Raw genomic sequence first — 113,569 nt, 5'->3', positions numbered from 1 at the left:
AAAAATAAATCAGATTGTCCTGCTTTTTGCTTGGCTTATCCTGCTAATGTAGTTTTATTTCTCTAACAAGTACAATCTAGGTTTCAGTTTTTTGAAAAATACTCTGGAGCAGGTCTGGAGGGAATGGAATCCCTTGATTCTCAGATGCAGTACGGTTTCTTGTGTTGGGCTTACCGAAAAAAATAAGACTTTTCTAAGGATTGTGAGAAAACATCTAGGTCCTAGATGTTGGGTGATGAGAACAAAAAGGAGGGAGTAATATTTGGAATCATATTTAAAGCTTAAGGAAGGCTAGAATTGGAATAAATACAGAGAAATACACATTTATCTATGTCCAGTATTATACAGAAAAGGAGCCAAAAGTAGCCTTTTTGTTAAGAAAATGTGCGATGAAACTCAGTGGTTTGGCCCAGGTACAACCACTGTCCCCGTATAGTTAGATATTCAGAGTACTGATTGACTGTCCTTTCCCCAACCACAAGTAGAACAAGTTTGATTTCTGCTTATTAAGTGATTTTTTTTTTTTTTGCTGCTACATAAAAGTGGGACCTACCAGACAAATTATAAAATTCTGATTCTCTAATCCACCTTCTTTGATATATCTGAGAATTTCTAAAATATTTGTCGATGATGGCTGCTTCTGTCCTTTAGTACTTGATCTGAGAGGTCCCAGGAGTATAAAAGGGAGATTTCAACTATCACTTCACTTCCAGTTCTCTGGCTTAAAATATTTCTAGCAACTCACTAAATGCTCAAACTTTCACCTAATCCTGTTCCTGAACCCAGTGAAAGAGCCAGTCCTGGCTGGACAAGGTGGCTCATGCCTGTAATCCTAGCACTCTGGGAGGCGGAGGTGGGTGAATCATTTGAGCTCAGGAGTTCGAGACGAACCTGAGCAAGAGCGAGACCCCGTCTCTACTAAAAATAGAAAGAAATGATCTGGACAGCTAAAAATATATAGAAAAAATTAGCCGGGCATGGTGGCACATGCCTTTAGTCCCAGCTACTCGGGAGGCTGAGGCAGGAGGATCGCCCAGGAGTTTGAGGTTGCTGTGAGCTAGGCTGAAGCCACGGCACTCTAGCCTAGGCAACAGAGCGAGACGGTGCCTTTAAAAAAAAAAAAAAGGGAAAAGGACAATTCAAACTGATTACATCACCTGAGACAGGCCCTATGTCCTTGTCGACAGATGTTTGAATTTAAGGTCTCTGGACTGGAATTTAAGAGAAACGGGATAGATCATGATTTCTTCTTTGGAAGCCTGTGGTTGGAAGGGTTGTCATGGTAATGCTAACTCCCACCTTCACCTATAAGCATTTGCTGTGGATGGAGGACCTACTCTGTTCAGGACCCCCAGGCTTTCCCAACTATATTGCCCCTCTAGTCTTAGAGAAAAAGAGTGGTTGAGTCTTTTAGTGTCTGCTCCAGGGTCAGTAGTATTAATATAATAGTTTGAGGCGTACCCAACAATTCTGGGCCCTTCTTCCCAGTGGCCCTGGCCAATCTAGAGATCGCTTTGCACTTACCTATGATGCAATTCTAGGAAGGATTATCATAATGGACACTGCAGTTATTAAGCAAATCCCAACGGGAAGTTGCAGTTGTAATGACAGAGGAGGGGGAAGCCTCATGTTTCATTCAAAGTATTAGGGAAGGACTTAACGTATAGGTACTAGGCCTGGGCCCAGTGGCTCATGCCTATAATTCTAGCACTCTGGGAGGCTGAGGTGGGAGGATCGCTTGAATTCAGGAGTTAAAGACCAGCCTGAGTAAGGGCAAGACTCTGCCTCTACTGAAAAATAGAAAAATTAGTCGGGCGTCATAGCACACAAATGTAGTCCCAGCTACTCAGGAGGCTGAGGCAGGAGGATTGCCTGAGCCCAGGAGTTGGAGGTTGCAGTGAGCTACGATGATGCCACTGCACTCTACCCAGGGTGACAGAGTGAGACTCAGTCTCAAAAAAAAAAAGAAAGAAAGAAGAAAAATAGTTATAGGTACTAAAAAGCCGTTAAGGACAAATGCTCATTAGAATGAAGTCCTGATGTGGCTTTAAGGGATCTAAAGATAGAAAACCTTGATACCAACACATGGCTGATACCAGCCAGGCTGTCTGGATCTTTTCTAGTACTTGGATTGAGAAATTAACCTCCTTCCTACATGTAAAAGGCTAATGATCACTACTGAGACAAGTGAGCATTTGAGGCCTATGTGTCCTGCATGTGGGCAGTGAACATGTCTGTAATATCGCCCATTTATCCCGGCAACTGACCAGTGTAAATATTGGGATTCTATAGTTTGTATGTAAGATCCTGTATCAACAGTTCACCAGACCTCCCAGCAATGAGCCAGTGTTGGTAGCCAACGTGGAGCATGTTGTCCTGAGAGCCTGTGAGTAAGAGGATCACCCAGCTTCCCCACATGGACAACTTCCTCACCCAACCTGGGCATTGATGGCCACCACTGCCACCCCCAGCCGCCCTCTACATAGATAATCTTGTTTTTCTACTTGGGTTCTGACTCCTCACTCCAGGCCACTTCTGCATGGGGACACCCTGCTCATCTTGGTTCTCCATAAAGGTGATTTCATTTCACTTTCGCTGTTTAAGTTAATCCTCAGGATAAATGTAGAGCTCAGGAAGTGATAAAAACAATTAAGCTCTGGGCTGGGCAGGGTAGGTCACGCCTGTAATCCTAGCACTTTGGGAGGCAGAGGCGAGAGGGTCGCTTAAGCCCAGGAGTTTGAGGTTGCAGTGAGCTATTATGATGCCACTGCACTCTAGCCTGGGTGACAGAAGTGAGACCCTGTCTCAAAAACAACAAAAATAAAAAACACAATTAAGCTTTTAGAGTTTTGTGTACTTCCTATATGTACATTATACTGTAATAAAATTGATTTCCCAGCAATATTCAATAGTGTTGTTAATGCAATACTACCAAAAGAAGTCTGAAAAAAATTCATGCTACCGTGAAGTTACCTCTGCACCTTAGTAGAGACCTGGGACCCTAAGGCGGTCCAGCCACAGGCTGCTCAGACACGGAATCTTGTTCACCTTCAGACACTTCTTGATTCTTAATAGGCTGTCCTTGTAGCACTAATAGTGCTAAAAGTTCTCATAAAAACATGAGGGCTGTTTTTTTTAATTTATCTAATAGCTATTTCAAGAAATGTTTTAAAATTGCTAAAGTTGCTAAGCACATCAGTGGTGACCCTAGTGTGGGCGTGACCTCGCCTTGCCCTGACCCTTTGCCTTGGCATTGCTCTGCACTTGACACCTCGGTCCCTCTAAAGTTGGAAGGCCAGGGCGAAGGCAGCACCAGGGGGCTCCTCTGCTCACAGTGTAAGATTCCGTCAGTATTGAGGAATTATTATGAAGATTCCTACATTTGATAATGGTATTATGATTATTTTTTATTAGAGTTTTTACTGAAATATTTACAGATAAAATGGCATAATATCTAAGATTCACTTCAAATAATCCAGTGGAAGAGTATAGATGAAACAAGAGCCATAAATTGGTAATTGTTGAAACTGGGTGATGGGTATTAATCTCTTTTATGTGCTTGAAATTTTCTGCAAAAAAGAAAGTTTAAAAAAAAACAAAAGATTCAATAATGAAGTTATATCCTGCCTTGACTGCTGCCCAGCTATATGCCGAAGCCAGTAGGAACGTGTCTGGGACTGGCCGTGTGTACTCGTCCCTCACCCCTCTACAGGGCTCCACTATTTACAGACCTTCACGTTCACTACTCCGGTCGGCCTGGATTCGCTGCCCACCACCCTCCCTCAGCCTGAGCTCAGGAGAGGGAATGCCACATTCTCCAAGCAGGGCGTATTTGGGCCACAAAAGAAGCCTTTGCTCTGGTCTGTATGGCTGGCCGCTTGGCAGGAGGAACTTGCAGGGAAGCAGAGGTGGCTCTGCTGTGTCAGGCTGGCATTCTGCACGCCTGGGAGTAGCAAGGGATGTTTAGAGCCACAGAAGCTGCATTTCTGACACATGCTAATGAGCCTCACCCAGGGATGTAAACGGAGTCAGCAATGCCAACTAAATTCTGGTGCCATTTAACAACCCTTGCTTAACCACCTCCCTAGACTGCTTCCAACTGGACACAGAGTGCCGATTTAAAAGGGGGTATTTCCCACTTCCGACAGCTTTACAATGCCAGTCTTTAAAAAGCTGCCATCTGTGCCCGGCCTCAGTGCAGGCATCCCCAAAGGAGAAAAGCAAATGCGTTTTCTGAATACCCAATTTCAAGCCTCTCCACTTGTCCCCACAATTTTCCCGGTCTGGTTGGGAAGGAAGCTGTCGCCCAGGGGGCCCTAGAGAACTCCTATTCTGGGAGTCAGAAGGACTCATTAAGCTGACACTCGACAGCTGGTCTTGTCATGCTAACTTTAGACCGTTCCTAATCAGGGACCACCAGTCCCTGAGGTGGTTGTGATCATCGCCTATTTGCAAAAGCAGGTCTTTCTCCAGTGAGTGAATAGGCTTTGAGTGCATGTGGTTGCATTACTCTGTTGGTTACGTGGGCTGAGCTAAGGCAGCCAATGACATGGATGTTCAGCACGGACATAGGTGAACCACTCTGTTCTCTAAGACCAGCACTCACCTTGAACACACCCCTCCTCGCTGACCCCATCCACAGCAGCTCTTCCTGTCTTGTGTAGGGTTGCTAGCCAGCTAGCCTTTCAAGCCTGAGACCTGCGTATAAGGTTTAATTTCTCTCTTCCTCATTTTCCATATCCAGTTGGTCAGCAAGGCTTGCTTTTTTTTTTTGAGACAGAGTCTCACTCTGTTGCCCAGGCTAGAGTGAGTGCCGTGGCGTTAGCCTAGCTCACAGCAACCTCAAACTCCTGAGCTCAAGCGATCCTCCCGTCTCAGCCTCCCGAGTAGCTGGGACTACAGGCATGCACCACCATGCCCGGCTAATTTTTTTTTCTATATATATTTTTAGCTGTCCATATAATTTCTTTCTATTTTTAGTAGAGACGGGGTCTCGCTCTTGCTCAGGCTGGTCTCGAACTTCTGAGCTCAAACGATCCGCCCACCTCGGCCTCCCAGAGTGCTAGGATTACAGGCGTGAGCCACCGCGCCCGGCCAAGGCTTGCTTTTATCTTTGTCTTCCTGCTTTTGTTCATTCATTTAATCATTCATTTCCACAAATATTTACTGAGCACTTACTATGTGCCAGACACATTGTTAAGGTCTGGGGATGTGATGGGGAATAGACAGTCCTACGTGGTCCCTGCCTTCAATTGCTATCTGCTCTCCTGTTGGGGCCTAATCCCCAGCCCCAGTGCCCTATTCAGGCCCTTGTTAGTTCTCACCTGCAATAGTGTCCTAACTGATCTTCCTGCCTCAGGGTGACACTGAACCAGTTAGTCATCACTCTCTTGTTACAAATGACAGAAACCAACCTTGAATTAGCTTGAGCAATAAATGGGGGGTCTAGTTTATTGACTCATATAACCAAACTACAGGAGTGGCCAGAGCACAGGTGAGAATTAGGGTCCAATGAAGCCAGAAGCTGATGGACAGTCAGGAATGCTTACTATTTCTGATCTCTGCTTCCCCTTAAGTGTTAGCTTCATTTTCCCACCCGCAGGCTTCTTCCACTTAGTGAGAAACAAGGCTGTCCACAGTGTCTTCAAATTTTACCACTTTAGAAAGATTCTTTCCTTCTAGTCAAGTTCAAAAATCCCAAGGAAATGTTCTGATTGGTCCAGCCTGGGTCAGTTGACCTAAGAACAGGTGGGATCTGTGTGGCAGGCAGCATCTAAAATGGCCCCCTAGACTCCCCGCCTCCTGGTGGCCATGCCCTTGTGCAAACCCCAGCTTTTAAGGGAGGGCTGAACTTATTTAATGACTCTCTCCTAAAAAATAGAATACAGCAGAAGTAATGGAATCTCACTACCAATATGAAGTTATAGAAAGACTGTGGCTTCCTAAGACTCTTCAGGAGGTTCTTCTCAGATTGTTGGCTCTGGGGCAGGGAGCTGCCATGTAGGGGGACAGCCCCGTGCAGAAGGCCCTCATGAGTAAGCTTGGAAGCAGATCTCCAGTCTGCCAAAGCCACACGCATGAGCTTGGAAGTAGAGTCTCTAGTCCTGGCTGAGCCTTGAGATGATTGCTGCCCTGGCTTGACACTCTGAATGCAACCTCGTGAGAGCCCCTGAGCCAGAACCATCCGTTAAACCACTCCGGGATTCCTGACCGGTGGAAACTGAGATAATAAATGTTACTTGTTTTCAGCCACTAAATTTTGAGGTGATTTGTTACACAGCAATAGATAGCTAATGGAGTCTATAATAAAATGGAAGCTTCTATTCAAACCACAAGAGAAAGAGGATTTCCCAGAAAAAGGAGGAAGGCAGTCTGGCTGATAAAAGAATAGATGTCCCCCACTACTCTCCAATAGTCTGTCCTCCTCTTTGCAGTGGAAGAGAAAGTTTTCTATAAGGAAAATCTGATCATGTCACTTTCCTGCTTGGAATTCTTAAAGCTCTCTATCACTCTGTCTTAGTCCATTCGGGTTATAAAAAAAGTACTATAGTCTGGGCGTGGTGGCTCGCGCCTCTAATCCTAGCACTCTGGAAGGCCGAAGCAGGAGGATTGCTTGAGCTCGGGAGTTTAAGACCAGCCTGAGCAAGAGGAGACCCCATCTCTACTAAAAATAGAAAAATTAGCCCGGCATTGTGGCACACTTGTAGTCCCAGCTACTCGGGAGGCTGAGCCAGGAGGATTGCTTGAGCCTGGGGATTTGAGGTTGTAGTGAACCATAATGATGCCATGGCACTCTACCCAGGGTGACAGGGCAAGACTCTGTCTTAAAAAAAAAAAATTACTGTAGACTGGGTAGTGTATAGATTTATTTCTAACAAATCTGCAGGCTGGAAGTCCAAGATCAGGTGCCAGCATGGTCAGGTTCTGTGAGGGCCCTCTTCTAGGTTGCAGACAGCCACCTTCTTGTTGTATCCTCAAATGGAGGAAAGAGAGTGAGAGAGTCCTCTGGGGTTTCCTTTATACGAGCACTAATCCCATTCATGAGGGCTCCACCTGCATGACCCAGTCACCTCCCAAGGCCCCACCTCCTACTATCATCACACTGAAGAGTAGGTTTCAAAATATGACCTTTGAGGGAACACAAACATTCAGTCCATTACACACTCTTAAAAATCCAGGCCGGGTGTGGTGGCTCACGCCTGTAATCCTCACACTCTGGGAGGCAGAGGCGCGAGGAGGCGGGAGGATCGCTCGAGGTCAGGAGTTCGAGACCAGCCTGAGCAAGAGCGAGACCCCGTCTCTACTAAAAAATAGAAATTATATGGACAACTAAAAATATATAGAAAAAAATTAGCCGGGCATGGTGGCGAATGCCTATAGTCCCAGCTATTTAGGAGGCTGAGGCAGGAGGATCGCTTGAGCCCAGGAGTCTGAGGTTGCTGTGAGCTAGGCTGACACCATGGCACTCTAGCCAGGGCAAAAGATCGAGACTCTGTCTCCAAAAAAAATAAATAAAATCCAAATTTCTTAGCTTGACACTCAAGGGCCTTCATGATTAGCACATGCCTACCGGTCAAAACTCAGCTCCCACCAATCCTCTCCCTGCTCCCTGCCCAACCATGCTTGCAGTTCTGCAAGTACACCACACACTCTCTCCATGCCTTTCCCACATTCTTCCTTTTATGGGCACGTCTAGTTCCTCAAGGCCCACACACTCTAACCCTTAATCATAAGTTAAGGCTCAGCTCAGGCATCGCCACCTTCAGGAAGCCTTCCCTGACCACCCGATCCCTCCACCCCTCTGTCTCTGCAGTCTAGTAGCATCCTGTCATAGCTCCTGTCACACCGTGGAATTGTTGGGGTGATTCTCCTCAATAATCTCTGCTCTTTGAAGGGTGAGCCAATTCGTTCATATTGGAATTCCTGGTGCCTTCTAAATAATAGGTTCTTAACATGTTTGTGATTAATTAATCATCTATGTTATCAAAGAATCACTTTCACCTGAGCTTGCCTGTTAATACTGGTTACACTATAAAGGAGTATGGGGCAGGGAGGGAGGTCAACTTTCATTTTTATTAACCAAGGGGCCCCGTACTTAAAAGGGCCCCACAGTTGGCTTACTGCTCTGCTGTCATAGTTTTGAAATTCCTAATAATTTATGAATTAAGTGACCCATATTTTCATTTTGCACTAAACCCTGAAAATTATATAGCTGGTCCTCCTCTGACTTTAACTCCAGAAAGCACCTACCGCATTTCTATTTGAAAACAGTTTAGGAACAAGTCAGTAGACCTTGCACACTATTGTTAATAATTTTAACAGACACTCATATTGACCCAGATTTTCCAGGAGTGTGCAGGAGTGTCTGCTAAGTGAGAAGAATATTGAAGAGAAAAACCAAGGAATTAGAGTCTTCAGGGAAGCAATAACATTTTACTTAAAAATTGTTTGAACAAAGACTTTGTAGATGTTTGCAATTTGTATGCAAATAAACTAAAGACTCCTATATCCTGAGCTGAGACATGGCCCTGGGCAAAGCTTGAAGAAGACTACTGTTAGACCACAGAGAAGCCTTCATCAGTTTCTCTTTGCTGCCAGTTTAAATGAAAACCTTAAATAATTCCAAAGCTGCAGTTTCCACTGCTTTAGCCTTTTAACGAAGGCATTAGTATGTGAGGCAGTTCTCTAACAAGGTAGAGGCATCCTCGTCTGTATTTGCTGCATCATCTCTGATGTATAATCTTTGTTCTCACATTCATTGTCTGTTTAATCAGGCACTGATTTGGCATTAACTTGCAAATGCTGGGTCTCCTGCACCTGATGAAAAAGAATTTTCACTGGGTCAAACCTCACCTGATTTCGTGAAAACCAAGTCAAGAGACAAATTAGAAGAGAAAGCTGAGCACAAACTAACATGCACCCCAACCCCCAGAGACTCTCACAACTGAGGGAGAACAGCAGTTTTATTGTGCTCATTGCTGCTGATTCATTCATTCAACAAACATCTATTGAGCACCTACCATGTTCTGGGCACTATACTAGGTGCTGTAGATAAGGCTTTGTCTTCATGCAGTTTGCAACTCAATGGGAGTACAGAAAAGTACAGGCAATTCCAATATGATCCTGGCTCAAGGTAAAAGGGGAAGTCCAGGCACTCAGGGAACCTCCAGGAGGGCTAGAAATGGGGGTGGGCATTCTTGCCCATGAATTGTGTCCATTTGTCCATCTCTCTGGTCCATCCCTAACAGCAGGGATCCCCAACTTTTTTGGCACCAGGGATCAGTTTCATGGAAGATAATTTTTCCATGGCTGGGGAGAGGGATGGGGGGCTGCAGGGGGGTGGGTTACGGGGCAGGCGGTGATGCACAGCCCATTTCCTAACAGGTCTGACCACGGACCTTTCTCATCTGATCTGTCCCCACATCACACCATTGTTCAGCTAAGAACACCAAGGCTCAGGACACCTAAGTGGCCTGCGGAAGGTCTCCTGGCTCAAAAACTGGCTGAGCCAGAGCTGGAACGATTATTGTCTTATTGCCAAGCTGGAACTCTCTTCTCTCCACCCCTGCTGTCACATGGTAAAGCAGTCAAGAAATAACTGGGGTGGACACATTTGGTTATAATAAATTTAAAATAAGCCTGACTGCTTGATCAGCATGGAGAGATGCAGGCGCCTGGGGAAAACTGTGGGTGAAACCACAGGGGCTCCACGAAACACCCTCAAGCCCTCACCTAGGTGGACAAGGCCATAAGGTAGGACACACACGGATCTGAACAAGCACAAAACTAATGTCTGTGGAGAAATAATGCAGAACAGAGAACCTCAATGCCAGGAGGACGTTTGGGGAAAACAGCCCTGGCCAGGGTGCAAGGAGAAAGCAGGCCGCGCAGCTCAGCAGCCCCCGGCCCTCGGGGCTGGATCATTTGGAGGTGTTACTCTCCCAAGCCCCAGAGGAGATGCCTGACACATGACAGACCATCAGCAACAAACTATGTCACTGTGCCATGGAACATCATGTTCTTGGATCTACCGCATCCTGCGCTCCCAATTTCCTGATCTGTGACTTTAGGCGTTTCAGCCTCTCGGCCTGTTTCTACATCTGTAAAATGATGATAGTAGAACCAACCCTGGCCTTCCCTACCTCTCAGTGTTCTCAGAATCAGCCATGCAAGGATGTGGGATGTTGGGGACAAGTGTTGGGGTTTGCTTGGGGCTTCTGTGCCCTCAAGTGCAGTTTGTGGCTAACAATGCAAAAGTTTCAGAGTTGGTACGAATATACAAACGAATATGCAGAAGGCAGTAAAGAGCACGGACCCTGGATCAGACTTCATGGTTTTAAATGCTGGCTCTACATCCTGCTAGTTGGGTCATCTTGGGCAAGTGTGTTACCTTCTGTGAACTTCAATTGCCTAGTTTATTAAGTGGGGTGATATTGAAAATACCTACCTGATAGAATAATTGTGAGGATTAAGAAAGTTGAGATGTCAGTGTTTGGTCGGAGTGATAGGACTGGCTGCAAATGTCATCGGACACAGGATCCACAGAAAGGACTCTGCCACGTAACTCACGGTAAAATGTTCGCCATCTTGCAGGCTGGGCGGTGCAGCACTGATTCCTTGATTAATGGATCTTTCGGGGTGGAAGCTCTTCTAGAATGAAGTCAGCCATATGTGGCTGGTGTTGGGAAAGAAACTCATAAATCATGCAAAGCAAGGTTGGCATGTGGCAGCTGGCTCAGCGGCAACCCTTGGCCCAGCCTGGCGCACACCCACCTTCCGCCCGGAGGGATCCGTCACTGCCCAGGGCTCTGTGGCAGGCAGCCTGCTAAGCAGAGGCCAGGCCTGCAGCCCACAGCTCTCTGAGCCTTCTGCACCAGGTTGTGACCTGTGGCCCACAGTCAGGGGATCAGGACCCATCTCAGTCACCAAAAAAGTGGCTCTCAAATTTGAGCAAGCATTAGAATCCCCATGGCTGGTCCCAGCCCCAGAGGTTTTGGTTCAGTAGGTCTGGGTCGGGCCTAAGAGTTTGCGACACTGGCCTGTGGGACCACAATTTAAGAACCACCGACACATACTCCTGGGGGACTGAGTTTAAACCTATCTATTTATCTTTGGGCAAGTTTCTCCTGACTGAGCCTCCACTCCTCATCCCTAAAGTGCACATACCAGGACCGACCCCATCAGGGCGTATATGGTAGCCTTATCAACATTCAGGGTATACAGAAAGTGCTCAATCTGTGTCAGCCCTCAGCATTGCCAACACATTGTTGTTGAGAACTTAAAGACCAGCTAATAAGTTTGAAGGTGGAGTTGTAAAGCTACCAAGCTTTCAAGAAGTGAGAGGGAAAATGAACAAATATACACACAGTGCTTTTTGTATGCAATGTCCTAATTCCTACATGCAAGAATGCTTTATCATTAGATGCAAGCCAAAACGAACACAAAGCCAGCTAGGATGCTTTAACTCATTCATTCAGCAAGCAAACATTTACTGTGAGTCTGAGAAGCAGGCTCTGTGCTGTGGTTGTGGGAGGTGTGAAGCTGGAGTAGGCACAGTTCCTGTTAGCGGGGTGCCAGTCTAACAGAAAAGACAAGACTAGAGGGGACAGGTGCACGTCACAGCGCTCGGAGGAGGGTGATGGCTGAGGCCGAGGAAGCAAGCTGGAGAGATTCTTCTCAGACGGGTGGGAGATCGGGAAGGGTTCCCCTGCGGAAGCAGTGTTTGGCTGGGAAACCGGGTAGCATTCAACCCACGGAGATAACAAGGTGGGGGCAGAAGGAACAGCAAAAGCACAAACAAGAGAAAGCAGAAAGCCACTTTAAAAAACAGAACCCAGGTCATTCTGGCTGGATGGCAATGTTGGGAAGAGAGGGTGGGAGCTGAGGTTGGCCTGGCTGTCTGGTGTCAGGTGCTGGACAGCCTTGACCGTTGGTGGTTCATGGGACTCCTCCAAGATCATTCCATGTCCTTCGTGGGTGAGTGTCCAGCACACCACTGAGGCTTGATGGTGTGCGTGATTATGATGCACAGGTGCAAGAGCCTGCGTGTTCTATGAGGGCCACCCTCAGGGGCTCCAACTGCTTCCAGAGCCTGCTCACCTTTGCAGCATCCATCAGAATGAAAGAGGTCAGTCCCAAGCCCCCACCTGATGGCTGTGGGACCAAGGCCTCAGCACAGCCAGGAGACAGTCCCCAGCGCCCCTCTGCTGCTCCACCTGCGGCCCCACCAGCTGCTGGGGCTTGATTTAATTTTAACAAGCCCCCACTCTTCCGCCCCCACAGAGACCAAGGCTCAGGACAGCTGAGTCATCCCTGGGCCAGGAACCCGGGGCTCTGCAGCTGCCTGCCAGGGCTGCGGGACCTGCGGCTCACCCGCACAGGGAGAGACCAAGGCTGAGGGATGAAATTACTCATTCACAATCATTCACCATCACACGGCCAGTAAATGGTGGAGTGGAGCTGGGTCTTTAGAGTCCATACCCCTAGTGCACCCTTCCCCGTGCCTCCTGGGGTTGAATTCAGCAGGAGAGGGCTGTCCTCAGACGGCTCTAGAGCCTCAGTGCAGCTCAGCCACCCAGCGCAGCTGCCAGGCAGGAGAGAGCGAGCCTTTCCCCTGCTCCACCTCCAGACCTTTCCCAAGTGCCTGGCAGTAAAGACCTCTTCTGTGACAGAAGCCGCCGGGTCCCCCTCCCTTCTGGAGGAAAACTGACTCAGACCATCACAGGGGACACACAAATACCAAACACATTGAGAACATTGTTGGGAATGGAATCGTGGACATTATGAACTCAGGCCTCTCCTTTCCAGGTTTCCTTTCCCGTTCCCTGGTGGGAGAGGACCACGCCCCATCCGGTGCTGGAAAACATCCCCCACAAGGCCTTGGGTGCTGGAGCCCTTGGAGGACAGTGATGTCGTCCAGGTTATTTTTCCCAACTACGAGTGGGGAGAGCCCTCCTGAGGGGCCGGGGGGGGGGGGGGGGAAGAGCCAAGTCCAGAGGCCCAGGGATCGAGAACTGCTCCCTGCTGGGGAAGCGGGAGGCTGGCCCAGTGCAGACTGGCTGGCCCAGTGCAGACTGGCTGGCCCAGTGCAGCGTCCTGCCCCCACCCCTGCGCTCTGGGCAGACTCTCCCGCGGGTTATGTGAGGCCTGCCCGAGGGCCTTTGCTGATTCCTCCAGGGGCTGGCTAAAGGCCCACAGCCCCAGCTCCCAGGAAAAAAGGGGGTGGGAGAGAGAATGGGCCCGGAGGGAGGTGGGTTTGGAAGAGAACAAGCAAGAGACAAGAGCAGGACTCAGGAGATGCCAGCACCAGAGCTCTTCAGGCTGGGAGTGACAATAGATGGAAAGGGGAAAGGGGGCCCAGCCTGGCCAGGAGGGGCCAGAGGAGGAGGTGGGCAGAGGGCTGTGCTCCCTGGGAGGACGGAGGGACAGGTGGGGGCATGGGGACTGCAACCAGGATCCTCTGCGGTGACTTGCCTCCTGAACTCAGACCAAGCCGGACGCTGTGGCCAAATTGTGTGCTCTGCAGCCAGCTAGGGCTTGGCTCTGGCCCCTCAGGCCTGGGGTCAGGAGCTCTGGGGAATCCCAGATCAGCAGGCTGAACGAGGTGGGGGTGAGGGCGGAAATGGCTGCGCCTAGGACAAGTTAGCGGTGCACCGGCCTGCCGACGGCAGTTCCTATGTGCATTGAAGCAGCGTTTATTTTTACCTGGGTTTCTGATCACAGAAATGATGGGGTTTTTCCATTGGTTTCCATGGAAACATTAGACAGAACATCTGCTACCCAATCAAGCAAGGCTAGTCTGGTAAGACTCTTTTTGGGATTATTTTGCTGTTTTCACCCAGGAAGTGTCCTGCCTGGATTTTCTCCACTGCCGCCTTATGTGGTAGAGGAGGGGAAGGGCAGCTCCGAGGGCACAGGGCTGGCTCCCGGGGACGGAGAGAGGGCTGGCCAAAGGCAAGCGTGGTGGCAGGCCATAGCCATTCAGGGAAGCCCTCTGATTTCCATTTCCAAGCCCCAAGTAGGGCCCTGTGATGAAGCAATAGGAGCATCGGCTCAGCCTGGCCCGAGCTGGTTCCTGGGTTCTGGTCCCCGGCCGGGCCCAGCAGCAGGGCCACCTGCCGGCTCCCCCAGGGCAGCCGGTGGAGGCTGAGGAGCAAGCTGTCAGGTGCAGGAGAGGGCTAGACGTGAGCGTGCTGCTTCACGCTTACAGGACAGCGGCCTTGACCTCCCCGGCGAGGCAGGAGGGTGGCGCTGAAAGGCGTGGCCCGGACTCGGGAAGGAAGGGGCTGGTGCACGTGAACATGTAAGAAGTGGATTTATTCCAGGTGTGTGTTTCATAAAGACGGGGTCCTCAAGGACAGCTAGTGGCACATGCTTTGGTCAAGAAGAAAAGCAAAAACAGAATAGGGCTGAGTTGCCACAAAGGATGGCTGACCAGTGCTGGGCCTGGCATAGTGTGACCACAGGAAATGAGGGAGGGCCCCTCTCTCAAAGGCCCTCTGAGCAGCAGTCCTCTTACATTCAACAAGAGCAGCCCACGTTCCCCATCCCCGTAGGTCCACGCCCAAGCACGGCCCAGGCCTTCTGGCTCATCTTCTGGGGAGACGCCTTCGCCCTTGGCCCAGTTCTGTCCTAAGCTGCAGCAGGCCTCCCAGGTGAACAGGGGGTCCGAGGCCCACAGACGGCATGGACGAAACATCACAACAGAGGACTGGAGCAGTGTGGCCGTGGGGCAAAGCGCCCCACCCGCACCGGTGAGTCCAGGGGGGCGCACGCCTGGGCAGGAGCGCTGCTGAGAGGACGCTGGTGAGAGTCAGGAGGTGAGAGGAAACTGCTGGAGGACCCTCCAGAGCAGGTGCTGCAGACCGCAGACACTGGGCTCCCGACCCTTGGGCCACGTCGAGGAGCAGGCCATGGCAGTTTGGGCACACCGGGGAGGGAGACTGAGGGATGGCAGGTCAGGCGGACAGTGGCTCCAATCCAGAGCAGAGGTTCAGACCCTTTGGGGATCAGGGGCTTCTTTAAGAAGCTGGGGAAACCCATGAACCCTCTCCCCAAGAAAGTGCATATATACACACACATGCAATATTTGGGGGATAATTTCTGGAAATTCCTACACCCTCTGGAATCCATAAACTCCCTATGGGTCTGTGGATCACTGATCTATGAAAGACTAGGGGCTTCTAGGGTAAATGTGTCCACCCCAGGCTGTTCTGCTTCAAGGGGAAGACCCCCCAGGGATCCTGGTACCAACAGTCATTTGCCCAAAATCACACTGCCTGAGCCAGCGAGATGGGGGAGAAGGGCATGGGAACAGCAGAGGCGCTTCCAAGACGAGGCCATGGAGTAGGTGTGGTAGTTCCCAGTGGCTGTGAGAAGGAACAGGGGGTTCTCTACACAAACAGGAGCCACCAGCCAGCCTCCCAGCCCCGTGTAGCAGCTGACCTTTCGAGGAAACCCCTCCTGTCGTGGGGAGGGGAATAAGGATGAGGTTTAGCCTGGATGGCTGAGCCCCTAACGACTTAGGGGAAGTTTATGCTCCAGATATGAGGTCCCATTGTTCCCGGCCACTCTGACCCAGGATGCTGGATTGACAGAGGCAGAGAGAGCTTTGAGAAAGCAAGAGTTGAAAACCACGAAGGAGGATGGGCTGCCAGTCCTCCCGGTGGGCCCAGATGTGGGAGAGGGGGACAGGGCACCAGCTCGTCATTAAGGCCCAAGAGAGACGTCTCAGCCAGACACAGGGTCAGACAGATATGGAGTCTGCTTATTAAACTGTGCCCCAAGTCTTCCACTAGAGATCCCTCTGCGGCCTCGTGCTGAGAATGTCGGCACCCACAGGGTCAGGAGGGGAGGCCCAGCGTCGGGCTCAGGCCCTGGGGCTGGCGAAGCATGACAGGAACTACATTCTGGCAAAGAGACATGTTCTTTTGGTGCTTTGTGCTCTTCCATACGTGTTGGTTTGCAAAGTCCCCATCCTTTGCCCCCAGGGGTCCCATCCCTGCCACGCCCCACCCAGCATTCCCTGGGCGTGGCATCTCCGACAGGTCGCTGAGCTTCTCACCTCCTACGTGGTCTTTACCTGCCCTTCTCCTCTCCTTCTCTCTGCTCCCAGCCTTCGGCCTCTCCGTCCACATTGCCCACTTTCTCCTCTCGTGCCTGTCCCCAGAGGCAGGCCCAAGTGGGCCCCTGTGTGGGCTTCTGTCCATGCCCTCCCCAGGCAACAAGGGGAGGTCTGGGCACCAGGAAGCGCCAAGGGAGAGGACAAAGGGCCAGGGGCACCTGCCAGTCTCTGCCCAGCAACAGTCCGGCACCCTGACCATCTCCTCTCCCGGTGCAAGCCTGGGATGGCACGGGGGGCATGGGGCGAGCCCCCCGCGCCCTCCCGGAACAAGTTGTGGAGCAACGTGTGTCGTGGGGGGTGTTTGCTGATGATGCCAGCAGAGATGTGAAGAGATGGAAACGGCCTGCTTTGCTCTCCCCCACCCTCACCCACTTCCGGTCCCAAAGTCTCATGCAAACGGTACAGGAGGTCCCAGGGCTACCGTCATGTGTGCGGCAGCAGCTGCCACTGCTGGGCCTGGGCGTCAGCCTGGCACTTGCTGGTCACCAGCTGGGCAGGCTTCGTCTCCAGGCAGAGGCCGCTGACCGAATGCTGGATGAAAGATCCTTTTCTCCTCCATTTCTAGGAGGAAGGGAGAGGGGGAAGGAGGGAGATGAGAAAATGATGACTGAAAATAATGCACTTTATTTCACAGGTATGTACACAGCCCTGTATATGCTTAGGACACATCCCCTCACTTCAACCAGGCTGTGTGTCCCTTATATAAGAGGCTGCCCACCCCCCCATAAGCTTTAGGCCCTGCCCTTTCCACGGGACTCCTGCTTCTGCGTTTGGCAGGATGTTACTGTCTACATCAGAGGAGGCAAAGCAGAGGCCCACAGTGTTTATTTAAAATGTGAGGCCAGGCACAGTAGTAGTTCATGACTATAATACCAACACTTTGGGGGACTAAGGTGGAGGATTGCTTGAGGCCAGGAGTCCAAGACCAGCCTGGGCAACATAGCAAGACTCTGTCTCTAAAAAATTTTTAAAAATAATTAGTTGTCATGCACCTGTAGTCCCAGCAACTTGGGAGGCAGAGGGATCGCTTGAGCCCAGGAGTTTGAGGCTGCAATGAGCTATGATCTGCCCTGCACTCTAGCCTGGGCAACAGAGCAAGACCCCGTCTCTAAAAAATAAAAATAAATAAATAAATAAATAACATTTGTCTTAGTTGCCACATACAAATGTGCATTTCCAGCTTCTGTTTAGATGCTGGGCCCAGTTCCTTATGTGGCCTCAGCTGGCTGGGGCTGACGATTTGCTCTCTGCTCGAGATGGGGCTCTTGCTCTCCAGTTCGACGTGGTTTCTGCCTGGTTCTGACTTTTTTCCTACAGGGGTTTCCCCACCAGCTTCCTGCAGGCCCTTGAGTTTGTGAGTCCCGGCCTAGGTGAATGTTTTACTTCTGCAAACAAGCTTTCTTCTTCCTGCAGCCCTAAGCTTCTGACCTGTGAGACCAGTTACCTATGCTCTCTAGTGGGAATCGGCCGCCAACTTTGCAGGGATGAAGGGTGGGACAGTGGAGGGGACCCAAGTTCTCCCATCACAGAGTCACGAAGGAGCTCAAGGTTAGTGCTTTCGCTGTGGTGGTTGTCAGGGGCCAGGCATACAGCACTAACAAGACAAATAGTCCCTGCCTTCATGGAGCTCACAGCCTGGCAGGACATTAAACAAACACCTGAAGAAGTATTTCCTCCTGAGTAAAACAATAGGCTTGACCTACATGTTGACTTGGGCCCCCAAAGAGCCTCACTCTGGAGGGCTTAGGGGTCCATATGTCTCAAACTGGGGTTCTCCTGCCAGGGTTTGCCACCCCCACTGCATGTTCCCCGGGCTACAGGCCACCCAAGCCCAGGGGCGAGGAGGCTTACCTGCTTGCCTTCTCTCGGGTTGCACGTCTGCAATATGACTGGGGACCCAGGGGAAGACATTAAGGTGGAGGTGGCAGCCAGGCACTTCCCCTGCTGCTGGATGAGATGGTCACTGAAGAGCCATGCCTGCCGGACGGGGACCAGAAAGACAGGTCAAAAAGGACAGTGATGAATGGGTAGACAGGTAGATGGGTGATAAAGCAAATGTACTGTATGTGTTTGTAGAATTTTCGACAAATAATTGTAGCAGCTAGGGTAGATGTAAGGGTATTCCCTATACAACTCTTAATTTTTTATATGTTTGACATTTTTCATCATAAAATATTGGGGTGGGGGCGCTTAGCTGGAGCTGGCCAGAAGGGAATCAAGGATGTCCCAGGGGATGCTGGGGGAGGGGGGAGAACAACAGGTCATGGACCTGGGCAGCCGGGGAGCTGGTCCATGCTGGCGTCTCTAGTTTGGGTGTGGGTGTAACACTCATGTGTCGCACCTGTGTGCACACGGGAGTCCCGGATGCCCTGCTGCCCGTCGCACAAGCTGCCCGCAGCTGTATCTCGGGAGAGAACTGGGTGCTGTCTGGGCAGCATTTCTCCCTCTGCAAGGAGAAAGCAGGTGGTGCACAGAAGGGTCCTATGCGACAGGCTGGAAAGGGGATAAGAATGTGGCAGGAGCAGAGTGCAAGGGGCCCTGGGAAAGTGGGTTTGTGGCGGGTGTAGACAGAGAAGGATGAGAGTGAGCAGAGGGAAGCCCTCTCCCACAGCCCTCTCCCCGGCTCTCTCCCTCTCCCAGTCCTGGCCCGAACCCCTCAGCAGCTCACCTGGGCCGGCTGGGGGCTCTTGGCAGACCCTCTGCAGATCCCCATTCCGAGCAGGAAGTCACCAGCTGTGTTTTGGCCCTGGGATTCTAAGCAATTAACCCCCTGCTTGATGATGCCAGGGAGCACTTCCTTCACAGGGACCCTGGGGGAGAGACAGGGGTCAGGCTTGTCCTCTGCCCTCCCCAGGCTTACCCACGCCCTCTGCCTGAGAGCAGCAACCAGCAGCTCCGGGAGCACCAAGCTCTCCGTGGGAAGGGCGCTGGCGGCCTGGCCAGCAGGGGAGCGGCCTCTGGGAAGGCTGGGCCTGGACCCCAGGCATCCTCCCAAGCAGCTCAGGGAGCCCCAGGGACGGCCCTGGAGGCCAAGCCCAAGACATGGAGAACCCTGGGGGAGAGAGCTCAGGCCAGGAAACAGTCCAGAAAGAGGAGAGCCTGGGGAGAGACCAGGGCCTAAACGTGGGCTCATTAACCAATCTCAAAATGACAGGGAAGGGGTGGTTTTAAAGAGGCAAGTTTAAAATATACAAATGCAAAAATGTGTTTAATCTCACTAATGATTAAAGACCTACATATCAGCCACCACTGTCTACTTACCATATTTGTATACACACCCTCATACATATGTATATGTATTTTTAATGCCAATGCCCAGTGTTGGCAATAGCTGTGGGATTAAATCTTCTCACACCGTACTGGTGAGGGCATAAATTAGCCCAGCTTTTCCAGAGGGCAGTGTGGTATCATGCATCAAAGCCCTTAAGAATGTGTACGCCTTTCACCTAGTAATGCACTTCTAGGAATTTATCCTACAAAAATAATTATAGATGTGTTAAAAGATATTCATCTCAGAGTGGTTGATTAACTGAAAACATTGGAAATTCCTAGTTATCCGACAATACAACAATACCAGCTAGCCTGAATAAATTCTGATTTCATCCATGGGATGAAAAACTGTGAAGCCATTAAAAATGACTTTGTGAAAGGATATCTGGTAACATGCAAAAATGTTCACAGCATACTGTTAACTAAAACAGGCAAGTTTCAAAATATTATATTATTAATAAAACATTTTATATGAACAGGAAAATATGCTGTGCATATTACCCACTGACACCCTGTGGGTAATAACCCTGAGGACGTTGCCGGCCCAACTGATACAGACTTGAATACCTGGGTTAGAAGGTCCTGTCTGTTCTTGGATTATAGATCCACCAGGGGGATGAGGAGAACCAGTAAGGCCTAACTACGTGCCTTATCTTATCTGCCTCCCATAAGCTCTGCTGGGGAGAGGACTTGGGCCTGGGCGGCCATCATAACATTCTTTGATGGGGACATCTGCAGGATCTAGATCAAATCAGGGCTTTCTTCCTCAGGGTTGGCTGGAAGCCATGGAGTTCCAGAACTGATCCTTCTCATAAGCCTGGGGGAGCCACCTTGACTTTCTCTCCCACACCCCTGACAGCAGCATGCACCTCCTCTAGACTCCCCTCCAGAGGTCACACTGGCTTCCAGCTGAATCTGGCTCCAGACCACTTTTTCTTTTTTAAGAGACAGGGTCTCGTTTTATCATCCTGGCTAGAGTGCAGTGGTGTCATCATAGCTCACTGCAACCTCAAACTCCTTGCTTCAAGCAATCCTCCTGCCTCAGCCTCCGGAGTAGCTGGGACCACAGGCACGCACCACCATGCCCAGCTAATTTTTCTATTTTTTGTAGAGATGAAGTCTCGCTATGTTGCCCAGGCTGGTTTCAAACTCCTGGATTCAAGTGATCTTCCTGCCTCAGCCTCCCAAAGTGCTGGAATTATAGGTGTGAGCCACTACACCCGGCCTGTTGTTGCTTTTAATTATTTGACAATATTAAAACATTTGAAGGTTACACAGAAAAATTTCAATCCAGCTTCTCTTGAAAAAATAGGAAGATGAGGTCACGCTGAGCTTGCATTCCAGCCTGCACACTAATCCACCTTGGTGAGTAGCAGCTGCCCCCTCTGGGTGGGGCTTTTGCATCCCAGTTTGCCACAGGTCCCCACAACTCCCTATTGTCTCATCCCCACCCACTGGAATTATTTACGTCACTGTCTGACCACTGTAAGGATCTGAGTTTGCAGCCCCTGCTAGGTGCAAGGGTGTTGGACGGCAGTCGCTCCACCCTCTCTGCCTTGTCCATTTCCTCTCCCTATAGGGATGAGAAGCCTGCAGAGGCCTCTTTGGGAACTGCACTCAGCGGGATGCAGCAACAGGCCCAAGGCTTGTTCCAGACCTTCCTACTCTCTTCTTCTCCCCACCCCCTGTTGCTTAGGGAGGTATGTGACTGATCAGCTTTCAGAGGTGAGGTGGCACTGTGACAATGTGTCCACATGTGACAACAGCCCCTGGCACTGAAGGCCTGCCCACTGATGCTTACGGACGAAACTCTGAGCTCTGCCCCTGTGGTGGCAGCCCTGGAGCAGCTGCCCAGCTCCTGTTCTTAAGCCTGGAGTCTCTGGGCTCCGTCCAAATGTCATATGGACACCCACAGAATGTCTAGAAATGACTGCTCTTTTCTCCTCAGCATCGCAGAAATGATGCCTCTGAGTGAGCACTGTCTCCTTAAAAGTATTCACTTCCAGTGGCTGTTCATTTATTACATTTTTATAAATTAATGTTCTTCCCTTCACAGCTATCGTCCAGGGAGCTGGAATTATCCAGGCTGTCAACTTTCTTCCAAGGATGCTGCTGTTGCTCAAATTGTTCTGGAATTTCTTGGAAACTGCTCCCAGAGGCAGTTTAGTCTTGCTACTTCCGCGTTATCCTGTATTTGGGACCTATTATCTGGGTTAATCACTTAGTTAATTCACTGGCTACAACCTAACTGTGGCTGCTTTCCAAAGATCAAATCTGCCTTCAAAGGACAAAGATTTGCCTCTTTCAAGGATAGTCAGGCTCTGAGGAGGGGTAGAGTGTTCTGGAAAGCCACCGCAGCATTCCTGGGAGAAAGCTGGCAGCAGCGGAAAACCTGTTCCCCAAGGTGACAGCTAGAGAGGGAGGATGCTAATTTTAGACATTATTGAGGCATATTGACCATACAATCTACTTAGTCACAAATATTTACTGAGTGCTCATTTTGTGGCCGGCACTGTTGTAGGTGCAGGAGATAAAGCAGTGAACAAACAGATAAAAGCCTCCACCCTCAAGGAGCTTGCAGGAAAGTTCAAGGAGATGAAAACAAAACTAACGGCCAGATATAAGCTGGGGAGGGAGGTGGTGCTGGGTGTTCAGAGGAGAATCCCTGAGAGGGGACATTTGAGTGAAAACCGGAAAGAGACAGGAGGTGAACCGTGTGGATATCACCAAGACACTGAAAGGGGCGTGTCAGAGCTTATCACTGTCCTGTCGGGAACACACCCAAGCTCACCCACGACTGGAACCCTAGTGTACACACCGTTGGCATTTTGCTTCCTCGCTTGCTACAGCAAACATTTCCCCAAGCTTTTTCACAGTCTTTACTATTATATTACCGAATGCATATTTGCTTAAATTGATGCATGATGATTCACTGAATCCAGCCCCTATTATTAGTTGTTTCTCAGTTTTTCACGGCAGCAGATAAGCCTGCAGTATCTACTGGTCAACAGCTTTTTGCTTTGGTTGCTTTATTTTCTTAGGATAAACTCCCAGACGGGAGAGAACAGGGTCAAAGGGGATGAATGTTTCTGCAGTCTTTGCTGCATAATGCAGCACTGCTTTCCTAAGGGGGTATGTCCGTTACTAGGTCTAAGACCCAGCCTATTAAAAATTCAGTTCCTACCGTGCCTAATTTATAAATCCTAGCGATGCCCTCTCAGTTCCTCCAGAACCTTCACATGAACACAAATCCTGGCAGCTAGAAAGAGCCAGACTATCAGGGCTGAGGGGCCCAAGGTGGGTGGGAGTGAGGGGCCCAAGCTGCCAGCCCCCGCCAGGCATGACACACAAGATGAGGGCTGCACTCACATGAGCTCTGGGTAGACGTTCTCCAGGTACCAGCGGAAGGACTTGCAGTTCATCTTCTTCCTCTGCTCGATCCTCGTGGCCACACTGCAGGAGGAGGCAAGGCTGGGCTTTGGCCGGCCAGAGTGGGGAGGGAGCCGCAGGGAGGACAGCGGAGGCCCCAGCCCCAGCCCCAGGAGTCAGCGCCCTCCTCCCCTCCTCAGGTGGGCAGGGACCAGGAGCCACTCGAGCCTGCCCTGGCCAGCCTTGGCCACTGCCATAAGTCATTCTCTGACCTGCAGGCTCAACCCAGGTCTCCCGGGCACTCCTCATTCCTCTCCCCGGATTACTGCTCAGTGCTCGCCTTCCAGGGTTAGCCCAGCCCAGAGGGGACTGTGCTTTCCCCTCGGCTTCTCACTCCTTGGGACCTCGTTACCATGAACGAGGTTCTTACTTTTGCAGAGAGCAGAGCCTTAGTTAACCAGAAGTTTTCCTTTCCTGCATTCCACTTGAGGAGAAAGTCCAACAAGAAGAAGAGCAAGCTGGAAACATCTTTCCGGAGTTTTGGCAAATAAGGACCATTTGATGTGTCCTTGTGACCCTGAGCTCAGCCTCCTCACCTTCCTCAACTACACCAGCCATAAAGGCTGCGGGCAGATGACCCTCGTCCCCACCTGTCCCAGCCTCAGGTTCTTGTACAGTGAGCTGGGGACCCGACCACTCACCTTGGAAGGTGTTTGTGAACATCGACTGAATTAAGGAGACATGAAGTGCTTAGGACAGGGCGGGTGCTAAGTAAATGTTTGTTCCCTATTTAAAGAAATATCTAGTGACATAACTATTTTTTTAAAAGGGGACAGATATAAATAAATAGAGTGAAGAAGATTCATTGATGATCACTAATAATGTTTTCAAACTTTTCTGACCAAAGCACAGGTAGGAGATAAATATATCTTACATTATGATCTAGTATACCCCATATACAGTCAGCCCTCCATATCCATGCGTTCTGCACCTGTGGATTCAATCAACTGTGGATCAAAAATATTCAGAAAAAAATTTTCACAAAGTTCTAAAAAGCAAAACTTGAATTTGCCATGCACTGAGTACTGTATTGAATCTACTCAAATGCAGTAATGTGTAGGCATTCTGTTAGTTATATAAGTAATCTAGAGATAATCTAAAGTATACAGGAGGATGTGCATAGGTTATATGCAAATACTACATCATTTTATATCAGGGACTTGAGCATCCACGGATTTTGGCACCCACAGAGGGTCCTGGAACCAACCCCCTGTAGACATTAAGGGATGACTGTACATATATAGGTACATGCATGACACAAACATACAACTGAAATGAGAGTTTCATAAAACAATGCTAACCCTCAACTGCAATCAACTCTGATTTTCTATTCTGTTCCGTACTAATCTAATCTACAGTGCTCTATTTCTCCCTCTCTTTTTTAATGCTGGTCACAACCTACTAAATTGACTTCACAACCCATCTGCATTTTGAAAATGCTTAACTAGACTAGAAGCTAACAATGGGTGGAGACAAACCCCCAGATGTTTTCTGCAGACAGTCCTTTCTTAAGCATGCCCACAGATGCCCCTTTTCCTGCAGGCGGCTTGTGAGGACGACTCTTTTTCATAAGCGAGCCTTCTCTTGTCATATCTCCCCACAGCTTGTGTGCACCGCATGGGCCAGGAACTTGTCTCTGCATCGCACTCCCTCACAGGGCCCAGAGGAGCCCAGTAGAGGGGGAGCTCGGTGACCGAGGAGGCTGTGAGCAGTGCCCTGGTGTACGTTTCACTTTGTATTCTGCTGGGGTTGTGTTGTGCTAACGTGGGTGGGGGGAGGCAAACAGTGGAGCAGGGGGCCCACCTGCCGAAGGCCTTCCCGATGGCCGAGGGCCGGGCCTCATAATAGTATTGCTTGTATTCGTCCATCCACACCTCTGCAGTGCGCTTGGTATTCCTAGGAGGAGAGGAAAGAGCTAAGTAAGGTCACCAGGGAGGCAACACGGTCGGGATCCGGATGGGCTCTGTGCGGGAGGGGCGATGAGACTCTCAGCAGCAAGGCAGTACTGACTGGGGTGCACAAATGAGCACGGTCTCTCTGGAGGACGGTCTGTCAATATCCATCAACTTTGAGGACATGCACTGTATACTCTACAACTTTCCCCGTTGAGGAATGTATTCTACTGAAATACTTGCATGTGGGCAAAAAAGACATTACAAGGATATTTGTCTAACAAACCACTGGCAGCAACCTAAATGCCCATCAACAGGAGAATAATTAACTACTCCCACATGATGGAGCACTAGGTGCCTTGAAAAAGAATGCCACAGTTTGTATTTATTGACCACTGAAGGGTGTCTATAATTTAGCATTCAGTGATAGAAAAGCATGCTGCTGAAACAACATTTATATAAAAGCACAAACACAAACCCATGGTGTGTGTGTCTTTTTCTATACATAAACTTGATATATGAAAATGCATTTAAAGGCCTGAATAGATAGACCAGGAATCCATTAACCAGAGTTACTTCTGCAAGACAAGTGGGATACACAGAAGTAAGAATGGGGCAAAAGGACTTTCACTTTTTTTCTGTATAATAATGTAAGAGGCTGGGTGCAACGGCTCATGCTTGTAATCCCAGCACTTGGGAGGCTAAGGCAGGAGAATTGCTTGAGCCCAGGAGTTTGAGACCAGCCTTGGCAACATAGCAAGACCCTATCTCTACAAAAAATTAAAAAATTAGCCAGGCATAGTGGTGTGCGCCTATAGTCCCAGCTACTTGGGAGGCTGAGGCAGGAGGATTGCTTGAGCCCAGGAGTTGGAGGCTGCAGTGAGCTATAACCACACCACTGCACTCCAGCCTGGACAACACAGTGAGATCCTGTCTCAAAAAAAAAAAAATTAAAGCATAAAGATATAATATTAATGTGCACATATATGTAATATATATTGGTACTGCTTGAATTTTTACAGTGAACATATATGACTTTTATAATTATAAAAACAATAAAAATGGGTGGAAGGAAGCAAAACAAAACTCTAGGCCGTTCTGTTAGCTAGATTGCACAAATGAGCACAGGCTTGGCCAGGTGAAGAGCCATTCTGGGAGGAGGGGATGCTCACGACAACACCCCCACCCCTACCAGGAGAGTGGATCATGGCTGGCTGAGGCCACGTGCACCCTGTAGCTGGGGAAATGGATGGACAGGTGCTTGACCAAGTCAGGGTCGGGACGCTGGCACCCATGACCAACACTTGGGCTCAGTGAGGGGAGGGCAGTGCTTAGTTGGCCAATTTTCCAAGACCCTCAAGGACAAAGGGAGTCAAGGCAAGAGAGATCTGGTGGCAATTCCCTCAACTTCATCCTTCCATTTCTGAAAGTACCTGGAATCCTAGAATGTAAGACCTGGGCGGGGGCACATGGGGAAACTGAGACCCAAGAAACAGGGTGGCTGCCCAAAGTCACATGGTGTGTAAGTGGAAGGGATGGGGTCTAGAGCCTTGGTGTCCTGCTTCTAGTCACTGTGACCTACCTGATGTAGGTGAGGGCGTTGCCCTCAGGAAAGTTGTAGGGGTGCCGCTTCCTGAAGACGTGGCCCACCCGGCTGCAGGGGACGATCTCCAAACTGCCGCCACACATCCACACCCTGAAGGAGAGCTCTGCAGGAGATGGCAGCCGTCAGGAGCAGGAAGGGGGCCCTTGGCCAGTCCCCGCTGAGCGAGGGTGGGAACAGGCTGGCTTCCCTTCTCTCTGGTGTCCTGTCTTTGAGGTACGTGCTGGGGTTGGAGCTCCTGGGCCTGTTCAGATGGGGTGCTCCGACTCCTTGCACACGTTCCTGACTGCACACCCCACATGTGTATGTGCATGTGCTCACACACACACGCGCAGACACACACACACGCTCCCTGTGGCTGAGGCCCTGGAGAGCAGTGGAAAAAGCTTTGAAGCAGCACCAAGGTAGAAGGAAAACTGAACCAATAGCAGCATCATTTCCAGCCTCTGTCTAGAAAGCCTCGGCCAGACATGGGCTAAGGAAGAACACATCTGCTCATCAGCCAGCTCTGGGCATTTGTGAGTTTAGAAAACCAGCCGCCAACCAAGCCACAGGCTGCTCCAGCTGGCATCTTTTTGGCTGGCCCCGCCCTCCCTCTTGGCCCAGTTGGTCTCCATGTAAAGGCTATCACTGGCCCTCATGAGACATGCTTCCTTTCGATGGTGTTGGTGGAGCTAGGCCAGCTTTTGCAGACAACTGTGGTCCCCACTAGTGTCAGGAGATGCACAAAGTGGCCATCCTGCCTCCCAGAAGGGGACATCACAGGTTACCACTCAGTTCTCCACTCACCAATCGCCATTTTTGGTAAGGACCCACCTTGGCAGCTGGCTAAATCTCACATAATCTCTCCTGATGTCCTACTTTCTTTCATATAGACCCTCTAGTTGGAGACTCTGTGACATTAAAACACCTCCTTCCTGTCCCAGAAAATTCATAACAACTGTTTTTTTAAAACTAAAACAAAAGACCATTTTCTTATGAGTTCTGGCTTCACAATTGGCCCTCAGGACACTTGTGGTCTCTAGCCAGCCGTGGGGCTCTCGCTGGGCACAGCTGGCCTGGGCCTTGCCAGAGACGCCCACTCTGGCCAGCCTGTGTGCACTCAGGGCCAGGACTGGACGCCTGACAGACCTGCACCCACACACAGGCTGGCTACATTAGTGGGCTTCCCTAGGTCTGCCCCTAGACCGCCAGGCATCCGTCCCTTCTGGCCGGAGCTCTGCAGCAACTGAGGTTTAGAACTGGAGACAGGCCTGGGGCACAGAAGATCTGCGTTTTGGTTTCATTTCTGCCAGCCCAACTTTGTTATGGCAATTAAGTCACTTCATCCTACCCAGCCCAGATTGTCCATACCATTATTAGCTACTGTTACTATCATCAACAATGGGAATAACGACAGTAGTAACCATCATCCATTTACTGAGCACTTACTATGTGCCACACTCTTTATACCTGACATCTAATTCTCCCTGCAACCGTGTGAAGTCGTTAAAAAACCCTTATGTTTTTTAATAAGGACCATGAAGCTCAAAGATGTTAAATAACCTCTCCAGGGTCACCCAAATACTCAGTTGCAGAATCACAACATAAAACTTCACACTTTGTCCACCCACACTGTTTGAATCAGATTCTTTGGTTCATTCAGCAAATTTTTACTGAGCACCTATTATATGTCATACACTGCTCTAGATTCCCTTATGCTCTAGTGGGGGAGACAGGAACCCAGGAAACTAGGAAGCAAAAAATATAAGTAAACAAGAAAATGAGTAGAATATGTAGCATATCAGATGGGGATAAGTGTAATGCAGAAAAATTAAGCAGGGAGCAGAACAGGGCTCGTGGAGTTGGGGGTGGGGCTACATTTTTAATTAGGCTGATTAGGGAAGTTCTCCCTGGGTACATTTGAGCTAAGACCTGAAACAGGTGAGGGAGGGAGTCATGTGGCTGTCAGGGAAGAGCATTCCAGGCAGAGGGACCAGCAAGGGCGGACCTGGGGCCAAGAGCTGGCTGCAGGTTGCAGGAGACTGTGCAGCCGGAGTGCGTGGGGGAGGATGGGAGAAGGGGCTGTGGCTGGGGGCAAGGGCAGATAGTGTAGGGCCTGGTAGCCAGTGTAAGGGTTTGGGTTTTGCCCTGAGTGGCATGGGAACACTTGCAGGGTTTCAAGCAGAAGAGCGACATGATCTGTGTTTTAAAAGGATCCCTAATGTGAGCCCAGCAGTTTTCACATTTGCCAGCCCCACTCACGGTGGCTTCCGGGCTCCTGAGTTTGGATCTCTTGGGGGACACAGGCACTCGTCTCAGTTTGGGCATCTCCCTCCCTTCAACAAAGGACTAAAATGAAAGGCTCGAACCCACGAGCGACCGGAGTCTCACGGCTCAAAACTGGTCCCAGCAGCTGAACGTCTGAGCGCTGCAGCTAGCCTAGATGTTTCTTTGGATTTCTTCTAAGAAACAAAACTCTCGCCAGAACTGCTCTGCGGTTCACCTTTCAAGTTCCCCAACTCCTGAGCCTTTCCCTCAGGCAGAGTTTGAAGTTAGCTGTTTGATCACTCACTCGTTCCTCTGTCAGTCTCTAGCCTAAAAAAGAAAGAAAGCAAAGGCTCTGGATGCAGGAGACGGTTGCTTTCCCAGCTCTCTAAGTCTTTGCAGAAACCAGCTTTGCCAAAGCTCCCTCAGGCTGAGACCAAGGACACAAAGGAGGTCGCTCAGGCCCAACACACATGAAAGAGGGTCAGAATGGAAGGGTCACTGCACCCCAGTTCCCAGAATTTACTCCTCCAAACCCCTGCCTGGAACCGGCTTCCAAGAGAAAATTACAAAGGGCAGAGGATCCCATGCCCGTTCCCACTCCGGCCGGGTCTGAGTCGGGATCGGGCCTGTTTCAAGCCCCCACCGTTCGTCTATTTTCCTGATCTGGGAGAAGAGGAAGAGGAGCCCTTCTCCTGACACCCCAGAGGTACGGACTTTGATAACATCCCACAACATGTGAGTGGCCCCGGTAAAGGAGCTGCAGGCGCCTGCTAGGTGTGGAGTTTCCTGATGGAATTCCAGAAGGCAGCACCCGCCTCAGTCTTCCCACCTGTCAAATGGGGGACACACCACCTGCCTCACTGATGGTGCAGGAAACTTGGTCGGGATGAAAAAGGAAACAGTGGGAAAGGGTCTGCAAAGGGCTGAGTCCACAGCAAGCGAGAGAACAGGCCTTTGCGTCTCACACGCCGCCGTAAGGGACCTGCCCAGGCTCCAGGAGACCCCCGGGATGGCTCTCACCCTTCCCCGTCCCGCTCTGTTTGGGAGGCTGCCCATGTGGGCGGCACCACCGGGCTCCCTTCGCTCTGGCTGCTGGGTTCGGCCAGCAGGAGGCACCGGCAGGAAGGGGGGCAGAGTGAGGGGGGCTGTTCAGACCCCCAACGCTCTCCACCTGGGCTCCGTGGTGGTTACAGCCCCCAGCAGCCACAGCCCTGCTCAGTACCACTGTCCCTGTCAGTACCACACTGTTCCCTCTATCCTGCCCACACCCTGTAAATAGGCCCTTTACTAAACACCCACACTGGGTGCACCGTCTGCACCCGGCCGGGACCCTGACTGACACGCGCTTTATCCAACCTCAATCTCACCAGCAACCCGGGAGGGAGGGCCCTTCACCTCCTACTCTGCAAATGAAGAAACCGAAGCTGGAAAAGCTGGCTGACTTCCCAGCTCACACGGACTGGAGTCCAGAGTGCAGGCTCTGACCCCACCTGGCGACCCACAGTGCCCCGGGACCCTAGTCCCGAGTGCCGAGAGGCCAGTGCGTGAGGGCCCCCCCACCCCACCGAAACACTTCGCCCCACCTCTGTCTCCTTCAGTGCTGCTGCAGGGAGGGGAGGGGGCAGCTTGCCACCTTTTCTGAGTCCAGAGGGTTCCCACGGCCACGCGCCATGCATTTCATTTAGCACTCACGGCAACCTCTTGAGGAAACCGAGGCTCTGGGAGGCTTTAACTTGCCCAAGGCCAAACGGCTTGAAGGTGGAAGAGCCAGGGTTTGCACACCGGCCACCTGACCCCACTGCTTACATGTACCCACCACCCTCTACCACACACTTCACAGCACTTCTGGGAGGGAAGCAGCCGCGTGTTTGAGCCGTGGTCCATGTTACAGCCTGTGTGTTCTTCCACAGTCATGTCTAGCTATGCGGCCACAGGCTCCCTGGAACACCCAGACCTCTTTGTTTACTAACTGTGTGGCTCTGGACAAATTGCTTAACCTCTCTGTGCCTCAGGGTTTGTTTTTTTTTTAATCAGTAAAATGGAGATCACAGTGCTCACCGCAGAGGGTCCCTGCGAGGATTAAATGACTCAACATGTGCAAAGTCCTTAGAACAGATCCTTATGCATAGAAAGTGCTCGGTCAGGGTTAGTTATTATTATTGCTATTGTTTTTACTGCTATTATTTCCCAACTCACCAAAATTCTCTCCCCCCCAGATGTCCATCTGGGCATCATACTTTCCCAAGTGGTTAAACCAGGCCTTGTCAATCACGAAGATTCCTCCAGCAATGACAGGTGTCCTGGAATAAGGAGAGGGGAGAGGTGACATGTGAAGTGCAGAAGCTAGGAGCCCCTTTAGATGCCCCAGGACCCAAGGCCACTTGCCCCCAAATCCTCTGCTTGCAGAGCCACAGGGATGGGATATGTGGCCAGCTCCCTCCACAACTGATCCTGTGGCCTATGTCCTCTCTGTCCCGGCAGACAGGGCCCAAGGGCCAGAACAGAGTCAGCACTTAAACTGTGCACCCTCAGGAGTCTTGGCGACTGACACAGCCTCCCAAGAGCCTCCCAGGCCCCCGACCTAGGGGAGGAAGGGGTCTCCCCAGAGCCCACAGCAGCCCTGACCTTATGGGCCTGGTGGGGTCTGTCCGGGTCATCTTCTGCTCAAGGGGGATCTGCTCCCACTTGAAATGCAGGCTCCAGTCGAACCCTACGGGACAGATCAGGGTGAGGACAGGGCTCAGGGCAGACCCTTCATTCCACCACCCCTCAGTCTCCCTTCATTAGCACCCAGCTCGCATAGGCCCTGAGCTCATCATTAGAATGAGATGAGACCCTACCCTCATGAAGTTTACAATCTATTGGCCAAGACAGACGACAAAGATAAATAAATAAATGGATAATATGTCAGCTGGGGGTGAGAAATGCTAAAAAAAGAAAAGAAAGGGAGGAGTGCCCATGCTATTTCAGCAAGAATAGTCAGGAAAGGCTCTCTGACGAGGTGACACTTGAGTAGAGACCTGAATGAAGGATGGATCCATGCAGATATCTCGGGGAAGTGAATTCCAGGCAGGGGCAGCAGCAAGTGCAAAGGCCCTGGGGTGATTTCCCAAAGGGGAAATGCCTGGCTCCCTTCAAATTCCAATGAACCCCAAGATCTAATCAATGGCTGGGTCCATTGATTGGGAGTCCAGATCCCCAAACAGGGAATCTCTATCATACTAGTTCTCAGCAACAGATTCTCTAGAGCAGTGGTCTCCAACATTTTTGGCACCAGAGACCTTTTTCATGGAAGACAATTTTTCCACAGACTGGCGAAAAGGGGGATGGATGGTTTGGGGATGAATCACGTGCATTACATTTATTGTGCACTTTATTTCTATTATTATTACATTGTAATATATAATGAAATAATTATACAACTCACCATAGGTTGGGGACCCCTGCTCTAAAGCATCACTGTCCAATAGAACTCTCTGCAATGATGGAAATGTGCTATATCTGCATTGTCCAATATGATAGCCACTAACCTCATGGGGCTATTGAACACTTGAAATGCGACTAGTGTAACAGACTGAATTTTAGATTTTATTAAATTTTGATTAATTTAAATAGCCACATGTGGCTACCGTCTACTGTATTGAACAGCCTAGCACTAGAGTCTGGACCAGAGCAGTCCAAAAGAAATATAATGCAAGCCACAAAGGTAAGCCACAATGTAATTTCAAATGTTCTAGTAGTCACATCAGAAAAAAGAATATATAAAAGTATTAGTAATTTGAATGAAATATTTTTAATGAAATATGTCCAAAATATTATCCTTTCAACATGTAATCAATATAAAAAATTACTGAGATATTTTACATTCTTTCACACAAAGTCCTGGAACCCTGTTTTGTTTTTCTTTTTGTTTAAGACACAGGGTCTCCCTCTGTCACCTAGGCTGGAGTGAGGTGGCACAATCGTAGCTCACTACAGCTTTGAATTCCTGGGCTCAACCGAGCCTCCCACTTCAACCTCCTGAGCAACTGGGACTAGAGGCGTGTACCACCAGGCCTGGCTAATTTTTATTAATTTTTTGTAGAGACAGAGTCTCACTGTGTTGCTGGTCTTGAACTCCTGGCCTCAAGCAATCCTCCCACCTCAGCCTCCCAAAGTGTTGGGATTACAGGCATGAGCCACTGCACCCGGCCCTGGTGTGTTTTTTATGTTTATAGCACATCTCAATTCCAACTTGTCACTTCTCAAGACTAGCCACAATTCAAGAGCTCAATAACCAAATGTGCTAATCGTCACCGTATCACACAGCATAGGTCTTAACCACCTCTGGGGTGTACATGTTAGGAATTCATGCAAGGCCAAGGGATCCCCCTCCCCAAGACAGCCACATCAGAGCCTTCTGCTGGGACTTGTAGCTGTGGTCCCTCAACTGGCAGCATTTGGGAAGGATGTGTCAATGTTTAGGGGGAGGGAAAGATGAGAGACTAGCCTGGCTCTGCCACCGACTGTGCCAGGAGCCTGCACCTGCCAGCTCTGGTCCTTTGTCCCCAACCCCAGGGCTCCACCAAATCTCTCCTCATTTTCTCTTCAGGGGCAGGAGGGCATGAGACCCTCTGGCACAGCTGGGGAGAGCACCAAGCCAGGGCTTTGCCTGCCCTCACCTACCTCCTTTCAGGTCTAGGGCCCCTCCCCCGGGAGCAGGACCCACCTCCGCGAAGGTCAGCAGACGCTGCAAGGTAGGCGAAGTTGTCCAGGCTGATGACATCAATGATGGGGCTCACCACGCGGGTGTGGTCCTAGGAGAGAGATGCGAGTGAGGCGAGGGACTCCTCTGTGGGAAACGGCCCAGCTGCCGGCTCTGGGCCTCCCTGAGACACGGGGCACTCAGTGCTTCCTGCACGATGTCCCCAGGGCCACCCCTGGGACCTGTCCTGCATCACCACACCCAGGCTCCTGCAAGTTCCCTCCTGGTCCCATGTGCTCTTCCAGCCTCTTCCTGGCACCTCATTTTGAGCCCTGCCGGGATCTCACCTCCTCAGTGAAGCCTTCCCTGACTGCTGTGGGCTGAAGGGTTTCTTCCTCTTTTAAGCTGCTCCCACATTCACAGTCGAGACAATTCCCGGGACAGGGGTTCATGTGCTGCCTGAGGTGGCTGTTCTGTTGCTGGTTTGAACCGTTGCTTGATTAAGGTCATTTACCTTTGTATATGTTTGAGTTGAGACTTCCCAGCTGGACCACTGGCAGCTGGAGGGCAGGGACCCTGTGGTCCCTAGGTAACCTGGGTGCCACTCCTCTCACACCACAACCACCTTGAGATCAGACTTGCCACTCCCTTCATCACCTCCCAGAGCACAGATCCAACTCCGCAACATCGGTGCATAACGCTGACTTTACTGAAGTGTTTGGAGAGCGGGGACGAGGTGGATTATGTCATATACCACATGCAAAACTTAATCAGCCTTCCTGAGCCCTCTCTTGTCTTGCCCTCCATGGAGGGACATGGAACAGGCCTCCTCTTTCTCTCTCTCCTCTTCCTCCACTCTGCGTTCACCCCCACAGTCCTCTTGTCGGCAACTTGGAATCCAGCTCTGGCCTCGGTTCACATCCACCGTCTCAGGATAATGAAGCCTGGGGGGTGCTTGATCAGGGGAGACCACGGATGGATCTTCAGTGCTCCGTGAGGGCCTCACCTCTTTCTGTTTATAAGCTTTTTTGTACTGAGATATAATTCACATACCATAAAATTTACCATTTAAAAGTGTACAATTCAGTGGTTTTACGGTGGTAGAACCATCACCACTATCTAGTTCCAGAACATCTTCCTCACCCCACTGAGAAACTCTAATCCACTTTCTATTTCTACGGATTTGCTTATTCTGGACATTTCGTATAAATGGAATCTCATAATGTGTGGCCTTTTGTGCCTGCCTTTCACTTCCTGTAAGGTTTTCTCAAAGTTCATGCATGTTGTAGCATGTATCAGTACTTCGTTTCTTTTTAAGACTGGATGGTTCTGTTGTATGTTGTATGGACAGACCACATTTGTCTGGCCATTCATCAGCTGATGGGCATTGGGTTGTTTCTCCCTTGGCTATTCTGAATTGTGCTGCTCTGAACAATCATGTACAAGTTTTTGGGTGGATGTACGTTTTTATTTCTCTCAGGTATGTACCCTGCTGGGGTCATATGGCAACGTATGTTCAAACTTCTGAAGAATTGCCGGACTGTTTTCCAAAGTGGCTGAGCTATTTTATAATATATTTCACCAGCAATATTTGAGGGTTCCTACTCGTTCACATCCTTGCCAGCACTTGTTATTGTCCATCTTTTTGTTTACAGCCATCGTAGTAGGTGTGAAATGGCATCTCATGGTGGTTTCGAGTAGCATTTCCCTAATGACTAATGATGTTGAGCAGCTTTTCATGGGCTTATTGGCCATTGTAGATCTTCCTTGAAAGAATATCTATTCAAATCCTTTGCCCATTTTTAAATTGGGTTATTTGTCTTTTCATGGTGGAGTTGTAATGGTCTGATCCTTTTCTGCCATCTTCCCAAATCCTCCCCATTCTGGAGAACAGCAGGCACGTGGTAGGAGCCCTCCTCCCCTCTCCTCTCTTTAAGAACACCATCCTCCCCCTGCCCCAGTGGCTCCCAGACTGACCAAGAGCTCCCAGCACAGGCCCCTGCCTCCCCCAGGAGAAAAACAGCACCCATTCGTAGTAAGAGCTTTATAGCTCACTGGACTTTCATTGCATTTAATTCTTACAACAACCCAGTGGGACAAATATTAACATTATCCCCATTTTCTGGTGTGAAAGCTCAATGAGGTGAAGTCACTCAGGGAGAAGCAAACCATTTAGGCTTCCTACAATGCCCACCCAACTTGAGAGACTGTTCCATAAGCCCGCATGCCAGGAACATGGCGGTGAGTCCCGAGGGACACCCAGCTCCCCCAGGGGCAGCCCGGCTCACCTCCTTCACCCGCTGCAGCATGGGCTGCAGCCACTCAGTGTTCACTTCACAGTGGCTATCCAGGAAGGTGAGGATGGCAGCTGCGGCCACATCTGCCCCGCGAACTCGGGACCGGATCAGCCCTGCAATAGAGTAGACAGGGGTTGGTGCTGGAACTGAGCCATTTTGCTTCCCAACCATCCCCTCAAAGTCCCAGGGCTCTCTGCCCTGTCAGGTTTCCTCTGAGTTATTGTGATTGGACTTGACTTTGTACTTCTGCTTGTTTCCTCCCTGCCTCCCCTTCTTCTTCTCATTCATCCATCAACATCATTCCCCAGGGTCATTCCCTGAGTGCCGTGTGCCGGACGCTGTGGGCTCTGGGGACACACAGATGAACACAGCTGAGCGAGTAGAAAGTGAGAAAGTGTGGTTTGGTCCTGAGGAGGACCAGAAAACAAACCTTCCCCTGGGAACCTCTGGGTGGTCCCCTGCAGCCCACCGCAATGTGTGGCATGGAGAGAATCTTCTGGACTAAGACAGGCTTGAGTTTGCATGCCAGCCCCTTCGCTCACCTGGAGCGCATTGTGTAACCTCTCCGAGCCTCCAGACCCAGAGAGATAATAGTCCCTGCCTTCAGGGTCAAAGGAGACGACAGGGAGAGAGCCTGGCGACCGGGAGACCCACAAGTGTCAGATTCTGCTCTTCTGCCCCTGGTTCCCCACAGTCCCCAACTGCTCACTGGACGGCAAAGAACGGCCTTGCTTTGGGCAGCTCTCTGCTCAGGGCTGGGGGCCTGCACGGTCAGGAGAGAGGAGCCCCCGCTGGCCCACCCCTGCCGGAGCAGCCCTCCGTGCCCTGTGCGCTGTGGGGAGGGAAGGGCCTCCCTCTCAGGGCTCTGAGCACAAGCAGCTCCCTGGAGAGATTTCCTAGCCACACCTCTGCCTCGTGCTCTGCCCGTGTCTATCCACCAGCCAGCCAGCCAGCCCAAAGCCCATCAGTCCCATCCGTCCACTCTATAGGTATCTATAAAGCATCTGACCATAAATTTCCATTTACTGTTGGCAAAATGCAAGGACAGCATATTCCCAGGCCTGACGGTACCTACAATCCTTAGCTTAGGAAACATTTCTCTTTGGCCACTTCCATTCCAGCTTGAAGGTTTCCCTCACCAATAACCTCTTGGCCCCTCGCCTGACTTGTCTTTCTTAAATATATCCATCACATCACTCTCTCACTCTAAAACCTTCAATGGCTCCCACTATCTGCCTCATCAAGTCTAAAAGCTTGCTCCTGGATGCCAAGGTCTTCTGTCCTCTCCAGTCATGCCACCATCCCCCCTGCTGACCAGGCTGGGTTCTCGCAGGAAGGGTGTATAAGGGAAGGGAGGGTAAGAGGCTGGGCTTTGGGTGGGGCCCCCAGGATGTAATCCTGGCTTCTCTGTTCACCACCCTGGACAAATCACTGAACCTCCTTAAACCCCAGTTTTCTCATCTGCAAAACGGGGACAGTGGGCAGTTAGGAGGGCTGAATGTGGCGAAGGGAATGCCGCAGGGAGGAGCCCTCAGGAGGAGGGGCTTTAGTGTTAAGGCTCCCGTCCCTGACGGATGCCTTTGCTGGCAGAGTCCCCGAGCCAGGCGAGCCCTCCCGTGCTCCCCTTCACCTGCCTCCCGACACCCCCACCCCGTCGAGGCCCACTCCTCCACGGAAGTCCCCCTTGCTCGCCCCGGCTCTGCGATTCCCACGTCACTCACACATAACTATCACCAGCTGCTACTGCCGAGGATTCTGACCCCCAAGCACGTGCTAAGCCCTCCGAGGGCAGGGACCGTGCTGTGCACAGCAGGGCCTCAAGTAACGTTGTTTTGTTATAACATTGTCAAGAAAAAAAAGTGATTCCTGGCCGTGGCCACTGTCTGTGTGGAGTTGGCGCCTTCTCCCCTTGTCTGCGTGGGTTTTCTCAGGCCTCCGCGCACATCCCAAAGCTGTGCACCTGCGGGGAACCGGTGTGTCTAAGTTGTCCCCGTGCAGGGGGGTGGTGTGTGTGAGTGCGCCCTGGGCTGCCAGGAGAGGCTCCAGCCACCTGAAACCGTGACCTGGGTAAATAATTATCTTGTTTGTTTTTATTAATCTCTTAAATGTATGTATAGCTCACATTTACTTCAATGTTTAATATTGTAAGTGTTTTCATCTTTATTTAGAAGTTTGGCGGTGTTTTTGTGACTAGAAATATGCTGTTGGAACTTAACTCTTTTTTTTTTTTTTTTTGAGACAGGGTCTCACTCTGTCACCCTGGCTAGAGTGCAGTGGTGTCATCATAGCTCACAGCAACCTCAAACTCCTGGGCTCAAGTGATCCTCCTGCCTCAGCCTTCCCAAGTAGCTGGGACTACAGGCGCCTGTCACCATGCCTGGCTAATTTTCCTATTTTTTGTAGAGATGGAGTCTTGCTCTCGCTCAGGCTGGTCTTTAAGTCCTGGCCTCAAGTGATCCTCCCGCCTCAGCCTCCCAGAGTGCTAGGATTACTGGCGTGAACCACCGCGCCTTAACTTTGGTTCCTATCAGTTAGCCTCTGGTAACACTGGTTTTGTTATACATTGCTTCCCTTAAAGTTGCAGTTCCCAAGAATCTATTGATGATGATAAGTGGGGACTTACTGTAATTCTTTTGTGGCCTCTAGAGCTGTGGTCCCCAACCCCTGGCCACAGCTTGGTACCAGTCCATGGCCTGTCAGGAACCAGGCCTGTATCACCACCTGAGCTCCGCCCCCCTATTGCCCCCCCACACCCCTGGCCTGTCCGTGGAAAAATTGTCTTCCACGAAACTGAGGAACTGGGGCTGCACAGCAGGAGGTGAGCAGCGGGAGATTGAGCAAAGCTTCACCTGTATTTACAGCCGCCCCCCACTGCTTTCGTCACTGCCTGCGCTCTGCCGCCCCCCAACTTGGCCCCCATCGGTAGAAAAATCGTCTTCCGTGAAACTGGTCCCTGGTGCCAAAAAGGTCTCGGACCGCTGCCCTAGAGTGACATGCACAATGCCATTCTGTAGCTGGTGCTCCCAAACACCCCTTATTGGCAGGGAGGTCACAGCTGCTTCATACTTCCCTTTGATTTTTCCCAAAGCCTTTCCACACAGCGTATCTCATTTAATCCTTACAATAACCTTGCAGGGCAGAAAGGGTATTATCATTATCCCATGTCTCAGAAGAGACAACCAAGGCAGCCAGAAGTAGAGCAACTTGCCTACAGTTGTGCCGTGACAGGGGCCGAGCTGGGATAGGAGGGTCTTTGGCAGACTCTTGTCCCAGCCATCAGGAATGCAGCGGGGCCGTGCTGGCCTGGTGTGCCATGCTGCCAAAAGGAGTGGACAGGTGCAGAGGACTACACCAAGATGGATCCACGGGGAGACCCTGGGTCCCAGGACTCACCTTCACGCCGGTCATTGCGCAGGCACTTGACCTTGGGGATCCTGGTCAGGAGCAGACAGTCTTCAGCTGAGGGTGCAGAGAAGGAAGGCAAGCTCATTCTGACAGGGCATCAGACCAGGGGGCTGCCCAGGAGCTGTCCCACACTAGGCCCAGGAAAGGGCTGGGGTGGGAGGATGGAGGGGCTCGGTCATCATCCCTGGCCAAAGGATGGCCCTGCTCCCAGGCCAAACTGGAGAATGCCTACACCTATGGCATTGCCTCACCCCACAGCACACCAGCAATGTTCACCAGCCCAGCTCTTGTCGCGTATGGCAGTTGTTATAATCGAGGATGCTGCTGATGCTGGCTTTTTTTTTTTTTTCTTCCCCATCTCATCTCACTGGTGTCTCATCCAAAGCAATACCTTTGGCATCAAGGAACAGGGCCAGGGAGGGATCCTAGAAAAGACCAAGGATCCGCACATCCCCACTGAGGGGCAGAGAGGTCAGTCTGGGATGGCCAGGACAACGGCAAGAGTGCTTGCCTCAGTGTTCTGGGGAAACGAGGGGGTGTGGAGGGTGTCAAAAAGAAGGTGAACACTTACGATCTGAGCTGAAGTCATCCACTAAAATGATCTCCTGGATCAAGTTGGCAGGAGTTCGGTTCAGGACACTGGAGCAGCAGTGGGGATGGAAAGAGCCCGGATTTAGGGGCCACCTCCCACGTACCCTCCCTGTGCTGTTGGGGGCTCTCCCACTGCCCAGCTCCGGTGCCAGCACACTGGCCACGGCAACTGCTCGCAAACTTCCTGGGCCCTAATCTGTGGCTGAGAAGCAGCGTGCTGTTCGGAGGACCACGCTGACTCTGCTGCCTGGGCCCTTGGGCACTTGGGCACTTGGGACCAACCCCAGACTGAGTGGGGGATTGCCCTAGTTGAGCTGTCAAGGTAGCAGCTGAGCTGCTCAAGCTGCCTGAGCCTAACCAAGCCCTGCCTGGGGACAATCCCAGGTGGACCGGAGCTGCCTGCCTGGGAGGCTGGTGAGGCTCCTTGCAGCCTAATAGGGCAGGTGGGGTGTTCTCAGGGAGCCCCCTCTGCTCCCTCCCTTCTACAGTCCCTTCTCTTCCTCTACTCCATGGGAAAGAAAACCCAAGCTTCTTTCTTCCCTGGAATACCACTGGACACTGCTTTCCCAATCCCATTCTTGCCTAAGTTCATGGAGGAAATGGGGCATTGAGGGTTAAACTTGACCACAAGCCCAAGCTTAGGAGGAGAACAGAAGGGGCAGCTCTCTCTGACTCACTGGCAGGCACCAGCCAGGCTGCCGTCTCCCCTCTGGAGGCCTGGTATCCAGCCCTGCCTCCCTCTGCCCCAGTGCCTGCATTTCTGCCCGCATCCTGGCCCCTGACCTCGTGTTAGACTGGTGCATTTCTCTGACAGTCGGACTTCTAGGGTCTTCCTGACCCTCATGCACCAGCCCCAGCTTCTCAGGAGGACAAGCCCACCCTCCCAGTGCCCCTGGTCTTCGTGCTGTCTGGCCACGGCACCTGATCTCAGTCCTCCCCTGCCTGAGGCACTGCAGATCCCCCGCGGCCGTGGGGGCAGCACCACTGCGAGGAGGGTGCCACGCCTGGGCTTACCTCTTCACTGTCCGCAGGAGGGTGGAGCGGGCCTCGTTGTGGAAGGTGATGATGACACTGGTGGCCGGCAGGTCCAAGGAGTAGGACACAGACGGGCAACTGAGAAAGGAGCAGGGAAGTCAGAGGCCTTCCTTAGGGCAGGCTTGCGGCTTTTCTGTGTCCAGTCTAATGCCCCCCAGAGTACTTCCGGGAAGCAGAGAAGGCAAGCCCCCAGCCAGGCCCCACCCACGCTGCCCTCCACACCCATGCCGCAGCCCACACTGGCCCAGCACCCAGACGCCACCCAGCCTGGGGTCCTCAGAGGGAAGGAGTGGGTTGGAGGGCCTTCCAAAGCCCGGGGGCTCCTTACCCAAGACCTAGAGCACCTGGAGCCCCAAATCCACTGACATGTTTAGGAGGGCGCCCTACTGTATACAGGCACCACACCAGGCCCAGGACACAGCCCTGACCCGACACACAGAACTCCCTGCCGGATGAGGCAGGGGGAGGACAAGGGGGAAAACTACCTCTCTTTTGTCTCCTGATACCTGGGAGCCTCTTCCTTCTCTTCTCCCAGCTCAGGAAGTTTGGGGGGATCTGGAGAAGAACCACCCCCCACACCTGCCAGGGAGCTCCCTCCACCCCTGCCCAACAGGAACGGCCCTGCTGCAGACCCCAGGCTGCAGAGCAGCCTCACTCCTCCTGGAGTCTGGGTCCCCCCGTGAAACAAGCCCCTGAGAAGACACTGAAGACATTTCCCACCATCTTGCTCCCTCCCCAGCCATCGACAGACAAATTTTTTGGCCCACAGGCTCCCCCTCCTCTAGAAAGGGGGTTAAAACAATCCATTCCTGCTAGGCTTCAGCCCTGTTTTTTCTGCAAACGCATTTATTCGTGCTCCCGGGCAGCTGGAAGGCAGCCTCGCTGCTGGTTTTCATGGCAATCTTCTTTATTACAATTGCTCTCTGACTATTCCGGCAGTGACTATTTTTTCATTATGGCACTCATTCCGCCGACAGCAGCTACAGCTCGAATTCCCAGGCCCATTTCCTGCCCTGCAGAGCAGACCGGGTCAGACAGGCAGGAGTCCCACGAGCCTGGGACCCCCATGGGACAAATCCTGAGAGGGTTAACAATAATTCTCCTTGACAGGGGTGTGCCATAGCAATGGGAAGGGAAATTCTCTTCTGCCCCCTGAGAAGCCATGTTTTCCAAGGGCCTGTGGATTTGGGGGCAGCAGTGAGCTTGGCTGGCTGCGGAGGGGTATGCTGGGAGAAGAAGATGCCTCCTGGGTGGCAGCCCCCAGTGCCTACGTCCAGAGCCCCAGTTCTCTGTCCTTGTCCCCCAGCCTTGCTGGACCAGGAACTAGCCTGACAATTTGGAGTCTAGTAGAAGCTGCAGCCTGGAGGGCCACAGGGAAGAGTGAGCTCACACCAGCACACTGGCTCCACCACAGGAGACCTGCCCACCAACGCCAGCACCACCTTTGTCCCCCTACACACAACATGCACACACATACATGTGCATATGCATGCATAGGTGTGTGCATGTGCACATAAGCACATACACATGCACACACAAGCACACACACACATGTGCATATGCATGTATGTGCGTGTGCACATGCATACCCATGTGCACATGCACACATGCATACACACCTACACACGTGCACACACACCCCCACGCACACACCCTATCCACCTCAGCCTTCTAAGAGGGCCGGGCAGCAGCAAATGGCACCTCACCAACCCACCACTGATTTGGACGCAAAGAGCCTCATTTTAAAATGTACACAGCCCCAAGGGCAATTCCTCCCTTAAGTTTCTCAGGGAACACCTGAGAAGGTTCAGAGATTATCTAGGCCAAGCCCTCAACCCACAGATTTGGGTCACCAGATCCTCTGGGCCCAGGGGCCAGGTGGGTCATAGCTAGGGTTGCCCAGGAAGGGTCTCCAGGCGGAGCTTTGTAGACATAACGTCATCTGCAGTGCCGGCAGACATGAGGGGACAAGGCCCCAGGACTGACTGAGAAAGAGTTTCCGAAGCTGGGAAATGGCCAAACTTTCTTTCTTTGACGGCACAGAGGAGGCCATACCTGTAATGGCGGGTGTCGCGGATGGGCCGGTCCGGGCTCAGCTTGTCGCTCTCCAGCTGGTTGAAGGCGTGCTGCCTGTAGGGGTCCTCTCCGGCCTTCAGCAGCTTGGCCGACAGGTACGCCTTCTCGTCAAAGCCCTTCGAGGGTGTTCCTGTCACCTGAGACAAAGGTCAGGATCAGAGTGGCCACAGGTACACACCAGGTGGGAGCCAACTGCATTATGTCATTTGTACCTCACCCCAGCTCTGTGAGGAGGGGATCCTTACCTCCCCCATGGTACAGATAGGGAAACTGAGGCTCAAGAAGCTTTAAAATGAAGTGTCCAAGGTCAGAGCTAGTAAGTCTCAAGGTCTGGATTCAAACTGGTCATTTTGACTCTGAAGCCCACGCTCTTAACCGATGTTCTTTGCTGGATATGGGGAGGGTGAGTCCTGGAGCGCACCAGACCCCCAAGACAGGGTGTCCTAAGGGGACGACAAACGAGCACCGGCAGATTGACAGTTTCCTAGGGATGGACTTGGGCCCAGCACTGGGCTAGGCACATAGGAGGTGCCGATCAGTCACACACCAGGCTTGGACGAGCTGCGGCAGAGAGAAGTGCCTGTGAGGACAGCAAGTCCTCGCAGGCTGCCTCCAGAGCTGCCAACTCAAACGCACAGGCGGCGACACACCTTCTCCGGGACTCTGCATGCTGGTGAAATGGCCCTATGTCAGATCCACTGGGCCACAGGCACTAAGTGCTAGGGAGAGACAGAATCTGACAGAATCTGTGGCCCAGCCTCCCTCCTCCTTGGCCATACACTACCCTGTGATCCCAGAATCCCCAGCAAGAGACACTAGGGAAGGACACATCCGAGATGAATGGATGGACGGATGCATCCTGACATCTCATTATTTGAGCCAAACTGCTGGCTGGATGGATGCTCCCCAGAGTGCCACGAAATATCATCAACTATGAGTGCATCCCATCTCCAACCCTCCCACCAGCCAGCAGCCCTGGGCTGAGCCGTGGCCCTCCCGAGGCAGCAAGAAGGCTGGTGGGAACCACCCACTCACTGCACCCTTGCACGAGGACTCCGTCACGGGCCCAAACCTAGAGGATGGTCCCAGCAGGCAGCTGGGCCTACGAGCGAGCAGACCGCTGTGTGGGCTGACGCTGGGAACATCCAGCAGCCGCTCAGGGACCCCGTGTTGCCCTGAGAGCCTCGTCCCCAACCTCAGTGGACAGGAATGCTGGAGGTCCGGGGAGCTCTTATGTCCCGAACTGCTGCCACTCTGCAGTGCTGTCGCCTTCTCGGGTTGCCTCCTGTCCTAGGAGCCAGGTGGAAGCTCTGAGGGCAGAGCAGTGAGGGAGATCTTCTCGTGTCCACTGGGCCTGCCCCACGCTTGACACAGACACCCAGGATGGTGGCAGGCTGTGGCTGCTGCACCGGAATAGTCTGAGGTGGTGCCACGCAAGGAACCGAACAGATGTGGCAGAGCCCCCCATGGACTCAAAATCCATTTCAGGAAAGACAGGAGTGGGGAGAGAAGGAGGGAGGGAGAGAGGGACAGAAGGAATGTTCTGGCTTGAGTCCTGGATTGCTAGAAGGATCCAAGCTGTCCAACTCCAAGAGTGAGAATAAAAGGGAGAGTGATCCTTTGTGTCCTTCCCACCCGGGAAAATAATGGGTGCTAACGCCACCCCCCCATCTTCCCCCGAGCTCTGGGTCAGAGCAGTGGAAAGCAGCCTCCAGCTGATGGCTAAGGAGCTAAAATTAAAGAAAAGCTGCAAAGGGATGATGTGTTGAAGCTCCCAAAGGGAGAGTACGTACTTCATTATCCTACAAGTGGACTGTGGGAAATAACCATGTTTATTTATTTAGGACTTATGGCCACTCTGTGGGCTTGGGAAACCTGAGTCCTCACCCCACACTCGCTCACTGCCCAGTAAACATTGATCGAGAGCCACCCATCTTCCAGCTCTGGGGCACCCTTCTGCGAGTCCCAAGGGTCACCTGAGCACTCATTCATTTGTGTACAAATGCTTGAATTCATTCATTCATTCGCTCAGCAAGGCTCTGCTGAGCACCTCCCATGTGCCAGGAAGTAGAAGTCCTGTTTCTGAGACTGTTCCCCACCCCCAGCCTGCTGTCTGCCCCGCCTCACTTAAAGCTGCCTCGGGGCCACAGAGAATGTGCTAGAAGAATGCTCAGGCCAGGCCTCTCTGCAGAAGTTTCTCTGAAGGCCTTGAAACTGAGTCAGACATCCTGAAAGACGCCATCAGGAAAAGTCTGGTGTTCCCTCCCACAAACCCATAGCCTCTGAGTGGTCCAGCCTCCTCCATGTGGTACCAGGGTCTGAGGTTCCCCTCTTCACCTAGGAGGCCACTTATGAAGAAGGTTGCCATGGAAACAGTAGGCTCACTCCCTCCCAGAGGTCTTAGCCCTCCTTTCAAGGTGGCCCAGCTGTCCCTCAGGGTTGGGGCTGAAACATTAGCTGGCCCAGAGCCAGCCAAGTGGAGGGGATACTGAGGCAGGGTAGGTGGTGGCTCACGGCAATTCCTTGACTTCTGCAGGTCTGTCACTTCCTCCCTCCTCAGCCCTTCCCTGGCCTTGTTCCAGTCACCACCCGAAGCTGTTGTACTTCTGATATCCAACTCCAGTTCAACCCCAGACCCTAACTCACTTCCTCCCAGCTCTCGAACTCCTCCTTGTGCATGTAGAATCATCTTTTGGTCTGGAAACTTCCAGGCCTTCGAATATCCTGTGGGTACCTCTAACTCAGCATCTCAAAACAAATCCCCCACTTATGCCAAAGCTGCTGCTCTTCCTGCGTTCCTTGTTGCAGAGATAGGCAGTTCCAACACTGTCCTCCAAGCCACAAATTCAGGGTCATCCTTGGTGCCCTCCCATGCTCCAACGCCTGATTGAGACCTCTCCCTGTGCATGCACAGGTGGCGTTCTAGGGGCACACCACTGGCATTAGCTCCAGAAATATTTATTGAAAACCTACTACGCACAGACACTGTGCAAGAGGCTGGGAATATGGAAATAAACAAAAGGCAGTGCGGCCTCTAGAAGAAGAATTTAGGAATCTGGCCCCTTTCCCGCCCCATGCCATGCCAGGCACGGCCATGGAGGATCATGAAGAAGAAACCTCCAAATCCAACCTTATCGTGTGGGCGGCTGGAGAACTGACCACCGAACCTTGATCCTTGCTGGAGCAGGAGCCTGCAGATGTCACATGCACCACAGGCCTGGGAGCAGTGAATGCTGTTTCCCTCCTCCCCCCTTCTAAAGGGGGATTGTACTGCTGCTAACCTGTTTTCCCATCCACGCTGCTTACTAAGCGTGTCGGCAAGGGATTTAACGCATCATTTATCATTTGGCACTTGGCTGCAGGACCACGAAGTGCTATATCTGAACCAGCAGGAGAGACTAGAGATGATCCTGGGCTTGGAGACACTGGATGGGACTGGCGTTGCTAGAGGTAGGTGAGGGTGCTTTGGGCTTTGGAATCTTATGTCAGGCTGGGGCACAGGTCACATGGCACTGACATTTGTGCTTTGCTTCTCTTTCTTTCCACTAGTTGGCGAGCTCCTTATCTTGGAGCTCCCTGTAGCTGGCACGTAGTACTCAACAGGTGTCTGATGAATAAAGGAATAGATGAATGAATGAATGAATGAATACCTAAATATTGTCCCTGAGCTCAAATGACCTATAGTCAGTTAGGGAGAAAACAACAGCAAACAACTGGGATCCTCTGACACATCACGTGACCTGACCTTCGGTGCCCCCTCTCCCACAGAGTACAGCCCCTGGAGGTCACAGTGGCCCGAGACGCTCTCTGAGCAGATGCCGTGTCACCCTGGTGAACTCAGCTTGTGTTGCTGCCCCTTACTCGCTCTGCGGCAGCCACACTGCTCGTCAGCCCTCCAGCCAGCCTTCCTCCTAGCCCTTTTGTTCCTCTGCCTTCTTTCCAGAAGGCTCTTCCCCCAGATATCTGTGTGGCTCCCTCCTTCGCTTCCTGCAGGGCTCTGCTCAATCTTCCTGCACTGCTGTACTTCTCCCTGCGGCACTTACTGCCATCTGATAGTCTACATGTACTTTACTTATTTATTTTACCTTTTTGGTTGCTTCTCCCCACAATAATATAAGCTCCACCAGGGTAGAGATTGTTTTGTCTGATGCTGAATCTCAAAGCCCAGAGCAGTAGGCACTTAAAAACAATGGCTAGCGAATAAATGCATGACATCGAGCCTCCCCTCCCCTGGCCCCTTGGCCAAACACAAGGCTTGACTGAAGTGGATGGAGCAGGTGACAGGGTAGTTTTTACCTGCCTTAGGGATCTTCTTTCCCACTCACAGGCTCCGGGCAGGACTGCCATTCATTGTCCCCCTGTACCACCAACACCCTGAGCACTACCACTGGGTGAGCACAAGACCCTGACCAGGCCAATCTCATTACTGCACCCCTAGACACAGTGATTGGTTCAGGAACGGTCATTCGATTTGATCTAGGCCAATCAGAATCTTCCCTGAGACTTTTCTATACAATGAACACTTTACACTTTTCTAGACATCAACACGGCTAAGCTTGGGAATTGAGATTCTTTTTGCCTATTACATGGAGAAATCTTATATGAAGAGTGGAACCAAGAAGAAACAATCAGAGCCAAGAGAAGGAAAGAAAGAGCTCTAACAATATTTTATGGGTCCCTTGAGTCAGTCATAGCTATCTACTTACCTACTCTTTTTTTCTTAAACTAGTTTGAGTTAGGTGTCACTTTCTAGTAACCAAAATTTCAGAGATATCAATCCTTTCAATGACTAGAAAATTATTCTCCTAAAGTAAAAAACAAAATCAAACCCCAAAACCAACAAATGAGTCATTGATGACAATGACAGTCTAGGTGGCAGCCTTCCATTCCAAGATATCAGGCTGGTCTCTGGCATTTGTCCCAGTGGCTTGAGTCCAGAGCGGGGGGGGGGGGGGGGGCGCATTCCCAGTCTTCTCCAGCAAGCAGGGCTGTGTTCAGGCTTCGAGGTGGGGGTTCCATCTGGACCACAGCTTCAAAAGCCCTTGCGTTGCCATGGTGAGGAATGAGGGCTCGGGAGATGGTGAGTGCCGGCCTGATGAGCCTCCCACATCCTTCCAGCCTCCTGCAGAGAGTTCTTGGCTGATGTTTAGGCAGTCACCCTCCCTCCCCAGTTTTTTTCTTTTAGGCAGTGCCAAATCCAGTACTTCCATGTCCAGTAAGGTCAATCACATCTGAAATTGTTTAAGTTGAAATAATGACTTCGCTCTATAAAATGGGAAGACTTACTTTATCATCTTGGAGAGTTTTATTTTCAGTCTATCACTTCGATTAGACCTTGAAACTTGCCTGACTTGCTTCAGTCTTTTCCTAGCTAGATTTGCTTATTGCTTCTTGGACTGCTAAATTTAGGAAACAAACAGCAAAAGAGATGGTTTAAAATGAGAAAGGAAAATATTTTCCATGTCATTTTCATCAAAAACAGTTCAACCCAAATCCTTAAGCCTTGTAAACTTTCTTTTAAAACATGCACATACCCCTAAATTTTAGATTTAAACAACTCCAACTCCTTTTAAATAATTGTTGCCCAATTTCCTTTTACTGCCAGTAAAACAGGTACCTGCTGTGTTTGCCTTTCACTAAATTTCAATGAAATTGCAAATAAAAAGGCTCTGGCCCTATTTTATGGATGGTTCTTGACTTTTTTTCTAAGTCTGCTATAAACCAAAAACACCTGGTGAACAAACTGTACTTCCCAACCACTCCCTGCTCCCCTGGACGTAAAATCTCATCTGATGCCCCGTCCTAAGTTGAAAGACTGCCATTCATTAGGAGAGCTAGGGAGCTAAGCAAATGATTCAACATCTGTGAGCTCAAGGTCTCGAGTTCCAGCTCTTCCAAGTGAAAAGAAGGGTTCCGCAGGGTCTCCCTGAGACCTGCCTCAGGAAGCAGCCAGCCCCACGTGGCTGCCAGTGTTCTCATTCAACCAGACAGGGTGCCGTGGGTGGCATGGGGCGAGGAAGCTCAGGTTGGGTATAGGGTCCCTCAGGGGTTTGCCCCACATGTGTCCCCATCTTCCACATCACATTGCCTCAAAAACAATAATTATAGGGTGACCAGCTAGCCCTGTGATAGAATGCCAGTTCTAACTGCTCTTTGGCCTTGGAAAGTCACTTTCCCTTTCTGAGCATGTTCCTTCATCTGGAAAACAGGAATTATTCTGAGGATTAAAGGATATAATGTATTTAATGTGTTTAGCACAGTGCCTGGCACATAAATTGTACTTATTAATTATTATTATACCTTGTCTGCCTTTTTAGCAGTGGTTCTCAGCCTTGGCTGCACATTAGAATCACCTGGAAGATTTTAAAAAGCCGATGTCCAAGCCATACCCAAGACCAGTCAAATCAGAACCTCTGGAGGTGGGACAAAAGCATCGATCAGAAGTCCTTAAAGCTCTTCAGCTGTTTCATGTGCTACCAAGGCGGAGAGCTGCTGCGTTATAAAAACACATGATGGTATGGGGCCGCTTGTCATGGGCTGGTGAGATCAGAGGATCTTAGAACTAGGATGGACCTTGGAGGTTATCTCCTCTGAGCCCCCTGCCCAGGGAGCCTCACCATGAGTCTGGCTTTGGCCTCTATTTGTACTAACCTGGAGACCTGCAGCTTCACTATTAGCAGAGCCAACTGCCATCCAGCTAGAGCCTCCATGGTTACTATGGAAATCCACCACCTTGTAACACTTCTGTCCCACAGGCCTGGGAGGCTCTAGTTCAACTGCATATCAAGAGCATGCGATGGGGGCTGCCTGGGGAGACCCACCTGGGGCCCCACCTTAGATTTTCCACCACATCCTATGACTCCTTCAGGGCTGTTGATGACCACATGGCTTTATGACACTAGTGGTCTCACTCTTTCTCACTAGAGAAAGAGTTCTAGTGGTCTTATGAATGCTAACGGTTCTAGTGGTCTCACCAAGAAAGTAGGAGGAGGCCCACTGCCCATTCCCCTAGGGATCTGAGCCAGCCTACTCAAGGCTAGGACAGGGTATCAGGCCTTCCATTCCAGTCCCTGCTCAGATGCAGGGGTCTTCTCCAGGTCCATCAGGATCCCGGGGTCTCCATTTCCCATCTCTGCCCAGCACAGAGGCCATCTGGAAATAGAGGGAGTCTTGGGGTGATCCATGCTGGAGATACGTGATGTGATTGCTCAGTTTCCACCTGCCAATCAACTTTCCCAGCGTAAGTAGAGCACTCCTGGGTGTGGGAAGGGTACCAGAACCCCTTCCTTACCCTCCCAGCCACAGCTGCTGTAGGCCAGGGTATGAGGGAGGATTGAGCCTCTTCTACAGGAATAAGCTGATACCGATGGCTCATTGAGGGTCTCCTGTGCACTGGGTGCTATGCTAGGTGCTTACTTCTATCTCCGAATACTCCTGGAAAACAGGTACTCTTTTTATCCTTATTTCACAGAAGTGGAAACTGGGGCTCAGGGAGGTACAACTGCATGCCCAAAGTCACACAACTGCTCGGTGACTGGGCTGGGACTGGGATTGAGGCTATCTGGCCATTGAGCCTAAGCACAAGGCCTTCTCTGTGTGCCTTCAGACTATTCCTGGGCTCAGATGTGCTTCCACTCCCCTTCCAATGCTGAGTCCTCAGCTCCAAAGCAAGCTGGCCTCCGGTGCCCGGCACACAAGTGGGCCCTGACAAGTACAGGCTGGAGAGTTCCTGCCTTCTTGGCTCAGGGATCAGGGCATCAGCTCATGGCTCAGATGGGGACTTGCCCAATGCTGTCACTTCTTGGCCTGTACATGGGCTTGGAAATACTTCTCTGCTATGGCTCAGAAGAACATGGAAAAATACAAGAGTTTGTGTTATGCAGACCAAAGCTGCACACCAGATTTTCCTGGGTCAGCCCGGGCCATCCTGGGTCTTCCCTGCCAGCACCGCCCCCAGGGTCCTGATGACCTTCAGCTGCTGTCACATCCAAAGGGAGACAAAGTTGATTCCTGCTCAGGGTACTGATCCTCCAAGCAACCTGGCCACACTCTGGCTGTGGGAAAGGAGGTGAGCAGAAACAACTGCTGAGACAGGGCCACATACGGCAGGTCAGCAGCCATCCTGCGGCAGCCCCAAGCATAAAGTGTCAAGGTCTGCATGCTACACTTCAGGCGTTTCATAGTCAGGATCTATTGAACTTGGACCTGTCATGTATCAACCAGAAAAACAAAAACAATAATGGGTCTTGTAACACATAGAACATTTACAGTGTGACTGTTGCTTGGGTGGTGACAGCCTCCCCTCCACCCTGCTACTAAGAGGTCAGGACCAACTGGGCCAGGATCCAATTCAACCCGTTAGAACTCAGCAAGGCCCTGGGGCATCTCACATCGTAACGCTCTTCAGAACAAAGAGCCAAAAATAGATTAGTGGCTGATGTGGTCCATTCTGACTAATAATTATTAATAATCGGTTAGGTTATTTATACCCCTCACAAAAGTTTCCACCAATAGCAAAGAGCATGACAAAGGCAGACTTTTGGAAGTAGATTAAGCATAAAGAAATAGGGAGAGGCCGGGCGCGGTGGCTCACGCCTGTAATCCTAGCACTCTGGGAGGCCGAGGCGGGTGGATCGCTCGAGGTCAGGAGTTCAAGACCAGCCTGAACAAGAGTGAGACCCCGTCTCTACTAAAAATAGAAAGAAATTATATGGACAACTAAAATATATATATACAAAAAATTAGCCAGGCATGGTGGCGCATGCCTGTAGTCCCAGCTACTCGGGAGGCTGAGGCAGTAGGATCGCTTAAGCCCAGGAGTTTGAGGTTGCTGTGAGCTAGACTGACGCCACGGAACTCACTCTAGCCCGGGCAACAGAGTGAGACTCTGTCTCAAAAAAAAAAAAAAAAAAAAGAAATAGGGAGAGAGGGGGAAAGAGAAGTTGGAAAAAAGCAGCCTGCTTCTTGTGTGACTTTCTCTGAGGCTCTGCTATGGTTTGAATGTGTCACCTCCCCTCCAAAACTCATGTTGACACTTAATCCCCATTGGATAGTATTAAGAGATGGGGCCTTTTGGAAAGTGATTAATTCATGAAGCCTCTGCCCTCACGAATGGATTAATGCCTTCATACAAGAAGCTTCAGAGTTCACCCCTTTTTGCCCTTTTGCCTTCTGCCAGGCGAGGGCAGCACGCATCCTCTCCCGAGCGTGCAGCGATAAGGCACCATCTTGGAAGCAGACAGTAGCTCCCATCAGACACCAAACCTCCTGGAACCTTAATCCTGGATTTCCAGCCTCCGGAACTATGAGAAATAAATTTCTATTGTTTATAAGCCACCCGGTCTATGGTATTCTGTTGCAGCAGCACAAACAAAGATAGGGCCACTAGTGAGGCAGGCATAACCTGTCCCCTCAACAGGACCATGCCCCTGGACAAGCACCTCCCCTGATAGCCCAGCATTTTATCTAGGTACAATATCTAAAATGGCCATAAAACCTGGAAACAGGGATAATACTAATTTTTTTTAACAGATAGAACCTTCTGATTACTTCTGGGATATGCTAAAGGCACAGTTTTATTCAATGAGAAATCAGAGACAAATTTTCTGATCATGGTATATCTCACATGCATGTGCAGGGATCAGTGGAAATGTGGCATTTGTGGCAGTTTTGCATAGTGCACTGAACCGTACATTGTTAGTGAAAACAGCACAATGTCACGTATTGCAATGTAATCTAAATAAACCACTTATTATGTATGTTTGTTCATGTTTTCCTTTATGGCCACCCACCCTGTAGTTAAACAGACCTTAGAGGGGAGACATAGCTTATGCTTGAAAAAGACTCAGTGATGTAAAGATATAAATCCTCCTTGACTCAATCTACAAATTCAATGCAATCCTGATCAAGTCACAGCTGTGTTGGGGAAGGGGAGGTTCGGCTAGAAGAGTTTAACCATGAGAGAGAAACCGGATATTAAGACATATTATAAGACAACAGACTTTATATAGCAGAATATACTGGTATGAGGCCAAAGAGATGAACAGAAGAAAATAGAGAAGTCAGAAATAGATGCAAATACATATGGAGAGTTGTCATAAGATACATTTGCACTTCAAATGATGGCGGGGAGGGAGAGCTAGGCTCTTCAGTGAATGATGTTAGGAAAAGTGACTAGACAGGCTGGGCGTGGTGGCTCACGCCTGTAATTCTAGCACTCTGGGAGGCCGAGGCAGGTGGCTCGTCTGAGCTCAAGAGTTCGAGACCAGCCTGAGCAAGAGTGAGACTCCTGTCTCTACTAAAAATAGAAAGAAATTATATGGACAGCTAAAAATATATATAGAAAAAAATTAGCCGGGCATGGTGGTGTGTGCCTGTAGTCCCAGCTACTTGGGAGGCTGAGGCAGGAGGATCGCTTGAGCCCAGGAGTTTGAGGTTGCTGTGAGCAAGGCCGACGCCACGGCACTCTAGCCTGGGCAACAGAGTGAGACTCTGTCTCAAAAAAAAAAAAAAGTGAGTAGACAATGTGGAAATCAATACAGCTGAACCAATTTCTTAAACCAAAATCAATTTTAGGTGGCTCAAAAATTTAAATTTGAAAAAGAAACTAAAAAGTATAAAGAAAAAAATTATTTGCTTTTCATTTTTTTTTCAGTGTTGGACATAAAGCCCAATGTCATAAAAGAAAATACTACATGAAGATTTAACTTTTTAAAATATGTCAACAAAGTCAAAACTCAAACATCACATTGGGAAAAAATATTAGCCAAATATGTGACAAAAGACTAATTTCTGTAATATACAAAGAGCTCTTATAAATGAATATATAACAAACAAACCAATAATTCAAAAGAAATGTAAGTATAAAGGATATGAATGAGGAGTTCACAGAAAAATGATATTCAGGTGGCATACCCCAAGAGGGCATGGAAGCTTTGTGCCACTCTCCCCATATCTTGCCTTATCCATCTGGCTTTTTCTGAGTTATATCCTTTTATAATAAATGTAAGTAAATGTTTAAAAAAAAGAAAAGGAAAATGAAATGCAAATGGCCAATAATAAATGAAAATATGTTTAATTTCATTAATTATTGAAGAAGGGCAAATTAGAACAAGACATAATTTCTTGCTAATTCATCTGGCAAAGTTCAAGAATAATTACTAATGCTCATGATTTTGATAGTTTGAAGAAATAGAAGCTCTTATACATTGGTAGATGATAAACTGGTATAACCATGATGGAACGCTATTTGGCAACACCAGCATTTTAAATGCTACTCTTTGACTTAGCAGAAGTTCCATTTTTAGGTAAAAATACACTTGATTCCTGAGACAGTTCCAGTATACATTCCTGTGCTCTCAGGAGCCTCTCTTAATTAGCATTTGTCCTGGCTGAGGCAATAGATTATACTATCATTTTACATTTCTAGGCATTGACCCTACAATTAAATTCTCACGAGTACATGAAATGTACAAGTATATTAAACACAGCATTGTTTGTAATAAAAATGCTGGAAATAAATGTCTATCAGTAGAGGACTGATTAAATAAATAATGGTTTATCCTTACATTATAATTCTAAAGGAGTGTTAGAAGGAATAAGTTAGGTATGTACAGTGTGATTCATTTTGTATAAACAGTTTATAAATACATGCATATGTAAATCCATAGATATATCTGGAAAAATATACAGCAAACTGCTACACAGTGGTCACCTCTGAAAAGCGGCACAGAAGTGAGCTGGAAAACTGAAGAATTTTACTTTTTCCTTTATACAAGTCAGGTTTTTTACAAATAAGCATTTATTCTTTTATAACAAAATTCCTTAAAAAAAAGAAAAAAAAAACAGAAGAGGGCCAAGTGCAGTAGCTCATACCTGTAATCCCAGCACTTTGGGCAGCCAAGGTGGGAGGATCGCTTGAAGCCAGGAATTCGAGACCAGCCTGAGCAACATAGTGAGACCTTGTCTCTATAAAAAATTTAAAAATCAGCCAAGTGTGGTGGCACAGGCCTGTAGTCCCCACTACTTGCTTGGCTGAGGTGCGAGGATCGCTTAAGCCGAAGAGTTGGAGGCTGCAGTGAACTATGATTGCGCCGCGGTACTCCAGCCTGAGCGACAAAGTGAGAACCTTAATTCTCTACCTAAGACAAAGGGGTTGAGCTGATTATTGTCATCATCAACATCATCAATCTCAGAGTGAACCTCAGGAATAAATAAATTGATGAAAAGCGAGCCCCTCCTCACCTGGGGGCAGAGGTACCAGCCCAAGTCACTCACTGCTGATGGACAGGAGGGGATGAGAAGTGGAGGGAGGGCGGCTGTATCTGGGGGCTGAGCCGCAGTGTGGGGTGGGAGGTGATTTTGCAGATGAATTCATCGTTCAAGTGATGCTTGGAGGCCCAGCATGATTTCTGATTTCTCCCCAAAGCAAAAGCCTGACAACTGAAACAGGGTGGGGGGGGGGCCAAGAAGCCAACCCTAGCCCCACCCACAGAACACCCCGAAGAGGCTGGCACTTGGGCATAATGGGTGATTGGTGCCATTTTCTTTTCCATTTTGTCTGTTGTTTTGTTTTGTGACTTTTTCTAAAGTGCCTGGTATTGCGAGCTTAACCTAGTGATTTAGTTGAAGGGGCTGGGCAGGCCGAGAGAGCTGAAAAGGGCTGTCAAGTCCCTCAGGTGAATCCACAAGCCACTCCACAGTTAACCTCTGTGTGCAGCACTTTCCACAGCTGCAGACAGGAGGTAATGATACTGCCCAGGGGTGTCGCGTATACTCCATAAAATCGTCCCACCGAGTCTTGGGAGGCTGTCACTAAATGACTGCATAAAAGGAGAGGGTTGAGCAAGATGATCTCTTCCACCTTGAACATCAAATGATCTGTAACAACATCCACTCACCTCATCATTGTTCAATACATATTTATTGCAGGTTGTGGAGCAAATGAAAAAACAGTGAGGAACAGGTCTCTCTGGACACGGCTGCTGAAGAGCTGAAAGCTTCTTGGTGTGTGACCCATTGTCGTGCTTGGCACACAGTAGGTGCTCAGGGTGTGTTGGTCACATGAAGAAGTGTGTACATTGTGCCCCACAGACCTGGGGTCCACAGAAGCTGGAAGAGTGGTCAGCAGCTCCGATTAAGTGTCACTAAAATGGTACTTTGCTCCATTAGGGCTATCAAGGTTTGGACAGGAGCTAAGAATACAAAGGCTTTCTAGAATGGGGGAGCCCCAAGAAACAGGTTATGAGTCCCCCCTGGTGGCTCCTGCCAAGTGCATGAGCTAGGCAGATGGGCATGCTAGCTTTGGGTCTGGGAGGGACAGAGAAGTGTGTTTAATGTGGTTGAAGAGTCCTCTGCAAGGAATGACATTACTATGGATTAATGGTGGGTAGTGCTTTTCCTCCTTACCTGATATCTTTGAATGTTACATTAAATTGTTCTTATGCCACCAGAATGGTTATTAAATTAGTATCTCTTTTGAAAAGTCTGGCAGTACATTGGTAGTGCTATATCATTTGGCACGTGGCCTTCTCTATTTTATTCTGTCCGTTATCTTCTTCTAGACATGGCAGGGTGCCCCAGGTCCCCCATACACTGAGAAGATTTAAATTTAACCTTTAGAAAGAGAGAATGACGTGTATAAATGGGGCCTCTCACTAGGAGTCCTATTTTAATCATGATTCAATTTATAGACAAATATTAGGCACAAAGATGTTTAAGACAGCATTATTTATAAGAATGAAAATTTGAAAACAACCTAAATGTCAAAAGCAAGAAAAATATAAGTAAAATTATGTTCCATCAACAGAATAGAATATTTAGCAACCATTTACAATACTTAATATAGGCTGAGGGGGAAATAAGTATTCTCTTATTCACATTATTAGTGGGAGTACAAACTGGTATAAATCTTCTAAAAGTAAATTTAACAGTATGCATCAAGAGTAAAATATATGTACATATGATTTAATTTTAGGATTTTTTCCTAAGGAAATGATTAAAATGGGTTCCATTTATAATAGCTAAGGATTGTGGAGAAAAATCCCTAGGTTTCCAACAATAGAAAATTCATTCAACATTTTTCTGAGACAGGGCCTAACTTTATTGCCTTGGCTAGAGGGCAGTGGCATCATCATAGCTCACTGCAACCTCAAACTCCTGGGCTCAAGCAACCCTCTTGCCTCAGCCTCCTGAATAGTTGGGACTACAGGTGCACATCACCCCACCCAGCTAACCTACCTGTCTTCCTTCCTTCCTTCCTTCCTTCCTTCCTTCCTTCCTTCCTTCCTTCCGGGTCTCACTCACTATGTTGCTCAGGCTAGTCTCTAACTCCTGACCTCAAGTGATCCGCCCATCTTAGCCTCCCAAAGTGCTAGGATTACAGGCGTGAGCCACCGCACCCAGCCCAAATTAATTTTGAGAAAGAAAAACAAAGCTAGAGCCATCACATTTGCTGATTTCAAAATGTATTACAAAGCTACAATAATTAAAAAAACAGTATGGTACTGACATAAAGACAGACATATAGACTAATGGAACAGAATAGAGAACCCAATAAATCCACATATATATGATCAAGTGATCTTCAACAAGGGTTCCAAGAGTACACAATGGGGAAAGGATAGTCTCTTCTACAAATAGTGTTAGCAAAGCAGGATATCCACATTCAAAAGAATGAAATTGGAATCCCTAGCTTACATCATACACAAAAATCAACTCAGAATGGATTAAAGACTTAAACATTAAAGACCAGAAACTGTAAAACTCCTAGAGAAAAACATAGGAGAAAAGCATCATGACATTGGTCTTGCAATAATTCCATGGATATGACACCAAAAGCAACGAAACCAAAAATAAACAAGCAGGATTAAATCAAACTAGCAATGACACAATCAACAGAATGAAATGGCAACCTACAGAATAGGAGAAAATATTTGCAGACTATATATCTGATGAGGGCTTAATTTCCAAAAAATATAAAGAATTCCTATAACTCAATAGTAAACAAACAAATCTAGTAATCTGATTTAAAAATAGGCTAAGATAATTCACAATTGAAAAGATATGGAACCAGCCTAAGTGTCCATCAAACCAGGAGTGGATAAAGAAAATGTGATATATATATATACACCATGGAATGCTATAATACTTAGCCATATAAAAGGATGAAATAATGTCTTTTGCAGCAACTTGGATGGAACTGGAGGCCATTATCCTAAGTGAAGTCATGCAGGAATGAAAAACCAAATACCAAATGTTCTCACTTATAAGTGAGAGCTAAGCTACAGGTATGCAGGAGCACACAGAGTGGTACAATGGACACTGGCAATTCAGAAGGGGGAAGGATGGGGGGATGGGGGAAGAAACACTACTTATCGGGTTCAATGTACACTATTCAAGTGACAGGTGCACTAAACACCCAGACATCACCACTATACAATCCACCCATCTAACAAAACCATGTGTACCCCTAAATGTATTGAAATACTAATTTAAAAATTAAATTAAATCAAAAAAATTAAAAGTGGGCTAAAGACTTGAATAGACATTGTCCCAAAGAAAATATACAAATGATCAACAGGTATATGAAAAAATGCTCAATGTTGCTAATCATAAGGGAAATGCAAATCAAAGCTACCATAAGATATCACCTCATACCTATCTGGATGGCCATTGTAAAAAAAAAAAAAAAGACAAGTATTGGCAAGGATGTGGAGAAATTGGAACCCTTGCACACTGTTGGTGGGAATGCAAAATGGTGCAGCAGCTATAGAAAATAGTGTTGAGGTTCTTCAAAACATTAAAAACAGAACTCCCACAATATTCAGCAATCTCATTCTGGGTATTTATCCAAAAAAATTGAAATCAGGAGCCAGAAGAGATATCAGAGCTCCTTTGTTCATTGCAGCATTATTCACAGTAACTAAGATGTGAAAACAACCTAAATGGACATGACAGATGAACAGACAAAGAAAATGTGGTATATACATAAAATAAAACACTATACAGCCTTTTAAAAGAAGGAAATCCTGCCATTTGCAACAAGAATGAACCTTGAGGACATTATGCTAAGTGAAATAAGCCAGTTACAGAAAGACAAATACGCATGAAGTATCTAAAATGTCAAATTCATGATTACCAGGGGCAGAGGAAATGGGAGCTACTAATCAATAGGCATAAAGTTTCAGGCAGGCAAGATGAATATGCTCCACAGATCTGCTGTACAACATTGTACCTATAATCAACAATACCGTATTGTATACTTCAACATTTGTTAACAAGGTAGATCTCATGGTACGTGTTCTTCCCACAATAATATAAAATAAAAGAGAAAACACTACATCTGGAATTAAAAGACCTACATCTTCCCAATCATTGACATATGACCTACTAGAAGTTACTTCAAGTTTCTGAATCTCCATGTCTTCATTTATAAATTATTGAATCATAACAGAACCGGGAAAAGAAGCTATGTGATACTCCTTAAATAGAACACATGGCAATTAATAAAAATGATGTAGAAATGAATTTTTTAACTTGGAAAGATGTTCACCATACACAGTTAAATGATAAAAAAAAGCTACACATGAATATGCACATTGTGATTTCATTTTTGTTTATCTAGATGTTCTAATTTATCTTAATGAATAATTATTACCTGTGAAATCAAGAAAAATAACATTAACAATCTTGGCTATAAAAGCTCTGTAGCAATACAGAAAATTGCTTGCATAATAGAGGGAGGAAAGGGAAGGATAAAAATTGTGTATACTCTGTGATTGCAGTTATGCAAAAATTATGGACCTTGACAAGAAGGGTATACCAAAAAATAAAAACTGTGATTTGTTAGGATGGAGAGATTACCGGTGATTTTCCATCCTTTTAGTTGTTGTTACTATGTTTATGTAATTTTTATATTTTAAGTGGAAAAAAAAACCCTCTCAGGCTTTTTCCTCTGTAGCCTCTCCCCTCCTTGGAATGGTTGTCATTAAGGCAAGTAAGGCTGCTTACTAAAAATAATGTCTTACATGGGCCTAGTTTACAGCTTACTGTTATTTGCATGGGGAAAGGGTGGTCTTGTCAACAAACAGCTGAAGCTCATTTTTGTTTACCCTGGTTAAAATCTCTGCCCTCTTTAACCTATTTCTTAGGGTAATCTGACCCCTGACCCCAAGTACCCGGATGCTGTTGGGCTAATCAGCCCCTCCCTTTGGGTTCTGCAGCATCTTCAGGCCACACTTTTGGCTCTCTTGATCCCCGAAGATCAAACTTGCCAAGCTTGAAAGTGTAACGTCCCAGGGCCTTGCTGGGGCTGAAAAGCTAATGTGAATCACTAATAATGGATCAATGGATATTTAACCCTTTCCCCAAACGGGAATTTTCACACATAGCTGTTGAAGGTACATTCCTTTGTAGAAAACAACTTGGCAAATGTATCAACAGCCATTCCTCAAATCGATATTCAAAACCACTCCTGCAGGCTTCAAACATTCCCCCGGACCCTGAGTAGGCAAAAGCAAGAGTGGGTTTCTAAGAGATCAAAACTGCTGCCTGGGCTTCTTAGAGAAGCTCTCAGAGGTGGCCCTGGCAGCAACATCAGCGTCAATAGCCATAGTCCCAGTGGCAGCAAACACAAGTGTGACTTCACCCCAGTCCTACTCTGGTCAGTGTTTCCATTTCTGGGTCTGCATGTTTGTGTGAGTACGTGAGAAGACATATGTGGGTACACAGTGTGCTTGTGCACATGGGTGTACTTGGACATGGGCACAAGCTAAAGCTTGTGTATAGACATGAACATGTTTGTGTGTTATCAGGGCATACATGTGTGTGCAGGTGTGCTTGTGTGTATATGGTGCACACACACTTTAAATATAAAAGCTCTTCAGGGAGTCACAGAGGGGTGCACCCCAATGATTACAGATGTGCTTCTTTTGGAATTGACTCATTTTTTTCAAATTCCAAAGCCATTTGTGGGGAAGCAGGCAGCACCATATGAAACGTCCCTCCCTAAGGCTTATGCACACATATACTAAAAGCAGCCACTGGGGGAAGGGGGAAGAGAGGCCTGGCTCTGTGGAGCCTCATCCCTTCATCTTGCCTGTGGGGCTGCTAGAATCCTCGTGCCATCTCAGAGCAGTGCCATCAGACCCTGCAACACAGCTGGCCTTGGTGACTTAGGAGGAGATAGGGATGGAACCCGGGCGAGGCCCCCTCCTCTGTGGCACCACCTTCCACCCTCGCTGGAGTGTGGCAGCCCCATGGTGGAGCTAGGGGTCCTCAGCAACCAGCCCAGGGGAATGGCAGTCACAAGGCCTCCCAGAAGTTTCCTCCACAGGCTTTTTAGAGGCTCTGTGAAGCAGAAGTGTGGCCAGGGCTCCGGGAAGCAGCAAGACGAAGCCTGAGTCTCAGCTCCCCAGAGTGGGCAAGTTGTATAACTTTACCCAGCCTCAACCTGTGCAACTGCAAAGGAGGGACAATGAGAGAACCTCCTCCTTGCGGGGGATCAGAAAGCCTCAATGAGAGAATGCCTGCAAAGTGCAGCGCCTGGCACTCCCCACCCCACCTTGGGCTCTGAGGCCACCCCAGCTCTAGAGCTCCCCACGAGGTCAGCTGCAGCCTTTGCTGCAACAGCACCGCAGTTCGACGTCTCCCTTGCAGTATTCACGCCAAAGCAGCCCTTAGGGAGCAAATGAAGCGAGAACAGACAGTGGGACCAAGCCCTGAGCCCCTCCAAAGGTCAAGAGTCAGGGGAGGAATAAGGCCCAGCACAGAGAAGCAGAGGAATGGCCGGCTGGGCGAGTATGGTCTCTCAGAAGCCAAGAGAGAAAAGGAGAAGCGAGAGTGACCAACCTTTGCAGCAACAGCTGATAGAAAAGACGGATGAGCACTGGGAATTAACTGTGGGACTTAGTCCCATGTGGAGGTCACTGGTGACCTGGACAAGCAGTTTTGGAGGAATGGTAGGGACAGCAACCTGACTGAAGAGGATTCAAGAAACAAAGGAAGGAGAGCAAGTCCAGCAAGCAGAAACCACTCTCTCCGGGAGATTTGCTGCTTTACCCGGAGCACCGGCACAGCAACTGCAAGCCGCTTCACTGGGGACTGCACGTGCTGCAATCCGTCCCGGGGTGTGAGCACCTGCCCTGTCCGCCTCCGTCTCAGCTTCACACAGATGTTTTTTATGCTTTGTCCAGGCTTTCCAGTTGTTCTCGGCAGGAGGGCTGCTCTGATATAAGCTGGTCTGTCCTAGCTGGAGGCAGAGGTGCAAGGCCTCAGCCTTGGCGACGTCCAGACACGAGATCCAAGAGTCTTGGGATCTCTTAGGACACAGGAGGCAGCCTTCCCACCACTGTGTCTACTTCCATGAGACAAAAGCCCTCAGCCCCAGGTAAATGCGGACACCTACCTTCCCCTGACCCCAACTCTCCGCAGCCTCACTCCCTGCCTGCAGCTCCAGCACCACAAAAGATACCCAGTAAAGCCTCTACCAATCTTCCCACTGGGCTCCCAGGTCTGCTTTATCAAATTGTCTCCTGCCACAAGGACCACTTACTTACAACAGCTGTTGCCATGACAACCAGGCAGCCAGCCTGCTGTTCTAGCTAACAGCCACGAACCTCCGCCTGGCTACTTGGCTTGGGGAACGGCAGGGGAAGATACCGCTAAAGTGCCTGGGAGGCTGGAGCATGGTGGGGGACGTGGGAAGTGAGGGAGAGGGAATGGGAAGGTGTTCGTGAAATGCTGAGCTCAGTGCTTTTGGAATTGTTCTATAGTTTTCCACCAACAGGTTGGGGCTGAGCAAGCTGTAAGATGATTTGTGCCAGAGGGATTCCTGCATCTTCTTGTGATGCAGGCCACTTCTCCAGCGACACCTCCCTACACCCTCCACTCCCTTTCGGCAAGCTAAAGGTGGGGGGGGGGGGCGGCCCTCCAGGGGCAGAGAGAGGGACACACAGAACCAGGAGAGAATCCGGCCAATCCAGGCAAAGGTCCCTGGGCATTCACCAGCCTTGAGACAGAGTGGGCCGTCAGGAACTGGCATTGGTGGGTCCCAAGGTTGCTCTTGAGAGGCTAGAACCCCTGTGTCCTCCTGACTCTTCCTGAGACAGGCGATGTTTCTTTTAACCTGTCCTGAATGTCTTTAGTCTGAATTATAGTTGAGTGACCAGAGATTTGGAAGTCAGACAGATGAGAGCACAAGTCTTGGCTGCCTCACTTGCTACCTGTTTAATATTGGGCAAATAACCTCTCTAAGCCTCAGTTTCTTTAGCTGTAAAACAAGAGTGAGTATAGTGCCAATCTCATCAAATTATTTCAAGGATTGAGATCAAGTACATAAAGTATGCAAGACACAGTGCCTGGCACATAGCAAGCTGTCAGTAAGCAGGAGTATTATTGTTACTGCTATTGTTATCGTCATCAAGGATGATTATGTCAATCAGCAGACCTAGAGGTTGAAGACATAATTAAGTGAGAGACTTAAAAGAACTGAGAAGAATAAAAGCAGACCTCACTATAGTATAGATATTATGGCACCATTTTTGTTTTAAAAAAAGTTAACAGTGCATATCTCTAGGTGATAGTGCTACATTTTTTTTCTTTGTACTTTGTTTTCCCAGCTTTTCCAAATTGAATAGGTAACACTTTTGTAATTAGAAAAAAAAGCACTCTTCTTAAAGGTTAGAGAAGAGCATTAAAAACGAGCTAAGGCCTAAAAACCATGGAATGGTACACGTTCAATGGGTGTATTATATCACCCATTGAACGTGTATATTGATATATACATTATATATTTTATATAGTGTACACTCAGCTGCACCGGGAAACCTGACATTTTAACCCAACAAGCCTCATGCCGGGATCCACGCTCTTAATCACTGCCACCACTTCACATGATTTTTTAAAAAGTATTTATTTATTTTTAGAGATGGGTCTCGCTATGCTGCCCAGGCTGAACTTGAACTCTTGGGCTATATACACTATATACTATATACACTATATAGTGTATATAGTGTATATTGATATATACACTATATACACTATACACAATATATATATATATATAGAATATATATATTCAATGGTATGTGAATTATATCTAAATAAAGCTGTTATTTTAAAAAGCCTTAAAACATGAGTCAAGGTGTGCAAGAATAACCTGTTCAACAATTCTTAACATAAAAATGTATAAGCTAGGCCGGGCACGGTGGCTCACGCCTGTAATCCTAGCACTCTGGGAGGCCGAGGCGGGTGAATCGCTCAAGGTCAGGAGTTCGAGACCAGCCTGAGCAAGAGCGAGACCCCGTCTCTACTAAAAATAGAAAGAAATTATCTGGCCAACTAAAATATATATAGGAAAAAATTAGCCGGGCATGGTGGCACATGCCTGTAGTCCCAGCTACCCGGGAGGCTGAGGCAGTAGGATCGCTTAAGCCCAGGAGTTTGAGGTTGCTGTGAGCGAGGCTGATGCCATGGCACTCACTCTAGCCCGGGCAACAAAGCGACACTCTGTCTCAAAAAAAAAAAAAAAAAAAAAAATGTATAAGCTAAAGCAAAAAAAATTAAAAGAAAGAAATAAAATGAGGCAAGAGCTGAAAAACAGAGCCATTATGTAAAAGTTGGAAGGTTGGAGAACTCACTCTCTTGGCCAGGCAATGGGGAATCAGGTATTTGCACACACACATCGCGGGTGGGAGTGTAAATCGGTACAACTGTCAAAGAGGCCAAATCAGTAAAAATTACAAATGCTACAAATGCATATACTCTCTGACCCAGCAATTCCTTTTTAATAAATTTATCCTATATATATTTTAATGTGAGAGATGATGTATGAACAAGGTTATGAACCATGGCATTGTCTGTCATAGTGAAAGACTGGAAATAGCCCAAATGTCCATCCACAGGTGACTGGTTAAATGGTATATCCATATAATGAAATAAGATATAGCTGTAAAAATAGAAATAAAAGGATGAGGAAACCATCTATCTCCTGATATGGAAAGATTTCCAAGCTACATCATTAAGTGAAAAAAAAACTCAAGGCACAAAACAGTATATATGATATGCTACCTTTTGTATAAAAGGTGAGAAAATACTACATATTCATATTTTCTTACATATGTATAAAGAAATTCTGGAAGGATCCATGAACTTAACAGTGGTTGGAGGGCACTGAGTGAAAACTTAGCAGATGGGGACAGGACTTGCCAGAGTGAAGACGTGTACCATTTTATACTCCTTGGTCTTAGAACCTTATTAATATATTACCTATGAGAAATTAAATAAAAATTGTATGCTTAAAAAAAGAAGTTAAATAGTGAAATGATATGATGTTTGGAATTTACTATAAAATACTCCAGGGGGGAAAAATAGTGGCAGGGGTCTAGACGAAAAAACAATGGCAAAATGTTGAAGGTGGTTGATGAGTCTGTGGGGCTTCTCTGCACGTTTAAAATTTTTCATAATAGATTATCAAAATTTTTTTATTTTTTATTTTTTTTATTTTTATTTATTTATTTTTTTGAGACAGAGTCTCACTTTGTTGCCCAGGCTAGAGTGAGTGCCGTGGCGTCAGCCTAGCTCACAGCAACCTCAAACTCCTGGGCTCAAGCGATCCTACTGCCTCAGCCTCCCGAGTAGCTGGGACTACAGGCACGCGCCACCATGCCCGGCTAATTTTTTCTATATATATATTTTAGTTGTCTATATAATTTCTTTCTATTTTTAGTAGAGACAGGGTCTCGCTCTTGCTCAGGCTGGTCTCAAACTCCTGACCTTGAGCGATCCACCCGCCTCAGCCTCCCAGAGTGCTAGGATTATAGGCGTGAGCCACCGCGCCCGGCCTAGATTATCAAAATTTAAAAAGGTATTCCTAAAGGTCAAAAGGTGGAAACCATCCAAATGTCTATCAACTGGTGAATGAAAAAACAGTGTGGTATACATCCATATGATGGAATACTATTCACCAATAAAAAGGGACGAACGACTAGTATAAACTACAACATGGATGAATCTCCAAAACATCATGTGAGCTGAGCATGGTGGCATGCACCTGTAGTCCCAGCTACTTGGGAGGTCAAGGCAGGAGGATCACTTGAGCCCAAGAGTTCAAGTTCAGCCTGGGCAGCATAGCAAGACCCATCTCTAAAAATAAAAAAATACTTTTTAAAAAATCATATGAAATGGTGGCAGTGATTAAGAGCGTGGATCCCGGCATGAGGCTTGTTGGGTTAAAATGTCAGCTTTCCCGGTGCAGCTGAGTGAGCTATTCTACCTTCCCATGCCCTTATCTGTAAAGTTGTCCTGGTAATAACTAATGCTCACTGTAACACCAGGCTTGTTGCAAGCACTTTACGTATGTTAACCCACTTAAGCCTCACAAAAGTGACTTGCCCATGGTCAGACAGGTCACACAGCTAGCAAGCAGCAGGGCAAAGGGTAGCCAGATTGTAAGGGCCAAATGCTTAAACACTGTACTGCACCACTTCACAATGACATCACCTATTTCAGGTTGTGATGAGAACTAAGTCAAAGTAATTAAAACAAAGTGCTTGACATATAGTAAGTGCTGAATAAATGCTATGCAGGGAGGAAACCACTATTTAATTGACTCAAATAGCTTGCGCTTGTCCAATTGTATTTTGAAATATTCAGGGAGGAAAAAGCTGAGCTTGTTTAAGAAATAGTCTGTCTAAAAGAAAAGTGCTAAACTCTACAGTGCAGCCATGAAGAAATCCCTTTTCTATCTGGTTTAGACATTAAGAGCCAGAGAGAGTAGACAGAAGTCAATGCAGTTCCTAACATGCCTGGGTTTCTTTGCAGCAGTGAGGCAGTGTGGTCGGGAATTTATTAATAGAGCCGAGGCTTTGGGGCAAGACAGAGTGGGGTTTGATCCTGGCTCCTCTACCGATTTGGCCATCTGATCAGCTTCGTCACCTGTGAAATGGGTTTGGGGGAAAAGAAACCCTGTTTGGAGGTCGTGAGGATTACATATTGTGACATGTGCAGAGTGTGCAGCATAGGCTCATGGCGCATACTTAGGGCTTAAGCAGAGGCCATTGTCTTCTACCTAATTTTCTTGTCACCCACAGATACATTTCTCATTGCAGCTCATTAAGGAAGTATAGCACTTTGGAGAGGAAAGTTAATCAAAGGTCTTGTGCTCTCTGCATCGTGATCTGAGTCTCCAAGATGGGAAAAGGCTGCCAAATAGGCCAACCCTTCCATCACCCTGGAGGGATGACTGACAGGAACTTTAGCCACTGTCCCCAGGAGGTACCTGCCAGCCTCTCCACAGGGTGCCCTGCAAACCAAACAGGGAAGGGGAAGCCAATATCACTAGACTGATGAGAAAAGGATGTGGTGCTTTAAGTAAATCTGTGAGTTTGGTATAAGAAAGGTTCTTATGGGTAGGATGGAGTAATTCTCCACTTCCCTAAAGAACAGAGAAAGAGCCATGGAGTGCAGGCTGGGGCAGGAGGCTGGCTAGGTTAGCCATAAAGGACTTTCCACGGACCATTGAACCAGAGAAGGGTATGCAGGGAGCCCTGCCTTGCTGTTTTCAGGGGCCGGGGGATGAGCCCAGAAGCAGCTGGGCATGCACCCCTCTCCTGGGACGGTGCTCCCACTCCCTGCCCTGCCCACTCTGGCCTCAGTCTCCTCTCCCAGGAGGAGCAGGGCCCAGGAGGGGCAGCACCATTAAGCAGCTGACCCATCTTTCCCCTCTGTCTCAGGACAGAGGTCACAATGGGAAACAAAGTCATGGTCTGGCACATCAGCAAGAGCACTGACTCAGCGATGAGACAACCTGGGTGGGAATCCAGCTCTGCCACTTACTAGCTGTGTGGCCTTGCACAGCTTAGCTAACTTCTCTGTGCGCCTGTTTCCTATGCCCCAGGGCCTACCCCACAGGGCTGCTGGGAAAAGAAAATGAGATCACATGTATGAAATGCTTAGCCTGCTTGGGTACAGCGTCAACGCTCCATAATTAGTAGCTACTATTAAGCTTGTGTTGAGGCTGACACAAAGCCATCCACAGGTCCCCTTTCTTACCTAGGTTCCTGTCGTGAGGAGGGACTCAAGATGCCATCGGGTCCACACCCAGGACCGGTATCCGAGCCCCTCCCGAGTTAGCAGTACCTGTGTGGTCACATCCATCACAGGGCCTTGGGTCAGCTACTGTACAAATGACAGTGGTTCCTTCTGCTTTCATGGCACTGGTTTGTAAAGCAATTTCACATGCACTATCTCATTTGAGCTCGCATTTGATGAGCCTGTTAGTATTATCACAGTAGCCATTTGACAGATAAAGAAACTGGGGAAGTCAAGGGAGGTTATGCGGCTGGTGAAGGACTAAAATGCAGGGTGTCTGACTCCTGTTCCACGTTGACTTTGAGCCTTCCTGGCAGAGGTGAGGGTTGTGCTGGCCCTCCACACTCATTCTCCTCCAGACCAAGAGCAGGACAGGAGGGGACAGGCCCGGGTCTCACTGGGTTGTGTTCTCATCAAGCCAGCTGCCTGCGCAGCTGGTCTACCCGGGGCGACCCAGCACAGAGACTCAGGGGGAAGTCAGAGCCAAGTCCCCCCAGGAGGCTTGGGAGACAAACCTCAAATGTTCCTACATAAAATTTTAAAATATTAAGTCTTAGAATAAAGAAAGATCTGTTCTTCCAAAAAGAATCTCCCTTAGCCCTTAGCCCTGAGCTAACTGAAGTTGAGAATATAAATATGAAAAGGTCACTGAGCCTCGACAGGTCTTGAAGCCTCCTCGACTTGTGAGCTTCTACCTCTCCCTCCTGCCACAGCACCCCAAGAACACGTCTGTGGGGGGAGCTCTGTGGGTCCTGAAAGCTGCAGGGAAGCTTCCCGGGTGATCTTGGCTTCCCCTAACACAGTCTAACTACGGTCAGTCATGGAACCTGGATGGAAAGTTCTGGCATTTAATTTTTTCCAGTTAGGGCTGAAATAGCATTTTCATTCTCTACACTCGTTTTCAAGAGCTGGTAATTTTCTGAGACCATTACCATTTGAGCTGTGATGTTGTTCTGAGCCCAGAGGTGAGACGTACAGGGAATTTTCCCAAGCCAGTCTGAATGCTGGAAGGCGCTTTCAAGAGCCACATTCTTAATGTGACTCTTTCGATCACTCTCCTCCATAGCATCTCGGGGTCAACGAGAGCCTATTTTTATAACCTTTTCATTTGCTTCTGTCAGTTTAAAATCATCAACAGTGAAACCAAAGGGCAAAGCCCATGCCAACATCTTGTCTCAGCTCCGTGGGGGAGGCACCAAAGGCAGTTGATTGTGGGAGTCTGCCCTGCAAAGCTGCTCCCAGCCGCAGGCAGCCTGGGTTCAATTCTGATGTCTTGGGACAGCCTTCTCTTCCCCCGCCTTCCTGTCTGCTTGCAAGGCCATCCAAGATGTTGGTTTCCCGAGGCAAAGGGTTCTTCTCCTGGGAGAACAGTATTCGGTAAAACAATAACCGCCTCCCAGGAACTTTGTGAGATTGTGTGGGTCAAAGTGCAAACTTGGTGCATCTGCAAATAGCAGTTCTGGTGATGAAGATGCACACGTGGGCGTGCCACAACAACTGCCATCGTGGCACTGTCTCTTGCTTGCTAAAATTTTACATATTACATCATTGATATTGACCAACAAAGCATATGTTCATATTAAATTAATTAACAAAAATAACTCGGAACATTTTCTACACTGGGTGTGGGGAACAGCCTTTGTTTTGTTTGGGAAGCCTAGTATCCCTTTTCCCTTCCTAAGAGCACCCTGGTTTCCTTTCAGGGAATTGCCTCTGGTCTCTGAGGGCAACCTCACTGGAAGGGTAAAACCAAGGATCTGACCTACCACCAGGGAAGCCAGAGGAGTCCTTGCAGGGCCCTTTGGTGACATCCCACTTCTTCCCACCAAAGGGCACCCACGGGACTTAGGCTGAGCCAACAAGGCCCTCTCAGGCCTTAGGCTGGAGACCAGCAACAGGATTTGTAGAGTCTTAACCTTCCAGCAAGGTTAAGCCTTCGGAGGTTTTGACCACAGAGACCTTCTGAAGCAGCCTGGCTCCCAGCCCCACCACCCCCATGCTAGCAATATATTCCCTGATGACTTAAGTTAGTCATGCTAACTTACAACCAGAGACTTCACAATGGATTCACCAGGCCTTATACAAGTTGGTGTTCATGTTTTCCTCAAAGTAATGACGTCCACACAGACTCAGCCACTCTCAGACTCTCCAGCACCTCAGCATCCCTCAGAGGCCCCAAAAGAGAAAACAGTTGAAGACCTCTATTCCCTGACCGGAAAGAGAGCCCATGCCAGCATCAGACCCAGACATGGGCCCTGATCCACATGCATAGTCTCTCATTCTCTAGGTGCTGGTTTTTCTAGACCTTGTGTTGAATTTTGAAGTTTCTGATGTTGTAGAGACCAACCATTTTCCAATCGTTGACTGAAAGCTACCGGAAGCTCTGGTTCTTGAGGCTATACCCTGGGAAGCTCCCGTCCCACCAGGCCGCCCTACACAGGTGCTCACTCAGTGCAAAGCGAATGAAGGAAATGCCACCAGCTGGCTGGGGCTTGGGAACACACGGGTGCCTGGGTTACTGGGGGGAAGCTGTTGTCTCATGTGGGCCCGGCATGTCGGTGGAGGTCGGGTTTGGAAGCCTCCCACTAAAATTCATTCATCACCAATTGCATTGGAGGCTTCTTTGCAGCTGGCTGTCAACCTGTTCCCGCTGTCTTCTGGTTTGCCTTAATGCAGAACAAATGTCCTGTGGCTTTTTAAAGAGACAGCGTGGTGTGGTGGAAGAGTTATGTCGGGAGGCAGGGAGGCCTGGATCCCAGACCTGGCCTGCCCAAACAAGCCATGTGACTTTAGACAAATGACACTCTCTCCTGACCTTCATCTCCTCCCCTGTAAACTAAGCCACTGGGCAGCCTTCTGGGTCATTTCCTCAGATGCTGCTGGCCCTTCTTTCAGTCCACGCTGGAAAGCAGTGTACACGGATCAAGACTGCGGTGGCAGACACGTTCTTAGTTTGCGTTGGATCCAGAGGCTCCCTGATTCCAAGAAACACTTTGGGTTCTCAGCACCTCAGTCTTTGAGGATTCAGGAGACTTTGGGGTGAATTCAGAGCCCCTGGTGCTATGGAGGCCTTTCTCTGAGTACTCGGAATGAGTCACTAAATACCGAGATGAGGATCAAGTGGAGAATTTTGTACTGGCTTTGGGCCCCGCAGTTAGAAGTTTTGGTTAGCATATCTCACTCAGAGGCAGTTGCACCATTTCCAAGCTGTTCACCTCAGATCTGAACACAGCAAGCAGCGTGGTCCAGGATGAAGGACTGCGGAGGCAGGACAGGTGGGACTTGTGTTGGCTCTGCTGCCCGGCAGACTGCTGTTTGCCTTTGGACAAGTCACTTAACCTCTCTGAATTGTTTTGCTCAGTAGCAAATGAGAGGTTGGACTCGATGGCTTCTATTCATTCATTTATTATATGTTCCCTGTAGCATTAGGCCCAGGAAGATGAAAAATGCGGAGCTGTATGAGAGAGGGAGTGCATATCCCTCCCACTAGTAGTAGCGAGGTAGCCCAGGCTCCTGGGGCAGTTGTAATTGCTGTATTGAATTTCTCGCAGCACCAAAAGGGAAGCACTGTTCCATGCTCAATTCTGTTTGGTAAAAGAAAGCTTACCCGTCGGCCAGGGAATACATGCTTCTTTCCCAAACTGAACTGTACAATTCACTCATCCTCGCCTTTAGCCACTAAACATTTACTGAGATCTGGCCAGGCGGCCACTGTGCTGGGCCTACGAGAGCAGCCAGACTGGAGGCTCTGCCCTCAGGGAGCCGACAGAGATTCTATCTCTGGGATTGTCACTTAGTGGAAACACCACAGTCATGTCAGTGATGATTGTACAAATGATGCTGAAAGAGTCCCTAGAAAGGTGAAGGGTGTGATGCGGAGTTGCACTTCTACAGAGATGTCCCAACAGTGGGCAAAGTCACAAATCACGGCGAGGTATGTGGGGACTTGATCTGGAAAACTAGGAGCATGAGCGACTCGTATGTCCTGGACAGCCTCCCGATTATTCACCAGCGGGAGTTAGGCACCAACAAGACGCTGAGCGCTCTGTGGCAGGCCTGGGGGTCAGGGTCTTGTGATTTCCACTGGAAAAAGGGCAAATTGTGCCGAGATGCCAGTCAATGCCTGCCTGCTCACATTCCCTTTTTTATTAAAACAGTTACATTTTATTATAAAGATTTTCAAACACACCAAGAAGTTGCAAGAATGGTATAGTGAACACCCATGTACCCACCACCTAGATTCTACTGTTAACATTTTACTGTATTTGCTTTATCATACATCTATCCTTCTATCCATTTTCATCTGTCAATCAGATGAATCATTGATCAATCAATCAATCATCAATCAATCCATTTTAATTTTTTGGTGCATTTGAAAGGAAGCTGTAGACCTCCATACATTTCACTTAAACACTTCAGCATGCATATCATTAACTAGAATCAATATTTCTTTAAAATGTGTGTGTACAAATGCACAAATCTTAAGGGTACCTTTGGATGGATTTTGATAAATGCATACACCTGTGTAGTCCAACGCCTTACCAAGAAATAGAGCAGTAATACTACTCTAGAAAGTTCCCTCATCTGCCCCTTTTAAGGGATTCTGCCCTCCCCCATCCCTTGCTGCCCTAGCCTGTGTGTCCTGTCCCTGTGACTCTGAGCACCTTGCCATAGCTGTTTGACCAGGGAGGGCACGTGACCCAAAGGCAGCCCAGCCAGGTGTCGGTTAAAGAGCGATCTTTCACCTCTGAGGCCTGGCTCCGCAGGATGAGCGGGGCCCGTGGGAGGCTCTCTCAGGAGCTGGGAAACTGATTGTGCTGGTCAGACAAGGGTGCTGAGCTGAAGGGCCAGGCAGAGATGGGGCTGGGGCCACGTGCCAGCACACATGTGGAGGAGCCAGAGCTAGTGAGAAACGGAGGGGCACGTAGCCGGGAGACGAAGAGACTGCTAGAGATGACATGATCCCTGAGGGACAGACAGGAGGGAGGGTCTCAGCTTCCCGCAGTTCCAGTTCTCTGGTGTCCTCACAAAACCATCTTTCTCTGAGGTCACTTGCAAGGACCTTTCCTCCACGCAGCTCCAACAGCCCTGGCTGTGAAGGAAATGTAGACGACAGTGCAGGGGCAAAACTGACAGTTTGATACGAAAATGAAAGGATCTTTCTTAAACGGGAGTCATCCTACTTCTGAGGGGATGGGCTGCGGGCATGACGTAACTGTTCCTGGAGCTAGATTTGAACCTAGGCAGTCAGACTCCAAAGTCTGTGGCCTTAATCCCTGTGATGACCACCATCCTATCTTTTCTACCCTGTGAAAATTCCCTGGCATGTTACACAAAGCTCCTCACCAAGAGTGAGGACCTGTAAGAGGCTAACTGTGACCCTGGCAAACATACCAACATCCTGGCAACCAAGACATGCATGATGCAGCCCACGAAGGGCCAAATTATGAGCACAGAAATAGCGGCCCTACCAATAACAGTCATCCTCCCTCGGATTCAGTCAACATTTACTGCGTGCCCGCCAAGTGCCAGGCACTGACCAGGCCCTGGCACAACCACACAGACATGTCCCTTGCACCCGAAGAACCCAAGTGAATGATATTAATGATCCATCATTTGTGCTGTGATTGTTCTGTGCCAGGCATGCTCCACTGTGTGCATGGTATCCCTTTTAATGTAACCACCACTATCAAGATTATGTGCATTGTACTGATGAAGAAACCGAGGCCAAGAGAGGTCAGGTCACTCACCCCATGGTAACTGCACATATTTACAGGTATCTGCATGGCAGGTACAGAGGTGAGCACCGCAGACAGCCTTGCCTCTTGTGGGCTCTGATGCTGGTGGAGGGGCAAGATGGAGAGCAGTAAAGAACATGTGGACAAGACCATTTCTGGGGTGATCAGTGTTGGAGAAGGCAACAAAGCAAGGTAAAGGGCTGGAGAGGGCCAGGGCAGGAGCTAGCCATGGTCAGATATGGGGTGCTGGGGGTGTTCTGGGCAGCGGGGACAGCCTGTGCAAAGGGCCTGGGGCAGGACAACTTGAAGTGCCTGTGGAAAGAAAGGAGGGCAGCGTGTCTGGAGCACAGTGACTGGAGGGAACAACAGGAGATCCTAAAGTGGGGGATTGGAACCCGGGCCTGGTTGACTCTATGCCTGTGTGCTCCACCAACGCACAACTGTGTCCAGGTAGGCAGTGTGCAAGGGAACTACACAAGGAATTGCCTCCAGAGGACAAGGGTGGTCCCAGATTACAAGCCCCTCTGAAAGAAACAAAACCTCACCACGTGAGCTATCAGCTCGTAAAGAAATAAACTCAGCTAATGCAGACAACATCTTTGTCAAGTCTGGCATCTCTCTGAGGTCCTTTGGGACAAACCCCACCATGCAACTTATGAAAATTAATAATCCTTAACACTTGGTCTTTGAAGTGCTCTGTGTATGCAATTACTTCCCAGCAGGAAGCAATTTCAGAATGAATATTGTTTCTGTAATGACCAATCATGGTCCCCTGGGGTTTAGAGCTGCCCTGGGGACAGGCTCAGCTCCTACCCAGCACCCTCCTTGGGCAAGGGACTGTGTCTGGAGGAATAGTGGACTGCGCTAGGCTCCCCAGTACAGGCCTGTGAAAGATGTAGTCTCAGAAATGCCTCACGCCTGTGTGCTGGGATGAAGAGGGAGTGATGTCAGTGTTCATGAGCCACCTCTCCTCGGGGTCACGTGAGCCCAGGAGGAGCGGAGGGTTCAGCTGGTGCCACGACTACCCACAGATGCAGCCTACAGCCCTGCTGGCAACAGAGGAGAGGGCTCTGGGGAGGGCAGACAAGCCGAGCAGGGTCCACAAGCATTGGAGTTGCCCCTTTTCCTCCACCCCACTCCAGGCTTCTATGGGGGATCTGAATGAGACCCCACACACCTAACAAGGTCTGGAGCTGAATTAGGTTTTCCCTCTCTTTATATTATTGTATGGTTAGGAGCCCAGATGCCTGCTTTATATCCTAGCACTGTGAAATTGATTAAATTTTTAAAAGTAAGAAGCATAAATCAATACTAAGCATCAACACCCCCATTATTCCTGTTGCACAGGGAAGGCTGCACCCCAGGACTAGGAGCGGATTATTCCAGGCTGGGCTCTGAGCAGTCTGTGTGGCTTGGGAACAGAATAAATATCAGCCCTGGGGTGAAATCACGGTCTCTTCCCCCTCCACGCAGTCTTATTTCTGGGCCTCGGCCTCTGCCATGCTAGGCTATGACCTTATGAGACGAGCTGGAAGTGGGTTTACCACACCAAGCCTTTGCCCAGACCACACCTCCCGCCTGACGTTCCTTTCTCTGTGTCCAACCTGAACGTGCTCCTCTTCAAAGATTCAGCCCAACTTGTCACCCTTCAGTGAAGCCAGTCAAGACTTCGCTACACCTAGCATATGCCCTACCACGGCCCCCACCACCCTTCGCACGGTCCCTGACAAGCTGGAGCAACTTGAGGACAGAAGCTGGGTCTCATTCCTCCTCGTCCCCCGGCTTCTACCTTCGTGCTTGTTGCACACTAGAAAACCAATGTTTTCTGGCTGGAGATGTACGTAACATTTACTGAGTGTACTTACTATGGATACTGTGCTGAGACTTATAAGAGATGTACTCATTATAACAACTCTAAAAGGTAGGTGCTGTTGTTATTTAGGGCCGGGATTAGGGCAAGGCAAGTAGGGTACTGACCACAGACGCAAGTGCAAAGGGGCCTCCAAGACTCAGTAATCAGGTGCATAATATTTTAATGAGCTATTTTTAAAAATCAAAATGAATACAAAAAATCCTTAGTGAACAAAATATTAAAATTTTAGATAAAGATAGGATCTGAGTCTGCACTCACATGACTCACCTCACCCTACTTCCAGCCCCGTCAGATTCTGTCTTTGTTTATAATTTTGGTATTTTGTTCAACAACTCACTTCCAGGTATTTATCTAAAGAATTCATTAAGGCTATGTGCAAAGATTTACCTACAAGAGTGTTCATTGTTGTGTTATTTGTAAAAACAATGCACTGGACAACATATTTGGCTGGACCATAGGAAACTGCCAATATCTGATCATTTTTTACCTAAAAAACAGCAATTTCATATTGTCCAATCTAATCTAAATATCCAGTGTTTATGAACTGTGATTATATAATCCATGGAACAGTCACACAATGAAATTACTAGACAACAATTTAAAAAATACTGGGAAGACTATTTATGACATAGAAAAGTGTTCATGATATAGTGTTAAATAAAAATAAGTCACAAAACAGTACAAAATCTTTGATTTTGCTTTTTGTTAATCAAAAAAGACCTGAATTGATTATTTGCCACAATGATAACAGTGGTTACCCTAAATGGTAGGATTTGCTTCTATTTGATTTCCTGTCTTATCTATTAAATATGTATTATATAAAATAATACTAATAAAAGTAATACTATAATACTAATAAAAGTAAAAGCTTTTTGTCTTTGATCTCATGCCTTTCCACCAAGACTTTGTCATCCTCACCCCCAGAAGGTGAAGAGAAGACGGGCCTCCCGGTCCCAGGCTCTCAGTCTGCCCTGCCTGCTCCCCAGCTTGGCAGCGCTTTCTCTGCCACCAGTGCCTTCCACACCGGCCCATCCGGGTTGATCTTCAGGTTCAGAAGATGAGCCTGAGAATCCAGAATTGACTGGCCGTCTTCCAGGCAGGTGACGACAGCACCACATGGGTGACAAGCTTGGGGGGCAGGCATCTTGCCTTTCGTCCTCCACTGTACCCTCAGTCTCGGTCTTCACGCTGCTGAGATCCAGCAACCTTGGGGCACTAGCTCTTTCCTTCTTTTACTTTTAAAATGTTTTAAGATTTGAGTTTTTTTTTAATTCCAAAAAGTACAAAGACTAAGAATACAATTACTTGCACTGCCACCAGGATTAACAACTGTTAACATTTTGTTAGGTTTGCTTCAAGCCTCTCTCTTATAAAAAAAACCAACTGAAAAAGAAAAACCAAAAACCACACCAAAAAACAAACAAAAACGAACAAGCAACCAAAACAAAACATTACAAATAAAGTCAAACTCCATTTTGGTCCCCTCCCCCATCTTTCTCCAGGGACACTCGCTGTTGTAAACGTGCTGTGTATCCCCTTTGGTCCGTTTCTATACTTTGAGATAAATACATGTGCACACACACACACGCCCAGGAACAACATACAGATTACTTCGTATAATTTTACTTTACATAAATGGTATCATACTAAATCATCTTGTCCTGCAATTGGGTTTTTTCCCCTCTAACATTTTATTTTTCAGCTCCATTCATACCAATATATATTGATCTAGTTCATTTCTTTCACTCCTGCAAGGTATTCCATCCCAAGTGGATGGGCCCGCTCCCTTTCCATGGAACTCTCTGGGGGTGTAAGTAACACCAAGACTTTCCCTGACCTTGTAGGTCCTAATTTAGAGAGCCTAAGCCAATTGCAAGGGCTCTCCCCAGCCTACATCCTTCTAGTCCATAAAACTTTCCAAACACTGCCCCAATCCCTCTATCTTCCCACAGCCATGGCACCTGCCGAGACCACCCCTTCCTTCCTCACTCTAATCCTTTGTCTGACCCATGAGTACCTCTCTGCCTTCTTAGGCTTCTCATCCTGACTTCAAGAGATAATGGAACTAAGATCCTTCAAAGAGTCTATTTTGCCCTCGTGAGCTGTGCCATCAGGTGGTCGGCACCCTGAGAAGTTGGAGCCCAGCAGCCCTGGTGGAATCCTGGCTCTGTTGCCAGGTAATCTGCCATCTCTGAGTCAGGTTCCTTATCTGTAAAATGGGCGTAATAATAGCTCAAGGCCTGCTGTGATGGTTAAGGGGGAAAGTACCAGCACATACCAGGCAGTCAAAAAGGGCTCTACCCTTGCCTTTTTTTGGTCTATTCTCAAACCAGCAGCCACAGCTATCTCTCAAAATCATATTACTCTTCTGTTTATGTGATTTCCAAGGCTAGATCACATATCCAGGTCTTTGCAATATCCACCTTGGTCTCTTGGATTGCTGGCTCTGGGAAGCCAGCCACCATACCATGAAGACACGCAAGCGGGCCTGTGGTGAGACTCACATGGAGAGCTGAGCTCTCCCACCAAACACAGCACCAACTTGCCAGCCATGTGAGAGAAACCCCTTCAATCCTTTAGACAACTAGAGCCTGACATCTGACTGCAGCTTCAAGAGAAAACCCACAGACTTAACAACATAGCAAGACCTCGTCTCTACAAAAAGTAAAAAATTAGCTGGGTGTGGTGGTGCAGGCCTATAATCCCAGCTATTCAAGAGGCTGAGGCAGGAGGATTGCTTGAGCCCAGGAGTTTGAAGTTGCAGCAAGCTATGATGATGCCACTGCACTCCAGCCTGGGCAACAGAGTGAGACTCTGTCTCAAAAAAAAAAAAAGAAAGAAAAGAAAAAGAAAGAAAGAAAGAAAGAAAGAAGAGAAAAGAAAAGAAAGAAAACCCAGAACCAACCAGCCAAGCCACTCCCAAATTCCTGACCCAAAGAAACAGTGAGAGAGAATAAATGATTATTTTAAGTCATTAAATTTTGGGGTGATTTGTTATGCAACATTAGATAACTAATATACAAGTTAACAAATAATGACACCTTGTTATGACTAATAACTTATATACTAATGCTTGCATAGCACTTACTATGTGCTAGGCATAATTCTAAACTCTTTATGTGAATTAACTCATTTAATCTTCACAGCAACCCTCTGAAATGAGGACTACTGGTATCCCCATTTTACAGATGAGAAAACGGAAACACAGAATGCTTAAATAACCTGCTTATAAGTGGCAGACCTGGAACATGAACACCAACACTTTGGCCCCAGTGTGTGCCTCCATAGCCACTATCCCATGCTGCATCCTCAACAAAGCTGTAATCAGAAATTTGGCACCAAGAAGCAGGAAATGGTCTCAAATTCACAGCGCCCACTTTTAAGGGAAGAAAAGAGGATAGAGAGAAAAAGGAAAAGAGCCAAACTTCTCACTTCCCCCAGACCTTCCAGATCCCTACCCTTCTTGGGTTTACGACTCTGTCTCCTATGCTGCCAGTGAGCTGGCCCTGGATCAAAGCCCAAACTCTCCTCCACCGAATAAGTGAAGGGGTCATTGAGATTTTTCTGACAGGAGCGGTTAGTGAAATGTTGCATAGCTGGCATTCTGGCCCGTGGAAATGAGCAACGTCTCTTCTGCACGTGTTCTGGCTCAATGTAAGCCTCATCCTTGCCTCTTCAAAGTGGCCAACATCTTAAAGCATGTCAGGTCCCTAAAGCGGGGAAAAATCTCTACGAGAAGACAACTTCATCTAATGCAGGATAAGTAAATACAAGGTGTATGTGCTAGGGCCCATTTCCAAGCCCTTTGCAGACATGGCTAATCGATCACAGCCTCTTTCCCACTCAGCCTGGATGCAGCTCCAGAACCCTTCTCACCATAGTGCTCCAGGCTGCCACGTCCACACAGGTTCTGAGTTGGCATTAGAGCTGAGACCCATTTGTCATTCTGGCTCTAACAGGACAAAGACAAAACACCAAAAGAAATAGACTGGAACTAATCCCTCTACTTTCCAGGGGAGTAAAAGGCTTCCCGCCTCCCCTGCTCCTACCCCTCCTCCAAAACCCATTTTCATCACAGCAAGAGCTTGGAAGGGATTTCTAAAAAAGAAGACACTGCAAAAAAAAATATTGATCTTGCTTTTAATGACAGTGTGAGAACTAGGGCCCATGCTGGGAGATGTCCCGAGCCCACAGATGATGGTGAATTAGGAACCAATGGCTCAGTAGCAGCTAGACCGGAAAGGACTCATCCTGAAGTCAGGTAAACTAGGATGCACAGCCACATTCTTCACGTTGTACTGTCATGTGTTGCTTAACAACGGGGATCCACCCTAAGAAATGTGTCCGTAGGCACGTTTGTCACTGTGCGAACATCATAGCGCGCATTTACCAGCCTACCACACTCTTAGGCTGTATGGTACAGCCTGTTGCTCCTAGGCTACAAACCTGTACAGCACGTTACCATACGAATACTGTAGGCAACTGTAACACAGTGGTAAGTATCTGTGTATCTAAATGTATCTAAACATAGAAAAGGTACAGTAAAAATACAGCATAAGAGATAAAAAAAAAATGGTACACCTGTGTGGGGCACCTACCATGAATGGAGCCTGAAGGACTGGAAGTGGCTCTGGGTGAGTCAGTGAGAAAGTGGTGAGTGAATATGAAAGCCTAGGATATCACTATACATTACTGCAGGCTTTATAAATGCTGTACACTTAGGCTACACTAAATTTATTATTTTTTAAAGTAATTGTGTTCTGATGTTAACATGACTACAGTGTCACTAGGCGATGGGAATCTTTCAGTTCCATTATAACCTTAAGGGACCACTGGTGTACATGTGATCCATCATCGACAGAAATGTTGTTATGCAGTGCGTGACTGTATAACCTACCTTGGACAACCTCCTGGCACTTTAGAGAGGGGATGTGAATGAATGTGAGCACCAGCACTGCCCAGTGGAAATAGACAGGCTGTGTATGTAATTTAAAATTTTCTCCAGCCTGAGCAAGAGCGAGACCCCGTCTCTACTAAAAATAGAAAGAAATGATCTGGACAGCTAAAAATACATATAGAAAAAAATTAGCTGGGCATGGTGGCACATGCCTGTAGTCCCAGCTTCTCAGGAGGCTGAGGCAGTAGGATTGCTTGAGCCCAGGAGTTTGAGGTTGCTGTGAGCCTGACACCACGGCACTCTAGCCCGGGCAACAGAGCGAGACTCAGTCTCAAAAAAAAAAAAAAATTTCTAGTAGTCACATTAAACAAGTGAAAAGAAACAGGGGAAATTAATTTTAATAATATATGTTATTGATCCCAATATATCCAAATATTATCATTTCAACACGCATAAAAATACTAGTGAGGTATTTTAATTCTTTTTCTAAGTCTTTGAAATGCAGTGTGTATCTTACAACACATTCCAATTGAGATACTAAATTTTCACCACAAATACTTGATCTGTATTCAGACTTCATAAAAATTTACAGTTGAAAATGTAGATGCTACATATCGAAGTTCTCCTAAAAGTTTTCCCACAACCGAAAGGAGTGTCATTTTAAAATTTAAATCCATGGACATTAAATAAAATGAAAAATTCAGTTCCTCTATTGCACTAACCACATTTGAAGTGCTCAATAGCCGCATGTGGCTGGCGACTGCCTTATTGGTGAGTTCAGGGCTGGCCTGCGCGAGGGGACTGTGCTCTCTCCACACAGGGGCAGCTGCTGGCCCCCCACCGGAGCCCCTGTGACTCTGCTTGGGCTTAGGGGAACCTAGGGGCTGGCCCCTCTGAATGTTATTGCTCAGGTCTGCTGCCTCACACCCAGTTTTATTCTCTGCTCAGGCCCTTTCTTGGGCTCTCCCCTTGGCCCCAGTGCTGGCTTTCACATTTCCCTGTTGCCCTAGTTCTCGAGCTGGCCCATCCCCACTCCTCTCCAAGCCTCTCCAGAGCCCCGGCCCAGGTGTCGTTCAGGGATCTTGCTTGTCTGGAAGGGCTATTTAGGTGACGCTGTGTTCTCTGCTGTAGAAAAAAACAGGAGCTGGCAATCTTGGGGTACATCGGGGAATGAGCCATTTCCTTTAGTGTTTTGGGAGAAGGCCCTTGCCATTTTCAAACCTGCAGAAGGTGGCACAAGACTTTATAAAGCATGCCCATGGCAGAGGCAGAGAAAGCCTCTGCTTTCTACTAGAGAATCCCTTTTGGCTTGCTGCTCCAAAAGGCCTCTGTAGCCTCCCCTGGTCCCTGCAGTGTGTGTGCACTGCCCCTTGGTCCCTTTCTTCATCTGGCCTCTGGGTTGGTGCACTAGGGCCACGCTCAGTCCTGACCACGTCACCCATTCATGCCACCAGAACCACAGCAGACATCACTAATCGATCACAAGTTCTTTTTCCCTGAGCCTGAAGCTGGGTTCTACCCCAATCCTTGGGATAACACCCTAAGCCTCCCACACGCCCTCCATCTCCCAACCCCAGTGAGAGATCCCACAAGGAGAGGAAAGGATGGCTTCCAAGAAAAGAATCAGATCACAGACATGTGAGGCGCCAGAAGTGAACCCCCTAGAACTGACCACCAATCTGGCAACTTTGGAAGGCAACATGGATTCCCTCTGGCTGTGGCACCCCAAGGCCAGACCCCCTTTGACATGAAAGGCCTTGAAGTGTCAGAAGCCCTCCCCAGCAGTTTGTTGAAAGGCACTAAAGGCAGAGCTGCTGTGAGAAGATGAAAGTGTGAACCTCTGAATCCGACAAGCAGCATCTCAAAGGGCATGACTGACGGGGGTGGAATTGAGAAAGCACCTGCAGCTTGCCAGGGACACATGCAGCCATGTCGTACCCATCACCTGGGCACTGGGGGAGCCACCTAGACCTCAGAGGACACAGCCTCAGTCGGGCCGGAGCAGAGCGGCCCCTGGCCCTTCATCCCCTGCCTGCAAGACACTGCGTGGGCCCTGCTCCTGCCAGGCTGGGCTGCCCCTGTGCGGTGCCCACTTCCACAGCTGGGGGCAGCTTGTACGGAGGGCAGCCCGAGGTGCAAGACAGGAAAGGGCAAGAATTCCAAGTCCCTGCATTGCCAGAAAACATCACTTCCAGAGACCCAACAGCACCTGAACAGAACACTACGGGCCAGACAAGGAGACAAAGGCCGACTTGATTAGGTACCACCATGTGGAGGAATTCTCCTTCCCACACAAAACTCGCCCTCCAGAGACACAGTCCTCCCCCGTCCTGCCCCACCCCAATATCTCAACAAGGGCCCTATTCATTACCTTTTGTCTTTTAAATCTCTTCAGGCACCAGCACCGTCCCTTCCTCCTCACCAGCGACACACACACACACCACACACACACATACATCCACCCGCACCCCACATATCACACACACATACCCACATAACACACACATATACCACACACATACCACATACAACACGCATGACACACAACACAAATTTCACATACATCCCACATACACACCTGTAGACAATTCTGCATACATGTCTGTGTGCATCCCCAGACACACTCACAAGTACCCTAGGCTTCTAGTGCAGCAGAGGCGAGCTGCAAAGCTCCGCCAGACAGTGTTCAAAGGAAGAGAAAGCGGAAGCAGTAGAGGTAGGGCCAGTTCTCCTTATGAGAATTTGAAGGCTTCAAACACTATGAACATACATGGTCCAGGTCTTTGTACGCCTCACCTCCTGGCCTTATTCTGCTTAATTCAAGCCCTGGCTGAGGGGCACCTTACTTTTGTGGGAGAAGTTCAACAAAGTCAAAGATGATTCAAGCTGAGAGGGACCTTGGAGATCTTATCATTCAACCCTCATCTGACAGATGAGGAAATTGAGGCCCAGAGGGTAGAAGTGACTCACCTAAAGAAACACAGCCCCTTGGGGACAGGGCTGAGCCTAGAAGTGGGGTTGCTGGGCCTTCGTTCCAATCCTCTCTCCGTCTCCTCACTCCCATATCCCTGACAGCCAGCATCTGCTCCGCCCTGGGCCACGCCATTCTGCCCAACCCCGCCAGAGGCCAGGAGGATCCCATAATGGCAGGTCTCACAATCCATGTTCAGAGATGTCATGCACCTCTGAGCTCTGAGACAATGTTGCACCTGATCTACATGAAGCCAGTCTCGCTTTATGAAATAGCAGGAAAGAGGAGCAGGTCCCCTTAAGCTAAAAGTGAAGCTTTTCCTAGCGGGTCCAGAAAAGTGGAAGGGCTACACCAGGGCAGACTCGCCTCAATGCCTCCTCAAATGTGCCTGACCCTTGTCTTGTCTCATAGTATAATTGACAAGGTTCTTCCATGCGGCTCTCTTTCCCAAAATACCCCCAGCCTGCCCCTCTCATCTGATCTGAAATGTTCACAAAAGTCCTCTGGGTGGCCGTTACTGTCTCTAGCCAGATCACGCTCAAGGTGCACCCTGGAATTCACGGTGTGGAGAGACAGGCAGGCCTGGGCTTCAGCCTCCTCCACACCTTGTGCACCTCAGTCCTGGGGAGCAGGAAAGATGCTGAAGACCAGTGTTTCTGACTTTGCAGCTTTGCTTCTGAGCAGCCTCGGCCCTTCTCTCCCTCCCTGCTTGGCAGCTCCAAAGGAGCAGGGTGGGGAAGAGCACAGCAGCAGTTATGGGTTTCCTGTAGTCATCCCCCTCCCCGGCCTGGCCTTGGTGTGTTGGGCCAGCCCTGCTCCCCAGGGCACCAGGGCTCTTACTGTGCAATAAATGGTCCCTATTTCATGACAGTGAGTCTTCTTTTCTCCCCTACTTGCTGGAGTGCTTATCTGCCAACGGAGAGTGTGGAGAAACCATGGTTGGCCTTTAATCCGGCATCAGATATTTTTTTAAATAATTATCCTTATTGGTTTTGTCATTTTAATGTTAATAGATGCTTATTATAAAAAATATTGGGAAAAAATCCAAAAGATGGAAGGGGGGATTACCCATATTCTGCTTCCCTACTGCTAACATTTTGTTTGGTATGGCTTCTGCATTTTTTCTCCAAAAAAGGTTTATGGAGTAAATACAAAGCAAGGTGCTGACCCAGGTGCTACAGGTAAGACACACTGATACTGGGACTTGGATCCCAACTGGAAGATGCTCCAGGGGAAGGAATACACGAGCATGGGCGTTAGTGTCAGAAACACCTGGTTTGAGATGCACTTCCTCGTTGTCCCAATATGGGTAAGACTCAGTTTACTCGCACATTAACTGGACCTAATAATGGTACCTATTGCATTAGGTTGTTGGAATTCAACGGGGTAAAGCTTTCAAAACAGACAGCATCCAAGTATCCCATCAACATAGCCAAAAATAAATATAATAAATATTATATAAATAAATATAATAAAGTATACAGCAATTGTGGAGGCTAGACAGGGACAGATCGAAGCCCACAAGCATTCAGAGGAGAGACTAAGGCACTTGAAACCATTTTTGGAGTGGGCTGTCCGCAAAGTCTGTGACTGTACCAGGCAAGTGTCTGGTTAAATGAACCAAATTTAGTGCCCATATGACTTGTATGTGAAAGCTCGGCTCTCCTGCTCCTTTCCAGAAGACTTGGGTCTTACGTCTGTTTAGCTTCCTTGTATCCTTGCCCCCACTGCTCGAGGGGAAGGTGCTTAAGGTCTCCCCCAGAAGCAGACAGGGTATAAATCTTCAATCTTGTAACTGTAATGAACAGCTCAGCCATAGGCTCCCCTCTGACCTCAGGCGGTTTCTTCCATTACAGCCAGACAGTCCCCTGGGCAACTCGGCCTGGCCTTGCCTACCAGTGCCCCTCTACGTCTGCATCAAATGGCATTTCCAGACCCGAGAGCTCCTCTGCTCACAGAGCTGACAAACCAGCCATCAGAGAAGGAAGCCGTGCTCCCAAAGCCCTTGGCGCCGCTGGTGGGGGAACTGCTGTTACAACACAGAAATAAGGACCTGTCAGAATGAACAGCACTTGAAAATTAATCCTGTGCCCCTGGGCCTCTGGCCTTCCAGGAAGGTGACTCTTGGGGTTCCAGGGCCCCCACCAGTCTTGGGTGCCTCTGGGCTGTCCCCATGTCCCACAAGCAGGTCTCAAAATGGCCCAGGAACAGACCTCATTGACAGGAAATGAAGCCCTTTAAATCTGAACATTTTGGCAAAGGGAATTGTGGGTGTTTGTGCTTCTCCCTGCCCACTCTTTCTCGTGTGTGGCACTCAGACCGATTAAATACAAAATCATTTTCTGTCATTTAGGCAAATCATATTCCCACAGCTTCAAAATGCACATTATAAATAAAATATAAACTCATTCAGATCTTATTGAAACTTCTGCTCTCAGAGAACAGTGCTAGAAAAGCCATCATCTGTGTCCCCTTCTGCTACTTGCAAGGCCTGAAGGGTTACTATGGGAACTTCCCCTGGTAGGGGCATGTCCCTGCATAAGCATAAACCTCATAGCACCCTTCAGGAGAACTCCCTTAAAACCATTTATTTATTTCTAGAAATGAAGCTGTCATCTGCTTATCTAAGAATCATCAAAGCTTGCAAATCATTTAACCCAAACTTAACTCACAAAATAACCAAGGTCCAGAGATGTTAAGTATTTTGTTTATGGTCACTCAACAGTATCCCAATTTCAGGATAAGAAACTCCAGTTTAGGAAAACTCTTACCTAAATCTTTCCTGGTTCTAAATAGGAGACCGTTGATATAAATGAGTGCACCTATGCCAAAAATACCCATAATGGATAGTCTTTTTTAAAAATGTAAAATCAAATTCCATGTAACACCTTAGCCTCCCACCCATGTCTTTTAGAGAACTGTAGTATGAAAAACTGAGTCCCAAACCCAAACCACAACCACCACAAATGTTCTCCCCAACTTCAAGGCCTGAAGACTCAAGACTAGTTATTTCTGCTCCGCCTCCTGCTTTGGCTGCTGTCCTGTGCTGGCCTGCACCAATGTAGATTCAAGGGAATGTCACCAAATCCACTGTCTTGCCCATAAAGTACAGCATGGAAAAATAAAAAACCTTGCTGCATCATAAGCAGCCATATAGGGACAGAATCAGTATCTCCCTTTACTTGTACAGATTCCATAACCAAATTTTTCACATCAAAATTTGTGACACATGGGCCGACAGCAGGACAGAATATTAAAAATCAGGACCTCCCTGAGAAATCTGGCCATACGGTTGCCATGCCGACACTCCATAATGCCAAACAAGCGTTTCCAAGGTCCAGAAGCAACTTGGCTGGCTTCGAATAGCCCAGACATTGTGAAAACAGAGCTGCCTCCTGGTCCAGGCTCGTCTGTAGACCCTCCCTTTCCCAGCTCAGCTCTCTCATTCCCCAGGGGAGTGATGATGACGTTTGTCTGAATTTGCCTAGCCTCTGACAGTAGGGCTGGCCACATCATTCTCTAAGAATCTGAAAATCCACATGTAGCATCCTGGGCTGACTAAATAGAGAAATGTTTCAGAATGGCAGAGACGGTGAGTGGTTACCACAAAGTTCAGGGAGAAAGCAAACCCTTGGCTGCACCTGCCCCTTTTAAGTTAACAAAGGGTTCAACTCCTGGAGAAGCTTGAATATGCATTTCCCTACCTCCTTACTTATAGTCAGGTTGAAACTGGGAAGAAGGGGATATGAAGCTTGGACCATTCATTGACTGCTCCCAGAAATGGGTAAAAATCCTATTTCACTCCTTCAAGAAGTCTTGCTGTGCATCAATGTGGGGATGTGCAGCATAGTCCCTACATGCATAGCTCACATTCAGTTAAGAATCACACGGAAGTGAAATAACTCAAAGGTGGGACTACAATGCAAGGCAGTGAGTGTCAAAGGTGATGTGTGATTGGGGGCCAATGCAGGAGGAACAGACATCCAGGACTAACACTTACAGACGGAGAGGGAGCTGGCTGTGCCCCTAAGTGGCTCCCCAGGACTTCCATCCTCCCTTTCTTCCTGCACCTTTGCTTCCTGGCTCCCAGGCATTTCCCTGATACTCCTTCATACTTCAAACTTAGCTTCCAGTTCTCAGCCCTGTTCTCATCTGTAGCAAGTGAAACCCTGTGGGAATAGGGCAGGGCAAAAGGATGTTCACTGGTACTCCCCACCACCTCCAATTGCCACCTCTCCAGCATGGGCCAGGTCAGGGTCCAGGGTTTTGTTTTTTTTTGAGACAGAGTCTCACTCTGTTGCCCAGGCTAGAGTGAGTGCCGTGGCGTCAGCCTAGCTCACAGCAACCTCAAACTCCTGGGCTCAGGCAATCCTTCTGTCTCAGCCTCCCAAGTAGCTGGGACTACAGGCATGCACCACCATGCCTCGCTAATTTTTTCTATGTATTTTTAGTTGTCCAGCTAATTTCTTTCTACTTTTTTTTTTTTTTTTGTAGAGACAGGGTTTCGCTCTTGCTCAGGCTGGTCTCAATCTCCTGAGCTCAAAGGATCCACCCGCCTCAGCCTCCCAGAGTGCTAGGATTACAGGCGTGAGCCACCACTCCCAGCCCAGCGTTCAAGGTTCTGAAGCAGAGGCTGTGAGCAACAGTTTCCCTGTGCTTTCTTCCCTCGTTTCCTCCTGCCTCCTCCTCCCCTTCCAGCTGACACCCTCCTCCCATGACCTCACCAGAGAGAGGGACAGAGCATCTAGCCAGCCTGCCTTCCCTGTGCAGCTCTAGGCACACCTCTCCTGAGACTAGGGCTGGTCCTCTTGAAAAGTAAGACTGGGGCAGCTTGTGTTCCTGGAGTGGAAGCTCCCTGGGTCCTGGGGGCCACTACTGATTTGGCTAGTGCCAGCTCCAACCTGTCCGTCCACCCTGATCTCAACACCCTGGGGTCTCAGCACAGTAGCCTTTTCCTCATCAGTCTTTCTGTCCACCCATCCACAAGTGCTTTGGAAACAGTGTCCTAGGAACAGGTCCCACAGCTCAGAAGGGAACACGCCACCTAATCAAGCTTGCCCCCAGAGAGTTCATCCAGACGGGGATCTAGGACAAAACTCACAACCCACCCCCTCCCCCACCAGGTCTCCTCAGGTAAAGCCCGTAAATAATGGTCCCTTTGCAGGGGACGCGGAATCTGGGGCAGGATGGGAATATGAGAGGGCATTCCCCAGTGACCCCATATTCCTGAGGTTCAGAGCTGCCTTTGGACAAGTATCTCGGATTCTACTCCACACAAACCTCAGCCCTCGTGACCCTGCACCTCCCTGCGACGCTCCTCATCCCTCCTCCTCCTGGCCCAGATCTTTCCACGTTGGAATTGCCACCCTCCCCCACTTCCTTACCCCCGCCCCACTCTTTGCTCTCCTGCTCCTGGTCCTTGTCGGGCCAGGCCGCCCCCACGCAGCAGTCCTTCCCGGGGGGCGCCCAAGGCTCTTGTCCACCACCTGTCCCCGTCGGAAGAATGCGCCCGACCGAGAGCGCTCTCCGCAGGTCCCAGAGCTTCCCACCTCAACAGGTGCCGGCCTCTGCCTGGCCACAACAGAGCTGTCACCCCGGCCCGGCCGAAGGCGGTGACAGGACCGCCCCCTGCAGGGCGTCTGGGGCTCCCCAGAGCGCCAAGGGCCCCAGCAGCTCCGTTAAGGCCCCCACCAAACCACACCGCCTTTGTTTCCCTGCTTGCTTAGATGTCACAGGGCTGACCTCATGCGACGGAATCGCCAAGCTCGAGCGCGGACACAGCCCGCCTACGGTAGTAGTGGACCCTAACGTTGGGGGTAGGGGTGCGTAGGCAGAGAACTCTGGGGGGAGGGGGGGGGTGTCCGTGCAGAAGAAGCTGGTTCAAGTTGACCTGAGCTCAAAAGGGGACGCGAAGCCAGGCACAGCGCCTAGAGAGCCTTCGCTACCCACGCCCCCACCCGATGTCCTTTGCCCCCAGGAGGCTGAAGAGGGGGTGAGCACCGCCACCTACGCGCTCAGCTGCTAGTGGCTCCCACCGTTGGCTAGCTGCGCTCTAGGTCCAGCCGCCTCCCGGGGCGGGCAAGGCGCCAGCAGCCCCCCAGCCCCCGGCCCCGGCGGCGCAGTGCCGGTAGAGCCGCCACGTTCTCAGTCGCGCGCGAACGCCGGGCCCACCAAACTTGCAGCACTTTCTCCCAGCCCCCACCCGCTGTCACCCTCCCATCATCGGGCGCCCTGGCCCCACCGGCCCGGCAAAGGTTGCCATAACAACGGGCAGGAATGCTCCAACATATACAAAGCCGGCCCGGCGCAGCGGGCACTCAGCCCCTAGCCGGGCCCCGCGCCCTCGGCTGCTGCGCGGGGGCAGGACGCGCGCCGCTGCTCCTCCGCCGGCCGCCCGGCGCGCGGGGCGTACTCACAATGAGCGGGATGGTGCGGTCCTCGCGGAGCTGCTCCGGCCTCCCGCCGGCCCTCTGCGCGCCCCGGCCTCCGGAGGATGCTGCGTGGGCTCGGTTGTCCTGCCATAAGTAGTAGAAAGTGCCCAGGATCCAGGCTACGGTCAGGATGGCGATGGCATTGGCGCGGATCTTCCTCATGGTGGGCGGACGGGCGCCCTGGGTGGGGGCCGGGGCCGGCGAGCTCCTGGGGCCTGGGCGGGGGCGCTCGCAGCCCCAGCTGTTTGTTTTCGCTCCCGCCTGGCTGCTCAGTCCTGCAGAGCAGAAAAAGGAGAGAGGTGGGGTGGGGGGGGGGTGATAGGGAGAGACAGGAGCGCGGAGCGATCCTCACGGTCCTAATGCCCTTCAGCCCCGAGCGCGCGCGTCCCCCGGACGCCCATTCATTCGCGCGCAGAGCCGGTCCCGCGCTCCAGCAGCCGCGGGCCAACAGACCCCGCCGCTGCGCATCGGGAGAAGAGCGCGCCGGGTAGGAAGTGTCGCGGGCCTTCCTCCCGCGCCCGGGAACCCGGCGAGACAGACGCCCGCGGCGGAATGGCGACTGGCCAGAGCCAGCCTCGGCTCCCACCGCTCGGTGACCGAACGCCCAGTGGCTGCCCCGGGCGGCTGTCCCGCCTACCCACACCCACTCCCAGACCGGGCGGCCCTGAGTCACCGACTGGAGATGCGCGACCCCCGACCTGGGCCCGCGCCGCGGAGCTGCAGTTCCGGGCTGCGCTCTGAACCGCGCTTTGGCGCGGGGTTCAAGGTGTGTTCCGCGAGTCCTTGGGAAGCGACGGCTGGTTAGGAAAGAGAGTCCTGAGTTTGCACTGGAATCCTCCGCAGCCTAGGATTCCGAGCTGCCCCAGAGCCCGCCCCAAGGAGGGATTGGAAACTGGTGCACTTGACATTCCCGGAGAGCGAAGAGGAAGCGACGCTGCCTCACACCCGGTGCAAGGAGAAAGCGGGATACAACCACCCCACAGCTCTCACTGGCCTGGGGCTCCCAGATTTCTTGACGTTTCCCTCCACTCCGCCTCATTGTACCCCGGACAACCCTGAGGTATCATCATCATTATTTCTTCAGAAAGAAGGGAGGCTAGAGAGGCTGGAGGACTCTCCTGAGGCCACAGGGTTAATTAGTGGGCAGAGCCCAGTCTAGAAGCCATCTCCCCATCTGACACTTTTTGACAAAGAGCAAAACGTGGTGGTAAGAGCTGAGGACACAAACATCCTTGAGATTCCGCCCCAGCCCTGGAGGCATTGAGAATCAGGTGTGAACCACTCTCACTCTAGGCAGAAGGCAAGCTGGGCTAGATTAGTTTTAGGTGAAATAACAACAAAGTAAGGATCATAGAGAAAAAAATACTTCATGCAAGGTGGTCTCTGGGAAGGTGTCTCAGAGAAGGTGGATAAATCCTCTGGATAAATCCTTAAGAGGCAGGGAAGAGGGAAGGGAGGGGAGGTTGGGGACTGCATGACTAGCTCATGGGAAGGTCCAGCTGATGGAAGTACTCGATGTGTTCAAGGGAGAGAGCTGCCAGGCATTGCTGGGGGTCCAGGATGCTGGGAAGGATTTGGTGAGAGTTGAGGTTGCCCAGGCTGGGTGAGTCTGCACTTAGGAGGTCCTTGAATGCCAGGGGCAGAGTTGGCAGGGAGTTTGCTTCCTGTTAGTGCTGCTGGACACCTCGGCTCCTTTAAGACCCAGATAGGGTCAGCCCTCCAAATGAGTCGCCTGGGGAATCAGGCAAACTGAGGTCACAGCATCATGCCCTCCCCCAACTACCCTGTCAGCACCACCCTGAGGCACAGAAGTGAAATAAGGTGGTGTTTATCCGTTTCTCCAGCACTTGGGACTGAACCACACACATAATAGATGCTCGATACATTTCTGTAGAAGTGAGGTAAAGAAACCCTAGTTGACTTTTTGCTACAGAAAGCCCAGGGTCATCACTGCAACTATGATACCCTCGCTCAGCAGACTAATCATAAGGACCCTTAGACAAGTCCAAAAATGGCCCAACCGGGAATGTGACCCTAAAAACAAGAGAATGCACAAAAAAAGGGTCTCACAAAGGGTCTACAAGAGTAGCAGGGTGTTTGAGGCATGAACTGTGTGGCAGTCACAAACAATAGAGGGGCAAAGGTATGGAGATGCCGGCACTGGAACCGCAGGCCAGCCTTGCCTCTCTCAGGCTTCTCTTGCCTGGGAGTTTACCCAGACTGCACTAGGGGCCGTGGCTCATTTGCATAGATGGAGAAAACCACTGTCAAGCCACTGCCTAGTTTCCACAGGAATCATGGGGCAGATCCAGTGGTCATGTCATCTGTGCGACGCCAGGGAAGACCTTGCTCCTTAGGAGTCAGGCTCCACAGGCACCTCAGCTCAACCAAGAAAATGTAAGGGAACTACCCTCCTGGTGTCCCCATTTTCACATGGGCTCTCAGGAGATCAAAGCCAGCCAGGTGAAAGACTCGGGGAATAGCCCTATTGCCATAGGCTGTTCCCCTCAGCCCAGACTGGTCTATGCATATCTAGTTGTTTTTGGTCTTAAAAGAGCCAGGTGAAAGGATGTGGGATGTGAAGACATCACATCAACTCCTGATGAGAGGCTCCAAACCCACACCCCGGTGTGGGGGATGAAGCTGGACTGTGCCAAGCTGAAATCAGGCTGGTAGGTTTCTGGGGACTCCAAAAGGAAGGAGGGAGGAGCTAGAGTTTGGCAAGGTTTCTACAAGTCTCGCCACTTACTCACCAGGGCTCAGTGGTAAGGATGCTACACATCTGCACCACATTGTCACTCCCTGGTAGCTCTGTCCCTAAAAGAAGGATTCCTTCCCCTCGCCTACCACCACCACCACCACCACCAGGAAAATCCCACAGGAGTGTAGCCTTTGGAGAAGGTGTTAGACTTCACAACCAGCCCTCCCTTAGATGGGCACTTCCCTGGGGATGGGGGTGGGGTAAGAGGGCAGATAATTACCATGCTCATCTGACTGACAAAAATTTGATGGAGACAGAGGTTGAGTGATGCCTCAAGCCACAAGCACTCTGGCAGAGCTGTGGACTAGGAGCTGCCACCTCGGCTGCAGTCTATGGTCTTTCCTCCAGATTCTAATCCCAGATGAACACAGACCTGAGCCTGGCCCTCCCTGAGACAGACATCAATGATCAGGGATGACAGTGAATGTGGTTTCCTCTCTGGTCCTAGGAATGGATTCCAGAAGAACCGTAGAATCAAAGCAACACCTAAGAGACTTCCTGTTTCCTCACATTGCTTGAACTTTGAAGACAACAAGAGTAATCATAATAGCTATAGTTTACTCAGACCTATAGGTGCCAGCCGCTGGGCCAGCATTTCACATATACTGTCGCTAAAGCTCCCACAACCCTGAGCTAAGGATTATCATCCCCAGCTGCAGATGAGGACATATTGAGGCTACTCACCTTGCCTGGAGTCCTACATGAGGTAAGCGTGGAGCTGGGCTGAGTCCCGTGCCATCTTCAATGACCGTGTCTGGGCACTGGTGCAGGGCTTCTGAGGCTGCTGGGCAGTCCTCAGGTGTTCACAAGTTCTGTATGAGGGACCTTGTTTCCCCTCATGGCCTCTGTTTTCTCCTCTGTAAAAGGAGGGATATGAAGAGATGTGCTCCAGGGTCCCTCCACTGTGCCATTTTGGACTCCTAGTTCCTTTGACATTTTCTCCCTTTAAGCATTTGTCTTAGGCACAGTTTACCTTCTCTTCAGAGCTGTCAAAGCCAGCACACAAGGTAAAGTGCCAGGTGCCTCTGAGGCTCCCAGAGGCCCCAGGGAGCTCTCCGCCCCAGTGCATTTGGTGTAGGGATTTGGAGGGAGCAGATAACAGAGAGGAGAACGGGAATGGCTCAGTGTAAAGCCCTGGCTCTGGAGTTGGACAACCTGAATTCCAATGACGATTCTGTCACATATTAGGAGATTGGCTTGGGCAAATTCTTAACCTCAGTTTCCTCAAATGTAAAATGAGGTGTCAACAGCCTTTAATTTGCAGCATTGTTGGGAAAGATAGGATGAAATAATGCATGTGAAGTCCAGTGCCTGGTCACCACTCCAGTCTCCTGGAGGCCACTCCCAGAGGTACTGCTGCTGCCTGCTAGGGGTGAGAGGGGACTCCTGGAGGGCCTGCCCAGGGTACACGCAGAGGACTGCTCACCATTGCTGCCAAGAACAGACCCCAGGTGAGCCTCTCCAGCCATGCCTAAGGTCCAAGAAGAATAGATTGTTCCCGCCCCACAAGTGGGTGGCTGCCTCTTCCAGAGCCTCTGCTGAGTGGGCTGGAAGCAAGGCAGGAGATAGGCACAGAGACAGGCCCTAGCCTCTCTATGCCCATTACCCTTGAGACCCTGGGTGAGCTCAGAAGCCTCTTGCCCTGTCTGCAGCTGCAGCAGGGGCCCAGAAGGTAGGTGAAGGGACCTCACTGGACTCCTGCCCCCACCCACCTCTGTTCTAAGCAGGAAAGAAGGCAGGGATGGTGAAGAAAATACATGTTACTGCGTCACAGGCACTGTGCCAGTACACGACCCTGTGAGGAAGGCTTGACCATCCTCATTTCACAAATGAAGAGCCTGATGACTGCAGGGCACATGCACCCACTGCCAGCTGACCGCACTCAATGCACCAATTGTCTCTAAGGAAAAGATATTTATTAAGGTGAGTTTCTATAAACCATTATAGATGGAGGATAGGTCCTGGCTCTTTGAAAGGAACTTGCAGTTGTCTTATTATCAATCCTCCTCCTCCAGTTTGTCTGATAACCTGGACTTTTATTTATTAGTTTCTACCACTGGAGTGTAAGCTCTGTGAGGGCAGGAGTTCTTTTATGTTTTGTTCATCACTGTTTCCCAGTGCTCAGAACAGTGCTTTAGTAGTGGCAGATAGTACATGCTCATTAGGTATTTGTTGATGGAAGGAAGGGAGAAGAGAAAGAGGGAGGAAGGAGAAAAGGCAGCGTAGCTCTGTGAAACATGCACTTCTCTCTTAAGTCAAGCACCTGAGAGATGCCTGCAGGATGAGAACCCAGAGAAAGGGAGCTACTCATCTAGGGTCAGGGTGGGCCAGTGTGGTGAGTCTTCTAACAGTGCTTCCTTCAGAGCAGCGACCCCCTCCCCAAATCACGGAGCCAGAGCCAAACCCCACTGCCCCAGGATGAGGGGGTGAAAAAGTCCTTTGTGGTCCCATCAGAAGTCAGAGAAGGAACGACCCCAATTCTGATGGACAACTGCAGGAACCACAAATGTTATTGCCAATCATGAAATGTCCCAGGTGTTACATTTGGGAATAATAGGATTGCAGAGGCTGTGGGCTAATTAGAAATGTGTCAAATGCCTTTTATTAACAGCAGGGAATTCATACAGAGGAGAAAGGCATGAGTGAAGCCAACTGGTCAGCAGAATTGTTCCCAGAGGTAGAGCCCTTTCAAAGGCCTCTCTAACCTTCCCAGGTCCACCACCTTCTCCTACATCCCTGCTCCTTCTCACAGCCTCTGCAGAGCTGAGTGGCGAAGGTCCTCAGAACAGAGCAGACGGCCCGCCAAGACGCCAGGCCAGTGAGTGCCTACACATGCCTGTCTCTCCCCCTTGAATGGGAGCTCCTGTGAGCAGGGCCTGGCAGGCTTCTTTTGTGTGTTATGAGTTTCCAGCACAGCGCTGGGCATCTTGGCAGCACTCGCTAAATATCTGTGCAGAGTAGATGAATGAATGAGTATCAAGGGCGGCAGGCTGCTGCTGCTACCCATTCTGTCCCATGAAAATGCCATCGAGCCCACTCAGACTGTAAAGCCAGAGCCTGTGTGCCCACTGGGGTGGTATTTCTAGTCCCTTCCTTACCTTTCCTTCTTGAATACCTACCTAGAATACCTACTGCCAGGCACTTCTAGGTAGTGAGGATACAAAAATTAACAAAACCTGGTCCCAGCCTGGAGGAGTCTAGTAACTGATGATGGGGAAATATGCATAAATAATTACAAGAAGATAGAGCTCTACGGAAGCACAGAGGGGGCATCTTCACAAGTTAGAAGTCATTTGAGAGCTGAGCCTTAAAGTATGAGCAGGTGGGTGAGACCTGGAAGGGCACTCTGGGAAGAGGGGCCAACAAAGGTGGCTGAGATGTGTAAGTGCATGACAGCACGGAAATGGTGAGTGGCTTAGTGTGTGTGTGGGCAGGGGGGTGGTGTAGGTTAGGGCTGGTGATGGTGATGAGGTTAGAGGGGTAGGCACAGACCAGTTAACAGATGCCTTCTATGCCTCTGGAAGAAATTTGGACTTACTCTGCTAAGCCAAGAATTTTAAAACAGAGAGTGACATGATCAGTTTTAAATTTTAGTAGGGAGGCTGATGATGAGTGGCAGGGAACCTCAATAATACTGCAGTCGTCCAGGTGAGCAATGCTGAGGTCTGGGCCAAGGCAGCAACACTGAACAGGAGAGAAGGAGGGGAGGATTTGGTGATTAGGTGGATGTGAGAGAAGGGATTTGAGAATAATGTAACTTTCGTGCTCAGGAGACAAGTGCTTTGGTGTAAGGTAACCATTAACTAAAATGGGGAATACAGGAGGCAGAGGAGGCATGTTCAACTGAATTTGAGTTCTCTGTGGTCAGGAAGGCATCCATAAAGCCAGGTCTGGAGCTCAGAAGTGGAGTGGATGGGGCCAGTCAGCTAGAGATGAGAAAACTAGAAACACAAGGGGGGCAAATACGTTGCTGGGTGTCTGCCCATGTACCCAGCACCTAGGCCTGGGGGAAAGGCTGCTGGACACCTCGTGTGAAGGTGAAGATACAGAGAATGGACATTTTTTTTCTGCCTCTGTCAGATGCCTTGACAAAATCATCCGGCCCAGTCTCTTAAGGAATACTCATTTCTTTATCAAGGTCCTCACCATCTGGTACACATCAGGATGGACCTCCAGACCTAGGGCTTGAGCAAAATTTGGCTCAGTATCAAAGAGGCCACGCAAGAAGACCAGAGAGAATTTGAGTTGGAAAGAGACCCATAGTACTGGCCTTGCATTTCCTTCAGTCTCTTGGTGCCTATAATTGAAACCTCCATTTTCCCTGTTGAAAGTGGGAAGTAGAAATTAAAGCAATGTTCCCAGGATTGCTATATATTTTGAAGCTCTCAGCAAGGCTGAAAATATCCATCGATATATTCTGAAGTGTAATTTCTACTCCCTTACTAGTCAAAATAATTGAACGGGAAGAAGAAGCTGTTAATGCAGGAGGCGTGTAACGTCAGATCCACATTGCCTGGAAATTTACCATTTCAAAGAAATTGAGGGTTTTTACAGCCAGTGTTTACAGTCATACATGTCCCCTCTCACTGAAGCCATCCTCTAAAGGCTCATCAATCTGGCTTGGACACTGAAATTGTTCACAGTGTCTGGAGCTGATGCCAAAACGGGGAGAATTTTAAAAAATCATCCTGCCATTTTATCAGCATATAAATCTTGGGGAGTTTCCTCCTGGTAGGTGGTAGGAAACAGCTGGGGCTGTCTGCCAGTGCTCATGGAGCCAGTGGTGGCAGAGCTCCGTGGTGGCATGGCCAGGCACATCTTCCTCTCTTCCCTTGGCAGCCCTGCCCCCACGTCACCCAGGTTGTCCTTAGGTCAGTCTAGGTTGACATTTCTCCCTGCTGCCCAACAAGAAAATACCAGTGACAGTAGGCTGGAGGGCTGCATGTTCTTCAGCAGAGGGGTGGCACTGTGCTGCCCTTCACCACCTCAGCCTGGCCCCTGAATCTCAGCCTGGAGCCCAGCAGGCCAGATAGACAAAAGACTTTGCCGGCTGTCATTGTCTGTCTTCTGCCAATGCCTGCGTGTGGGTGGGTGTGTGCGTGTGCTCTATTTTCAGTTGGAATTTGACTTCATGTTCTTCCTGGGATTACTGATTTATTGTCCCATATTTGTGTCCATTGGAGGAAATTTCTAGGTCTATGTGTAATCATTTGTTTTTTCTTTCACCTCTGAATAACATATCTTAAAAAGGCCACTACCTAAAGATGGAGCAGTCGGTATGTTCTTGGGGAACTGGGATAATTGGGAGATAGGAAGCCTGGGTTTTAGTCCCAGGTATGCCATCAGCTACCATGGTGACCCTGGAAAAGTCACTTATCTGGGCCTCTTTCTCATGTTTAAAATGAGGGGTTTGGTACAAAATACTTGGAAGGTGCTTTCTGGTGCTAGCATTTTAGGATTCTATTTACTTATTTTAATGTTTTAAACCATTCCCTGCCCCAGCAAGAATTATCGGCAAAAAACTGGGATACAATCTTCTTTATTATCATTTGATCCCCACACACATATTACACACACACATACATCCAAGCAACTTAAAATAGTCCACTTGATCAAGAATCTGAAAACTTCCAGATTACAGCAGACCTAAAGAGAAACTGGCAGAATGTACAAGAAACTGGCACATCCGGGGATGCCTCCCAGGAGGGGAACCGGAGGAGAACAGGAGTGGGAGGCTTTCATTGGATATCCTTTGCACCTTTTGAATTTTTTTGCCACATGCATTTATTACGTCTGTACCTAAAATTTTTTTCCAGCAAGAGAAAAGTTCTCCTTTCCCTGTCTTCTATCACAGGCCTCTCTGCACCTCAGGGCCTAGCGGAAGAGGGGCCCAGTGATGGGCTGGGGTCAGACATTGGAAACTGCCTTCAAACCAGGCCCTGCCTAAGGCAAACCCCCCTCCCCAGCTGGGCTGGCTGACTGCCCTGCTCCCCTGGCTGCCCCGTGGGCCTGGAGGGGGTCTGTGGGTGCACACCCGTTGCTGGCTATGCTTGCCACTGGCACTCTTCCGGGCTGTCAAGCCGTACAGGGACTCCATTCAGGGTGCTCCAGTAAGGCTCTGGCTCTCATAACTCCAGCAACCAGCTGGGCAAAGGGATCTAAGAATTCTGCAAAGGGGGAAGTTCATCCAGCCTTAAATTCTCCAGACCGTGCCATTCCCTTTCAAAGGCAGAATGCCTTTTTTGGTTTGTTTTCTGCTGCTAATATAACATGAGGATAGGAACATAAGAGAAAAAAGAATAAAAGGGCTAGAAATGAGTGGGGAGAAAGGGTCTTCAAAGAGACCTTTTCTGCTGGCCTCACCCCACACTGCTTGCTTATACTTGGCAGAGCTGGGCTGCAGCATCTCTGGCAGGGTCCCACGCCCCAGGGCCAGCTCCTCATCAGCTGTCCCGCATGACATCTAGCCTCCACCTGGCCTTCCTCTTCTGCCTCTTTTTCTGATTATAATCTTGGACAGGTACTGGCCCATCACTTCTCTGTCCCATACTTCCCTCTACCCCTCCTCAGAGTTCTCTGATTCCCCCTCCTTTGGCTTACTGATGGCAGTGCCACACTGCCAAGAAACAGCTGCCATTGCTGAGGTCCATTTCCTGGTCTGGAGCTATCGTCTGCCCCACAACTGAGATAGCTCAAAATAAGTTCCCACCGTCCATGCACATTCCCCATACCCTATCTCTTTCTGGGACCAATACAATCAATCTCTCACTAGTAAATAAAAAAGATTCATTTCCTTCCTCTTACTGGGAATCCAGAGATCAAAATTAAAGTGAAATGACTCTTAGGTCTTGTAAGTGGTCTCTGTGGATAGAGTGGGAACAAGCCAGTTTGGTCTCTGAAGTCCTAAGGCTTTCTCTGCTTGAGGACCCCTTCTGAACGTGGCTCCATGTGCTTCCCACACTCAATCTGGCTGTGCTGGAGCACTGACTACTGACCTCAGATTGCCAGACCCAGGTTCCAGCGCTGCAATGAGCAGCTTCTCCTGCCTCCCCAACTGCACACAGGTCCAGGTGGGGTTAGGCTGTCCCCTAGGGGGTCATGGGGAGGTGAGGGCAAGAGGACAATTGAGAAGGCCCGACAGAGTCCGACAAGCAGCAGCAGATGGAGATGTGCATTTGGGGGAGCGGACACAGATTCCAAGAGATGAAAAGATACAGAGCATGAGGAAAAACAGCTTCAGGGAAAGAAAAGGCAGAGAGTGAAAAGTGTAATAAACATTAAAACTAGAAAGGCCTGAAGAGAACCATCTAGAGACTAGCAAGAGGACACTAACCTTTGTGGAGTTAGGGCAGAGAGGAGGAGGGTAGAGGGTCAGGGTGGTCAGTACTCAAGGGGCTGGAGGCAAGAAAAATGGTGCAATATAAATCTCTCGGGAAGGGTCACTCACCTTCTAAACTGTTGGGCTTATTGGCTGCAGCAAGCGGAATCTATTTAAAACACACCAGGCATTTTGCCTCCTTCTGTTTCTCTGCCCAGAAAAGGCTGGAGCCAAAGGCTGAGGGAACCATTCCAGCATTAGGACCCTGCGTGGACCATATGCCTGAGACCATGAAGGTCCCTGCCCCTTCTTGACCGACCTTGGCTTCTATCTCTCCTCCCCCAACCCTCCAGGCCACTAAACTCCTGGCCTATTGCACACAGTCCCAAAGGCTGCTTGTGGTAGCCACTCCCACTGGGAAAGACTCGATGACTTCCTTCATCCTGTCTTCAAGCTTGTCAGAAAGCAGATGCTGCTCCAATGTGACAGTTGCTCTAAGGGGGTGCTCAAATGGAGCCCCCTGACTGGTGGGAATATGCTTCACGATTGAGAAGCCACGGGCGGTTAGACCACAGCAAGACAAAGAAGCGAGCATGAAGGGCAGCAAGGATAAAATGGCCCTAGGGAAACCAGATGGGACTTGAACTCAAAAACACCAAGAGCCTAACTCCTTTTCCTGGACTATGTATCTTTGGGAAGCTCTGATCTGGAGAACTGACTCCTTATCCACCCACCCCAGAGAAAGTACGCTATAAGGCTAGGAAAGCCATCTATGCAAGTTCTGTTTCCTCTCCCACGGAGAGCACTGGGGATGAGAGGTCCTTCCTTCCCCGGCTCTTGAGCCCATGAGTTATATAAAATACTGCTTAATAAGCCCTCAACTCCGCATGAGATTTATATTCCCGAAAAACCGTGTACCAGAGAAGTTGGCTTTTCAAAATAAATTTGAGGGCAATCCTAAGTTTAAAGCAAAGGATGGCTTGTGAAGGTGAATAATCATCCCTGTTCATGTTTGTAAATTTGGAATTTTGAATGTCTGATTTGGACGGCAGTGCAGGGAGCTGCGTCTAGAGATTCACCTACAATTTGCCTTTAGGTTGCAATTACGCATTACTTTAAAACAAACAAAAGATTTAAGCAGATGGTTGTATTGCAGGAGCTACTGCTAAAGTAATCTAAATTTTTAAAAAACAGTTTTAATGGAAAATTTCAAATATATATAAAACAGTAGAGAGCCTAATATAATAAACCCAGCTTCAACAATTATCAACTCATGGCTAATCCTGTAAGAAAGATGAACTTTTGAGTCAGCTGACAGATAGAGAGGGTAAATTTTACAGTAAAGACAAACAGTAGTAGTCCTGCTGAGGCTGTGGGATCCAAAGAGTTTCTGCATAAGCGCCCTAGACTGGAACCTAGAGTATAAGGAGAAGGGGTGGAGAAACATATGCTTGATTAACAACCAAAGAAGAAACCTGGGACTTAAAAAACAAAACAAAACCACACACACATACAATCTCTCTGAAGGATACACAATGCACAAGTAATAATAATACTAGTTATCTTCAAGGAGGGAAATGCCTAGGGAGATTTCCCTTTTATTGTATGTTTTTTTAAAAAGTTGTCCTACATGCACATATTACCATTTTATTTATTTTATTTTATTTGAGACAACGTCTCGCTCTGTCCCCGAGGCTGGAGTGCAATGGCATCATGATAGCTCACTATAACCTTGAACTCTTGGGCTCCAGTGATCCTCCTGCTTCAGCCTCCCAAGTAGCTGGGACTACAGGTGTGCACCACTACACCTGGCTAATTTTTCCATTTTTTGTAGCAACGAAGTCTCGCTATGTTCATCAGGCTGGTCTCAAACTCCTGACCTCAAGCGATCCTCCCACCTTGGCCTCCCAAAGTGCTAGGATTACAGGTGAGAGCCACCATACCCGCCTTACCTGTTGCTTAAAAATTAACTTGTTAAAAGCAAATATCATGAAGCTTTACAATAACCAAATCCACAAGATGTGAAAAAAGGGCAAACTGCCTGATCTCAGACCACCAAATCTTCATCACATTTTGACCTGGATTTATTGTTTTATAGTAATTTGCTCAACTAGATGAATGTACAACCTACCAATCCCAAGATATACATCATCAGGACAGATGTTTCATGTAATATTAAAAACTCTAGTCCTTACTGGTTATATGAGTGTACACATTTGTCAAAATTCATCAAGCTGTCTTCTTAAGATTTGTGCACTTTGTTCTATGTTAATTGTACTGCACTTCAATGAAGTATTGCTACAAAAAAAAAAAAAAAAAAAAAAAAATCCCAGCCCTTGTGTACAAATAAGCCAAAGAATCACCACTTAGAGGTTTGTTGGGTTGGTGGTTAAGATAAAGCTGTTGTTTTAACACTATGCGGACTTTTTGCAAAAACTTGCTCTTTGGAAACCACCACTATAGCATGTGCTTTTGGTTAAGCATTCCACGGCTGAAACGCAACTCTATGTTGAAATGCCAAGAGGATGAGGCAAAATCTTGGCCAAGGTCAAGCTTTGCTGATGGTTTGAGAGGGGGATGGCAGCCAACTGCTCTGCACTTGTATAACATTTAAAAAAGAAAAACTTAACCCCAAGTCGTCTTCAGTTCCTATTTTAAGCCAACTTTAGTCCCGTTCATTGTATTCAAGAACTCAGAGGAAGCCATATGTGTGGCAGCTCAGGCTCACCAAATCTCCAGGGCCAAACAAACATATCTTGATTAAAAAGAAACTAAGCCAGCTGAGTGGGCCTTTACTTGGTTCTATTGGGATATAACAAGAGATGTCAGAATTTTAGATAAAGTTAGGGTCCATCTAGGCAAGGGCAGAGAAATGTAGTTTAGCTTCCTTCTTGGCTATGTGGTCACTTTTTCTGGAATAACTAAAGTACCCCAGCTTGGTAGAAAGTGGGGGCTCATGTCTACATCTAGGTGATTATTGTGAAAAGAGCCCCAAGTTGAACATACTTGGTATAAATCTGTGTTACACAAAGAAAAGCCAATACACTGTCTTTGGGACTAAGCACAAGGATGGACTAAAAGTGTATTTTCTGTCAGTTCATAGGGAATGGATATATATAAAGAGAGATATCTTTCAGCAGCTTATAAAATGCAAACTTTACATTTTGCACGTTTGTCTAGCTGCTGCCTAGGCAAAAGCAAAAGTAAGCAAGACAAAGTCCAAGGCAAGTCAAAGTTATACCAGACACAGGTATAATTTATTTTTTTATTTTTTATTTTTTTTGCCCTTTTTTCACCCCATCGCTACAAAAAATAAAAATCAGCCAGGTATGTGTGCACATGTAGTCCCAGCTACTTGGGAGGATGAGGCAGGAGGAATGCTTAAGCCCAGGAGTTTGAAATTAAAGCGAGTTATGCTTGTGCCACTGTACTCCAGCCTGGGCAACAGAGTAAGTCCCTGTCTCTAAAGAGAGAGAGAATATTTTTACTTATTGGTTTAATGTTTTCCTTTTAAAGTACCCAATTCTATCCAATTCTCTATGATATATCGTCAGTTTCTTTTATCCTTAAAATGAGAAACAGTCTTTCCCCTCCCTGCCCTCAATATCCTCCCATCTACAACTCTTGGCACACTTGCCTCATTTCCACTCTAATGTCTTATTAAACTTTACAGCGCTGGCAATGTGTTTAAAGACTTCCCTTCTCTCTTTATGGTTAAATAGTACACTGAGTGGAAATGTGAGTTCCCTTGAGACACACAGAGACATCTCTGGTGAGAAAGGTATTTTGACCCCAAGTGGAGCACCAGATGGAGACAGCAGGCTTCTCCCTAGTCAATGTGGCCAGGAGGACATGGTGTGGCATCCTGCTTCCCTCATTAGCCTCCTTTCCATGCATAGTTTCCATTTCCAGGGCCGGGGGTGGGACAGGAATGCGCAACAAAGCAGAAGGTACACAGGACCCAAGAGAAAGTGTATTACAGAATGCTGCAGCTAGAAGGGCCCTTATGGCACATCTAATTCAAGCCCCTAATTTTATAGGAACAGAAAGGAGTCCAGAAAAGTGATTAGTCCAAAGATACACAGCTGGTGGCTGGAACAAGAACCCAGGTCACCAGCCCACTCCTCTCTGATCCTCCAACCCACGACAGAACTGGGTATAGGAAAAGTATATAAAATTAAATCTATGAACAAGCCCCCAACTCACTCCCACCCACCAAATAAATGTACCTCCTTTAAAACTACCTGTGTTTCAATCTCATTTCTTTTCAGTCCCTTTAGCTTACTAAGCTCAAATTTCTGATTCTTATCCAGGATTTAATAGATACCCTGGTGGCCTGAGTAGTCAGAATCCCAACTCTGCCCTACCAAGTTGTAGCCTGAGAAAGGAGATCTTTGGGAAACAGAAGTAGAATGAATATAAGTAGCTACTCCAAATCAGGAATATTCTGGACCTACACATCATGCTTATAACAATGCTGACTCTAAACTCAGCAGCTTTTGAAGCTTATGCTAGCAGAAAGGCAACAGGCTACCCATCCAGCAAGAGAGCAAAATTCAAGAATTAATAACAAATAAGGAGGCTGTAGGGAGGGCAAATTCTTTGAGTTCAGTCTGGAGGGTATGAGATTCCTACCTCCATTCAGTCAGAGCAGAGAATGACCTTTAAGACAGTATGCACCATATTAGAAGAGGGTACAACCCAGGATGCGTGAACTCAGTCCTCTCACACTCCCTGTTCATATGTAGAAGAAGTCAGTTCTTGGTTATCTCCCAAATGATTACCCATTTGGTCAGTTACCCACAGTGTCTAGAGGCTGCCAGACAAGCTGATTAGAAGCAAACAATGGTCTAATGTACTTCCCACCTTCCCAAATAACATGTTGGCATTTAAGCAGGGCCTTGGTGCCTCAAGCAAAGGGAGTGACTAATGCATCTCCTGGTAGGCTGGTAGAATAGGTCCTTTTGAAAACATGGGCCATGTGGCTGCACGTCACAGCTCTGCTCCATCACCTGACGCAAAACTGCTCTAGGACTGAAACAGGCAGAAGCCACCCAACTCTCGCACACGGGGGCAACTTGGTGAATGTCTAAAAAGGATAGCTGAATTCCAAAATAAAAGCATTTTGGGGATTATGTATTATTTTCATGTTATTCAGATCCAGAGTTAATCATAGCAAGAATCATTCTTATACTCTCTGTTAGTTTATCTCCTCCAAGAAAAACTGATTCTCACTGTATTCCTGAGGGGATTAGGTACTCTAAAAACGGCCATCTTATAATAGAAAAGACAAAAGACCAGAAAAAAGGATTCATTTAAAATACGTAACAATTAGCAAAATGAGAAAATATCTCCTTTAAATGAAAAAATGATATCTCTCATAAGGCTGAGATATAATGAAGAGAAAAATAAAGGAAGAAAGGATAAATGAATGAATGAAAAACTCAGAAAGGCAGGGTAAACTAAGGGTTTAACTCATAGCCAAACGTTAGGGCCCCAAAGAAACAGACAGAATAGGAAGGTGAACAAAAGCTCTTTATGCCTGCTGGGTTCCTAAGAGTCTAAAATGAGGGATTAAAGTGGCTTTCTTTCAACAGAATACATTTTGTCATCTGATCTCCATCCGTGACATGGATAAGAATAAGTAACTTACGGCTGCACTCTTACGCAGCAACAGATCGCTGAATGTTGTGCCTCACTCACCTTAGGATGGCAAATCACTAATTGCTTATCAGGAAAAAAATCTGTTTATAACCTTTAATTTACATTTTTATCTTATTTTATTTTATTTCATTTAAAGGCTGGTCAAGTGAAGCAGTGGGAGTGGAGAAGGAACAAAGGAATCTGTAACTGGGTGTGATCAATTAGTTGTAAGCACCACTGCACTCAGACCAACCTACACTTTTATTTTAAAATAAACACAGTGTTTATAAAACACATCAACTACAACAGGGAAATGAGGCAATAAGGATGAATGACAGAAAGGAAGCGAGAAGAGACGCAGTGCCCACAAACATGATGATCAGGGCGCGTGCAGAGAGGCCCTTGCCATGACACTGTCCTCTCACTGCTACGCACACAGAAGCTCCGTGAAGGCACCAGGCACTTGGAGCTAAGGGTCAAAGAGAAGCATTTCATTCCTAAAAGGTGATATCAGTTTTTACTCACTCAGCAATCCAGTTCCTTCCTCACAATCCAATTTCTAGGACTCTATTCTAAAGTAATTATCAAAGATAGTGTCGGCCGGGCGCGGTGGCTCACGCCTGTAATCCTAGCACTCTGGGAGGCCGAGGCGGGTGGATCGCTCAAGGTCAGGAGTTCGAGACCAGCCTGAGCAAGAGCGAGACCCCGTCTCTACTAAAAATAGAAAGAAATTATATGGACAACTAAAAATATATATATAGAAAAATTAGCCGGGCATGGTGGCGCATGCCTGTAGTCCCAGCTACTCGGGAGGCTGAGGCAGGAGGATCGCTTGAGCCCAGGAGTTTGAGGTTGCTGTGAGCTAGGCTGATGCCACGGCACTCACTCTAGCCTGGGCAACAAAGTGAGACTCTGTCTCAAAAAAAAAAAAAAAAAAAAAAAGATAGTGTCAAAGAGATATACACAGGAAAATTCACATGGCATCACCAATAAATAACAAAGGATCTGAAGCCAAAATTTTCAACAGTGTGGGAATGGACAAAATAAGGCAGAGCCACTAGAAATCTATTTTTAAACATTGAAAGACACAGGAAATTATTTGTGATACCATGTTAAGTGAGGGAGAAAAATTAGGATACCAACGTGTGTGTGTGTGTGTGTGTGTGTATAATCCTCCATTTTGTTTAAATATTATATATATTAATTCATTTTTAAATACTGAAAGGAAATTCATAAATACACCAGCAAAGTTTAGCTCTGTTCTAAATGGAGGGAAGATGGATGATTCTTATTCTTTAGACTTTTCTCTAATGAGCATACATTACTTTTATTATCAGAAAAAAAAGATATTTTAAAACATGTCCACCCTAAAATTTCTCATTTAAGATGGCAACTGTCAGTCTTAGGAAAAGGCTGCGAAAGTTCAAGGCAGACTCAGGGAATAAAAAGGTTCAAATCTATACAGTAACTCTTTCCTGAAAAGGATGAGAAATCTTGTGTGACACAGTCTAGCCTTTTCCTCGACCTTGCTGCTGGACCTATTTTGCTGGGCCCTGCAGAAAGCTCTGTTGGAGAACCTATTCCGTCTTCCCATGGCAACCACTACCACTTAACTTACCTCTTTAGTGTTTCTCGCCTCTTAGCACGAGAATGGGAGGGAAAGGGAAAGAAACAGCCCAACTCTCTTGTTTAAAAGAAAAAGTTTTTCTTGTAAAGCTATCAAAATGACTCAAAATGAGCTATGCAAATTTTGAAACATAAGTCATATGTTCGGTAACCATGGTTGCTTAGCGCTCAGGGATGAATATAAAAACAAATCTCCGAGTGCCACCTTGTGGCAAGCCTGACTGTTACCACAACCAAGTACCAGGGCTCTCTTTCACTCCCGGGCTCCACACCACACAGCTAGGATAGGCCCCATAATAACCTGTACATTGAATCTACATTCCCCAAAGTAGCTGGTACTATTTGTTTTCAAGGATTTCTAGTTTAGGTCCCAGCTATGACTGTTTGAAGACAAGCAGGGACGAAGGAGCAGAGGAACAAAATTAAGGCCAGGACATGCACTGCTGATGGCCTGTGGTGCACTGTGTGTGGTGTATCTGTGTACACACATCATGGCACTGCCAAGAGGCAGGGACTGTAGGCTAAATAGCTCCTCTCCCAAGAATATTTACCAGTTTTATAAAGTTATAAAGAAAATTTTTACATTTACAATCAGTGAGCCTTGTGCTTAGAAGAAGTTTTATTTATCAACGTTAGAGCAACATCACCGACTTGGGCACAATTCCAAAATAGAGCTCTTGTTGGATTCTGGTTATAAAATTCTTTTTTAAGCTTGTTAAGATCTTGTAAAATAAGAATGTTTTCCTAATACTTAAGAAAAAATACTAATCACTAATAAGTTGAATTCACACTCAAAGTGGTGGCCTAACATTTTGAAAATGAAACACCATCCCCCTTATGAACATCTAATGTAGCATAATAACTAATCCCGGTGTCCCAGGCTTCAGAGGAGATGAATTAGTCCTCACACTGCAACCTGACCAAATGACTCCGGAAGTGAATTAAGTACTTAAAAGAGGTCAGTATTGCAAATCTGATGGAATACAGAACACTAACAGGAGATGATACTGATTCTGAGAAAAGATAATCTTCCCCTCAGAAAGGGGTTAAGCTGAAAACCTTGCAGTTCTGGGCAGGAGCAGTGCAACAAGCAGGCAACAAACAGCACAAAAGGAAAAGCTGAGCAGATGGTCAGAGTTCTATCAGGAGGTGGTGTCTGTGGTCCTTTCTGCCCCACCCAGGTTGAAGGCTCATTTCCAGAAAAGGATTTCCTCCAGTGTCAGGGTGGAAGCACATGGCAGAAGTGCTGCTTTGGTCCTGGATTTGTAAAGGGCAGCATTTTCAAGTAATGTGAAATAAACTGAAGTGACCCAGATGGGATGGATCCCAACCAGATGAGTTATGGGAGAGCAGAGAGCCAAAGAAATTGTAATTATGAGGTTGAATTAGGAAAATAAATCTGACTCCTTGTTCACTTCTCTAACCTCTGGAAGAAGTTTTTCTCCCCTCCTAACTTGATTACATTAACATTCTGGACAGCCCCTGTTAGAGATAAACCAACATACTAGACAGGGAAGAAATATATTAAAAACATTTTCTGAGAGTCTTAACAAGCACTTCAGGGAGAATTCTTCATTAAGAGGGAGATTACAAACAAAGGCCAAGGCCTCTCTTATCCACAAAAAAAAAAAAAAAAAAAAAGAGAGGAAAAAAAGGATACTGACACTGTCCAATTAAAGTCCAAAATCATAATAAGCTCCCCTTAAAACAGTAGCCTTGCTCCATCAGAAGTATCCTGGAATTAGTATCAATATAAGTCAGTATTCTGAGTTGTATCGCTCAGGCTTTGACAATGACGTATTAGAACAGGAAGAGGTGACTTTTCAGCCTTGGCTCCAGCTTCCCACCTGTCCTAACCTGGGAGGAAAGCAGCTATCACGACAGCTTGATGGGAAGGTCTTCCCCGTATTTCCGGAGCAGCTTCTGATGGTTGTGGTCCACTGACCACTGCTGGGGCAGGTGCTTGGGCTGCATGGAGTCCAGGAAGTGCTGACGCCAACGGCTCTCCAACTGCATGAGGGAGCGCAGCCCACCCTGGGTGTGACACTGCACCACCTTTAGCCCGTGAGGAACATAGTTTTCATTGGAAATCCTGTCAAGATATGAAGTACAAAGGGTCTGAGGGAAACAAGCACAGGACGGTCTCACAGACAGCTCAAATGCTGCAGGGCAAGGGTATGTGAGGAGGTTGTTAGACTCCTAAAGGGTTAGTTACTTGAATGTTTTCAAAACATCCTCTTTCAGGCCAGGCACAGTGGCTCACGCCTGTAATCCTAGCACCCTGGGAGACTGAGGCGGGCGGATCGTTTGAGCTCAGCTCTGAGCAAGAGTGAGACCCCCGTCTCTACTAAAAATAGAAAGAAATTATATGGACAACTAAAAATATATATAGAAAAAATTAGCCGGGCATGGTGGCATACGCCTGTAGTCCCAGCTACTCGGGAGGCTGAGGCAGAAGGATTGCTTGGGCCCAGGAGTTTGAGGTTGCTGTGAGCTAGGCTGATGCCATGGCACTCACTCTAGCCTGGGCAACAGAGTGAGACTCTGTCTTAAAAAAAAAAAAAAAAATCCTCTTTGTTATCTCTGCCCCTTTTTAGAGTTTGAACATACAACTCCCAATCCTACAGGAGGCATTTGGGGTTCTGAGCTATACCTATGCGAAGGTCACTGCATAATGCTCAGGCCCCACACGGGAGGCCCTACCATCTAGCTGAATGTCTTATTTATTCCAAGGTTCTTCAGTGACCAGCTTACCCTTTCTTTTAAGTTATCCATTCTGAGCCATACTCAGTATTTATATGAGGCTGTTACATCAGCCCACATGTTCCAGTTTTTCACAACGTAGGGTAATACCTGAATGTAAAATGCAAGTTGGCACATTTCTTTAGTGCCTTCTTTCCCACAAAACAAAAGCCAAACCACATCGATGAGAAGTGTTTCAGTCACCATGAAATGCTACTGTGGTTGCTCATTTCTGCAAATGATGCTGCTGAGTAAGAAGATGAATCCCTGCTTCTTTCCCGACTAAACAGAGAGGCCTTAAAAACTGCTCTGATGCCACGTGAACAGTGCTTTCAGCCCCTGTGAATAATGATGACGTTCCTCAAGGAAGTACCCTGCCTGCACAGACTCTTTCCTCTCCCTACATCCACACCCTACTTTCAATCCTCTCCCCTAGGACTCCCACCAGCCTAGCAGTGTCAGTGCCCTCAGGGTATCTGTAGACATATTATTTAGCTCATGAGCTTCCCACTAACTTGCCTATCTGTCTCTAAACAGCTGTTCTTCTCAGTCCCAAGACCAGCATCCATCTATCCAATTCAGCAAGATGAATTTGTTAGAAAGGTCTGGTACTGAAATGGAGAGATTTAGCTGTTTTAGGAAACATATTTGGGAATTGGTCAAAGGAGCCATTCTCACTAATTTGTAATATGACCTTGGCAAGTTACTTGCCTTAAACCTCAAGGTATCTAATATAAAATTTAGAAGGCCAGGTGCAGTGGCTCATGCCCGTAATCCTAGCACTTTGGGAGGCCAAGGTGGGAGGATCACTTGAGGCCAGGAGTTCAAGACCAGTCTGGGCAACATGGTGAGACCTTGTCTCTACAAAAAAATTTAAAAATCATCCAGATGTGGTGGTGCAGGTGGTGCAGTAGAACCAGCTACTCAGGAGGCTGAGGAAGGAAGATCACTTGAGTCCAGGAATTCGAGAAGGCAGTACACTATGATAATGACACTGCACTATAGCTTGGGCGACAGAGTAAGACCCTGTCTCTAAAATAAATAATAAAAAAAAAAAACTTACAAAGTAATGTCTATTCTACAACCTCACAGAATAGTTGTGGGATAAAATGCAATAATAAATTTTTTTAACTTTGAAAATTTGAAAAATGTAAGATACAATATTAGCAGTTAACCAGTAAGAAATCCAAATCCTACCTAATCAGGTTGTTATTAGAAATAATGAAGGCAATTTATGTAAAGTTTATTAGCTTGGTGCAGTAAGACAAGTGTATTCATAAATATCTGCTCAATATTTACAGTATCTGTGATAGATCAGTAGCATGAGTGAAATAAACATTTTTGGTTTTGAAAAAAAGAAATATTTGCTGCTACAATTAAAGTTTTTATTTTTTTATATTTAGTTGATAACAAAAACCCTATAGGCAATGAGCATCACTATCAGGGCTTTGTGAACTTACCAGTTCACTTATTTCAACCCCTAGTACTACTGAAAAAAGTAACAGTTGGGAAGCAAAACTAAGCCCCAGAGTTCTTATCATCTGAATCCATTCTATATCAGGCACTTAAGCATCAGTGGATTTTGGTATCCAAGGGAGGTCCTGGAACCAATCCCCCATACCAAGGGACAACTGTACTATACTTCATGGGGGAATTTCAGAGATTTGAGGATGTTATTTGACTATTATTTCACTTCATGTGCCGACTTTAGGATTTACCTCTGCATGGAATATATAAGATGCAATTCCACTGCATTTGCACTCATGCTAATCATGAAAATGACTCGACTTAGCATATGACTTTCAAGGGTCAAGGACAAACACCTCATAAAAAGCAAATTTCCTATGGAAAGGAAATTCTATTTTTTTTTTTTTTTATTTTTATTAAAAAGGGGCGAGAGGAGAACGGCAGTTACTGATGACGTAAGTCACCTAGCAACCCCTCTTCTCCCCCATCCCTTTTCTTTCCTCGGAAAGGAAATTCTGAAGTAGATTATTCTATTCTACCGTCATGGTGTCTTATACCATTAGACACCTAATGGACTGAGCATGAGCCAGGTGCTGCAAGCAGCTAATGCCCCCTCCCTGGCAAGCAGTCTTATAAAGTAATGAGGGTTAATGTCACTCACTGGGTTACTCCCCAATCCCTTCACTGACCACAAGTGTAAATGGTACCTGGTCTCCAGGCTGGCAGCCTGTTGCAGCATCTCGTCTGTGACTGTGTCTGTGCTATAAAACTCCCTGAGTGCTTGCAGCAGCTCCTCCTTTCGGTGAGCAGGCAGGCTCTCCGCGTTGAGCAGGGCCCTGGCCCCAGAACGCACCTGCCGGCGCTCAGGATCTTCCAGCAGGCGCAAGCCCTCCTCAGAGCCAATGGGGGCCTGGAACTCCTTGGCCAGCTGCTGCTTCAGATGGTTGTCATAGTAGTTGGAGATGGCATGACAGGAGGTGCAAAGCAACAGCACATCATGGGAGTTGTGGTCCTTCATCTCAATGGGGAAGTGCTTCCGGTACTCATGTGGAATCACATTCTTTCTGGAACGAGCACACCCGGAAAACAGTGCTCATTCAGTGGCATACAAGACAGAACACAAATGAAGCTAGGAGACAGGCTACTGGGATTCTAATCTGGGCCTAATATGACTGAGAAGGCTTGGGCACCACCACCCCACACAGATTGCATAAAGGCAACACTTACCTATTCCACTCTCAGCCCTACATGCGCCTTCAACTCCTCCCTACCTATCTGTGTCCTAGGTTCCTTTCTCCTTGAAGTATGACCTCCTGCTGTCGGGCTTCAGTGGAAGGCCAGGGATAGGGAGAGGTTAATAACAACCTTTGAGAAGGCTGTGCTCCCAGAATGAAGTCTCAGAGAAATGAAAAGACATTCTAGTGGCCTTTGACATCTGGACAACAATTCTCTCAAAAAAGCCCAGGGACCTGAACAAGCCAATGTCCTTCATCTGAGGAATCTCTTACTTTGGCACTATTTCCCTAGTTCACCAAGGTCTATCATTATTTTCTAAGGAGAACTAAGCTGTCAGGAAAAGCTCTCAGCAGTGACAACTCTTTGTCTCACGCTGCAGGGGAAGCAAGGAGGAAAGTGAATAACTCCACAGAAGCCAGGAACAAAGCCCAAGTGTTGGGGCACGCAGGCCTGTTAGGCAGCCTCACCTTCACTGTGTGGGACCCTGATGTGAAATCGTATCACAGCACAGAGCAGCCTTCGGGTCATCTGGACACTCCACGAACAATACCAAGACTCAGACGGCTTGTGAGCCAGTCAAGGGAGGATTATAAGGACACAGCTTCTACTGGTCTTCGGTCCCGCATGAGCAAAAGGGAACCACTCTCCATGGCAGACTATTACTGAGAATAGTCTTGTATTCCAGAAACTAAGGCATGGCTCAGGAGGGGTAGGTCACTATAGCAAGGCCAGGCAGAGTGTTGAAGCTCGTGGGGAAACTGGCCTGCTCCCTACGGACAGGCCTCTCAGCCAAAGTGGGCAGACTCAACCAAGGCCTCCAAGGGCTCTGCATGTGGCTACAAAGGCACCTCTCACCTGGGGCAGACAATCGGGCAGCCCAACACAAACCGCACTCACCGAATGTAGGAGTCTCTCTTGCCACACACTACACACAGGTTCTCTTTAATCATCAAGTAATAGTCTCCTGGGGATTCAGGCCTTCCCGCAGGTTCAAACTGTAGTTTGACCACAAAAGGCTCTTCACTCACGAGCTCTTAGAAAAAAGAACAGGCATTAGCGTCTGATGTTCCCCTCACCCCCGACCCCAAGCCCACCCCAGGAAGAAGCACCTCCCCAACTGCT

At 48.5% G+C, this 113,569-nt stretch overlaps 2 protein-coding genes across 3 annotated transcripts in view; both read right to left on the bottom strand.

The window, feature by feature from the left end:
* Nucleotides 1-16,546: 16,546 nt before the first annotated feature.
* GALNT16 (polypeptide N-acetylgalactosaminyltransferase 16) lies at nucleotides 16,547-89,816 on the bottom strand. The gene is made up of 15 exons (XM_069465074.1): nucleotides 89,640-89,816; nucleotides 42,635-42,792; nucleotides 40,559-40,657; nucleotides 39,525-39,592; nucleotides 38,942-39,007; nucleotides 35,540-35,661; nucleotides 33,276-33,363; nucleotides 31,193-31,277; nucleotides 30,764-30,867; nucleotides 26,297-26,423; nucleotides 24,626-24,718; nucleotides 22,763-22,846; nucleotides 18,792-18,933; nucleotides 17,975-18,100; nucleotides 16,547-16,684 (listed from the first exon to the last, which is right to left on the bottom strand). The coding sequence occupies exons 1-15, from the start codon at nucleotides 89,814-89,816 to the stop codon at nucleotides 16,547-16,549; spliced, it is 1,677 nt and encodes a 558-aa protein (XP_069321175.1).
* A 17,838-nt stretch (nucleotides 89,817-107,654) lies between these two features.
* Nucleotides 107,655-113,569, bottom strand: part of EXD2 (exonuclease 3'-5' domain containing 2) — a 23,640-nt gene continuing 17,725 nt past the window's right edge. Inside the window, exons 7-9 of one of the 2 annotated variants that reach the window (XM_069465071.1) lie at nucleotides 113,345-113,480; nucleotides 111,919-112,275; nucleotides 107,655-109,094 (exon numbers count right to left, since the gene is read on the bottom strand). In XM_069465071.1, coding sequence (XP_069321172.1) covers nucleotides 108,878-109,094; nucleotides 111,919-112,275; nucleotides 113,345-113,480 — 710 coding nt within the window. In that variant the 3' untranslated portion in view covers nucleotides 107,655-108,877. The remainder of the gene's footprint in view (nucleotides 109,095-111,918; nucleotides 112,276-113,344; nucleotides 113,481-113,569) is intronic. The other variant, XM_069465072.1, reaches the window with a different exon arrangement.

The sequence above is a fragment of the Eulemur rufifrons genome, chromosome 2 (assembly GCF_041146395.1).
Source record: "Eulemur rufifrons isolate Redbay chromosome 2, OSU_ERuf_1, whole genome shotgun sequence".
Taxonomy (NCBI): Eukaryota; Metazoa; Chordata; class Mammalia; order Primates; family Lemuridae; genus Eulemur; species Eulemur rufifrons.
Note: the sequence above shows the minus strand (reverse complement) of the source record. Positions and strands in the feature narration are given on the sequence as shown.

Coding starts and splice junctions, on each gene's coding strand:
- GALNT16 (XM_069465074.1), bottom strand. CDS start 89,816: ATGAGGAAGATCCGCGCCAATGCCATCGCCATCCTGACCGTAGCCTGG. Junction 42,793..89,639: donor ACCGCACCATCCCGCTCATT/GTGAGTACGCCC, acceptor CCTTTGTCTCAG/GTGACAGGAACACCCTCGAA. Junction 39,593..40,558: donor CTCCTGCGGACAGTGAAGAG/GTAAGCCCAGGC, acceptor CTGCTGCTCCAG/TGTCCTGAACCGAACTCCTG.